The sequence below is a fragment of the Passer montanus genome, unplaced genomic scaffold, assembly GCF_014805655.1.
Source record: "Passer montanus isolate IOZ18808 unplaced genomic scaffold, ASM1480565v1 scaffold126, whole genome shotgun sequence".
Taxonomy (NCBI): Eukaryota; Metazoa; Chordata; class Aves; order Passeriformes; family Passeridae; genus Passer; species Passer montanus.
In genome coordinates this window covers 1-144,179 of record NW_024359388.1, presented here as the reverse complement: position 1 = coordinate 144,179, position 144,179 = coordinate 1, and the positions used below count along the sequence as shown (strand labels likewise).

The 144,179-nt window shown below is 40.4% G+C and overlaps 4 protein-coding genes across 6 annotated transcripts; 1 reads left to right on the top strand and 3 right to left on the bottom strand.

The window, feature by feature from the left end:
• Positions 1-31,177: 31,177 nt before the first annotated feature.
• MYLK4 (myosin light chain kinase family member 4) lies at positions 31,178-92,758 on the bottom strand. Of its 3 annotated transcripts, none has more exons than XM_039698460.1 (14): positions 92,507-92,758; positions 52,630-52,696; positions 51,709-52,183; positions 50,751-50,830; positions 47,954-48,059; positions 47,018-47,111; positions 45,868-45,977; positions 44,613-44,754; positions 42,279-42,349; positions 41,412-41,540; positions 40,717-40,869; positions 40,297-40,369; positions 38,680-38,755; positions 31,178-36,380 (listed from the first exon to the last, which is right to left on the bottom strand). In XM_039698460.1, the coding sequence occupies exons 1-13, from the start codon at positions 92,660-92,662 to the stop codon at positions 38,708-38,710; spliced, it is 1,704 nt and encodes a 567-aa protein (XP_039554394.1). In that variant the 5' UTR covers positions 92,663-92,758; the 3' UTR covers positions 31,178-36,380; positions 38,680-38,707. The 3 variants fall into 3 exon arrangements, with proteins under 3 accessions (XP_039554394.1, XP_039554392.1, XP_039554393.1); XM_039698458.1 differs by lacking the exon at positions 92,507-92,758 and adding an exon at positions 63,548-64,558; XM_039698459.1 differs by lacking the exon at positions 92,507-92,758 and adding an exon at positions 63,548-64,558 and having other exon boundaries at positions 50,811-50,830.
• Positions 92,759-102,415: 9,657 nt separating this feature from the next.
• On the top strand, positions 102,416-128,497 carry WRNIP1 (WRN helicase interacting protein 1). Its single transcript, XM_039698461.1, has 7 exons — positions 102,416-103,110; positions 112,061-112,252; positions 113,239-113,483; positions 120,182-120,414; positions 125,424-125,579; positions 126,427-126,506; positions 126,954-128,497. The coding sequence occupies exons 1-7, from the start codon at positions 102,583-102,585 to the stop codon at positions 127,227-127,229; spliced, it is 1,710 nt and encodes a 569-aa protein (XP_039554395.1). The 5' UTR covers positions 102,416-102,582; the 3' UTR covers positions 127,230-128,497.
• Positions 128,498-132,333: 3,836 nt separating this feature from the next.
• On the bottom strand, positions 132,334-140,676 carry SERPINB1 (serpin family B member 1). The gene is made up of 8 exons (XM_039698477.1): positions 140,641-140,676; positions 139,301-139,476; positions 137,178-137,315; positions 136,268-136,385; positions 135,514-135,656; positions 134,641-134,808; positions 133,421-133,907; positions 132,334-133,341 (listed from the first exon to the last, which is right to left on the bottom strand). Exons 2-7 carry the CDS (start codon positions 139,466-139,468, stop codon positions 133,506-133,508), a joined length of 1,137 nt encoding a protein of 378 aa, XP_039554411.1. The 5' UTR covers positions 139,469-139,476; positions 140,641-140,676; the 3' UTR covers positions 132,334-133,341; positions 133,421-133,505.
• Positions 140,677-141,604: 928 nt separating this feature from the next.
• LOC120497256 (serpin B6-like) lies at positions 141,605-144,104 on the bottom strand. Its single transcript, XM_039698478.1, has 2 exons — positions 143,651-144,104; positions 141,605-143,007 (listed from the first exon to the last, which is right to left on the bottom strand). Exons 1-2 carry the CDS (start codon positions 143,795-143,797, stop codon positions 142,600-142,602), a joined length of 555 nt encoding a protein of 184 aa, XP_039554412.1. The 5' UTR covers positions 143,798-144,104; the 3' UTR covers positions 141,605-142,599.
• Between the last annotated feature and the right edge of the window lie 75 nt (positions 144,105-144,179).

The following is a 144,179-nucleotide window of genomic DNA, read 5'->3' as shown; positions in this document are numbered from 1 at the left end:
CTTAACCTAGGTCTGAAAAAATTAATAAAAGAATGATACTGCTGGCATTTCTCATAAGTATTTATCCATATTTTCCAAAACTATAATGATATAAAAATATAAAGCATCTGTATATTTTCTCACAGAGAAGGGTGTCTTACTTGAGGGAAAAAATTACTGAATTTCCCTTAGAATGTTCTATATGTTAGCATGTTGAAAAAAAACCTGAATGTCCCCTTTCCTAAACCTATAACATAAGGGAACTGTCTGCTTTCTGATATGAAAGGTCAAGAAAATGTTAATAGCTATGACTACCCATTTCCTCCAATATTCAATAGCTAATTTTTAACACACTAATTCATGTACTCTTTGGGGTTCCCAAAAGAAACACCCTATTTGCAGGCTCCATCTGTGCACTCAGGGTCTGAGAGGAATTCACTTTTGAAGTGCTGTGCAATGTAGATATCAGACCTTGCTGTTCTGACTGCTCCTGTGGAGAGAGCATTTCTCACTGTTCCCACCTGCGTGAGTGACCTCCCAACAAAGGATGCTGGCATGAACACTGGCTAGAAATCAGAGGAGCTAAATGCTAGAGCCAGAGTATTTCTGTCCGTACAAACCAATTATTTTTGGGAACTGTTTCTGTGAATGTCACATTCCCAGGCAAGCCAAAGTAGACAGAAGGCCATGGAGTATTTGTGTTTCCTTCAGTCATTTCTAGGCCCCTTGGGTGCTTTAGAGCATCTGAAGATCCTCTTCTCGTGGTCTTCATGGATTTATGGGGTTCCCTACAGTAGCTTTTGAAAAATGGAGACTCTGACATCTTTGTGGGATCCTCAGCCTCCTAAATGCTATTTTCTAAGGATGGGAGTGTGGATGGGAGTAAGTAAGGCATGGGCCTTACTCCCATCTGTAGGATGGCAAGAATCATGACAGCATTCTTGGTGACTGAGAGCACAAAACTGATTGCTGATCTCCACACTTGCTGCCCTGAACACCTCCTCCCAATTGTTCCTCAGACTTCCAGTCCAGCTTTCCCAAACTCTAAGCAAATGCAGCTTATCTTTCACCCACTTCTGACATCCTGCCTTGCCTTTGCACCCGACCTATTGAAATTCTCCTCATTCTTGCGGTGTTTCTCTAGGCTGCGAATCACAGAAAAGAATGGGAAAAATCAAAAAAGAAAACAGTCCTAATTTCTACTGGAGGGATGCTCCCCTCCACCCACACTGGGCCTGTTTAGGTGGCTGTGCACACAGCAAGGCCCTTTCTAAGCTGGTAAAGTTCACACAGGGTAGTAAAGACTGCTCAACACAAGGGCACCATCAAATTAGCATCAGCAGTGTTTCTTGGCCCCTCTGCTTGATCTTTAGGGAATAGTCAGAGCAAAGGGAAAGTCGTCCAGTTTGGTGATATTTGTCTTCCAAGTCACCGCTACAAGTGTCTTCAGATGAAGAGCATCGGGGGGAAGATCAGAGCATCGGTCACCATGGGCAGGCTGAGGGGACAAGGAAAGGATAAAGCTCTGCAAGCAAGTCAGTGCCCCTATGGCTGCGGGATCTGGGGATCACGGCAGCAGAGTAACAAGGGGTGGTTCATTCAGCCTTTGTGCTGCAGCTGACACAACTCCACCAACCACTGTTTGTCACCTGCCTTCTCTCATTCTAATGCTCACATCAGTTCAGAACAATTTTTCCTAACTCTTTCTGTTTTCTCAGCTAACTTATAAGAAGGCAGAATTCATTTAAAAACCAAAATCTCAGTACTTTGCTGTTTTTTCAGTAAGCTGTTTTACAGTGATGTATGCTTTTCCTCTTTACTTTTCTCATCTTTCTTTCCACCAAATATTTTCCAACAGCCAGAGTCTAAAAACAAAGGCAAAATATTTAAAGGACTGAGGAAAAAACCCTAGCTCAACTTTTTTAAACCGGTTGAAATAGATCACATCCACAAATAGGACCTATAAGCAGTAAGTACATAAAAACTTCAGCAGAAACACATGTTAAAAACTAAAGAATTGAACAAAACAGGTTGGAATAAAGTATTTTTTTAGTGGTTCTGTTTTCTAGGTTTTCTCTCTACAAAATATTGTGTTGTTATCTTTTGCTTTTTATAGATCACACAAGTTTTTGTGCGTAATTCTGTCAATTTTGAATATATATATATTATATATATACATTACTTTTTATTTTTTGTTCAATAAAATCAAGGTACACATTTTTTGTTCAATAAAATCAAAAACAGGAAAAGAAAAAGATCTGGTTTAAAACATCAGAAAGATAATAGAAATGGCAGGATACATGATAAGTGCAGAAAGAGTGAAAAATATATTTGCTTATTCTATGGAGAAGTCCATGTCAGTAGTATTACAAAGATGTTTTTTGAGTAGTTTTAATTCCACAAAGTGGAAAAAAACTTCCTTTTTTTAAGAAAAATTCCTTTCCCCTCCCATCACCAGAAATCCACAGAATTTAAACCTCCACAGTGATTTTACTCCATTTTTTAAATAGAACTTTAAGGTAAACACAAACATAATTACTTTTTGAAATAGAATTGATGTTCAAGAAATTTATAATATTTAAAAGGTATGGAGTAAATCAGAAGTGCGTTTTGGGAAGAAATTATCTCTTTGTACAATACTAGATAGCTAGAAAGTCAGAATATGATTGTTTGTTTACCGTACATTTCTTTCTATAGAAAAATGGCAATGAATAATTTCATATTTTTAAGTTAGATAACACTGCTACAACAAAAAGCACTTCTTCAAAAGTCAGCAAATTTTAAAGTATAACAGAGTAGAAAAGGTGGAAAGAAACAGATTTTAGAATGCATTTTGTTAGTTTCTTCAAGAATAGTGCAATCTTGTGGTCTGAGGAATCTCACAATCTTTCAGCTGATTTAATTTCTTATTTCATTTTCTTAGACCTCAAATAACCACAGACTGTGATTCAGTATGTACTTTTTTTATGGATTACGGTAGAAAATATCATCCTATCACCTCTAGAGACTTTTATTAGTATAGATCCCTTTTTCATCCAAACCAGCTGATTTTCACAAATGTTTGATTTTTGCCATTGACTCTATAAGATGCACTGCCAATTAGCAGCCTTGGTCCCCTAGTTTTTTGCTCAGAAATAGCTAACTTTGCTGGAGAGCTCTGTAAAAAAATTGTTCAGACTATTCAGGCATTTAATTGATCCATGAGAATACATTAAATCAGAAATTATTGTGTGAGATACTGAGCTATTTATCACTATTTCTCATAAAGGGGAGCAGCCTTAACAACCTGAGAAGCATAGGTGAAAGTGAAACCAGAGTATCCCAACCTCACCTATGTTCTTTGTGAAAGGCATTGAAAAGATGTGCTACAGATACACAAATTTTATCCAGTTCCTAACACTGACCCCTGCTTTAGTCCATTCTTGCTGTTGCTTTGATTTAAAAAATATATATGTCTGTATTTTTCTCCCTACCCTGTCCTTTGCATGCCCTCTATTCTAGCTGTGCTGAAGTATTCCATGAAAGCACCAACCAAAACCAGGCTTCCTCTTTGGAAGGACTCCCAGCTTACCTGGAGTAAGCTCCTAAGTATTGGTAAGAGATTTTTTCCACATTAGGGAATGTGTGTCATTCAGAGAAACCTGCATATTTACCCTGTAAGCTACATCTGAAGGTTTTGCTGGTCAACCTTGGGACTCTAATTAATGTAGGGCTAGTATGCCTGTTGCAGGTGAGAAGAAAATAATCTCAGAATGTTTTTGTCATCCTGTGTTTGTGGGTGGGTTCATGTTTGCATGACCATACCGCTCCCTTGATGCAATTTCTAGAGGGGCACTGAAAGGCAAAGTGGCGTTGGTTAGGGTTTACCTTAAAATACCATGCTGTAAAGTGTTCAGCAGCTCTTCAGCAGCTCCTCCATATGCCAGGCAGAGGGTGAATGGAGGATTCAGCCTCTCCCAGTCTAAAAATCTCATCTCCACTTTGAGAATCAGGGCACAAGAAAATTTATAAATCCCAGATTTAAAGCCAGAGAGAGCACTAGTGCCGTTGTAGCCTGACCTTGTGTGTATGTTACAGGACAACCTGATTCACCAGTGTTATTACAATGAAACTACTTTTTTTCATTATTCCTAGGACACTCCTCCCTCCCCTCCAGAAGAAAGTTAAGCATATTGAAAAGGCTGTTGTTCTCACAAGTCCTTACACAGAGTAAAGTGCAGTACAGGGTGGAGAGATTTATAGATAGAGAAGTTTCTTACCATTTATGTGTTCAAACAAAAAACACTTTCTGATGCTTTTTTAATGGCACTTACCTCTTTACACTGTTATTTTTGCAATGATACAAAATCCAAGCATAGAGAGACCAATAGTGAAAATAGTCTGTGACATCAAAAGAGATGAGGGTTTAAAGTTGAAGACTTGTGTCCTAAGAAAGTTTGGTAGATTTTTAATCCAAACCAGTTCCAACCAGATTCCAACTAACCAGTCTACAAAAACCTGACTGTCATCTGGGGGCAGCCAGTAGAGGAGTGGTGGAATAGTATAATTTGTGCACTATAAACCTGTCTGAGTATTTCTGGCACTATTGTTAAATTAAAGTTTTATTAAAATGGAACACTTCACCATTTAGTTTTCTGTCTGCCTGGCAGGTTTTGCACAATAAACACACTTGGAGAAAATTAGCCCATTTAAATTGGTCATTGGATATGGCATTTCTGCACCATCAAGAAAATGACTGCACATTTTTTTTAATTGTTTCCCTTGCATATAATTTTTAAGCAGTCTTGTAAAAATGTTTTCCTTGTTTCACTCTCCACTGAATTAAGAATGCAGATGAATAGCTGCCAGTTGGCCTAGGTGATAGTCATTCCAGCAGGCAGCAGTGAGAAAGTATGAAGTGGTTTTTGGAAGAACTACCTTTTTTTGCAAAATGCACTAGACTTTGCATAGCTTGAAAGAGATGTCTCTTATTCCCTGCAGACCACTTCCTTCAGCCTGGGAAGAAGAATTTCCTAACTAATGAGCATAAAGGATAAACAATGTGACATCTTGCATGTACTGCTTGTGATCTGCTCTGCAAGTAAACAAATTTTTTCTGTTTTGTTGAAATTTAAGTGACTTATGTTCTCCAAAAATCCTAGCTGTGCATTAAGACAGAACTCTCCTGTTGCTGTAGGCATGTGTGGTATTTAGTCCTCTCCCCATCCCCTCCAAATTCTGCCTGCCTCACCAGGACACACTTGCACACGCATATCCATTAAGAAAACGATCATTGCCATGTTGCTGCTTGGTTGCAGTACTTTCTTAGGGGACTGGGGGGAGTCACAGTTTCCTAGAAGACTTCATCACAGTGACACACACAAAAAAAATGAGATGTATGGAAAGTAAGAACAACAACAAAAACACTTTGTGCTGCCAGTTTATCAGATAAAATCTGCACGAAAAGGTACCAATGCTTCTGTTTGTCACTGAAAGAGAAAGAAGGGAATTAAATTCCCACTGGAGCTGCACTCCCTGCTGATGTCTCTACAGCTGTAGAAAGTAAACAGATAAACAGAAAGAAAACAGGGAGACTGCTATTTTATTGTATTTTATTAAAACTAAATCGTTTTCAAAATGCAAAGTTTAAAAAAAAAAAAAAGTTTTGTCAGATGAAACAGAAAAAAAAAAGGATGACCAAAGTGAGTGGAAGCAGGACAGCGACATGGTGTGACTGAAGGCACTGCCTTTGGAAGGGGGGGTTACAGGAGCCCCCTGCCCTGCTCCACCCACCCCCTGCCTGCGGGGCACAGAAGCTCCCTGGGGCCCCAGGGCCACCGAACAATCGCTGGCTTGTTGCAGGGAATGGCTGCTCAGGCCGCCAGGCCCAGCTGGATCAACACTCCCCACTCCCAGACTGGCCTGGGGAGCTCCACCACTGGGTAACACCAGGCAAACCTACAGGAAACATGAATAAATGAAGGGTTTTAGCAAAAAAAAAAAAAAAAAAAAAAAAAAGCCTCACAACTAGCTTTCCACTGTGGCCCTCACTCAACGCTTCAACTCTCAGATAGCCCAAAAGACATGCACACCTGGGGACCAAATCTCAATCCTGACCCCAGCAGAAAAGGAGGGACCTCAAACTGATTTTTAGGAGACACCACCACATAGGAATGTCTCCCTGCTCTGCCCAGCTCCTTCCCCGGTGAAGTGGATGGATTTGGGGGCAGCACGCCAGGGCGAGCACACCTCTGTCCCAGGGTTTTGCTCAGGAACTCCTGGCCTGTGGAACAGGCACCATCAATTTGGTCCACATTTCATGAACCTCCACATGGCAGTTGCAAGAGGTTCCACAGAAATACCAGAGAAACCTGGAAAAGACACCTTTTTGTAACAATCTTCTCTTGCTTCTGCTTTTGCGGATTGGGTTTCTTTCAGTGTGCTCTGGACTGTGTCATCTGGCAAAAGCTGGCTTTATCTAGATCTAATTGTTTTCCCAATTAAGCCCAGAGAGAGAGATTTTGCCTCTTGGATTACCAGGCTCATTTTAAGAAGATAATTTGGTGGCTTAATTTAGTGACATTAAAATTAAATTTTAACTTCAGTTTTTGCCCCCATGCTGAGTCGTGTAATGAATAGGTTGCCTCCTGGGAGGAGTAAATTTCTCCCCTGTTTCTCCTTAGTGGAAAAGACACTATGGAGGAGGGAAGTAAGAGGTGAGTTGAAAACAATTAATCTTTTCATCTTTGGACTCTAATTCATAGAATTAGGACTAGGCTAAGGAAAATACAGGGTAATCTTGACACCCCAGCATGTAATCAAGCGCAAGGTCTTCCTGCTACCACCAGGCTTCTAGTGCCCAAAGAAAGCTGTGAGGAATAATACAAGTGGTGAAGGTTATCTCTTACCAGTTTGGGCAACACAGCAGCCTGGAACTCTTCTAGGGTTAAATTAGGTAGTCAGAGGTGTAAGCAGCACATTTTCCTCTTTCCTGGCTTCACCTGTGAAGCTGATGAGGCTGGGAAGGTCCAGGTGGAGAGGCAAATCTGCTTGCTCCCTGTCACACCAATGAGCTCTAAATACAGAATAACATCAGTTTGCTGCCTTGGGCTATTCAGCTTTACCTTTTTCTTTTAGGTCCTGTCACCTGCTCTCCTTACATGCTCTCCTCCATCCCTTTCAGTGTTCTCAGAATTTCCAGCTCCCCAGCAAGCCTCCACACAGCAGCCAACAGAGAAGTCCTGCCCCCAATATCCCTACCACTACAGAGAAATCCCACAGGCAACTGGGCAGCCTTGCACAAATTCTGTTCCTTTAGACAGGCCTGCTCAGTCATCATTTGAAGTTAAAAATTTCACTTTGCACAATGTCCTGGAAGTTTCCAGTCTCAAGATGCTGCGAAGCATCCAAATCTTATGTTAATCTCTGCTGTGGTGGATGGGTTTTAATGTTTCTGAAAGTCAGGGTCTGAGTGAGGCAAGCAGAGGTCTGGGGTAGCTAGCCAAGAGAACGGCAGAACCATCTGCTTTTCACAGAGTGTTTTAAGGGGACTTCTCCTGTTATAAGTTACTTTTCTGGATCTAATTTAGATCCCATTCCTTGTGCTTTTCACAGAAAAATCTGTTGACGGCAGCTGAAGTCAATATGAAATTTGTTTCACATGAATGTTAGCAACATTGAATAGGACCTTTTGTTCCCATATTAATTTTTATTTTTCAAGACATACAATGATAAACAAATGAAAATTCATCTTTAGAAAAAGCTGATGAAGGATTGAAGTGCCAAAAAATTTTGTTGAAATATCTTATAGAATTGCAATTACCTCAATAAAACTAGCACCTGAAACTAAGTAATGTGGTTCTATTAGCACTGCTACCAAAGGATTAGTAATCATGCAAGAGACAATTATTCTATGAGGCACACATTTTTCTCCAAGTTTGTAAATAGAATACTGGAGTAATAATGATAGATTGGGCAATGATAATTTTTTTAAATGCAATTCAGAAAGTTTAGATGATTCACTTCTTTCCTTAGCTGAATATTTACATATATTTTTAAAATAATAAGACTACTCTCAATGCCTGCCTTACAGAACTACTAGCCATTTTGTCTTCCTAAGAAACTTTGCCTTTAAAATATGCCTCATCACATACCCATTTTTTCCTCACTCTCAGTAATACACAAATGTTCCTTTTCACACCTCATGTCTCCTACCAGCAACCCCTCACTTGTAACTCAGACATTGATATAGAGAACAGAACAATGACACAGCAGGTTTTTCTTGATGCCGAGAGTGCATTTTAAAAATTCCAGCTGAGGAATATAATAAATTTGGTTATTTATATGTTCTAATATTTTAGAAATAAAGGCAATTAATATATTCACATTTAAATATAAACCTTATTTCACATCTGAGTACTAACTGAGATATTTAGTATTTTATAAAGAATATTTCTTTAAAGTTTGACTAATTGAAAAATGAAATCTTTCAGGAGCAAATATATTTTTTTTTACTAAGATGAAAAGGTAACTGCCTCAAGAGTTATCTTTAAGACTTTCCTTCATATTTCTGCTTCTCATCCTTGTCTGGTCCTACTTAGGACCAGTTGTACTTTTTCCCTAGGCATGCTTCTAGAAATGACACCCGTAAACACAAAAGTTACACCTTAAAATTGAGCGTCTAATGCTCTTTTCTAATTTAAGGTTGCACTGTGTAGGCTGAGCCCTTTTTATGTTGAGTGCTGCACAGAAAAAAAGCAGGCAAAATTTTCATCTCCGGTGTGAGTCTTCAAAGGAGCCCCAAAATGATTCTATCCCTTAAGTGTGGCTGTCGAATCAGTAGTGGTGGGTTGAGAGGTGCAGTGAGGCCTCTGAAATGCTTTTCAAATATTTTTACAAGAAATTGAGAGATTATGTCCTTGAGAATTCCATGTGCCTTGCGGAGGGCTCATAAATAAACAGCTTTCAGGATAATGTTTCACACTTCAGCGAACTCAAGAAAGGAGAATATGTTACTCCAATGATTTCTATGGAAAAGTGTTCCTCACAGAGTCCTTTAAAATAGAGGAGTGCTTTCTGTCAAGTTTTGCCTCCATATGACTGTGTTTCCTTTGGTGTGGATTAATTATCTGTATTTTTTGGTCTCTTCAGCCACTCTAGACACATATGTACCTATGATTTTATTACTGAGTTTTCAGTGCTTGCTTATTCCTCCCTCAATCTTCGTCCAGAGTGTTTCTCGAAACTCTCAACACTTCTTTTCTGGTTTTTGCTTGGTTTGGGGATTTTTTTGGCTTTTTGCGTTTGTGTTTTTTTAAAAAATTTACTGTTTCTCTCAAGCTTGAATTTGCAGTTCCATCAGTGGCACCATAGTCACAAATCATGCACATGTCTGTTCCCAATGGGTATGAACAAGAATAGTCCAATGAAATAGGTACCTTTTCATTAACTTACAGTTTAAGCAGCATTTACAGGCAACACCACAGGATATCCCTTCCACAGAATCTGCCGATTGCCTGCTTAGGTTTTGTTCCAACTATTTGATTTATCCAGTAACAAGATAAAAAGGCTTTAAGTCTCACCTTGCTCTATAATTTGAGAAACCTCTGTGCTGGGCATGATGATCTCTCAGTGCAGTTGGGGCTCGTCTTAGGGCTCTCAGCTGTGACTTCGGAGTGACTTCTATCAACTTTATCAGTCTAAATCAGGTTGAAGTTATGAGTCCTGTTTTTCTTCGCTGCATACTGCTGCTCCTAAGTGGGATTTCCTGACAGCTTCTGAGCTCCTCATTCAGGCTACCTGTGAAACACATAAAAGCATGCAGTAGGTATCAGCTGGCCTCTCTTTTTCCTTAAGATGAAAATTAGCAAAAAATATGAACATTTCTGCCCGAAACTGAATGCTCCATCTATGAAGGAAAAAAATTAATGGCAAAAAATGTGACAACACATGTGACAATATGCTGTTTTGTCTTAGCCTTTTTCTTCTGCTGCTTCCAGTTTTATCTCCTGGAATTTAAAATCTATTCAAACTATGCTGTCCTATTCCTGTGCCTGTGTCACAGGATGATAAATGCATATTACAACAGCTGCTTACTTCTTTACATTAAGGTATAAATTTTGGATTCATACCTATGTTAGTTCAGATACAGCAATCCTAATTAACATGGAACCATAAAGCTTTTTGGTTTTTCAGATCATTGGTAAAAACACGGTACTTCTTTCATCATTTTCACCTTATTTTGAAAATATTTTAAAATGTTTTTTTCACCTTATCAAGATAAAAATTTATTGTGAAACAAATATTTTATTCAAGGCATTTTGTTTCCTGGATTGCCTTGTTCCAATTGAAATTTAATTTCAGTAAAATGTATTGTGAAATAGTTTTATTTTTGAAAGAAAAATGGATCTGTTTTAGTTCAAGAGGGCCAACTCAGTGTTGTAAAGTTCACTTGTATTCTATAGAGGGTTTTGGATTTTTCCCAGTCAAGATCCTTCACCAATATCAGGAAACAGACCGAACACCAAGGATGTGAAACTTGAACACATTAGTACTTTTAAGTTGTGGTTAAACCATCCTGCAAGATTTTTTGCACTACTTCTGCCTCTATAATTTTTAGTGCTTGTGAGTTGAAAGAGGAATATTAGAAGAAAGAAAACATGTTTTGAATTGAAGAACAAAATTACAAAGCCACTGGCATCTCAGAGGGACAGAGCAGGGCATTACAGGGCTGACACCAATGACAGTGAATTTTAAAAGAGAAATGGTGATTTTAGTAACCTGTCAGCTTGCCTGGCTGTTTTGTAAATGACAGCTATATCCATAGGTCATTTTGCAGAGCTGATAAGGTTGCTTGCAAGCACAGCCTGCAGCAAAATATGGAAAACCTTCCTGAAGCTCTGTTTCTCCCTTAACCTGCAGGCGCGACACATGGGAAGGAGAGGGGTGCTGGAGACTGCCGCGGTGGCAGATGTGGCTGTCGTTTGTCCCAAGGTACAGAGAAGGCCTGCCAGAGCTGCGGTGGCCTCGGCAGGCTGGCTGACCTCCCCCTGACTCGGGGCAGGCAGAAACAGAAAGATTTTGTGCTCCGGCAGAGCTGGGCCTTCCCGTGACCCAGGCGAAACCCTCCAGCCGCTTTCCCACAACGCCGCGCTGAAGCCTGGCTGCAGCTCTCAGTTTATTTTTTCAGGTGAGTAGAGGCTGTATCAAGTACTGGTTTCTCAGTTGCTTTTAATTAGGCTTCTGGAAGCCGCTCTTTCATCTCAGGCGAAGCCTGCGTCACTTTGCTCCAGCTATTTTCGGTCCTAAAGCCGCGGGTTCGCTTTCATGCGGCTAATTGAAGGCACACGGGAAAGCAGAAAAGGGCTAATCCCAATGATTTGAGATATTTTATGGTTAGGGTGAAACCACACGTTTTTTAGCTGCAGAGAACCACTTTTTCAATTTTAACCTCCCAACTGCTTCCCCGAGGGCAAGGAGGTAGCTCCTAGGAGACACCGGCTGTAATGACACAAGATTCCCACAGGATCCCACATACTGTAAGGGTAGGTTCAGCAGGTGATGGAGACCTGATGTGCCATCATAGATTGTCTTTGATTTTAGACTCCTGCCCCTCCAGTCATCTCCTCATCTCCCAGGTACGCAGTTGAAGTCCAACAAATTGCCAGATAAACTTCCAAGGCACAGAGGAGTTCAAGGCATGTGACTGCCATTAACGTTGGCTGGATTCCTACAATGGGAGTGAGTTTGAAAATGAAGCAATAAAAGGCATTTCATGAGCTCACAGGGGAAATTCATAATTACTATCTAGGATTGTCCACTACAATGGCTGTGCCTGGACATGCATCACTCTGTCCTGCTTAAATCTGCTGTATGACAACATCACCTTAAGGTGGCAAAAGGACATCAGGACTCCTGATGCTCTGTGTTGTGGTGTATTTTTGCTGCATGTGTTGCCGTTTGTGTTGTGTGTTGCTGGTATTCCCCCACTCCTGCCCCTCAGGCAGAACCTGCATCCCTACTGCAGCTGCCAGGGACTGCTCTGCTGCTGAATTGCTGCATGTAGCCCACCTTGTGGACAGCTATCAGAACAAGATGTCTTGTAATCTCTGTGTTTCTCAACACATGAAGAAATCACTGTAATAACAGCTTTGGAGCCGTGCTTATAGACACATACACTTTAGAGGCAACTGGGTGAGAGCTGGTGCAAAGTGAATGAAAATACCTGTACTAGTAAGCAATTTTATCTGCTGTGAACACAGCCCATGGTGTGATATACCTGAAATACCTTCTCAGCCAAACCACTGTTTGCAATAAGGGTCTTTGACCCCATTATAAAGTCATTCATTTTCTCAGCAGTGCCACTGAAGTGCATGAGAGATTTTGTCAGGTATTTCTCGTGTAATATCAGTGTCTGACACTTAACACTTTATTGAACTTTGAGGTAGATAACCCAGAGCAATCCTCTTGTATTGATTTTTGAACGCATACACATGAACACACACACACTGTATATGTATATAGACAAACACACACCAGTTTGCAATTGTCTGTTTTCCTGAATATGTAGCAGTGTGTTTGGGCAGCAGTTAGGAGCAGAAATCCTTTCACCCCAAAATATGGCAGTGCAATTAATTGTCAGACACACAAAAGGTTGAAGAAACAACCATTTTCTGCCCTGGCTGTTCCATAGGCCTTTGATAGCTTTTGTCTTTCATATTCTTGAGTTTTCTTTTCTTCACTAGTCAGTTCAGTGCTCAACAGATCAAGCATGTGAGCAGCAGTGAAGAATTGTGATGAAACAGAGAGATCAAGAATACCACTGGTATGCTGGGCTGTCCAAAGGGCTCCAGGTCAGGCCACTTTTCTTCTTCTGGCAGTTCAGAATACTGTAGGGATTCATTAAAAAAAAAAAAAAAAACCAAAAAAAAAAAAAAAACCAACAAACCAAGTTCGTAGGGATTCATTAAAAAAAAAAAAAAAAAAAACAAAAACACCAACCAAGTTTATGTTCCTTGCAGTTTGATTAAGTTATCCAGATGAATGTACAAAGCCTTGCTGCTTGTTTAATTTATCTGTGCACTCCCCACATATCATAGGACAGCTCTTCCTCCCCAGAACATGGGTGTAACGTCTTGACTTGTGGTGCTGTGTGCCAGTATCTGGTGGAAATACAGTTGTCTGCTCAGACACTGCTGGTGGGAATACCCAGGGAGTGATGGGTGTGCTCTGGGCTGACATAACCAGTACGACCCAAAAGGATGTAAATGGGTGGATGGTGCAGGGTAGAAAGACAGAAAGGAGGCAGAGGGTTCAGAGTAATAGATGGCAGCAATCCCAGTGCTCTATTTTTGGTCTTTTCTTTCTTCTTCTGAACTACATTTTGGGCAAAAAAATGTATTTCTGGGAAAAAAAAAATGTGCTTATGGGAAGATTTTAAATTAACGAAGGAGTTTGCCCTGATAGTGTTATAAACCAGCTAAACTTCTCTGAAGGCTGAAGTGACACCATGACTTTTCACTCTGCAATGATGTTTTTCACTTCACAGGCAATCTACAGCTTCTAAAGCATTTTAAAGGGATTAAGTAATTTGAAACAGAAAATAAATAATTTCTGTCTTACATTTCAAGAAAATCTGAAAAATTCTGCTTTGGTTTTAACCAAATGTTTTTTCTCTGATAATTCAGTTCAGCAACTGAACTGAAAACCACTATTCATTCAGTCCCTACACAGGTAATTGCAGTTTGAAAATGTGAAAGGTTACATAAATTATGCTCAGCAGTCCTTCTACTTAATTATTTGCTGGATATTTTCTCATAGCTTCAAAGCACAAGTGGCTCTCTAAGCAAGGTTTGAACGATGTGAAGGTAGAGAGCTAGCTTACAGTGGTTATGGCTTCATATTTTGCATATGGAGCCATTATTCCAACTAATAGATCACCACCGAGAGAAGCCATTTAAAATATCTTTATGGCCTATATCCTGACAGGGAAGGAGTTGTAAAAAGGTCATAAACTGTGCCAAGAACCATAAAAAGAAGTTGGTGTTCTGCATTACAAGAAATGCAAGATAAGGTACTTGCACGTTCCAGGCATGGTGGGTGGGTGGGCAGGGGGCCTAACAATATCCAGATGGAGCAGGGACTGCAGGAAGGCTCTGCAGAGCCAGCCCTTCTCATCTGCCATTTCTTACCCACGTCACTACCTCCTCTCCCCTGGGTTTCAGCCTTTGCCTCGTGTAGCCTGCAGGCTCTTAGCCCCTGCTGGGCTCTCCACCTCGCGTCCCTCGACCTCCTCCTCTGGTGCCTGGGCTCTCCTCTGCCATGCCCAACTAGCCAGAAGGTTGTGCCCTCCAGGGCCTTGCTCCTTTGTCTGCAAAAGACATCACAATCTCAGTCAGCCTTGTCAGAGGAGGTTCCTGCTGTTCAGGGATTCCTCCCGGAGTGGGATATGGGCAGAGGGAGATAAATGGATCATCTGGTTCTACAGGAGTGTCCAGTGTCCAGTCTTGTCCCCTGACAGCAGTGGGGTCAGGGATTCAGTAACTCTGTCTAAATCTTTTGCCCACATCCTCTCCCACTTTCCCCAGGGAGACTTTAGTGAAGAGTGTGGTGGCTGGCGGCGGGATGGGGCTTGTCTGCTGTCCACACATTTCCAGGCAGGACACACTTATGTTCCTGCAGGATTTAGCGCTTATACGTGCTGTCTTGTGCATTCCTGCTTTGAATCTTGCCCTCTCTCCTTAAACAGAATCTCAGTTTTGAGTTTCTGAGCTGACTAATATTTGGATGTTTTTAGAAAGCTTCAGCGCCCTTAAAATTATTTTTTACTTCCCTGAAGGAATATTCTTTTTCCTGTCTTCTTAACTAAATCTATGAAAAAAAAAAAAAAACACAACCAAACTTGCAAAGGAACAGATCCCCATTTATGCTATCTTTTATCTTACGCTTATATCTATAGAGATATATATGTGTGCGTGTGTGTGTGTGTGTGTGTGTGTTTGTGTGTGTGTGTTTGTGTGTGCATGTGTGTGTGTGAATGATATCCATAGATCAACCATATGCAGAATAAGCTGGGTCCCAGCTTCTTTTGAGGTATCACAACTGTGGAAAAGACTATTAGCGCAAATAAGAAACAGGCTGTAACAACCAAACGCTTGGGTACTAATTCAGTCTTTGGCAAAAGTCTCCCATTGCCTTCACTGGGAATTTCCGTACATGAGAACAGAGTGGATGCTATATTCCAGTTTTCATAACCTTTGTACATGCTCATGGTCACTTATGGAGGTGCTTAGTCACACTGGGATGAATGTGATGAGGGACTGCCCACCTATCTTGCTGTAGATGGCACAGTCCGCTGCCAAGGAAAACCCACAAAGACCTTTAACTCAGAAAGAACATTTCCATGACTGGGGACACTCAGGGCTTCCCTGAGAAATTTGGTCTTCTATAGATAGCTACAGCAGAGCTCTGATTATAGCCATGTTTGCATAACTCCTGCAACTAAAATTCACTGAATCCAAAGTTGTCAGCATTATGCTGACATATCACATGTTAACCCTCTGCTGCAAACAGAGACTCACAAACCCACTGGTGCTAAATAATCACTCCCTTTCAGTCTCTTCCCTTGCACTACTCCTTGCCAGACTCCAGTAGATGCCTTGGCCAGCACCAAACTCTGCAGGAGAGCAGGAGCCTCAATACCAACATTAGTTTCTGACAGACCTCAGCCAATGCCCTTCTCTGTTTCCATCAGGAGGGAAAAACATACTTTACTGTTTCTGCTTCTGCTCCCTGCTATGCTGCCTTATGAGCTCTTTGTCTGGCCTGTATATTATTCAGCTATCATCCTTAGGTAATGGCTGTAATGAAACCAGGGTCAGACTAAGCTAATCCAGGGATTTAGGTTTGTTATGGTATGGGATTGCCTGGAGCCTCTCCTTTCACTTGCAGCAGAGATGGCCAGAAAATTCCCTCACTCCAGTAAATGTGGGCATCATAGCCAGAACAACAGCCTTTCTCCAAGTGCACACAAGCACAAAGATCCACTTGTGAAGTTGATCTTGGACAATCCAACTGGATTGGTGCCTACAGAAAACACAACCAGGGAAGGTGATGCCTCTTCACCAACTTACCCGAGGGGCTGAAAGGTTAAAGCACTCACTGAGGAGACCTGGGAGTCCCTGGTTCAGATCTTTCCTCTGTCTGCAGTAATTTGAACCTGCATAAATAGGCCAGTGTGCCAGAAGGAGTGTGAGTGACACAGGCCACACACAAAGACCCCCCTTGGGATGAATGATGCAGATCTCCGTATTCCCACAAAAATGCTCTGACCTCTAGACTTCACCTTCTCCAGTCTGGTGAAGAGTTATTACCAACAAAGCAAAACAACTTCACTGGTGGGAAAGTCTGGGCCTGGGACACTGCTCATGACTCAAATACACCTTCATGGGAGGTACGTTCAGATCCCCTCAAACAGAAGCATGAGTTAATCTAAGATTTGGCACACACCACAGTACTCCTTATTGATGATATCTGTACCTCCAGACCATGGCTGGGACACTGATCACAACTTCTTTTGTCAAGGATGTCCATAGAAACCATGTAACAAATGGCCTGGGTAACCAGCCATTGACTGCCCAGCAAGCAGGCAGGTACAGCCACCCTTACAGCTGTAACAAAATCCTGGCTCAGGCAGCTGTGGTCACACCTGCAAATCTCAAACATGAGGAACAGACTTTTCTAGACTGCATGAAATGTAAATTTTACTGTGCTGAACACCATGGCAGGGAAATCTTCTGGAAGATCCTTTGGGTGTGCCAAGACCACAAAAGAAAACACAATTTCTGGAAGGTCCTCTTATAGGAGAGGAAGTAGAAAGGTGGAGCCATTCACATTTCTGGTCCTCTTCAAATTTTCCTCTTTTGTGTGTGTGATCCCAGGGACACTGTTACCCCAGTCTGGGACTTCTGTGCATGCCTATGCACAGGTAGGTGCTCACAAAAGTTCATTGTGTCCCATGTAGATACATCCAGCCACATCCATTTTGTGTGAGCATCCAGCACCACCTGGTGAGAGGAAGATATAAATAGAGCTTCCTGATTATGAGGAAAACCCTGTAGGTCAAGGATGTTTTGTGCATAATTTTATGGATGAATGCTAAATAACAAACAAATTCCCACATGAAAAAAGGTAACCTGAGTGAACTTCAACAGACTGAAATCGAAAGGATTGGGTTTTACTTGGAATTTTGCTCCTAAAAATTTTTGCTCCTTTTGTGTTCACTGTTCCTGTAAGGTTGCTCTCAGCAAACAGAAAAGGTTCATGGTTTCCCTGAGCTAATTACCAGATGTGAGTTCCAACCTCAGAATCCTTAATTTCCTTCTAATTTAGCTATGATACCTTCAGAGCAAGAAGACTGCAGCAGCAAGTGTGGTCATTTTTCCATGAACTTAGCCTCATCTACTTAGCCAACCTCTAAAGAACCAAATCTTAGACCAAATTCCAAGGAGCATGATCCCAAAGACTGCAGTTGGTGAAAAAAAAGGATTAAGCAAACCTCCAGGACCAATCCATAAAGTCAGAAGTCAAAGTTGTATCAGGAACTACATTTGCCAGATGGAAACACATTCCTGTGTAGCAAGATGTAGGAGCAAGCAAAAGGTCTCATTCCTGGCTTCATACCAGCACAAGATCCTTGAAGAGAGTGCCTATGTTAAATATATGGATAAAACGGCACCCTAATGTTGCTGAGGCAGTTCAGAGTCCTGGAAATTAGACTGTGGATGAGCAGTAACAGGCTGTTAAACTTCTTGGTCATAGAGAGTTAATCTAATGTCTCTTCAATAATTCGTAACTACCTTCTATTCCTGATAATATTCCTGAGATTTCATGCTCTTCCAGAAGAATGACCTATGGTCATGACCTACTGAACCTCTTCTGGTTCCTACGTCACCAACAGAATTTCCATGTTCAGTCAAAAAGACCAAACTGCTCCTTCAGTTATCTCTGGAATTGAAGGATGCAACAGAAAACAGAGTGCAGAATTTGATTTTCATAATCTGCTCTATCAATAGTGTCTCTGAAACCAGCAAGAACTTGCTTTGATTTTTTTAGATCTAAAGGTGAAGCTAAAGCAAATTAGCTTCCTATTTTTTCATCAATGCACTTAATTCCACATTTATTTCAGCTTTCAGTGTACAAAGTCATGTCTTACTTTCACGTATAATTGTGCTGTCCAAATCCTTAGAAACATGCCTTTTCTTTTACTGTCACTCCAGTGCATTAAGTAACAGTTTTCAGGCAGAGAGCATGCCATAAAATATAGCATTCTGTTCTGCTAAATATTTTGGTGATTATCTCAGATCTAAAAGCAGCTTTGGCTTCAAGCTTTGGTTATAGACTGCTCTCTATTGCCTCTGTGTTGTAGAAACAATATTTGCCCTGTTCCCTTGATAAATAGTAGTTTCTGTAGTTTTGTCCCACTGCATTTTAACCTTCTGCTACAGAGTTAGCAGAAATGACTGAGAAAGAAACTTTTCTTAAGAGCTTCTTATGTGATAGACTTGGAAAATAAGCCTTCACATATTGCCAAGATTGGAAGGTAAAGAGAGAAAGGGCATGTTTTGGGCAAGCTCCTTCAGCAGGATGGGAATACTTTGTGGTAAAGTGTCGTTTTAATCTGAGGTATTTTAGGCCAGACAGCTACAGCTGCTGTCAAAGAGAAAAGCTCCTAATTTCTGCTGGTCTTGCAGCTTTGGAAAACATGTATTTTCTGCTGCCAGTAAAGCCAAGGGTTCTTCCAGAGGGCACTGCTGATCTAGAGGGCAAAGCTATATATAATGTTTTTTGGTATGTCATGATATGTTGGTCCTAAGGGAACCCAAGCATCCAGGAAAGATTGAAGTTAGAAACGTGGGTGGAAGCTTTGCAGCCCACAGATATTTGTGAGTCCAAACGACATCCTGAGGAAGTGAGTCTGGAAAGGGGCTTTCTCATGCTGTTCTCTTTCCCAGCTATTAACAGCATTATGCACTTCACAGCACCATTCATGCACCAGAAATGCAATCACTTATCAGGGATGAAGGCTATTTAATCTATTAAGGAATGCAGCCTTTGGATTAATGCACAGCATGCTGCTGATACTCCCTCTCCAAACATAATGTATTGCTGCCATAAATGGTGAAATTGGACAAGACAGATTGAGACTTGCAGCATAACTCCTGCCAGAAGGGTTTGGGGCTTGTGTAGCCACCCACACTGAAAAGAGCAACCTTGGCCCCTCAGATGTTTTAGGTACAGTTGGAGCAGTCAAACCTTGAAAGAAATAGTCTGTTTGCAAGAGGTACTTAGAATGAGATATGCAAAGGTATAAGGAATATGCTTTTGTGGTGTCCTGTGCATGTAATTTATGCACTTATCATCACAGTTTTGACGCAAGCCTATGCTACTAGAAGTTGGGCTGCCCAAAATACATGTTAATAAGCTGGCAGGAGCAGCAGTCATTTGGCTATTTGGTGGAAATTTCTTTGGGACTTTCTTTCTTTAGTCAACACCAATCTGTCCAAATGACAACATCTCTGTGATTGTTCCAGATGTCCTAGAAGTGGGACCATTTACAGGTTTTGTATGTTAGTGTCTCATCTCTCTGCCTGCCAGGGAGACAAATGAATAGTTGAAAGCAACAAAATGAGGGAAAAGGCAAAAATAGCATTGGCAGCAGAATGAGTGGTGAAACACACTCATAACCTTTTTTTAAGTCACTGTGTAGAGAGGGGTCTGTAACTATGCAGTTAGAGTCTCAGAGGAGTGGACCTCTGAATGCAGTGGGGACCTGTGAGAAAAACACATGGCTAGCACATATTCTACCTGAAAGACTTGGAATTTTCTCAGGTTAAGAGATTCAGAGCCAGTAAACCTGGTGAACTGGGGGCAGGTTAGCATAAAAGGGTTGGGTCTGAGCACCTTACCAACAACTGTGGTAAGGTACTCAGCCATCTACAAGGCTGAGTCTTTTTGGAGCCTAGATAAACACCTTTCATAATTCACTGCTGACAGCCTCATTAGAAAAGGGAAGGACTTAAGAAAACTGGAAAATAAAGTATCCCTTCTCCATTTTAGAGACCTCCAAAACCGAGATGAAACCTCTCAGAAGAGCAGATGTATATAATACTATGTGTGTTTTATTAAGATTTTTTCCAATGCTTACATTTTTCTCAACTGGGTTGTATCTTCAAAGAAGGGATCATCAACTACCTGCAAATGACTTAGTAACCTGTAAAAAATGAGCACTTCAGAAACTCTTGCAGGAATAGCACAGATTTTCTGACATCACAAAGAGAAACTCTGTATCAGAACAGCATCTTGTCATTACAGATGCTATGCAACAAGTTGCTCACTTGGCTGCTGCAGATTTCAAAATGTTCTGACCATTTATTGTGTATCTTTTAAAAGGTTATCCAGCTGGTGCATTAACCCTTTACATTCCTTTAGCTGCACTATTCTCCCATCTATTGTGGTCACTCTCCATCCTCCTGTTATGCTGTGGTAGCATCTGCTGGTGGGAAAGTCTCTACTACAGTAAATGATTCTCAAATACCAAGCAACCACTGAGCAACATCTAGAGCCAGTTTAGCAAGCTACTTTAAAAAATAGTTCTACTAAATGCTTTTAGGTAGTGTAGATTTCAAACAAAAAATTAGTTCAGATCATACAAATAAACAACAGGGTAGGAAGGTCAGTATGTTCCAGCAGAGGAACAGAATTTATTTCCCCAGCCTCAGAGTTACAATAATATTCAGGGTTCCAAAGATTTTTCTTATGAAATATTAAAACTCTTCTCTCTGCAAAGCTGGATGGGCCTTTTTTTTTGTTTTCTTTTTATTCTTCTTTTTTTTTTTTTTCTTTAAATAATGTACAGGAGCAAGGCTAGAGACTTGGGAAGAGAGTGGCATGTTAGTGCTGGAGTTGGGTGTCAGGAAATTTTTATTGGGACACATGATTTTCTATTTCTTAAAAATGTGCCATTCTAGAAGGTGATGCTCACAGAAACCACTTTGTGGATACAAGTGTGTCAGTATGAAATCCAGATTTCCTACATCTAAAATTCAGAGATATGTATGGCTTAAGACATGAAGGGCTGTGTTCAGGTCAGGTACCTTTGCAAACATGAATACACCAAACTGTGTAAAAACAGAGGGACCAGGAATCTTCTTTCACCAGACCTGATGCCAAGGAGTGCACTAAGGAACAAACCTGTGAGGAGGAGAAGTGATTTCTGGTCATTATGCAAACCCCTCCATCAGGCGTGGTGTGGCTCAGCTGCAGACCAGTTTCTCCAAATTGTCTGTGCTCAGGCTTTTCTGGCAGCCAAACTGATGTGACATCAAAGGCCTCTTTCACACATCAGCACCTGCAGCTCTCAATGCAATGGGGATTATTTCTTTTCTTCCCCCATGGATCAGACCCTCAGTACCTCTGGTGCATCCCAAAGTCCCCAAGGGATTATTTCCCGCTGCCTCCTACAAGCTTTAAATGCGGTGGAAAAAGAAGGAAAGCAGTTTTCTATGTTGCAGGAATGACAAAGGGAGCAGCTCTCACACGTGCCCAAGGGCTCCTGTTGTAAAGACTGATTTGGTGCTATCTCCCACCCGCAGGTATGGGTGGGTCTTCATCAGAGAGGTGAGGTAGGGGGATCTCAACAAATTCATCTGACTTCCTTTAGTTCAAACATTTCTTGTCAGGACTTACTGAGGGAAAATAAGTATTAAAAGAGCAAAAGCAGGAAAGGGCCATTTGGCTTATCTTGTTCACTTCCTGAAATCCAAACAAACTTTCAAAAAAATCCATATCACACCCTATCCATTCACCCTGTTTCCCTGCACTGAGGATGGGAGAGTCTAGACAAATCTGGGCTTTGGAAAACCTTTGGAAGTTTTTGGAAAATAGGTTCCAAATGTTTTGTTAAAGGCTGCGAACATGTTGGAAAACACTTGCTGAGGGGGTTGAGGGAGGTTTTTTTTGATTATTTGTTTGTTTTCACTCCGAGCACCATTGCCAAGAGCACAGGAGAGAGAGCCTGGGAGGTCTGAGCTGACAAGTGATTACTCACACGAGGCAGTCTCAGTGACTTCCCTGGGACACCATTTGCCAGCAGTGACTCAGACAGTATCACCAAAAGTCAGGAGCCAGCCCCAGTTTTTTGTGGTAGCTCTGCTGCCTCTTCTATGTCAGGTGCTTTGCAAGGGCTCCTGCCCTTGTAACTCTCACTCCAAGTTCAGGAGTGTGGTGTTCCAGTGTTTACCCACCTGGCTGTGCCCTGTGGCTTCTCGTTTACTGTGAAGTTCATCTGTGTGGCTTCACTTTTTGGCAGGAGATGTCTGGTCCCTGGTGAGAAGCAGCAGCTCCTATGTCTGGCTTGCACTGCCGGGTCTGGAGGCATACACAGGTACTTCATTTTAAACAAGATGTCTCAAAGCCTGTGAGAACCTGGGATTTACTCTCCAGTAATCCAGGGTGCATTTTAATTAGTGCATGGCAGTTTCTAGACCAGTGAAAGTCCAATTCTTCTTTAGAATTTAGATTAAATAACAACAACAACAACAGCAACAACATGAAAAAAAAAAAAGGAAATTTTAAAAAATAGCCATGTCAGAGTTATCCACAGCAGTATTGGAGAGGTGAATTTCCTCAGAGTGTATGCCAAGCTCCTCTCCCTGCTCACTCCTCTGGCCTTCTGCTGTGGTTGCCAGCTAATAAATATTTTCCTGTTCTTGAATCCCGCCCTTCACAAATATTCTGTTCTTTCTCATGTCCTGAGGGAAGAAATGCTCCAGAATGAGCCAGTCTTGTTGGGTCTCCTGGAACACTAGTGGCTGCTAACTTTATGCCATAAAATATAAGCAATTAGGGGAGTCCCTTCAGTGCATGGACATTTAATTGACAGTTCATGTAGGTAAGTGATGAAAGCTGGGAGCCTTCATCATAGATCTGACTTATTAATGTCTTAAGCCTCTCTTGTAAAAACCAGGGAATGATCATGTTCAATCCTAGCTGGTTTAGGTGCTTTATCTAATCAGTCTTTTTGGTTAAACACAACAAAAATGAATAGGAGGACTTCGGAACACTATTACTCCTTGTAAAGACGTTTTTATTTTATTTTAAACATTTGAAAATCCTGATGCTGTAAGACATTTTTTTACCAGCTCCATAAGGTAATTCACAACATGAGGAAAACTGTCAGAAAAATCTCATGAGGCGATATATCTGGGAGACCACCAGGATTTAAGGGAAAGTGTCACCAAGAAGGCAATGTGAAGGAAGTTTTGAGCAGTTTCCAGTTTATATGAAAATCGGCAATCAAAACATCACATTGTGAGACCCTGAAGTAGCCCAGCTCCTTCTTTTATATTATTTCGCCAAGGCTTTGTGGAAAAGTTAGCTTATATGTTCCCCTAGAACACAGGCTGGGCTTTGGGAAAGTGTGGGAAACACATGTAAATGTTTTTCACACACCAGCATATTTTACATTTAGAAGTGGAAGAAGAGAGAGTGAAACCACGGTGGGTGAGTAGGTTTTGCTGGATCTGTGCTTTTCAGATATCCAAAACCAAGACATCCTGGGGAACTTGCAAGGAATCTCTTTCTCCAATGAAACAAGGCCTAATATCTAGTTTGGCCACACAAAGTAACAAGTTTGGCTAGTTGCCCAAAAGTTTTGATTAAACTGTTAATAAATTAAGCCTAAAGAGCAGCCAAAAATCACATCTTGCTGCTGAAATTCATATTTGATTGAAAAATCCTGTGGTTTGAAAGGAATGTTGTGCCAATTTAATGTTGTTCTTTGGATTGACACTTAATTGTCTCTTCAGGTGAGATTCTTCTGTCACCTGCCCTTCATTAGGGCAGAGTGGGAGAGGGCACAGACCTCCCTGTCCTCCCCCCAGTCCCTCACCTGGCTCATGTCCTGCCACTTTTTTCATTAGCAAGCTACAACCCCGAGTGGACCATGCCTCATTTCAGACAGAGGAAGACAAATCCAAGGCTCTCAGCCAGTTTCAAGGGATTAACAGGCATAAATAGCCCTGGAAATGCCTGAAGCTCAACTGACTCCTAAAAAGGAATGAAAAAATGCAATCAAAGTCCCAACCCACCCTGTAAATTGCAGCACTAGCACAGAACTTACTTAAAGTTTCAAATTTGTGGTCCTCATGTTTAAAAAGAGGTCTTCCACCGAGTAAAAAAATATAGGAGATGTTTTTCACATCTTGTAATATATTCTTGACAGGAACAGAGATAGGATTATAGAACAGAGCAGTCCAATACAAACTCTGGTCTCCAAAAAATCGAATCCCCAAACCTTGCACTGTAGGCCTTTCCTCTTTCCTGGCCAAAAATCCCTTTAGATGGATTAGCTTCTGAGCGCCCTTCATCTGGTAACAGAGATTTGGTCAGGTAGAGCTCACGGAATACCACAGAGACAGAGGTGCCTTTTGACAGTTTAAAAAGGAGAGGGTTGGGGGAAAAGGGAAAAAACCCAGGTTTTGAAAGTTGGCAGAGGCAACCTGCCCCCTTCTGTAGACCACCACTTTTCACCTCTGAGCCAATCCTCTTGCACAAATATGGCCATCCAAAAAAAGGTCAGGCTGGCAGAGTGTTAACTTTGGGACAAAAGGAGCCACTGGCGTTATGTTTTGCTGTTTTCTTTGGTTTCTTTGTTGACAGGGTGGGTTATTTTGTTCCTCCTCGTCTGAGCTCCACTGATTCATCCATCTCCAAATGTTGACATTTTAACCTGATACAAATCCCCTTGCCTAGCTTTCTGTCTTTTCCATTTTCAGTTCAGATTTCCCTTGTGGACTTGCAATTTACTCTCAGATCATTAATATCCTTTGCTGGCAAATCCCTCTCTATGTACAGAGCAGGAGCGCTTGCTGCCAACTGATCTTCCTTCACCTTTTACTTCCAATGAGGAATGTAACCTCAGCTGCCTTTCAACATTTCCGGCTCCTATTTTTCTACCTATCATTCCTAGTTGCATAATGGCCACTTTACCTCAGTTATCAAGGTTCTTTATTACTGCTCACTCATTGCTGATGCTTGTCTGTAACCTCACTTTTCTAGAGGGTTTGCAGACAGGAGGCAAGACAGACTCAGGCCGCTGAGCACAGCCTTTTCTGAGGATGTGGCATAAGCCAAGAAAGCTCCCCCTCCTTCTGAAGAAATATGGACGGGGGGGGGAAAGGAAAAAAAATGAAGCAGCAAGCAACTCTCAAGACCAATTTAAGCAGAATGAATAGGTCTTTGTTCTCTAGGGCAGGGTTTGCATTTATATTTGCTGTGTTAGCCACGGTTGTGATTTAATTGCACATCTTAATGACTTTTGGTGTTTCCCTTAAAGACCCAGAAGCTGGAATCAAGGGAGTCCATAAGGCCCTTTGCATTCATTCAGAGCAGAAGGTAAACCTTACTTTTACAACAAAGGGGAAGAAAATTCTCCCCAAAAGGCTCCAAAACCCAAAGGAAAATAAAAGGAAATTGACATTCGCTGTTTTTAAGAAGTCTCAGGATCTTTAAGCCACTCTCAGGATTTTGGAAGGCGTGATGCTTTGATGCTCAAAATTGACAATGCTGCCTTTATATTGAGTGTGCCACCACGCACAAATTTGTTCAAGAAATTAGGAGTAAAGACTCATTCCATATGCTACACCAGCCCTTTCAACTTGTTCCGTGTTCTCTTGATGCAAGTGGAAACAAGGAGAAAAAACCACTGCCCATCTCACCTTTGCTGGCTTTGGCAACTTTGCTAGTCAGACTTGCATGGCCTCTCACCACATACAAGAGAGCTGGTGCAAGCCCATGCTGTGTGAGATGTTTTAGCATTTAAATAGGAAGACACAAACACAGGCCTCTCCTGTGAACGAGGCCAAAGGATGATCTTTCACTGTCCCTGAGTAAGATCCTCCCCTGCAAACCAGGGATGCTTGCAGCCAAAGGCCCTGACCAAATCACGGCAAATCAACAGTAATGCTGCTGTAATTTCAGTGGTGATCACTGTGGCAGGAAACAGAGTGTAAGTGGATCACCTGTGTCCTCCGCCTTCAGCATCTAGTTTGGCACATCTGTAACTATCTTCATCCTTTTGCTGTCCTTTACCTGTTAATCTTCAACCAGATTCATCCCTGGCCCACTGGGTTGCTGGGGCTCACATTCACTTTTTCAAAGGGAGCTGGCCTCACTCCCTGCCCATGCCACAGATTTATGCTGGTCTCTGCCAGGATGAGCTGCGTTGGCAGTGACCTACGGCCCAAGATCAGGTTCTGCTCAGAAAAGGCTGGGAAATTCTTGCAGTGGTAGTGAAGCAGCACACTGGATGCCAGGGGTTTGTGACAGTATGGTTGTGTTGTGGTCAGCATCAGGGAATGTAGCTTGTTGAGACAGGACTGGAGAGGACATGTGTGACCAAATCTGCAAGAGTGCACTCAGGTCAAAAAGTTTTTACATCTGCTCTTCTGCTGCCTTTAGCTTGTTTGTCTACTTGGATTATAAACTGCATAGGCAAAGGATTCTGTCTTAGCTATGGCTTGGAAGACCAGAACAAATGACAGCAGATGAATTTGTTCTCAGTTCTTTTATGATCTTATTTCTAAAAATTCCACTAAATTCTCAGGGCAAACATGATACTGGCGGGGTTCTTTGCTCATACCCCCATCAGCATCATGTGCTTCCAGTAAGTCAGATGACTTTAGCTGACACTGAGGTGACAGTTCCTGGTTGGCTTTGTTGCATTACAGTGCCTACAGAATAAAAATGGTTTTGGAAAAGCAGCATCCACATAAAAAAGAGACTTGTGAGAGCATATTTTATGTTCTCTGGTGAAAGACACAAAGAGGCAACCCTACATTTTGTAAAGAGAAGGTGGGGTGAGGGCTTGGACAGTCAGTCTAGAAGTACCTAGGTGAGTAGGCATCTGCTAGCAGGGATTTGTTCAGTCTGGCAAATGTAAAGCATGAACCAATGGCTAGAAGGTGAACAAAATCAGACAAGAAGTCAGATTTTTTTTTTTTAATGTGCCATAGTGCAAGAAGAAATTTATTGTGGGAGGTCTTATGTCACTGAAAATCAGATGAAGCCATCACAAAGATATCTGACCATGTAATTTCTCATTCTAATTAATGAATAATATTTCTGCTTCCATATCAATAAAGAAATGATAACATTATGGAACTTGGGACCTCCATTCTTCCTTTTTCAAGACAGAAACAGGATTTCTGTGCACAGCCCAAAGAAGAAATTAATATTTTAGTACACAGAGAACTAACCCTAGTAGTTCTCTCACACCCCATTCAAGCCTAATTCTCTCACACCCCATTCAAGCCAGCAGAGAAGTACCTGTGGTCTCACTTGATGTGTTCAGCTTCTTACAGGATTTCTTTTTCAATATACAAACCATATCCTATGTAAATTTCTATTTATAGCAGAAGCGTGCAAGTTTCTTCATGTTTCTCTACTCCTGTCAGCCGATTTACAGGCAAATCCCAAATCACATCAATTTTCTGTTTGTGTTCTGCAGGCGACCTGAAGCAGTGCTATTGCCAAGGGGAGAATGACATAAAGTGGCAGTAAGGAAGGAGCACTCCCAGCTGCGCTGTGCATTTGCCACAGTCGCCCCGGCCATCCTCACATGGTGCAAACTCTCCAGCCTTTTTCCGAGACCCCACCTCAGGCACTTCCCTGCGTCCTTCTGCTTGGTGTGCTGAGGACACGCTAAGGATGGCGAGAGGTTAAACGCTATATTTAGTGCAGTTTTTCCCTGCAAATAAATAGCGGTTTATTAGTCAGAGGTACTTTAAAGGTCACCCGCCTCCACACGCGTTGGTTGGCACGGTGGTCCCTGAGTGGGATTTGGGAGTGCCACTGTGCTGCATGACGCAGCGGCGCCGGCAGTCAGCGTGTAACTCTCCTTCCCAAAGCATCCCTCCGGAGACCAGGCAGAGCCACTGTCGCAGCTCCCGAACAGCAATGCTGGCCTCTGGTGGCCGCGCCGGCCCTTTGCAGCGGTGTCACCAGCCCGGTCACCAGCCCGGCACCGCCAGCCCCGGCTGGCAGCGCTGCCGAGGGAACGGGCACCAGACCCACACATCACCCCCTGAAATGCTCCCCTTATGGGGACATCGCCCTCCCAGTGGTACCGGTTCCCCCCGGTGGTACTAGGGGACTGACTGACTGACTGACTGACTGACTGACTGACTGACTGACAGCTTTGGCCCCAGCTCAGGAAGGTGTCCACGATCACGACACAACTCGCTGCTGTTGCAGCAGCTGCTATTGCTTTTTGCTCTGACTACAAATGCCTGTGACTAAGTCTAACATTTCAGGCCATCTGAGTAGCTCTGGGATGGCACTTTCACTAGGGAAAAGATTAAAAAAATCAACACATTCCTGATATTAGAAGGCTTCTTCTGGTCCATAGAACATGGGCATCTGCAGAGATTAAGAGCAGAGTAGATGAAAGCTCCTTACAATGGATATTTCTTAAGTCTGCACAAGTGAACCATAACAAAAAAATAAAGCTAAAAGGAAAATGAAGAAACTTAGCAAATGTCAGTGCTAGTTACATATCTCCTTTCAGCAATCTGGTGGATTGGTTTCCCCAGTGTTACCCATGACATGAGCTTTGTCAGTGAGGGATTAGAAACCCATTATGGACTGCCTGACAAAGCGGAGGGGCACAAGCAGCAGGTGACACGGCGATGCAGCAGGAATGCTCAGTTGACACAATGAGGCCACCACATTTTTACCAGGCAAGACCCTGCCACCTGTCTCTAAATTATCCCTGACCCCTGAGACCACACAGACTGAAATGGGGTGAACACATTCAAGGTTCAGAGCAGGGGTGTCTCGGTACCCCCTCCATGTGAGTATTCCTGTTATGGGAGGACCAAGGTCATCCTGAAGGTTGTTTGCCCTGATCTGTTTACAGCGGTCAGATGTCACAGCTACATAAGTCACGGAGATAGACAAAGATCAGAGCTCATGGAACAGTGACTGGGCACCTAAAGCAAAGAGAGGACGTGCATGTAGCTCTGGAAAAAAATAACTTTCACCCTCCCTTCCTCATCTCTGCCACATTCACAGCTCTGTGTCCCCCAGAGGCAGCAGTATGTTGAGCCCCAGGGAGAGCCTGGCATCTGTGGTGGCAGCGCAAGATGTTCTCTGTGCAGCCACTGAAGATGGACACAAGCTGGAAGCCTGAGGACAGACACAGCCCACCCAGCACAGGAGAGGTGCTGCTGGGGGTGCTGGCCCTGCTGTTGCACCCAGAAGAGCCTGCACTCCGAATACAAGATGGCTCTGCTCCTGGATGAATTCCTACTTGCATGCAAGAGATGTGAGTCACCAGATGAACTGATTTCCCCCCACCCACTTCTTTTTGGATGAGGAGGCTTCAAGAGAGGAATTTTGAAATATCCAGTCCCTTTTCCAAAAGCTTTCATTAAAACAGTCCATAAAGTTTCTCTGGAAAGTTTAGGAGGCCTTTAAAGAAAAAAAAATTAAAATTAAAATTCAGTTTTATTGAATGAATGAGCAGCACTGAAAATATTCAGAAAATTAAAATTAATTTGAAAATAATTAAAAATAAGAGAAGCTTAGTGTATGTTTCCAAGTTCTGGGTAATATTAAAATAGCATTAAAAAACTGCAAAGGAAATTTACTGTGAGCAGGTGTTTGAAATAATTGGGGGAGAAAAAGGGTTGACTATTAATTAATGAAGAATTATGAACGTCCCTTGTTGAATTTTTTTCCTGTAGTCAACATATTTTTAACCACATGAACTTAGGGAACGCATTTTTAAAGTGTTGAGCTGCTTTACAGACACATACAGGGAGCTGAGCCCCATTTATTTTATTTTTGCCAACAGCATGCATTTAGCAGGAGCTGTTGAGAGGACCAAGGTACAACAGCAAAGCAGCAAAGTTCGGTTTTAAGGCACAGATGTTAATATTTTCTGGACAAAAACTCCTACACCAGGGTCAAAGGCACTGTAAACTAAAACACAGCAACGAGTTTCAAGAAAGGCACATGAAGAGCAATGGTGTAAGGCCTTGTCATGCATAGGAGCTCATCCTGGGTTGTCACCCTGAAAGATTTTCAGACACCAACTGAACTCCCCCGGGTCCTTTGTGGACAGATGCTGGAGCATAGGTTTTGCCTGGGCTCACCAGCCAGCCTGGGCTCCTGTTGAAATGGCTGGTGGTCTTGGGGCTGCCTTGGGCAGCTGTAAAAGCTGCAAGTCCTGTGCTTGGCTGCTGTAAAATTGTTCTCTTGTTGATTCCTTCAGCCCCCAAGCTCTGCCAGCTGGATTGCAATGGCTTTGTTTCACATCAGCCAGGAGCACTGGGCTCTCTGGGGAATGAATGGAACCCTTTGGGTGATTTCACTTGCAGCTTCATCAGGAGGATGTACACTTAAATCTTACACCTGCAAACCTCAGGTTTATCAAATACAGTCTGGTGTTAAATGAGAACCTTCCAGTGTAAGAAGCCAAAGTTTTTTCTCAAGTATGGTGCATGTCTCAAGTGCTGCACCCAGAGCTGTGGGTAAACCAGCCAGAAAAATTCCAGAAAAATTTCTACTTACTGAATATAGGCCAGTGTCCATCAGAGGTTGCTTCCTGATTTTTTTACCCTGTAACCTTTTCCTCAATTTTTACTCTCGCTCTTTATTTTTTCACTAGCCAGCCCACTTGAAGTTTGATTTAACTCTGCAGGAAACAAGAATTCGGATTCCAGACTGTTTTGGTAGTCGATGAACTCCTAGATGGCGTAAGGTTAAAGTGCAGCTCCCAGACGGCAACACTGAATAGGCCAGTGGTGCAAGTGTGACAAATTAGGGAGAAAAGTACACCAGGTCTCTTGAGTGGGCAAACACCAGAAATTTCAGTAATTTCTAATTTCCTCCTTAGTAACCTGGTCTTAAGGACTTCCAGCAAGACTGCAGTCAAAAGCACCTCAAGTCCCATTTACCTGCAGAGAGAGCCGAGATTTTCTTACAAGGAGTGAGTACAAACTGTGAGCCTGAGTCAAACTTTGACATAGGTACATTTGTTTCAATGGAAATTACTTTTCTCTTCATGTACCTAGAGACAGCAGTAGGGAAAAAGGCCACACTTCTTTCTGTCACTAATATAAATGACAGACACATTAAATACAGCAAACAAAAACCCTGGAGTAAACAAAATCAGCATTTATTCCTCATTCGTCTTTTTACAAGATTACTTTATGATTTTCACAAAAGAACACATACCAGAGATACATGAGTTAATCAACAAAACCAGATATGCAAACCAAAGTGATAAAGGTACATGAAAATCCACATGCTTCATGATTTAGTTGCCACGTGCCTGTCCTCTAAATTCAAGGGAAGTTGTCATGGGGTACACAAACATTAGTTCTGCCACACCAAAATGAGATCACCAACTCTACAGACACGGCTAAACAACATATTTACAAAACACCATCTCTACCAGTCTTCATCTAAGTTTGAAACAGGTAGTGAGCTGTTCAGCTACCAAGCCTTCATGGAAGGTGAAACAGTCTAGCATTCCTAAACAGATTAATGCATAGTTTAGTTTTATACACAGGAGACACAAGAACAAGTACGTATCGGTGATAAATGTAGCACGTGAAGATGCATCATCCTCCTGGAAGGAGTTTGGAGCATCGGTGCTCATTCATCACTACTCTGGGTGCAAAACTGCATCCGTTGCCACATATCAAAAGTCCAAAAGCTAAGAATTGCCCTGCTCACTGGATCCAGAGGAATGGAATCCAATTATTCCAGGTTTCCATCAGTGGAGAAGAGCTGACAAACACCTTTGTTTCTCACAGCTCCTGGTGGGTGCCATTTTGCTGAAACAGGCTGTCAGTGATTTATAGTGTCAGCATTAAACTGAAAATGCTAAAATAACTTGACTTTTACTGCAGCAATTTAACCACTGCAGAAAAACTGTTTCTTGATTGAGATTCCTTCACTGTTAAAAAGATTACGGTTCCTTTCATTTTTACTGATCAGGACTGGCGCAAATTAGATATTTTTGGCAGGAAGGCAGGGTGGTTAAACTGGGCTCTTCTACTACTCACATCACAAAAAGTGGATCTAGCATTTCTCTTATTTCTGTGAGTTACCCTGTTATTCCTGGTTGGAATCAAGAATTTAGGTTGACTTTTACTTTATTCAGCTTCTGCCATTAGAGGTAATATAAAAACAAAATCAAAAAGCAACTGCTCTTGTAATCTCCAGAGTGGATTGTCCAGGTTGCCAACTGCTTATGCTGTGAGGGTACCCAGAAGAGTGACTGGCTGCAGGTGTTCACAAACATGGACATGATAGCATGGAGATCTTTCTGCAGAAGAGGTTTTTACCCATTTCATAATCTTCAGGATGTACAACATATAAAAGCCATTGAAAAACCACTGATGTCCCATCTTGTGCCAAGTATATTTGCTTCTAATCTTGAAGTAGTTTTAGACTACGCCAGTATATCTGGCATCTAGTATACCTGCTGCATCTATAGGAGTGAGAATGACAGTGTCCTGATTCTTTTGAGTGCCAGATGATACTTGTCATATTCCCAGGATTTTATTTTTTAAATTTTTAAATGTCAGGAAGAATGCACAAGACAAGCACAGCATCTGGGCACTTCATCCCTCCGACCACAACTGATGTTTCTATACCACTCTTGAGGCACCTGCAGTCATCCCTGTCTGTCTTTTAGTACACAGCTAGATGGAATAAAAGCAGCTAGAACAGTGTCTTTCACACCCAAACCTGCTCACAAGCACAGCAATTCACAGTTTCCAAATGCAATTACATAAGCCAATAAGTAGCAAAAATTATAAGCAAACTCACACAGATGTAGGTGACTTAGTACAACCTAGTAGCCTTAGTATTATTATGACCTAGTAGAAAATAAATGATGATGTGTCAAAACAATGATTTAATACAGCAGGACTTAACTATTAGTCATTACAGAACATACTTAAATCATAAAATCATAGAATCACAGAAGAGTTTGAGTTGGATGGGACCTTTAAAGGTCATCTAGTCCAACCTTCCTGCAATGAGAAATGAGGTCTCCCACTTGATCAGGTTGCTTACGGGCCTATCCAACTCACCCTAGAATGTTTCCAGTGGTAGGGCAAACTAAAACAGAATGCAAATCAAACTTGCATATGTGGGCATACACAAAACAGCATACTGCTCGACGTGCAATGAGACACAGCTAGGAAGCCACTAAAAAGAATCTGTCTCAAACTATTATTTACTAAAATTACAACAGCCAGAAAAGATCCCAGAATCACAGAATTACATAATTTTTAGGGTTGAAAGGGACCTCTGGAGATCATCTAGTCCAACCCCCTTGCCAAGGCAGGGTCACCTAAAGCAGATGACACAGGAACACATCAAGAGTGGTTTGGAACATCCCCAGAGAGGGAGACTCCATGATCTCCCTGGGCAGCCTGTTCCAGTGCTCTGCCACCCTCAATGTAAAGAAGCTCTTTCTCATGTTGAGGTGGATACAAGACACAAATGAACATCTCTGGAGACATTTTTCTCAGGCACATTGCTATACACAGCAGTGATGATTACACAGCAGTATAATTTTTTACCCTTGGTGACTGTAAGGCCCTAGGTAAGGTACGTCCCTTTTGACTCAGTGCTGCAGATCCAGCACCTCTGGAGAAAAAAAGCAGAAGAAAAAAGAAGAAAAAAAGGAATCTGTCCTTCTCCACTGCACACCTGCAAGCCCACTTAGAATTAATCCTGGGTAGCAAATGGCACCTTCAGTCACTGCAGAAACTTTCTCAGTCCAACCTCCTCTGACTGGCCCTCCCTCAAATTCAGCCCCTACTACAGGAGCTGTTCCAAGAATGAAACAGTGAGACAATTCACAGACAAGACTCTAGAGAGGGACCCTCATTATCCATGTTGTGAAGAATGGAAGTTAAATGCCCTAATTGTGTTAGCACACTGCCCAGTAGCACAAGCCAGAGGCTGCTGAGGTGTCCCCTGCACAACTCATGCCTAAATTTTCAAGGTGGGGAAAATATGTCCAGCTCTTCTGTCCTCCCATGCGTTCCTATTTCTGACAGAGCACTGTACAGATGAACTGGGGGGATGTGCTCAACAGAGGCCACATTTTCCTACAGTTCCTGGAGGATTTGTGGTTGATTCAATGCAGCATATTCTAACACTGGGCTGATCTTCATGGCACTAAGCTCTTAATTACTACTCAGATGTATATATCAAAAAATAATAAATCCTCTTAATTCAACTGAGCAACAAAGCAGAAAAGACTGTAGTCACACTATTATTTTAGTATTGTTAATAAGGTTCAAAATTACATGCAATTTATCCATGTAAAATCTACCAAAGGAAAAACAAAACCCTGATCCAATTCTACAACAATGGCACTAAAGTGCATAATGAGATCTTGTAATTTCAAAATAGTTTTGGAATTTTAGTCTGATCATTGAGTTGTTTACTGTACAAGAAGCTACAACATCTTGCAGACAGTCAGAACAGGAGTGGGAACTCCAGCCCTAACTGAAAGGCAACTTTTATATTCATTTTGACCAGACAAATGTAAATGGTGACTAAAAATAAGCAGCCCAGCTTCTACCTAGAAGTCATATGCTCATTTTCTTGCTTTGATACAGGTCAGTCTTTTCCCAAAGAAACTTCCATTTCTGCTTGGCAACATTTACTTTAATAAAGGCTGCAGATGAGGATTTGAAGGTGGCAGTGCTCTATATTGTATAAAAGCTACATGGCATGTCAGTGTGTGATAGCATTATTTGCAATCTCTGTTGCAACACATCAGTATTACTAAGATGTCACAGTTGTAAGAAGCCCAGTTCATTTACAGGAGCAGTCTTAAGGGATGTACTACAATGATTCTAAAACACTGGATCAAACTGGCTGTAGAGTGTGTGATGGCCATGATGTCCCAGTAATGGGCCCCTTTTCATTTCAAAATTAATGCTACCCAGAAAGGACAAAGGTGTGAGAAGCCACTCATTGCATGGTGATGAATAATACTGTTTTGTCTTTATGTTGATCCCTTTTTTAAAAAGACAGAACTTAAATATATAAACATATGAAATGAGAAATAGAGATAGCAATGTTAATATGTGGTTTGATCAGAACTGCATTAAGCAAAGACAATGTAAAGACACCACAACAGCATGATTAAATAAAATACTCAGTACAATTTGCATTTATGTAGTTCTGAAACCAAGCAGTAAGAAAGCCATATACAGCAGGAAGTCTCATTATTTTAACTTCAGAGCTTTGGCAACTTAGATTCACTTAATGATGAGCCATAAACAAAAAATTTCAGGTGAAGAATTCAACTGTTCTGACTCCTATTTTTTTTACTTAGTTAAGAATCAGAAAGGCTTGGGAGCAAGATAAGAAAACTTTAGAAATACAGAGGATTTTTACTTGAGCCTGTACTGAGAGGTTACAATGAGCAAAGCACTGACTCCCCTCTTTGCCAGTGGTCCTAATCAGTTAAATTAGCATTAAACAGATTAGCTGATATAAAATCACCCTCTGTTAAAATAACTCTGAATTATATTTGCATTTTGGTGAACAGGGTCTGCATGGGTACAAGTGAATAGTGCCTTGTTCTCTTTCTTGTTTAATTAATCCAAGTGTATTTACAGCAAGCAGTAATTCATCAGGCTGAAAAATCCTGAAATGTACCATACCACAGTTGCAGCAAATTCACCTGTACACAAGGAAAGCCTCATTTCTCCCTTCCAATGGTGTTACATTAACATGGCTTTAACTCTGGTTGAGCTAATCCTTAACTCATTTTAGTGTGACAGGAAAAACAAACTTCAAATCGTCTACTAAAGGCAGCTTTAAATTTGCTGCGATTTGGTTTTTGGGTTTGTTGTTGTTGTTGTTGTTGTTGTTGTTGTTTTTAATTATTATTTGACTCCAGTGTCAAATGAACTTTGGAAACAGATATAACATAGTGACAGATTGCCTTCTGGGAACACATGAGAAACAGTTAATTTTACATGATAATTTAAACTTTAAGGAGCCTTTGATAAGTAAATGAGGACATAAGACTAGATAGAGAAAAGTTCATTATGAAACCAAGCTAATGTAGCACTTGCAGGCATGGAGAACACGCTGCTTCAGAAGAAACACGTTCCTGCAACCTGGAGAAATACTTTCCTTCTTTTAACAGCTGAATAGAGAAGAAGCAGCTCCACAATGCTGGGACTTGTCCTGCAACTAAAGTGCTGTTGGTCCATTTAGTAGAAGTCTCAGTAATGGCAGGGGGTTAAAGCACCGAGACTGCTGATATTTTCAAATCTCTTAGCAGCAGTAACCACACAGCAGCTTTTCTGAAAAATAAACAAAACAAGAATCCAGTTAATTCAGCAGTATATTTTTTTCTTTTGGTTAAATGTTCTGGGATAACCACATGGTGGTTTCTTTGTGCAAAAATAAAAGAAAGCAGCACTGAAGTTTCTTGCTTACAAAGGATTCTCACAGCCACCTTTTCTGTGAAATGTTTTATACAATATTAAAAAGACAAGGCTTCTTTGTTAAGTAGAGAATTGATCCTGGAGGTATCTCTTTAAATGCAGTTACTCTGCTTTTTTTACTTCTCTTGTCATACAGATCATGGCCTGCAAAGACATGCTGCAAACCTCTCCATTTATTTGTGTTACCACTGCAAGCATTTATAATGCCAGGTTTAAATCCACTGGCACTTGAGTGCATTATTTTGGGTTAAATGTGGTAACCATACTACTTGCCTGATAAAAATAGCTAAAGGGATTCTTTAAAAATAAAGCACAGCTATGACTTTAGATCCACTCATTAAGTAAACTCAAATAAACTCCAAAAAGAAAAACACACACAGAGGAAATAACACTGCAAAAGCCAAAACCAGATTTTCCTGCAAGTTAGATCATGGGTAGGTTACTATGTTACAAAGCTATTAAAAGTTTATTTAAAAATAATTTTGACTGCTGTTGGACAGTCAATTTATCTTAACGTTGACTTTGGTTGTAACATAAAATTGTGTAATACAGTGCTTCCTGCACTGCAGAGGGAGAATTTTCACCATTTTGTTGTTGTGTTTGCTGCCACAAATTAGTGGCTTGAAATGGGAAACTTAGATACAAACACTAATCTTGCAACAGGGCTGGAAAACCTGTTCAGATATCTACTGTGTAGAAGCACACAGGTGAGTAGACCAAAGCTTCAAGGAATCTGTCTCAGCACCAGTGATGTGGGGGTGAATGCAGAGGGTCACAAAGAGGTATAAATTCCCACTGGATTTCTACTCCAGAAGCCAATGGTCAGATATTACCATATCAGGAAGTTGCATGGCTTCAGAGAGCAAGTGGGGTGTCATAATGGTACCTTAGTCCTTACCGGCTTCCACTGTATACACTGAAAGGCATCTTCATTTCTCTGAAATAGCTCATGTAAAGATCATTAGCTTCTGTGTTATCCCACTACACTGTATAAAATCTGCTCTAATCTTACTTAGAACAAAAATTTCAACCTCTCACAATACTCTGTTTTCCACATGTTCCTGGAAAAAACTTGTTGCAAAAAAAACCCAGTATATCACTTGTCCTACCAAGCAGATGATGTATGATGGCACCATTAAAAACTTGCCTTTTGGCAAGTGGTGAAAGGTGGACTACTTTTATTTTGGCATCCTGTTGTTACTCTTGACGCACTACGAAAAGGAAGTGGTTTTACAGTGTATGTGTGTGTTCTCAGCCTAATTCACATCTTGACCCTCCACTGAGTTTTGCCCAGAGATGGCCTCCAGAACCTTTGAGCAGTTCCCCTGGCCCTGAGCAGAGCCACCAATTTTTGTGATGATTGGTGAAAGTGACAAGGGGAATTGGAGTATTGGTTTATGGAGACACTGCACTGCCTGAGGCAGCGCGATTTCAAAGTGACCCAGTGAGTGTGCATTGGTCAAAGACCAAGGACAGAAAAAGAGAGCAGACTTAAGTCTGCCTGATGCCCAGGGGAGGCAACCAAGCCAGCCGAGAACCACTAATGAACTGTTTGTTAATGAAAGGGCAAAGACAAGGAGCCAGGGAGAAAGGACAGAGAGATGCTCTGTCAGACTCCTTTGGGCTGCTAAAAGGGGAGGTAAGTGCCCTGTCAGAACTGTGTCCTCAGACATGTGGAGCAGCTTCTTTTAGGGGTCACCTTGTTTTGATTTTGCTGCAGTTAGTCAAGCTGCCCTGAGGGTCTGGCCCATGCCTCTGCTAAAAAGTTGTTATTTTTCATATTTCTACCCTTTTTAAACCATACTTCTAACCACAGCATGAAAACCCGAAAGCTTTCAACACTGAAAAATTATTGGGTGAAATCCCTGCCCCATGAGAGCCAGTGGGAGCATTACCATTCCCTCTAAAACGGCCAGGGTTTGCAGCACATATGGCTCCATACCCATTAATTATTTTGCACGTTGCTGTTACTTGGTATAAGTAATAGAGCCAGTTTACATTTTGAATGCCTTCCAGACAGCAGCAGGGATGGTGGTGGTGAATACAGTTTGGACCATGCACTTTGGACTACCCAAGGTTTTCAGCTGTCCACTGATCCCTTCCACAGGGGATACAGCTTTTACATCTGAAGGAACATTTGAGACCTGAAACAAACCTTCTGTTTGGCAGCTCTTTCAGAGAGGTTATTTAGCCAGGGGTGCTTGAGACACGCAGTCACCTTTAGCCTTTCTCTAAGGGGAAAAAAAATAAAAAGACATCATTATTGGAGCACTAATTTAAGATCAATCACATCTTACTTCTACTTAAGGTAATGGCAGAAGAACACTGCAACATCAGCATGTTTAGTGAAGCTATTTTGCAAAGCACAAGTATGAATAAAAACACTGGGGGAGAAGATGCAAAGGACAACATGAGCTGTAAGGCTTGCATTTGGTTAGGGTTTCCTGAGGAAAAAAATGGTGATAGGAAGGACAGCAGTTTGTGTTCCTGCAGCATTTGGAAAAGACTGTCTCTTCCCCAGATTGCAGAAATCAGAGTCTCACTGAAGCTCAACTAAAGGAGTCAAATTATATCCCACAAAAGACTCTGAAGATATATTAACCATGACAAACTCTCCTATTTTTGTTGTGCACACTGACTTACAAATCTTCTAATAATCTCATGGGCATTGCTGTTCTGGGATATTACAACAAAAACTAAATTTAAGTGAAAATTTGAGTAATTTATTTGAATTTTTATATCCTATTTTATAGTAGTTCTGGTTATCCTTAGTCTATAACAGGAACATCTTACAAGGACAGAGCTGACAAGATGCTGTTCAGTCCATCCCACTGCCTTATCAGTAGGGCTACCTCTGCTTGATTATCATCACAATCTTTTCTTTTAACAACACTATTTTGTTAATTAATATCATCTATTAATTCTTAATGATGGCTGTATATGCACCTTGACATATATATCCTAGACAATACAGCAGTCATTTTATTTAACTCAGAAGTGCTCTGCCTGCAACAAAATAACTGATTATTGCCCTTCAAATGCTGTGAAAATTCTGAAGCCTGTTTAAAATTATCCTTTGTGAACCACTGAACCACAGAGTGGACTCACTTAGAAACAGCCAACAGAGGTGCCACCAACAGCATGAATCTCCAAAAATTACTGACACAGGAATAACCTCCAATTTAAAAAAGTGTTTTAAAAGTGATTTAAAATCTTGTTGCTCCTCCAACTCAGCCCAACTGAATTGTTTGCTTGAGGAAACAACTTCTTCTGTGTTGGCCACTAAGCTGGCTACCATTGTAGGGCAAGAAGGTGTTTAACTACCAAGGTAAGCACCAGGTGAAGTTCCAAGCTCTGTTGGGAAAGGTATCTCTTTAGAAGAGGTAGGATGAAACAGCCCTTGGGGGATCTTCAGGAGAGCCTGAAAGGGTTTTCAAAGTAGGAACAAGAATCATCCCTAGCTGGAAAATCCTTTTAATACAGAAATTCAGTGCTCATTTAATAAATACTTTGATAAGAAATTGACCCACTCAGCAGCACACAGCATTGAAGGATCTTTTCTTTCCTTCCAGACATGCAAGAACTGATGAGCAAATGTGAGCATGCAAATTCTTACAGCTAAAAAAAAGCAATGGGACACACGTGGCTCACAGTGGCAAGAAATGAATCAGCAACAAAGACTCAAATGAAGTTAAGAAAAATGTCAAAGCAAAGTGATGCAGCAGCACAAGAGGGCAACAGTAGATGCACAAGAATATTTAAATGTAGGGACCTGGAGTCTGCAGTGGAGCTTGTGATCTGTTAACCATGGGTGTTTTAAGGCAGCAGTTGCACTTAATCTCCAGCTAGAGGAAAACCAGAATGCTATTAAAATGAGTTTTTTCCCAGAATCTTACACTTTAGCAATTATCTGCTACAGGTCATGTGTTCTGCCATCTTTCAACACTGTCATTTCAGAACAGTATGACAGACAGCAGATTAATTAAGTTTTGTTTCACAGTAAAAATGTATTCAGGTAATTTCAGAGTATTTGATGGACACAATGAACAACATCAATGAAGTATCATTATAATACTGTATATGGGCATAAAAAACATATAAGTCGTATTAGTCCTGCAGTGGAGCAGAACAAGTGACACAAATGTGTCATGATGGCATGAAGTACACATTTCAAAGATACAGGATTATATACCATTTTTCCTTGATGAGAAGCTTTGAGATGAAATCTTTGGCCTCATCAGAAACATCTCGAAATTCCTCATCTTCAAAATCCCAGTTACAGGCCAGGATATTGTTGAGGGTCTCATTGTCATCATCACCCAAAAAAGGAGACAATCCAGTGAGGCTGAAGTAAAAAGGATTATATTCAGTAGAAACATAGAAGGAATATGTTCAGTCCTCCTGTCTTTCACTCTTCCTGTACATGGTCTCCAATGTGCCAGCTAAGATTGTTCTGTCACTCTGACCTAACTTTAAAAATACTATTCTCTAAGAAGGTCTCCAGACCATTCCCATTTTCTCATCTATTTACAAGTTTAATCACCTCTCTTCTCTAACACACCAAGCATTACTGTCTTTCATGGTAGGTCATATTTTCTAGACCTCTGACCACTCTTGTACTAACCACCGGGAATTTACCAAGCAGCTTACATTATTCTGGGAGTGTGATGCTCAAACACTCCTGAGAGATGTGCATAAAAACAAAGATGAAAAGTTCATGGCAATTGGAAAGGAGGAGAGATTTCTCAATAGGGAACTTGGAAAGAAGTCTACATTTCCTATTTTGGATACACAATTTTTCACTCTTCCAGCATAACAGCAAACTTGGATGACTGACACAGTTCAACCCAGAAACAGCCTACAAAGCAGATACTAAATCCTACTTACAGCATATAAGCAATGACTCCTAAACTCCACATGTCTGTAGGAAAAGAGACAAACTCATAATTCACAACTTCAGGAGCAAGAAATTCTGGAGTCCCAAAGTTAACTCGAAGTTTTTCCCTGGGTTTATATCTAGGAAATGGAAACATTAAAAAAGGGCATCAATTACAGTTCTTATTAAAGTTGCATCATCAATTGTCTAGCACTTAGAGGAATTCCAGAAGCATACAGAAAATTCATTAGGAAAACAAGGACAGACAGAGGCACAAGCTAAAAAGAAATATACCCATATATAGAATGAAAAGTATTTTCAAGCTTTGTATCATACTAGGACAAAATGCAATTGCTACAAAAAGGAAGAAATTCATAATTCAAGGACTTCTCAGAGCAGGTCTTACCATCCTTTTGGGACTTCTCCATATCATAGGCATGAAATTTTTAACCAGTAAATCCTTCACTGAGGCTATAGCACCTAATTAAACTAGAAAGGGATATAGCATGGGATATTTTGTAAGAGCCCTCAATGGTATCTTACACTCTCTTTTGAAGAATATCTTAATACTGGAGACAAGAGACTAGAAAATATGTACCACTAGTTTTGTCCATTTTACCTGTTCCAAGATACTTATATGCATTCTTAGTGAAAATCAGCCCTCTTTCAACCACCTATCTGAAAAGAAGGTTTCAGGGCAAATCTTTTTCACTCAGCTCCAAACATTCCATATTAAAAGATATCCCTGGTTAAAAGAAACAAATTTGTTCTAAGAACAGTAGAAGACCATTATGTATCAAATACACCATTGCAGGGATGCAATACTTTTTTCATTGTTTCCTAACTCATTTTTGATTAGTGAGAGCACACGCATGTACCTTCTTGCCAATCCAAAATCAATAATTTTTATTTGATTTGCCTCTCGGTTCACGCACAGGATATTCTCAGGCTGCCAAGAGAAAGAAAAAAAAGAAAAAAACCTGAATGAGAAACAAGTATGAAAAACTAGGCTTTTAGTAAACTGTAGGAAGAAAAACACTAATAACAGTGCAAATATCTCACAAGCACCTTTTGCTTTCCTCCTTGTTCAGATCTCTTCGCATGGATACCCCCCTTGCTGTCACACAGCAATCAGAGCCATGCATTTTGTGCCTTTCAACTGCTTTTCCTATGCCACAGCTTTTCAATTTGACATAAGGCAGCAGTTCAGATAAAGAACTCATTAGGGGGAGGGGGACAGGGAACACAGACTTCCAAGAAGGGGTTTCAGGATGCTTTCACTGTGACTTTACAGACCTTAAGCTCACACTGACCTTAAAAAAAAAATAAATTTTTTGGGCTTTGAAATTTATCCTACAGCTTTACATTTCTGAGTGCTCAAATGTTCTGTCAGACTGAACATTAATATATTAAGCCAGTCACATCAACTTCATGTTTTTTTCAGGTGTTTTAGCAAAAAATAGGATTCACAGGTTAAATCTCTCTGATTTTCACAGGGCCAAATGTTACTCTTCACTTTCCTGGCAGGAATCCATTAACTTCCAAGAATTACTCCAAATCCTTACAGAAGGAACTGAGAGAAGGATTTGGCCAATTGTCTTTGAAATGTAAATACCTAAAGCACAGAACCATAATCACTGCCAGGACTTTTATAGCTACTCTGTCTTGTTGCTCAGTGAGTCCTCTTTGAAACAAAACAGCCCTCAACACTTAAAACATTAGTTAACCTTTGTCACCATTACTAATTCATTTTACATGTAGGACTTTTAAACACCATATGTCCATAGTTTCTGAGGTCCTGGATGATTATGGTCAAGATGATTTTCTTTCAATTTCAAGCTTTCTTTCCCAAACTCATTTGTTACTGACAGCAATATATGAACAAGCAAAACAGAAGGGAGAAGCTGTAGCTGGCGAGCACATGAAAAGAGATCTCTGGGATTAATTTCTTGGATTGTATATGTATCTTTTTGTCAGCAGTTTGACCTCATATTAAAACTGTGCCATCTCAAGATCATAATTAATGTGTCCCAAAGAACTGTATGAACTTCTGTTTGACAGGTTTCTAGGTAACTGGATGTTTATAGAGAAAGAGAAAAGTAAGTCTGGCCATCGATCGGCTACAGAAGCAGGTCCCGACAAGCATCTGCTCATTTCCTTAACCACTGCAATAATATGGATGCTAACAACATTAAAGATGTACTATATTAACTCAGTTATTGCAAGCCAAAACCAGCAGCTGTTATAAAAATCTCACCAAAGAGAAAACCATCTTGTGCTCTCCTTGTTTCTTTTTATTGTATTGTAAAGCTCAGGGATCACTAGGAAGCTTTCTAGCCAGTCATAATGCTAAAGACATCATCCCATTTTATTCCTGCACTAAATAGAGGTAAGAAACAATTCCATTATTTAATTTTAAAAATGGGGCTAAGTTAAAAAGAGCCAGCTCAAGTGTATAGTTTAATGAAAAATAATAACAAGTGTTTTCTAAGGGGTGGCAGTTGACCATTTGCAGCTGGCCAGAGTGAGAATGTGCAAGTACATGGTTGAGTACTTGTACATGTGTAAGTCCATGGTAGAGAATCTGCCACCTTTCTCTGGGCTTTCACCTACACTAGCCACGTTCATGACATTAACCACTGACTTTTTATTTCTTTCATTTCAGGAAGTACTTTTTAATGTACTTTCCCTTAATCAGACTATCTATTGATGCCTTTTCATGACAACAGCAACTGAGTGTAGTCCTCAGAAAATTGTGTGGGCTTACATTGATCCAAAATGACCCTTGAATTTAATTCTACTCATGCCTTTCTGCATAGTACAAAACTGGGGCAATTGCCACCCCACAGCTAATGTGTAAAACATGCTTGTGCAGTTGAATTAAATAATATTTGCACAATATCTAAGTATTGAAATCAAAAATAGCAACGTATTTGTAGTCAACTGCTGGCTTTCTATGAAATCACTCTGTGGAAAATTTAAGCGCTATGAAGCTTGATGACATATGACCACAATTTTCATCTAATTTACTTAGTCCTGTAGTAATTTAACTGATCTCAATGTGGTTAAAGTAAATATGCATTGAAATAAGGAAAGCAGAATAAGGCTCTTTGTTGTTTCTGCCACAGGAATCTGCTAAGCTTTATGGCCTACCATTAAGAATGGAATTTCCACATCTGTCACTGCACAAAACATACATCTCAAAACTCTACCTTGAGATCCAAATGAAGAATGTACATTTGGTGCATGTACTGAATTCCCTTGCAGATCTGTTTTATGAACGAGATTGTATCCATTTCTGTCAAATTGTAGTTTTCATCAATAATTCGGTCAAATAACTCTCCTCCTTCCACACTGAGGAGAAAAAGACAATAAAGCAGTGACCAAGTTCAAATCCCATCCCATACAGTAAGACTTATGCAGAAAATACGCTATTGACTATTTTTATCATTCACAGTCAAGTTCAGTAAGATGAGCTTGTACTCTAATCTGAACTTTCTGAAATGTGAGTTCCATTGCATACTGGCCTGAACCTCTTCAAGGCCTAAGAATCCAGTCTCCCATCCATTGAAAACCATAAACATCTTGAAATTTAATATGCTGTCTTGAGTTCTCATTTTGGAAATTAATGATGTTCCATGGAAAACCAAGACATCATGATGGAGAATCTACATTTAATTCTGTGGTCTCTTCCCTCTGAGTTTAAGAGGGACAGGATCCAAAAGGTCAATCTCAAACAATCTAAAGTCAACAAAATTTACTTAATTTCTCTTCACATTTCAGTATGCCTCCAGTTTATCTGTTCATAGGTACACAGACACTTTTCTTTTGTGATATGTTAATCATATAGAACAAATTCAGTTGACTATCCGAGAATGTCCAGAATAGTCAAATTCACCTAACTTTGAACCCTTCTGCCACACATTTCAATGTTTTCGTTTTGGCCTTTTTGGCTTCCTTAAGACAGCATCTGCTTAACCTGAGCTTAAGGCAGGTATTTTGTGCCTGATGTTATTAGCCTGATAACCCAGCATAAAAGCAGGTTTATCCTTTCAGGCACCCAGTATAAGGATTAGGCACAACACCCATAGCTGGCTCCTCTTTGATGTAGGATGTATTCTTGTTTGCCTCATAGAATAGGAGATATTCTAAGAGGTTTATTTATTGGCTGACACAAATTAAAGTATTTAATTAAATATAAGATATTTAACACAGCTCTATCTTCAATTGGATCAGTTGCTTTATGGCACCAGGAATGTGGCAGATTACTGGAAAAAATTTAAAAATGGCTGCATGGGAAAACTTTTCTCTTAAATTCCTGGTTTTTTTCCTGTTGTTCATGAGAACATATATGCATTTTCCACCTGTAAGAAGCTTTATTTCTCATTTCATGAGAAAGCAAAAAGGAAATTGACAATTCTAACGAAAGGAGTAAACACAGAAAGGAAAAGAAAAGAACACACTTACTATTCCATGACGAGTACAATATCATTTTTAGATTCAAAGGCATCATATAGCTGGATGAGGTTGACATGATTCAGCTGGTTCATGACATTAATTTCATTTTTTACTTCATCCTGTAAAGAGCCATGAGTATTGCTTCAGATGCTTTTGTTTCCTAAGACAGCTATGTTTGAAGCAAATCTGCATTATCTTCATGTTTTCTCTTGTGGCAACCAAACTCAGGGCTCCTGCAGTAGATGTCAAAGCTATGGGAACTAACAGACTGAATTCAAAGCTTGAGTAGGGTGTTTCTTAAGGTATTTAGGTATCCTAAGGTATTTACTGGAAAAGGAAGAGGGGAGCCCACATGGGCAAGTAACAGGCTCCCAGGGATGTAAAGGGAAACAAAATAAAAAGGCAGCAGAGGATTTTGTTCAAACAGCTGTAGTTGCACAAAATCAATCTGAGTAAAGTCTAGGACAGACCTCAAAACCTAGCTTTGCAGTTAGAGGAGAGAGATTGGTACCTCCATTCAGCCCAACTATGTTAGACATGCTGAATGACAATGACAGTCTCTCTCTGTTCACCATAAAGGGGATCTGGAAGATCAGCTTGGCCACAGCTACACCTTAGCAACCCCAGTTACCTGAGACAAATCCCATTCTTGAATGCTCTTAATGACACCCATGAAAAAGGATATCATGCCTTTATTTCCAGTGAAAGCCAGTCCCAGATAGCCAAGAGCTTGCAAAACAGCCCAGACTAATTGCTCTCATCTGTATTTGTGTTGATGTCAGGTGCCCAGATCATGCCTGCTATCAACCCCCACTGATATCAAGTCATTGCAGCAAAGGCTACAGTGTGCTTGGGAGGGAATACGCTATGTCACAGGCCTGACAAATGTTTTTACCATTGAAGAAAACACTAATAGAATTAGCAACAGAAAGGAAAAAAATAATATATTTAAAAGAAACAGAAAACACCCCAAAAATAATACTTTGATGAGCTATTGAAAGTTTTGGAGGAGACAGGAAGTGGAACTGGATTTAATGGTATTCCAGTAGATTCTATGAGTGTGATGTCTTGTGAGACACTTGGTCATGGCCTGTTGTGTAGCTGAAGAACAGCATGTGATCCATTGGGGGACAAAAAGTTAATATCATTCTCCACCAACCTTCTGTTTTGGACCTTGTGCTTTTATAATTTTGGCTGCCAGCTTGAGACCTGTTGCTTTCTCTTCACATTTGTGCACTTGCCCAAAACGCCCTCTAGAAAAAAAGAGAAACATTTTCCAGTGGTACAGGTGTCAACTCTGCACTATAAAGAATCATAAATTATCCTCTTCCTACTGGCTTTCATTTCAATTGCACTGTTGCTGCTATTTTGTTGTGTAGATTGTACTTGCTGCTACTCATTTAGGCCCATCAACTTCACATTGTGTTCTATCTGGTCCTACTCCACTTGCATGATTCACTATACTCACCTCATAACCTGCAACAACTAATCCCAGGAAAGTCAAGGATATACTGTAAGGATAATGGCTCACTTCTGTGCAACATCTGCCCCTCTCCATCACATCATTCTCCTCCATGGGAGGGTTGTGTTTTCTTGATGATACAAAGCATTTTCCCAGAGCATGCTTCCATGAAAATTGCAATATCCCACTCTCCTAAATAATGACTGCATGAGAGATAAATAACTCCATGGCCTGTCAGATCAACCTGCTAATCTATCTGAAAATAAGCATGTGTTTTCAGGAGTGAGACTCACTGAGAGGAAGAAGACTACAATATGTGTCTACATACTGCTGGCTGTAATTTGAGGTAAAGTATTTCAGCATCCTAGGAGCCCTGTCTAAAGCCTGAGGGCATCTGGCTGGCCTAGAACAATGCCAAACACAGGCCAAGTCTGCTGGTGCCAAATAGCAAGCCAAAATTCACTCTCACTATAAAACCAGCCTCCTCTTTTCATCCCTCTATAAAGCACTTTAAGACCTCAGACTTTCATGACTTCAGCTCTAGTGGGGCATGTTGCCTCCATTCACCTCCCAGGATGCTTGGCTGTAAATTTGTGCCTTGCTTTCCAAGTTGATTTACTACACCTGACTTACCCTCCCAGAATTTCATCCTCGTTGACATTATAATAATTGCTGATCCCCACCCTTTTGGCTGAGACAATCCGGTGATCAAATGGTGCTGGTGGAGTAGGAATATCATCTAAAAAAGACAAAACAGACAGAGTGCATATGAGTGGTCACATGCAGTACTTGTCTAGCCCATATTTTAGCTCCTCTTTTCCCCAGATAAGTTCATTTAAGAACAGAATACACTTACTGTAAGCTTTATATACAGGCCTTTCTCTGGTATTGAACAAGGGTTTTATTCCAGAAACTCTGGCTCAGAAAAAGAGGTTGTTGTTGGAGAACTACACTACCAAGACAAGGACCCCTTTTTTAAGTCATCGTCTTTCATACAACAGCTGGGAGAGGAAAAGTGAAGACCACTAGACTATACCAATGTAGCTTCATAGTCACAAGGGGCCTCTACAATTCAGCCTAATCTCTGATTTTTTAAAATATTTTTTCCTCCTCAGGGACTGTTAATAGGGGAGTATGTACTTTAACTCTCCAGTGGGGTAGGAAGAGAAGCAACTCTCCTGCAGGCCCAGATAACAGAGACTATTTCCTAGCTTTTGGTGTTGAGAGTGAAGAATCCCCCTCTCAACTGACTGACAAAACTTGTCCTTCTCCACAGTGTGGTCATCACCTTTAAATATGGCATTTAGAGCTTGTGCACATGAGGGAGTTTCACCCTGGTGGACAGCACTTGGGGTTTCCAATATGGCCCAGGACACAGTAACTCTCATATGCTGCTCTGAATAATTTCTGCCCTTAAAACAGATGGCAGATAAAAGCTAAAGAGGTGCACAGAGGAGGGATGGTTCCCAATATGGCACTGCAGCAGCTATGGAGTTTCGGCAGGTCTCAGGTGTTACTTTCTGGACCTCCACATGCTGGACCTTTCTGCCATCCTGATGTCAAAATCCCTGCTGGAGACCAGCCCCCCATGCCTATTTTGGACATTTTGCAGGCGGTTGTGACTTCAATTTCATACCCAAGTTGTTTTTCATTTGATTGATACTCCTGAGAGTGACCTTTGGCTGACCAAGGTGACAAATACTTCTTCAACCATTTGGGAGGGCTACAGCCCCAGTGTTTCAATATGAGCTCTCTGGTTTGGAATGCCAGTTCCTTTTTGTGTGAGGCTTGTTGAGCAATTTTAAAACCATTCATTACTCCAGTGAAAATGATCAAAAACACAAACAAGAAACCCCATGACAGCATGTAGCTGGCAGGAACACTTTGGTCATTAATGTGGCAGTAGATTGTCCTTATTCACAGTGAATGTCCATTTTTCCAGGACACCAGCTGTGTACCTAGATTTTTTCTTGACAGTGTTAATAACTTACATGGTCAGGAAGTTAGTTCATGGTCAAGGAATTGTGAAAAGCTGGGGCTTCTGGAAGTTTGCCACCTACTTGGGATTCTGCGGAGTTTGAATTGCACGACTGTAAGTATGGGTCTTTGCACGTTACTGAGACCCAAAAAATGCCAAGAAAACCACTAACCTAAGGCAAAATTTGACGCTAACGACACAAACTCCATCAGCACCAGCACGTAAGTGACAGAAGAAAATGTAGTTCTGAAAGCTCAGCTAAAAACATTACCAAACTTTGGGCAAGGAAATATTCTTTTAAAGATGCCAGATTGCCTTTCAAAACTCTGTTTAAGTTTTTGCCTTCTAAATGTTCCCCATGACATACCCTCTATTTTTCTTTTCCTGCAAACCAGAGAAGATCTTTCCCTGTTCAAGAACAATTTCCTATTGCAGATCAAAGATGCTCCAACAGAGACACTATAACCTTAATGTCATCCATAAAAATCTCCCAGAGCTCACAACAGTTTATGGATTTTAAAGTTTTAGTGTGCTATCTCCTGTTTTCTGCTACAAAAACCTAGGGCAAATCTGTAATAAATGTTCCTCTCCCACACTCTCCCTCTTTTCCAAAGCAGATAAATTCATCTTGAGTCTTGTGTATGCACATGCACACTCATATATTTCCAAGTCTTTCAGGCCACCTCCTCACATGCCATAATTTCATTTACAGGAATAGCCAGTGAAATTCTCAAGATGGAGGTTTAACATTAGAAATCTCTGCCTCACCATGGTAGGAACTGCTTCAAAGTTTGGTGCCTGAGCACTATTTATCTGTCTGTTCAACAGCATCATTCAGGCTTACACAAAAAAGTCTGTATTTCTTTACATTGTAGCCTGCAGTTGTTCTCACTTCAGACTACAATTATGTGAATATGAGCAAGCTGGTTTTTCAGGCTACATCCACAGCATTGCAGATTCCCTGTTAAGACACATTCTCAACACTTCCTCAGGCTCACCAACTTTGCCACACCTGATATAATTTCTTCCTCTACTCTATACTTAGGGATTTTAGCTCTTTTGTTAAAAGAAGAGGGAGAGAGGGTAGTGTAAGTGGAGTAGTTGTGGCAGAAGCAAATTAATTTTGAATAATTTCTGACAAAGCAGAAGCCTCTAATATGAAAGCAAGCAGAATCGTGTTACTTCTCACCAGCACAAGATGCAGCCCGTGAAAAACTGTTTCCCATCAGAACTACCATACTTTTTCACCTACTAACTAGAATCATAAAATCATTCTCTTCTACAGATCCCTGTTCATCACTGTAATACCAGGGGAATCATATGCTTTGCCTTTAGGATACTTCCTTTAAGAGTCTTTTATAGTTTTACACATGCCATCAGCACTTTTTGCAACTACTCTGCTCTTTTTGTTGTCGTCTTTGACTAGACCATCATCATGCACTTGATGCTCACTTCTACTACTATGCTCAAATTGGCAGGTCTGCCCAGGGATTGAACTAGAATTTCCTGTACCTTTTTCGCAGCTTTTACACCTGCAAGGACAAAACATGGTATTAGTGCAGAGTACACTTAAAGCAGAGCAACTTTAGAAACATAGGTGAAAAATGCCTACACAGATATTGCATTCAAATAACATTAAGCTATTTTGTTTCATGGTGTAAAATTAACTGGTTTAATATTCATGTTGAGAAATAAAAATGGCCCTTAAATTTATTATAACAGCAAAATGTTTCTCAGTTACTGAAAACCTGACCTGAGGTCTTCTAAACTTGACATTAGGCTATCAATCTCACCTTTAAAGAAAGGGGAGAACATTGAGTTTCCCCTTTGTTCATACAGGTTCCTGAGGGCTTAAACCTGTTTATCCCTGAAAGGCTATATATTAAATCCAGCAAAGATAGAATTGCAGTACACAAATTTATTGGGTCAATTGCCCGTGCAAATTTTAAGTTGTTTTTTTTAATTATTAATTTTTATTATTTTGTTTTATTTTAACATTTTTATGTTGTCTTTTAATTTATCACATTTTCAGTAAATCAATTCCCAGTTGGCAGATGGCCTAATCTATTTTGCTGAAGTTACATGACATTGCAGTATATAAACATAACCATGGGAGAATTTTCCTCAGAGATAAAGAAGAGCGTGATGTAATTCCCGTGTTCCCAACATATTTCCCAAGCAAACAACCACAGCACACTGCTAATACCATGTGTGGTGGATTGTTTACCTGTCTTTTTTAAGAGTATAATTTCACTTAGATCAGAGACATAAACATGTTTTTCACTTTTGTATTGGGCTAAATTTTCACCAATATTTGTATTAATCAGCCACTTTGACTTGAAACTTGAACTACACATTTTTCTGAAGCAAGGGTCTCTTCAGAATGTGTAGTTTCAGTTTCATAGCTTACCTTCCCTCTGACACCTCTTCATCATCACTTTTTTCTGCCTCATCTTCCTTTTGGGAAGGAGCTGATGGTTCCTCAGCACCTTTTTCACTCTTAACAGCATTTTCCTCTCCTTCACTCTCTTTCTCCTCCTGTTGTTTCTCAAGTGCATCTTCAGGCACCTGATGTTCCTTCTTCTCCTCAGCTTCTGGGGACTCACTCTCTATCTCCTCCTGCACAGTTAGTTTTTGACAAGCATTATCAACAGCATCTTCTTCCTGCTGCTTTTCTGGAGTGAACGATTCCTGAAAAGAGTTTCTCCTATATTCATAATGGCTTTCTAAAGACAAACTTTCTTGTTTCTCCTCTGACTCTTCAGTATGAAACTTGGGAGGATCCACTTCAAGCAGAAGGGAACTTTCCCTCTTGGCATTTTCCTTGTTGAGCTTATCAACTTCTTCTTCCTGAGAGCAGGACTGACTCTGCTGGATGTCCCCATCTATAAGAGATTACAAAGCAATCTGTCAGTGGTTTTCTGATAGTCAGTAACACTACTAAAATATGGCTGCACACTTAGCATAACTTCTGTAGAATTTTGAGCTAGTTATTTGTTTTCCTCTCCCACTTTCAAGGTCAGTACAAGTGTCTCCTAAGCAAGAGAAGACTACTTATTTAAAACTGGGATTTCATGGATCCCAAGTGCTTTCTTTGAGACACAGAACTAGAAAATGTTTTTCTCACTTGAAGTTATTGTCAGCCAAGTCAAGGTTAATAAACTCCTCATGCAAAGCACCTTATTGAGCAGTTGGATACCCTGTGCTTGCTCACGCTGATGAACACACATGTAACCCACGCAACTTCACTGGAGTTACTCAGGAAAGTCATGGTTATTTCTGTGTTATTTCTTAGGAAATAGAAGTTGATCAGAGAAAAAAATAGTCTAACCTGTTGAATCTGGTGGCTTCTTTTCTTTTGTTTCTGTTTCATTGAAATGTGACTTTTCTTTGATGACCTGTGGAGTAGACAATTGATATATTAGTCAGTTTATACAGCGTACATGTTGTATTGGTCCTCATGAAATTGCAGCCTGATTTTTTTTTATCAAATGCAAATACTCAGTGTTCCAACTCATAGATTTCCTATAAATGATAGTCCTTATTTTAATTACTACATGCTGATTGAATTGATACCAGTGCAAAGAGAAATTATCTTGGTTGTAATCAACATCAATGTTGCCATAAAAACAGCCTAGAAAAGATTAGGACTGAACCTCAGAGACTAAACCAAAGAAGCATCCAGGAATCAGCTGCTGCCCTGCCCTAGCTTTTGCTGTTAAAAAACTAGATTAAACCAAATCTCAGAAAATTTAATATTCTAGGAAAATATTTGGTACAATCTTACTGACACTTATCAAGAAGTTCCTTGCTGTTTAATCAACATTTGGTAATAACTTCTTTAATGATGCCATGATTTATTAAGGGGTGACTGAGACAGTAACCAGGACTTGGAGCTTTGTATCCTTCTTTTACTTGGATTTCACAATGTTGCAGTGACATCTAGAGGTGTTTCGTACCAATCCAGGTCCTTATAAAACCTCTGCCATTATTGTTACCTTTGTGGATATTAACTCCTGTTTCTATGCTATGTGCTCAGTGTGTTTTTTCCTGGCCACTCCTAGACTTGTCAGTAGGTGACCACAGTACATGGCATCTGCAGTTGCTAGGTTCTCCTTTTTCACCTCTTCTTCTCACAATGCTATGAAACTGGCACTGTCATTACACATGGTGTGAAAAATGCTTTCACGTCAAAATATTTTCCAGAGGGGCTACCAGCTAAAGCAGTATTGTACATATCCCAACAAAATATACAAGTTCAGGCACTTAATTTTAAGTGTCTTAACCATGTGATCAGTCCCTCAGCCCTGGGCACCAACCAGTTCTATTACTAAACACTTGTTCTGGTAGGCCCTTCACATTTTTTTATACTTTATTTTTTTTAATTTCATCAGGCTATATAGAAAATAGGCATAAAATCAAAGCAATGTGTTTCCACTATAAACAGAGTTCAAGGGAAAGGAAATTCCACAAGAAGCCAAAAGAGTTGAGACAAACTGGATGTAACTGCATGGAGGGATTTCAATAGGACTTCTTCAGAAAATCTTGATCCACAAGGGACAAGGAAACTGTAATATGAGCATAAGACCTGAGACTGACAATTGTTTTGGATGCAGTTTGTCCCAGGAAGTTGCAGGCCATAAAGTGAAAAAGACCACAATACAACAAGGTAAAACCCTTTGAAATATAAATTGGAGCCTTGTTCCTACAGAACTTAAATATATATAATGTTGCCAGATAGAACACAGGGAATCAATCAATGCTCTAAAAAGCACTAAAAAAAAATAGGGAAAAGCCGCAGACTTATTTATTCTGCACTAATTGCCAACAGTGTTGGCAATTAGTAATGCACTCGCATTCCTGTAAGTATGTCAGCCTCTCCGTACCACTGAGAACATCAGCTCTGATCAAACACAGTCAGCTGAGCAAATAACCAGAGAAATGGCCTCCAAGCTCTTTGATGCATGAGGCCAGATTTCACTTCTGCATTCAGAATTAATTGCAGACACACAGCACTTCCAACTAAATATTGCTGTAGTTTGCAGGTGTGAAATACAGAAGCCAGCTTTTAAAAATCTGTCTAGTGGAAGAAACACTGGACAGTGCTGAATACCTGAGACTGCCAGGGCATTACATAAATTACTACTGTGTTTATTCAAGCACCATTTCTGATCTCCAACATTTCAAAAGCAGATGAGGACTTCATACTAATATAAATAATTAAAAAAAAAAAAAAAAGAAATATTTACTGATATCCGTAAGAATCAATTTGCAATAAATATAGGGGCAAGAGTACTCTAGAGCAAGAAATACAGATATAAGGACTAGATATTGAAATAACTGTAAATACATGAGCAGTCCATACATGAACAACCCAGTTTTCTCCACATTTTTCTGTTTGTAGAGACATGTGACTTCAACTTGTCAAATCTTGACCTGGCAATAAAAACAAGATTTTTGCCCATTACTTCTTCCCTCTAAAGGGTGGGGGCTCACCAAGTTCTCTGGAGCTGTCAGAAGTCAATGTATCCTTCCTATCCCAGCCACAGGCAGTACAAAGACCTCCTTGTAGTTTGTCAGGGGCATGTGTGACGTCCAGCCCCAGGCAGTGAGCAGCTGCTCTGAGAGCCCACAATTCCCAAAAGCCATCACACTCTTTGAAAAAAATCTCATCTGAAAGGTGTGGTGGCTTGTTAAAGACATCTATCCCACCTAATTATTCTTCATACCAACCCCTTCCCTCAGTCTGTTAGAACTTTCCAAAGGTCTTTACAACTTAATATCTTATAATATTTTATTTATTTATGTATTATTCTTCACAAACTTATGTAACATGACTTTTTCCAGTCTGTAATTTCTAAATTACAGTAATCAATATTCCTTAGTAGAAAACTTTTTTTCCCTTTCTTTATTGACTTGAATATGTAAAATCAGGTAAATGGCACTACAGTAATTTTTCTGAGGCATACAAGCCTAAAGCTTCAAGGAATTTGACATTTTATTTTACAAAAGCTTAAATATGAAAGTTTGTGTTGTGACCCTATAAAGTATACCACAGCAAAAATGTGTCTGTATCTACATAATTTTTTATTGTGTCTTCAAAAATACGTTTTCTAGACTTAAACATATTCTTTCATAGAGTATTGCCAGACCCTAAGGAAGAGAGACAGAATAAAAGCCCAGGTGATGATACAGAATAATATGAGATAGTCCAGAGGCTGAAATTTCAGTATAGACCAACAGAAGAAAAAAAAAAAAGCCATTTGGAAATTATTTAAATTTACTTTAGAAACCTGCAGAAATCAAGCAAAAAGCAATAATATATATAAATATAATATACTCTAATTGAAATTTCAAATGCAACAAAAAAATTAGTGAATTCTATAGACATTTGACTCCTTTTTAATGAGCTCTATATGGTTAAATTCCTTCTTTATACTGCAGCAGTCCTACCTTTGGAATGTTTTTTTAGCTAACTTTCAGATTTTTTTATTCACCTAATAAAACTCTTTGATTCTTTTTTTCCTACTGCAAAAATTTTTTTTAATTAATGGCCTCATGAAGTAACCCCAACCATTCAGTTAGAGGTCCTTTATCACCCCACCACCTTTCATTTTATCCCAAAACTATTATCCTCGGCTTCCATCTCCCAATACCAAGACACAAACCTTTGCATGTGCCTAAACCATGTTTTAGCTGTGTCACTTTCTCATATTCTTGATAGTTTGCAGAGCTGTATTATGGCAAGATAAGCTGGTTTTGTGTAAGATCTGATCACCATTCATTTATCAAAAGTATTAAGTTACTTGAGATTTCCAATTAATGAGTTTCCCTAACATGGGCTTTGCCTCTGAGTGTGCTCCCAGTATCTCCTCACCAGTTTCCAGGAGAGTGCAGAAAAAAACACAGAGACCTTGGTGTGGTGTGGTGATGCCTCCTGTGCCATCCATCAAAGCTGTAATCAATCCCCACCTGCCCTTTTGTGTTCCTCTTCAATACATAGACCTTCCTCCCCCCTCAGCAGTGTAAAATACTTAGTGAGAGTATTTTTGATACAAACTTGTAAATGCTAAAAACCACACTCAAGGGAATTCTGTTTTTATTGGCAGGTGGTGCATCTGCTTCCATGTCATTATTTTTTTGGTACACTATAACAACTGCTGGCACCTCCAGGCAGATTTTGACTCCTGCATGATTTTTATTGAACTCCTTAAACTAGATAAAGAAACCATTCTTCTGTAAAATCCAAACTCAATCTACAAACATCTTTAATCACACACAAAAAATAAGCTCTGAACCATGAGAATCATGATTCCCTCAATATGAATTACATGAGAAGTTTTATGTGAACTGCTGTTTTGAAAATGCATAGGTAATGAGGTAACAACCTCTGCAGGAAAAATCCCTCAGAACAACATCCTGGAGAGGGAAGAAGCTGAAAATCAGTCAAGACAAAGCATTGTCCATTCCCCACTAAAATTTGCTGACTTCCCACCCAGTGTGCTGGAGAAGCTGGGGCTATCCTGTTTCAAACGGATGCTTACTCCTGCCATGCCATTCTTCCCAAAACAGGGGACCTTACTCCGAGGAGTAGAACAGGCTTCCATGCAACCAGGCTCCTGACAGAGCCCATGGCCTTAGTGAAGATGTGACAGGTTGCACCAACACTGACAGGCTGATACCAAACATCTTTACTTTTATCTTGAGATCCAGTCACTCCCACTTAACAGAGCCATTATCAGGCCTAAGAAGGCCTTTGGAGGTAGATTGTTTAACTCCAATTGACTGGTTTACTTTTAATGTCACTGGAATACACAGAGACATTATACACAGTATAATCACTGACAAATCTGAGGCTACTAAGACACTCACTAGAACCAGAGCACTCAGCTTTACCTGGCTTTGACACATGTCCTTTCACTGCATTTGGGAAATCAAATCAACCAGTCACTGCTGGTTTTGAGTTTTTCTTCTGAACAAATAAGGGGCAACATCAGCACAAGCACAATTCAGCTGCTTTTCTTACCAACACGTTGGACAGCCTCACATCTACCCCTTCTCCATACTGCTCAATTTCCTCACCTGTGTGATGACTGACAGGGTGCACTTGTGCCTCACATGCACCTGTGCCATAACCCTAAAAATCTTCCACATGCTACTCCTCACATTTTTACTGTTACTATTAAATAGGACAACCTCCTAAGTGGGTTCCTCTATTGTCACAGTGTGACACAGGAGAAAAAAATTCCATCTTGAAAGCCAAATCACTGGCAGATCTTTTTAACTGTGGGGATAATCCACCCTCTTGTCAAACTACTCAGGCAATTTTTTAAAATTACAGTATCAGTTAGGTAGCCTCACTGTAAAGAGAGTATTTCTCAACTTTAGCCCAGCTGAGCTAAGCAGGCAATGGTATGGATGGCAAACACCTCCATTCTTCATGAATTGTCCTTCCTAAGCTTTTCTCCAAAATCACACAGTTGGGAGATTTCCATCCAAAGGGTTATAAACTTAAGAAATCATCTGCTACAGCTTTGATGACGCACTTTGAATTGGACTCCCGAAATGCAGGTTTCCTAAAAATTCATTTAACAACAAGGGAGCTTGAGTTGTGGGGAAAGACCTGCTTGGGGCTTTTTTAATTTTCCCTTTACAGACAGACCATGGTTCTGTGGCACTCACCATGCAGAGCCCTGTTATTGGAATGTGGTGGGGCTCATTCCAGGCCCTGCTGGGGCTGCTGCCCAGCCACCCATCTCTGTTCCTTCTCACTATTGCATGTGTATGCAAAACCCAGAGTGCTGCCAGGATGGTACCATATTAGTTGTGTTTCAGAGCAGTCACACTTGTAATTAAAACTCAGTGTGGTGCAGACCCCACATTTAGTTGCAATGGCACTCTCCTACCAGAGGAAATAGTCAGGCATGGTACCCCTACACCTTCAGATAGGGGCTGAGAGGAGTCATTACCAGAAAACTACTTAAATGCCTAGGATATCTGATGACAAAAAATGAATTTTAGATGACTGCAGTTGACAAACAATTCCTCCCTGAGCAAATTCCTCCTATTACTGTCTCACCTCTTTGAGGAACCTTCTGCTTTTCCAGGGCTGCTCTCTGATGAGCTGCCTTGCTTTGCTTCCCTGCACTTACCAGTCATCTCTTTATCTTCATCATGACGTCTCCCTAGTTTTGCAAAGAATTGTAATGGATTCCACAATGGTCACTCTAACACATAGGCATGCATGTCATGCCCCAAAAGTTATCCAAATTGGCTTGTAGTTATTTAGAAATTAGCTGTGTCTACTTTGATTTCACACATTTTCAGAGTTGTAGAGACAGCAAAATCCCAACAGTGTTCAGGGAGGGATCCTATGCAGGGAACACTGTACAGCAGATAGCAAGTTCTGAGGGTAAATGGAAATAAAGTTAAACAGCATCATGAATTAAAAAGGCATGAAACAACTCATGTGGCTCTCAGCAAAGAAGAGAACAGGGCAAAACAAGAGGAAAACATTGTCCTAAGCAAACATACCAGTTTTATCACTGGTACACAGACAAAGAGAGAATTTTAACTCAGATATACTACAGCTCACTCAAAAGCTGAAATTCTTCTACCAAGAACATATTTAAGTAAAGGCATCAGTCCTGGGGGAAAGAAGAGCATTCCCAAGTATAATGGCACCTGTGGGCACTGACCAGCTGCATTGCTCAAACAACAGACAACCCATCTGTTGAGATTCTGCAGAAATCTCGAGCCTTGAAACCACCAGCCCAGCAGAAACTCTTGCACAAAAATGTAAAAAAAAAAAAAAAAAAAAAAAAAAAAAGAAAAAGTAAAAAAAGAAAGAAAGAAATATTTCCCACCTATTTGACTGAAAAAAAAAAAAAAAAAAAAAAAAAAAAAAAAAAAAGAAATAAATATTTCCCACCTATTTGGCTGAAAGATGAAAAATACACAGAACATGGCCATTTTGGAGAGAATTTAAATAATACATAAGGGACCTGTTAGCATTTGTAGGCAAAATGAAGGGATCAGAACAGTTATAGACTGAGGCTGAATGGATCTTAAAACACATCTGGCAAACAGCAGTTTCATTGTGGGCTGCTACTAAAGCAGCCAGTGACCTGCAGTTGCAGTGTGATACCTGCACAGGAGGTACAGAGGGCTAAAGCAGAAAACACAGCTCCCACCACTGGCATGTCTTTAGTGTGGGAAACAGCCCCAAATTGCCAGAAGTTGTTATTCCTACAGCAAAGCCTGTAGAAATGTCAGGAAACCAAAGGTACAGTCACCTGCAGACAGCTGCGGGAAGTTCAACACTACTTTACGATGGCAACAAAATGGACTTTCTGACTCTCCAGATGAGTATTTGCAGGTTAATAGTATAGAATCTCTAAAGTCTTTAATTTGGAGGAAATAAGTGAAGTATTATTTAACCCTCTTTCTTTATAAGTGGAAGAAGTAGGACTGAAAATGGAGTTATAGACAGGAACCTTTTGCAACAGGATTATCACAGCCTACTTAAAAAGGTGAATTTGAGGAAAACCTCAAGGCTTTTAAAGACGCTTACTGTAGAACTGCCGATTTCCCTGAGCGGCAATAGTGACAAAATAGCTTAAATGACAAGTAATACACACTACTCCTCTCAGCCATGTGGTGATAAGGTCACGCTGCCCTCGGTGGAAAACGGCTGGGATTCATTTGGCAGCATCGACAAAGCACGAAGTGTCTCCAAGCTACACCATATTACAACTTCAACCCAAACCAGAAATAAACTAAGCTCCTGTATGAGGCAGTGGAGGTATTTCAGGATGACAATAAAAGGCAGGAAAGCAGAAATATGCTTCAGAAGAGAGCAATCCCTGCATTTTGCAAGAGCACAAAATGTGCCTGTGGAGCCTGTGATTAGCAAACTGTTACAGCTGCTGCTGATGCTGCGAGAGAGATTACACACCCCAGATGCTTATACCCCTTCTTCGCCTCTCTCTCATTCCCCCTCTTCCCTCTCTGTTCTGCCTCTTTCACAGCTCTCTACATAAGATGGTTCTGTAAAAAGAGGCAGTTAGGAAAAATTTAAAAAACAGTACTACATTAAGCAAAGAGCATCACCTCTCTAGAGAAGGATGGAAAGGCAGCTGAGCAGCATGTCAACACTATTCACTGCCTTATCCAGTTGTACCCAGGGCCACCTACTGCACCACCTCCCAGTAATTCATTCATAAGTAATGGTTGGATTATTTTGCAGAACCAGGCTTTTGACAGACAAACATTTTGCAGACAGCTCAGCTATTAGAACCAAGAGATGGCATTTACTCATAGCTGCAGCAGGGTGGATGACAAATAGGAACATCATCCAAAATACCTGATCGTCTCCAGTAGTGCATAGAAGTGGGTTCTGTCCTTCTGATCTAGCTGCAGTGAACGGATTGCCTCGTTTGTGGCTGTACAGAAACAGAATAGGACTGTGCATGGCTAATGTATTGCTCAGTGCCACCACAAAAATTCCACCTATGATACAAGAGATGTTGTTCTTGCTGCCTGGCAGCTTGCACTTCTACAAGGTCAGCACTGTTTAAAACTATCATTGTGTGGAACTAGAGATGGGAACAAGGATTCTGTTAAGAGAAGCAAGGATTGGTATCTGTACATTTGGGTAAATGTGTTCATTGCTGTGTCACCAGATATTAGTGGTGCATTTCAGGTGTAAAACTCAGTGTGAAATCCCCTGTTTTTCTATTATTTTGCTTTCTGTTTAACTTTAATCACAATTATATAAAACATAAATAAATATGTAGATCTAATTCAAATATGGAGGCACAAGCAACCAGCTTTGCCGTGTCTCATGGACCAGTGTTTTGATGAACTTGCTCAGAGATCCTCTTTCTTCCCTCTCACCCAGAGGAGAGTCTGTTTGCCCCAAATGCTGGAACACACTGTCTCCCACTAAGCTGACAGCCAAGCTCAGCAGTCTCTGCTGAAGGGTATCATTCCATGTTCTGTTACTCCTAATGCAGGGCTGACTTCAAGTCTGTTTTTACTTAAACCTAAGATGACTAAGTGTTTACCAAAGCAGCTGTTGTTCACAGGATAGCTTGGTAATTTTATGATGGCCCTTTTCTAATAAATCAAACACAGAGAGAGGAGGTAATGACAAGGTAACATATGTATGCTATCTCATAAAACAAACAAAATATAAACAACATCATAATATCATCAGCATGATTCCAGACATGCTCGTGCTGCCTTTCCTAAGCCCACATGCTAGGCAAGCTCCTACCAAGTCCACTCAACATCGCCAAGAGTCTGCCTAAAAGAAAATGAATCAGTGAGGGAATTACAAATGCTGTTGTAAAAAAAGACAGAGACTCCCCTTGCTTCTCTTTTTATTGGGTCCTTGTCAGTAGGCTGACTCTGTTTCCATCATGTTCAAGGCCTCTTGCCTCTCCTTCCAGGTATTTTATAGCCCTGAACTCTCCATGGGGGGCACCTGCATCTCTGCCATCCTGTCTCCCCTCTGACCTGTCAGGAGCACAAGCTCCTCCTGTTCTGCTACACCCATTGGTTCCCACAAACTCACTAGCAAAGCCTGCAAGGTCCTCTCCTTTCTCCAAGCCTGTGTTTCTATTGCAGAGAGCCTTGCACCTACTCCAGTCTCCAGGAGGTGCCACCTCATTAACATGCCAGGGCTGATTCAGTTTTCATTTATAAATACTTTAGATGAGTATGTACTGTCACTGAGATAAGTAGGTCTCTACCACAAACTGCAGTGACAGCAGCATTACAGAGATGACCTGTGGGTCTCACTCCAGTGGGGGCTTTTACAACAGATGTCTTCATTGATGTTTTGAAAAGTAAAAGAAGCCCTAAACTCAGATGCTCAAAATAAATAATCTTTTCTTATCAAAGTAATTGTGTCAAACAAGAAAACTTCTCTCCTGTTGAAACTCCTTTTTTAGACCAGTGCAGCCTGATGTTCAAGAAGGGCCTGTAATGACGATTTTTGTTATCAGTCTTCTCTGGCAAGGAAGCTATTTTTCTCTTCAGTTAATGATGCTCTGAAAACAAGGCTGCATACTTTATATCCTTACATAGCAACAGATCAGTCAGTTCAGCTGACTGAGCTTTACAAGATGCTCCTCTGCTGCTACTCAGCACTGACTGATATTTTTATAGTTTCCTTTGAAGGCTCAAATTCTTCTGTCTATCTACGAAGTGGGGTTGCCTTAGGGTAACCAAACTGAAAAGCACATGGTTTGCTGACCAGGCCATTCTGACCAGGCTGCAGTGCTTCTTTTCTTCAAGGAATGCTGTTTCCAGTAGCACCTTCATATGATGTTTTTCCTGCTCAAAAACTTTAGAAAAACAAACTCAAGAACTACTCTTTAAATGAATCAAAGAGTAAAGCCTGCATGTGACTTTTTGGGAGAAAAAAATTAAGCAAAATGGAACAAAATATGAAAAGCAACCTTTTTGGTTCACCGTGCGTTAATTAAATACCAACATACTTTGTCAGAAGAAATTGCTTAATTTTCTTCACCAAAATGAATATTCAAACTGCCTTACAAAAACTTATTACAATCAAGAGAGTCTTTCAAGAGAATTTTGGTGTCTTTTAATCTGAACTTTAAAGAACATGGTGAAACTCTCATTATGGTAACAGAGGGATTTTTTACCCAGGGAAGTTTACACAAGCCACAGCTCCAGTTACAGTAACCCTACCTCAGATCCCAGTTTAGAAGTCCCCTAGTTCTCACCAATGGAGAGAAATACCAAATAGGAAGAGCACACTTTAAGATGTTTCTTGAAATAAAGGATAAACATATGTACATGCCCTGACCTAAGGAGGCTTTTTACTAGTTCCACTAATCTCTAGACCCTGGTGCTCACAACACGACTGCTGCAACTTGACTCCCCCAGATAATTATAAATCTAGAAAAGATCATTGTAAAATTCATGGCCAGGACCCAAAACTCCTGAAGCCTGTCAATCTTTTTTATGTTCTTTGTTGCTATGTTTTACAGCTGCAAAGGAACAGTTAGGGAAAAAATGAAGGTCTGTATAACAAGTAGATTTTTCTATATTTTTTCCACTGAAATTTGCTCAGCTTGTTCTTACACTTTTCACTTTTAGAGCACATTGGTTGTTCTTTCTTAAATGTCAACAAAACGAAAAAGCTGAGCATGTAGCAGAACATATCCGTAGCTTGCAATGATTCTTGCCAAGATGAAACACAAACCTGGGCTCACCTTTTCATTTTTCTTCCTGAGCAGATCACCAGCTGTTGTCTCCGAGAAAATGTGCATCCTAAAGGGATGTCCAGCTCCCGCCTTGCAAACTTTACGTTTTTTAACATGATGTTTTACACTTGAATTATGAATTATTAATGTTTTCACCTTTTCTACCAGAGGTCCTACAAGTTTCTGTAGTCCAGAAACACTTTGTTCAAGTCCATCTAACCTTTTAACCTGCTGCTCAGCTTTCCTGTTTATATCAGAAAGAGATTTTTTCATTTTAAGGCAAAGTCTCTTCATTTCATTATTTCTCATTTTTTTGTTTCTTTCCATCCTTGATCCAGGTTCAGATGTTTCTGCCTTTACCATCTCCATGTCTTTTTCAATGCAACAGATTTCTTGGGAAACACTGTTAAGCTTCTTAAGGACATTGTCTTGCAGAGTCAACAGTTTATCAATTTTCTCTTCAAGGGAGGCAAACTTCACATCCATGACGTTGAAACTTTCAGATGTGCTGACATCACTTCTCTCAACATGAAGAATTTGAGGAGGTTCCATTCCATTACCTGGCCCTTGGTTTTGCAAAGTGTTTGGATCAAATATTTTGGCCAAGTTGTTGACCATAGACGTAGAAGAGCTCTGCCTGCTGGATGTGGTCATTTTGCTGGTTTGGGTATGGGAAGGAAATGCTCTGATGATCAGCTGCTTGAGGACAATATCAGTTGCAAAGGCTTTCCATCCAGGCTGCTCAGATATACAGCCAAGTTTGGCAACTCCAGCTCAACTAATTTATAAACTACTCTCATGTATTTGACTAAAACAGAGAAAAGAGACACCCAAATTATTTAGCAGAAAAAAGCCTTTCATCCATTCTTTTCTTTCCATATATATTTATCTATCTATTTCCAAATGAAGTGAATATAGAGATGCATATCCTAAATGCACTCGGTTCAGTGACATCAGCCCTAGCAAGGACCGAACTATTTGCACTCCAATGGCATTTGACAGCAAAAAGGCAACGCGATACATGAGAAGTCATTAAGGGTAGTGAGACTTTGGCAGTGGTGTTGTTGCTTTTCAAAAGCCTAGTATGTAATGTGATCCCTGCTCTGAAGAGAATAAGGATCCTTACAGGGAACTTAAATGTGGCTGCTTGAAATTGCTGTTTTAAGGTAAACTTTTCAGATTAAAATTTCTATTCCTTGAGAAGTCTGTTATGCCCGGCAGGAAGTTGAGAGAGTGGTTAAAAAACAAATACATTAAAGAAAATAGAACAAGAAGGAGATGCTGGAATGTAAATATTTTGAAAAAAAAAAATTAGAGCCTTTTAACCTATCCTATGTCTCAACTACCACATAGCCAGCTGTATATGCATAAGTAATTAGCTCCACAGCTAATATCTTCATTTAGCTCTCTATTTATCAAGGCTGCATTTGATAGAGACTCAACTCTTTTCTTTGTTTGCCTGACAGTAAATGTCTCATTATCAGTGATTAATACTCCTAGCTCAAAGAGTACATTTAAGTTTTGCTTTTGCAAAAAACTTCTGTTTCTTTCAGAAACACAACATTGGACACAAAAGAAATTTCATTACTGGGAACAGGCTTCCCCTAAGGGTAGGCCTGAATTGTTGAACACCTTCTATGTTGGTTAGAAAAATGAAAACAGAATTTAAAAGGAAGCATAAAACCAGAATTTCTCAAGTCAGCTATACTCCACAGGAGCAAGAAGTAAATCAGTATGGATCAGCTTGATGGAGACAGGCTGCCTCTGAAACGCAAAGAAATAGCTACCTTGGACAAATGACTGTCATATATTGACCACACATAGGTCAGTCTGCACTGTTGCCACATCTTTTATAGAAATAAATGCCTAAAGTTGGCCAGCTGGTTGGAAAATAGCCAGATTGTTGCTCTGCTCAAAGGATCAAGAGCTTCTTTTGTGATCCCTGTGAACTATTTCTTTTGCCAACCTCAGTTTCTCCATCCTTTAAACAGGGAGCATGAGGGATAATTAGGTAAGGGATATAGTGAGTTCTGAATACCTAACATACTAAATAGTCTTTCAAAATTGCATAGTCTTCTCTTCAGATTTAGGTGGCAAATGTCTTTTAGAGTAAATCACAGCTGAAGTTTCCAAAAGCTTCCACAAGGCATTCTCCCACAATCATTTGTGACTCAACATGTAGTCAGTGTTGATAAGGATAAGCTAATTCAGGAGCTTGTTCTCCAGTTACCGCAGGTTCATAAGTACATTTGTCACCTTCTGGGATCAGCATGTTACTGCAAGTGAAAGTGAACTGTGTTCATGCATGACCCTAAAACATGGACTGAAATCTCTTCTTTAAATAACAGACATTACCAAGAGGTGGCCATCATGTGTTACTGTGCACAGCATATTCACTGAGAAGGTTAAATATTTTTAAAATAGGAAACAGGATTAAAAAAACAAAAAAAACCCAAAAAAAACCCAAAAGAGTTTAAAGATCTCTATTTCATGAAAAGAATAATCATAATAATAATACAGGACAGCAGTTAAAAAAAGAGGAAGTAATAACAAAACAAAGAACATCACATCAGTTCCAGCAAAGTAGTTATGTTTGAGGGTCTTTTTCTTTCTCTGTTCATCTCTGCTAGAAACATGAACTAAACTCTCCTGACAGTTTCATATCTCCAGAAGCCCCTGCTGGAGACAAACTTCCAGAACAGGCATTTGCATGTTGCTTAACTAGTCAGGTTTGAAAAGCCATTTATCTTGGATGAATGAATATCCCTGCAGGAGTTCATGGTCAGCTTCCCCCTGTCCCCTGCCCTCCCTGCACACACACACACAAAAAAAAAAAAAAAAAAAAGGTTAAAGGTTTATTAGACCTTGCCACCCATTCAGCTAGGACTCCTGGTCTGGGGAATTTCATAGGCAAAGACTGTCAGGCACAAGGATCCTATTCAAAAAGAACACTTGTTAAAGCAAGAAATTATTAAAAGAAAAAACAAAAGGACATACAGATAACAATGGTAAAATCATGTGTTACATTACTGTGCATAGCCACATATGTTAAACATTAAAATCTCTCCTAACAGTTGCCCAGGGAAATACTATGTGAAATACCTCAAACCAGTACTATAAACACTAATAAAAATTTTAAGCTCTGTGAGGTAAGATCCTATTATCAGGTATCATCTGTAAAGTCCAAGTGATTTAACATTTTACCATGACATACACTGAAAGGGTAGAAAGCAAACTATGAAAATGCGTCATTAAAAGCTCATCAGTATGTTAGCACTTCTATCTGAAGCTGAAGAGAACTGGAAGAGAGAACTGCTGTGTAGGGGCTTGACAATAGGAATAAATGAAAGAAAACTAATATCAGCTTGCTTTCTAACTCAGAAAGCTTCTTCACAGCTGGGAATCTGTGATCCCAGCTGTCTCTTGGTCTGTAAACTGGAAATAACCTTACATATCCACATGCTTTTCAGGAGTTACATGAGAATTAATTACTTTAGGGAAATTGTATTGTAAAAATAGCGTGATTTAAAGTATTTGAATATTTCTTTCTTAGTGCTGTGAATTATTATTGCTACATTATGAAATTCAATAATACTATATGTAAATAATTTGAGCCATTTATAATAAATAGCTGAATTCAGTTTTCCCAGTTTTTCCTACCTGCACCTATCATTAATGCACAAAATAAGTCCATACAACAGCATTCTTATTTTTATCTAACATATTTTAGTGATGACTGGTCACTGGATTTGCACAGTACCAAAGAAGCTTTAAAGTCTGTTCGAAATTAAGGGTATGAGCTTCAGGAATATTTACTTTTCTGTAATTTTCTGTGAATTGAAAACAAAGAAACAGAACTGATTGTAATACATTAGAAAGAAAACAATTCCACTAGTTTTAAAGATTACACGATTCCCCATGTTCCCAATATTGCATAATACTACAGTTCAGAATATTAACACTAGGCCGCTGCACCATGGCAGTGACAATGTCACCTAAAAGGCTGACATGGAACCCTGGGAATTTTTGCACACAGGTGTAACAAACACCTGCTAATCAACTGAGAAAATGTATGGTTTGATTTTAACAAATCTGCCATATAGCTTAATTTCTTCTATACAATTTCTGCCCTGTTGATGATGAATTCTTTTAAGTGGCTTTTACATAAAAGAAAATTAACCTGTACTTCTCTTTTACTTCAAGGTCAGTACATCTCTTTTACTTCAAGGTCAGTTGGAAAAGGCCTTAAAGCAGTATATACCATTTCCAAAGTGTTGTGGCACTGAAAATTTGGAAGAAATATCAATAAAGTACCAATGGATACATTGATGCTACTGTGACTTTCACATTTTTAATATGTCTGCAGACATGAAACAGTGAGCCCGTAAGAGATGCCATAAAACCCTGTACCTTATATAGACATAGTTAAACAGGCTATAGGTGAAGACTGGACAGACTGAAGAAGTAAATTTTTCCTTCTGATTTCTCTCTTGAGCTCAAATTTCAACCAGGGTTTTTTTCTCTGCACACACAAATGTGAAAAGCTGGCTAGCATTCGGAAGTTATCCCAGCATAGCTATTTGCTCCCAGGCTCTATTAGCTGTCTGCTTCTGAACAGTGATCCTCTAGTTCAGAGATGCCCAGACCAAGCTTTTGGCACATTCTGCCCCAAAGCCTGTAAAAGGCAGGAGGAGCTCAGTTCCACAGTGTTTGGATCTCAGACTCATAGGCATTACAGAATTAAACATTTGAAAACAAATCATAATAAAAAAAAACGTAATATTTGTGGTTCTTTTAATTCCACATGACAACTTATCACTCCAAAGGAAGCCTGCTTTCTGCCTAAAAAAGTTGTTCACTGAGTTTCCACCAGTTCTTGGTCCTCTGATCATACAGCTGAGCTGTTAACTATCTTGCCTTACTTTATCTTGTTCTACTGGACCCCTGTTACCAGGAGTTATCCTCTCCCTCCATGCTTTTTTAGACTGAGTCCTCTCAATTTAGTTCAGCTCAGTTCTTCATTTTTCCTAACAATTAAAGGTCCAGACAGTGCACCTCATAAATTTAAGTCTGCTGGCATCAAACATTATAAACAAGAAAACAAGTGGAAATGTTTTACTTGTAAACTTTTATTCCAACTTTTTTGGGCTGTAAGCCATGTATCAGGATATTTTGTGGAAGACTGCTATGACTGAACTTCATCTGAAGAACGTGGTACACATTCATCAATCTCGAGTTGTTCTAAACAAAGTATCTCCAAAACACTCATGTCCACTTTAATATTTTACTGCAATGAAGAACTGGGGTGTTTTTCCCTCAGAAATAACATGGGGCCACCTGCTGTGCATGAGTTTGCAGCATGCGTGTGATGCATGCTCCACGTTCCAGCCATTCCTCACTCATGCTCTCCTCCTCACACATTTCTCTACCTGTGTCCTGGCAAGGATTGGGTTTACACAGGGAATATATTAAGGGGACTGTGCTGCAGATATGTGAACAATCAGGGCTGACTGACTTTCTGAGTTTTCCAAAAATACTATCTAAATTCCCCTTGGTGCAACTGAAGTTGATTTCTTCCTGTGCCATCCATGGATGACGAGAATAAACTGTTCTCTTCTCTTTTGCAAATACATTTAATGTATTTGAAGTTTATTATTACACCTCCTTCCAAGTGTTCCCTCATATATATAGTTACATTTCACACAAAAACATATTACCATTTCCTAGAAGTGATCTGTATTGAGAAAAAATGGGGTGATTTTTTCTTGAGTACTTTTCTGGAGAAGTTGCCTTCTTAGATGAAAAGAAATCAAAGATATTCTGTGTTTGTGGATTTTTAATAAATTTATTTTTGAAAATTACACAAGCCAACATGTTATGCTGTATCTCCCAGAAAATAATGCAAGATTTTGCTTTCCTTAGAATATATGAATCTTCTTTTCTATTAAAAAGAAATTGTTTAAAACTTCAAAATAAAACCTCTGGACAGAGAAAAAAATTTCATAAACATACAGCAGGATGCTCTTCAGGAGCCCACACACAAAAAAATATTATCCATTGTTTTATATTTCAGTGAGTTAAAATAAGACCTTTGTAAGATTATCTACAATTATCTTAATTTTCTTCTGATTTCTCATTTATTTTTATTCTTTTAAATGTCTAGTTCATGCCTTATATATCCCTGCCCTACATATCTGGAATTTCCATATTCTTCTTCCTTCCTTAAAATGAATTATCTTCTGCTATCCTGACCAGTGTTTTGTCTTCAGCACTTATCCTATCTGAAATCTGAATTCACTTGATGGAAACCCATTCATAAGTTAAGAAAGGTCAGGGAATATCCATTATCCTACTTTTATGAAGTTCTAGTTCAGATTAACTATTCTAACGATCTATCTTCCACAAATTAAAAAAAAAAATACCAAAGACAACCAACTAACCATTTCTTTTTCTGAAATTCTGATCTAGAGAAACGCAGACTTTATTCTCAGATTTTCCCCAGCAATGCATATTTTATGGATGGACTGGCTACAGCACATAGTAGAGGAGTTCCTATAGTGTCTTTTATATCTGAATCACCAATTGTGGTTTAGAGATAAGTCGTATCTTTGTATTTTTCCCTATTGTGATAGTGGTCATAAACTGTAGGCATCCCTAGCAAAAAAGTCTGTCTCCTTTAATTATTTGCAAACAAGGTGTTTTGAAGAAGACGCTTATATCATGCACAGAATATTTGTGTAGAAGTCTCAGTAAGATCCATACCTCAATAAGTCTCAAAGAAGGAACAACGTGAGACTTTGGGGAGCAGGAAAGCCACCATCCAAAATACTCAAAGATTTCTATGTGCTCATCACAAAGCTGAGAATGCCTGTACGCAGTAATGCACGTGAGAGCCAAAGCACGTCTGCTCTTTCTCTAGCACACAAAAACGTCTCCCTGAGAAACTGTATAAGCTTACAGCTGCCCAGCTCTGAAACAGATTAGAAAGCAAGCATGAAAGCTATGAACCAGATTCAGAAAGTCATGCTGTTTACTGAAAGTTCACAGATGTCCCTGATGGTAGAACAGAAAAACCATTCTCTTCCCTCTGCCCCCATTTCTCCCACCGTTCCCAATCAAAAAAGATCCATCAGGATAGATGAGGAAGTTTATCCAAAAAGATGTGTTTTTACAATCAGCAGTCATGTTGGACTCCTTCACCATGGGGGCTGAAATAACTGCATGCCTAAGATTAAGTGACATACTGTATCACAAGTGATACACCTTTATGGCTCCTCTGGGGCCTGCCTAAAACACTTGTCTGCAGCTCTGCTCAGGGTCAGAGAAGGAAACAGCTTCATACAGTGCAGGAGCATACAGCAAGAGAAGTCTGGCACTGAACTTCATGAGGTAGGACTAGGGAATTTACTGCTCCACAGGGCTCTCTGCATACAACTAGTCTACGACCTGTTAATTAATTATGAATTCTGACTTCCTTTACTGTAATGACTCTGGTAACTAAGTAGCCTGGAATACCCTGGGGATAAATGATGAGAGCAAGCCCCTGAAACAAACTACAGAGAGATCCCAACACAGTTCAGTGATCAATCTGCAGATGTCTGGTACTGGTCTTTCAGATATACTAGCACCTTCAAATTTTCAGCCTCTCTGTAAGCATTTATGTATCCACCTTTTGCAGAAAAATAAATGTTAATTGACCTGTATATCCTTCTGTAGAAAATATCTTTGAAGATGAAAATTATAACAGAAGGCACAATGCATGTTCTTGGGGTGAAATCTCTTGTACTCTGGAATTCTGAAGATCTCCTTCATGTGGAAAAATATTTTCAGAGGAAACATAGTGTAACTGCAAGTTGCATGGTGCAGCATGTAACATTTATCCAGGTGAAGAGCAACTAACTCATACATGGCATCCCAGTGTTAATGGGTTTCTTTGAATGAATAAGAACTACACAGCACATAAAAAACACCACCAAAATCAGCATCTGTCTGCTTAACAGCAAAAGTTCAAAGCATTTCACCATCAAAGTGCATGGTGTTCTTTCGCTGAGGCTCGATCTCCACTATCATCTCCTGCTGTCAAGATATCACATCAAGAGTCTCACCTTTGCTTAGCTGTCCCCAATTAACTACACTAAAAACAAAACAAACCTCAAAACCCAGAGTTTCTTAAGGCTGAAAAATACTGTGTGATAAATTACCCATTAATAGCCTAAAACTCTATTTCCAGGAAACCTGTTTAAAGGAAAATTCCTGACTTTCTGAGGCTAAAGCAGAGGTGTCATAACTCTGAAACAGAGCAATGAAAGAAGTACTGTCTCCAGGTGCAGCAGGAGCTATACCTCATTTCATCTGCTGGGTAGACTGGTTAAAATCTTTGGTTTCAGTCCAAAACTTTCTGGCAGCTAGCATCCTGTATTAAAATTTATAAACTACAAAAGGCCTTTTCTTACAAAAAAGTTAATTCAGGATGGATAGGCTGAAAAGACTTGAAAGGGACAGTCATCAGAAGTGGTTATATGGAAAATTGGATGTAAGTAACACCTACTGCTTCATCAGAACATACTAAAAATACAGTAAATGCAATTTCAGTGAGAAAGGGAAACTGTACTGATTAAAAGATCTTTAAAAGAGCTGCAGAGAAGAGCCCCAGAGCTGCCTGTCTTGTTGGGAGGTAGAAGTTTTAAGTATGTAGTATCCTCTCCAGAAGAAACACATTGATAGCTCAGCTTTCTTCAAGCTGCTAAACTCACCTGCTGTCCAGCACAGAATAGCAGAGCCCTGGTCAGAAACAGTGGCCATCCTCTGGGATGACTGGCCAGTCAACAGGCAGAATAGACAAGACCCATGTGTGCCTCGGGCTGTCACTCTGTGGTCAGCTGGCTTTACAAATTAACCCTTACCATGCAGAGGCACTCATCTTCTGATTCCCCCAGAGTTAACCCATATTCCCTGCTATAAGAACACTCCAAAAGATAACACCACCAGCCTAGTGAAGATCCCAGCGTGGCAAAGAGGGGAATGTAGTCCTCTTCTGATGAATGACTTCTGATACATTTTCACTCGTGGTGGTTTGTTCCCTGCTGCCTTCTACTGTGAGGCCAGCTATGGCTGTGCAGAAGTGGGAAGGAAATTTCATGGATTTTTGCTTGTTTGTTTCTTTAGAATAAACACTACCCACAACTACTATCAGCCCAATTCTGTATCATATACTTACTGCACCAAAAATCAGGAATTCACTCACTCTGTAAGCAAGCCAGGGCACTAGTTATTTATCCAGGCCGACTCTGCTGAAGCAAACATTTTTTTACCAGTATGACTACAACCAGATTTGGAATTAAACAGACATTAACTAAGTAAATCAGCATAAAAAGCTGAATGTAGAAAATGCCTTGAATCATCTCTTGAAAATCTAGCATCAGAAAAAATAAAATAAATGGCACATTCATATCAGGCATGGATGTCAGAATCCAGGACTGTGCAAAAGAAAAAAGAAAAAGCACCACATATAGTAGCATATAGTAGCAACCAGTGTTTTCAGGAAAGAGGCAATTTGAGCTTATTTTATCTCTAGGGTTGGCTAATTCTGGTGAATGTTGATATTTTAACAGATTGTAACCTGACCCTGGCAAGTTTCCATAGCATTACTTTATCCTTTGTGGATGAAGAATTCAAAGGAAGGTTGTTACCTAAAATTTAACTTCTGATCTATATTAAAAAGCCCTAATACCCAGGAAGTTAAGTATTAAAGTCTTTCTCCCCTTTGATCTATTTGTTTTATATCAATACAAACAGCCCATTCTGCACAATTTCATGACAGACTGAATGGACATGAGGTAAATAAAGGTCATAGAACTCTTTTTCCTTGTCTTTCTGTCCTGCCCAGGGGGCACATCCTAATATTTTTCACTAGTAGATATTTTCAGCAACAGAAATGCCTTTTAGCTACATGTCTTCTTTTTTAGCTAATTTCACTCCTAAAGTGTTCATTCCAAAATGAAACATGGCAAGTTCCCAGCCTTACCACTGAACTTTGAAAGCCATCAAAATCATCACCTATTTTTGTCTCCTTTAAACCCCACATATTTCAACTAAATGATCATTCCAGATGCCTGGCCACCTGGCTGCAAAGATTAGCCACATTCAGTGCCCAGCCATAGACATTCAGAAATTAAGAATATCAACAGCTGTTACAGAGATCCTGCGTGTCACTTCTTCAATTTTGCATTACGTGGTGAGTTCTAAAAGGTTCTCTGGTAGCTGGTAAGACACTGATATACTAAACAAGCTGAGATACACCAAATATATTATATAATAAAGCTTTTTTATTTTAATTAGTCAGGTTTTGTTCCGCTTGAAAACTTCAGAAGCAGAATATCAGTCTTGGCCTTATTGTTCGGAGAAATTTCAAATTAATTATTTCTAAGAAAAAAATTTAAAATATGTTTTGTGTGTAATAAATATACTCTTATGATCATTCACACAAAATCTTGGGAGAGCACTCCTGCTGCCAAGGGTTTACCTTAGGAGCACTCTGCTCTTACAGAGGAGGACTTTCCTGGCAGATGCAGGGAGCTTGAGCAGGATTTACGTTGCAGAAGCTTCTTCCACCTTCAAGAACCCACAGTGGCCCTGGCACTGATATCATTGCATCCCTGAACACTGATATTTTTTCTTCCCATGCTTTCCCTTCTGTCTGTGACACCCTTCAGGCATTCTAGGGTAAGTAAAGAACCTGTTTAAATGGAGGAGAGTGAGTATCACGACGAAGGATGCACTAAATAAGAAGAAAAGTCCTGAAAGTCAAGCTGTTGTAAACAGGCTTCTGTTTACCATCCAGAAAGGTCCAAAAAAAAGGTAGTATGCTTCCAGATGTTAAGATAGTCCATAAGAACTGAGGGAGAAACTCTGAGGCTGCACATTTGCCATTTTTCAATTTCAAGTGCTTTTCTTGGGAAGCGGTGTTCCTTAAGGCAGGCCAGAAATAAAATAACAGCTGTGTCATTCAGGAAAGAAGAGCTAAGGTTTTATTTTATGGTGATGCTGCAGGAAAACTGCTTTCAAAGGTCAGTTTGGACATCTGATGAGCACAGTGACCCAAAGCACACAGAGCTGGATCACAGTGCCCACAATTGAAACACTATTTATCCACCTAAATGTACAGGTTAAGTAAAATCATGTAAGATTTAAACTACTTGGCTTTTGGGACAACTAGCTAAGCAAAACAGCACTTCCTTTGGCCAGCTGCAGCTTTTCCCTGACAGAAGTTTCTTTTCACAGAATTTTTATCAACATGTAACACTGGATAAGTCTGCAGTTTGAGTAAATAATAAAGTACACCAGTGTTACAGAATCTGGCTAATTAAACAGAGGATGGCATTACTCATTTATTAATGTTCCTGAATATTAATGTGCTTCAGCCTGTAAATACTGAGGAAATACCTTTTTTTTTATTTTAGGGAAAAAAATGTTTTATTAGTTCTATGCTGCCTGATGAGAAGCCTCATCTTCCTACCACATTGTATCATTTCCACACTTGCAGTCCTACCTGTTAAATCCCTGATTTCATGCAACTATCACAGTTCTTCTTCCAAAAAGTTCAATGCAGGCTTTCAGTAGACTTTAAAGAGCTCAATAGTCAGATTATTAAGCTAGAGTCCAAAACTAAAGCCTTGTGTTAACAGAATGCCTTAAGTTAGATCACAAGTGCTGAAGGCCAGATATTTTCTCTCAGTGAGTTCAGAAGAACCAAACCAATGAACTCACTCTGTCTACCGAAGCTCAGCAGTTGTATCACTTCTTTGCCAAAATGCACACGTTGTGCTTTCCTGTTGACACCTGCTCCAAATTAAAACTCTGTTACAGTGCACACCTGCGAGCCACCAAAGTGGAGGCTGTAAGCCTTTGCTTGGTCCTTGCTTTGGGATTTAGAATTAGTTTTATGAGGACAATTTTAAGCTACAGACACCAGAACTGAAGTATGAACCATTTAGGAGGGCCCATCTATGCAGGTGGTCAGAACAGGTGCAAGGAAACCTTTGCAGACAGTAGCCATGTTTCAGTGTTTCACCATCTGATGTCATCAGGTGCATCCAGAAGCATTTCTGACTGCTTTTTGAAAAGCCTTTGGGGAGAAGCTGTGCTTGCTGTTCATACTTACTTGTATGAACTTCTGAACTCTAAGGCCTTCTGGAGTGTTCAGGTGAAAACTGTACTGCTGTTTGAGAGGAGTGGGAACCCTTCAGAAGCTGAAGAAAAGATCATTCTGAACAATTCATGCAGTATGCCAGCCACATGCACTGGTAAACAGGCCTGGCTTAGTGAAGCAGATGGTCAGAGCAATGCTCTCCTAGAAATTCGTCCAGCAAAAAGAAAGTCAAGTGAGGAGTTTGTACCCTTATTTTTCCTCAATTGCTCCGTGTAGTTGGCCCAATCACAATCTTGATTTCTTATGCTATCTGAGAACAAAAAAGGGGGTGATGATGTTTAGACGGCGTGGTTTTCTTGCACCTGTAACTTCCCCACTTCTGCATAAGAGGGGCTATAGGCTCTCTAAATTTGAATGGTTAAAATACAAAGAAACAGCAATCAGAAAAGGTGGGGCTCTTGCTGCATTGCACAACTGACCACAGTGAACATCCTGTGTTATGCAGGAGTATAATAGTCAATAAACTTCACACATAGGAAACTCTGACTTGAAAATACAGCAGGAGTAAAAAACATTATACCCATGAAATACAAGAAAACTATCATTTCCTAGGAACCAGACCTATTGCATTTTCTGAAGTGTATTCAGGCTAATTTGTTAAGTATTTTTTGTATTCAAAAAAGGAAACATAATATTGCTTAGAATAGGTTTGTTGTATTTATGTTAATGAAAGATCAGATCTGGATTCCTGAGTGTTTAGTGACTGCTTCTGGGACAGGGAAACACGAGAAGAGCAGTCATGTTATGAAACAAACTCTCCTCTTACCTCAAAGTCACTTTCCTCTCTTCTCCTGACCTATCCTCATCTGCTCCCTGCTTCTATTTACAGAACTCCATTAACGTTACACACTCTAATTTGATCACAAGTTTTTGGGTTCCATACAGAAACCCCCTGGCCAATTTCCATGGCCTCTACACCATGGAAGGGCAGATTGAGAGATGAAAATGGTCCTTTCTCATTTCATGCAACTGATGAAAGCCTATATTATAGGCCTTTTTACCTGTTTAACTCTGTAATATTTTTGGGATCACAGATACAAGTAGCATCTCTTTCTCTCTCCTATTTGAAGGGAAATCACACAGTTTAACTCTGTAATATTTTTGGGATCACAGATACAAGTAGCATCCTCTTTCTCTCTCCTATTTGAAGGAAAATCATGCGTAGATAAAGCCCTACTGATACCCTGTGTGCTTTTCCTCTTCTCCTCAGCAGGATAGCCAGCTATTACACCAGTTAAAGCTGAGTATAAACACAAGGAAAATGAAGTTATAGAACCTCTAAACCCCATAGTATAACTCCAGTCATCTAAAAAATGTTTCGCCTAAGGCTAAAGCCTAAATTCTGTATAGTCAAGCCAGAGAAAAAGTGAGCAATGTCTAAGGACAGTTCAACCCCAGATTATAATGGAGGATTTAAATGGAAAGAAGTGTGCTAGGTGGTATTGCTCTCCTTCCTGACTAAAGGAGGAGAACTGCTACTGTTTCAAGGACTAGGAGCAGAGAAGACTAATGTCACCTTTTGCCCTCACTACAACAAAGCTTAGAAAAAAGTCTGTCATCACAGAAACTTGAATCATGGCTTTCAGCATTGTTTAAGTTACGTCTGTCCCTATCCTAGGCAAGAGCCAGCCTTGTAACCTTCCTTCTACTGCATTGTTGTTTTAGGTTCTAATGAGAGAGCACAAAGAAACAGAACAATTTCATTTCATTCTGAGTTCTCATCTCAGAACATCAAATAGTGGGGGGTTGATTTTGTGAGAAGATGGGGCAGATGGTATTCTCATCGTGACTTCTATCATGTAACTCATGAATGTTGCTTGGAAAAATGGCATTAGCAGGAATCATGGATTAAATCTTGTCGTAAGGGTAGGAAATAGATGAGAACTGATCAGAAACCAAATATTATTTCATCACTTTGCCTACACAACACACAGCAGCACTGGGAAAGGGATTGTTCTTCTCAAAAGACCTGATTTTCACTCTTTGGAAAGGCAATTTTCACAGGCTGGAAAAGATCCACAGTCTTTGGAAAGGTGAGGAAATTTCACAGAGCAGTCTCACTTCACAATTTGGCTATGTTGTTCAGTTTTTTATCAGTCTGCTTAGCTGGTTTAATGATTTCATAAAATAGTTAATTTCTCTCCCAGTTGCTCTTTCTCTCCCCTCCCCCTTTTTTAAATAAATACATGGTTTCTAACTAATCCTTATCCCTTAATCTCAGTACTCACTGAAGAGTCATACATCCACCTGTAAGAAGCACCACAGCTCTAGAAAATCATGATTTTTGTGACAAGATGAATAGGGAAAGACTGACTGCTATTTCTCCCAGTGTAAGAGGATACAGACACTCAAAACAAGTACTGCACATCAGTTTTGAATCATAAATGACAGATTCTCATACCAATTGTGGAGGAACTTACTGACACAGGATATTGATGGGGTGCTGGAATAAGGGCAGATAAATAGGAATTGGACAAAATTATGAAGGACAGTTGCATTAGGGACAATAGCAAAGATTAACTTCTGGCCATGGTCTGATGTCTGACCGAAGGTCTCCCCAGGTAAGAATTTCATCTTATGTTCCCCAATTTTAGACATTGCTACTAGTCACCTGTAGCTGGGATGCTAGCCAACCTCTAACTCAAAAATACTCACATGAAAACCCCTGCTTTATCGCTTGTAAGCCTCTCTTTCTGCCACTAGAACATAGTGCTTGCACCTGGAAACATTTGGAAGCCTTGCCATGACCTCACTCACCTTTCTGCCTCTGGGATTCAATTTCATGACTGCTGCATTTGTTTTTACCTAAATTCTTCATCTGACACTATGGAAAATGAGCTGTGATTACCCAGAGCACAAGCCTCTATTCCCTGACCAATTCATATGATCCAACATGAGAATTAAAAATAGTTGTCACTGGAGCTAACCAAAGAGTTTTGAAACAAAACACTGGAATGTGTTGGAAAACGATGGCTCATGAAAACTGAAGACTGATCAACACATGATGTGCTAAGTAAAATTAACTAGGGAAGAAGGCAGAGTAATACTTGCAACTCTGCTGGAATGAAGCATGCCTATTTTTCATTTCAGTGCAGTTTTTCTTTTGCAGCCCTCTCTTCAAGGCTGTGAAATTATTACAATGAAATTCAAAACCTTATGAAATGAGCCAGATTATAAATTTCTTTGCAAACTAATTTCAACCAGCTTGCTTAGTCAAAGGCTTTTTCTGTCTTCTGAAGACCCACTGACTGAACTGAAATCTACTTACTGTGAAAGAGAATCAACTAAACTTGACATGAAAAGACAATTTTGCATGAACCTGAAGGAAGCTAATTTTAGTTTTAGGTGCTGCTAGTCTGTGTTTAACACAGCATACAAAGACAGAGCATACAATGAAATTCAAAACCTTATGAAATGAGCCAGATTATAAATTTCTTTGCAAACTAATTTTAACCAGCTTGCTTAGTCAAAGGCTTTTTCTGTCTTCTGAAGACCCACTGACTGAACTGAAATCTACTTACTGTGAAAGAGAATCAACTAAACTTGACATGAAAAGACAATTTTGCATGAACCTGAAGGAAGTTAATTTTAGTTTTGGGTGCTACTAGTCTGTGTTTAATACAAAGAGTATGAAGCTCTGACAACAGGTAGAAGTGCTGGGATCAGCCCTGATTTTTTTTTAATATTTCCTCTACATTTTCTCCTTTTAACCTGCATCACTACTTCCTGCTATTTTTCTTAAAAGATGGCATTTCTTAACATCAATTTTCATCCACAGTATCTGCAGAGCACAGCAAAATTCTTCAATTCTTTGGTTCTGCTGTACTTGCTGTTTCGAGTTTACTTTCAGGGGTAAACATGCCACAATGGGGAACATCACCATATATCAAGTAGCTGTAATCAGGCAGATCAGGTTCCAGTAATTTTCCTAATAGAGAGCCAGTGTCAGAGATCAAGCACGAAGGCTCAGATGTCTGCATTGCCACCATCCAGAATCAAGTGTCAGGGATCAGGGCTGTAACTGCCAGGAGTAAAGAGTCACTTGTGGCAGAGCAGGGAGCAGATCCCACCCTAGACCTCAGTGGGGAGGCTGTGTCTCCAGAACTTCACCACTGGGAGTGGAGGACTCAATGCAGCAAAGGAAAGGGAGATTAGGTGTTTGTCCTCCGAGGGGAACCCGATGCTTCTTTGCCATGCACTGATTTGTTCATGCAGGTGTGTCTCTGGGCAGGCAGCACCTGAAATTCTGTGTGTGCTGTTAATCTTTGCAGACACTGCCAGTCATGCCTTTGGCTTGCTGCTCAATACTTGTATGTTTTCTTAAGGAATACACCCTGAATGCATGTAATGGCAGGGGAACATCCCAAACCAGCACAGCAGTGCTCCTGAAGGGAGCTGAAGAGGCACAATTTCTTGACAAGGTCCAATCAAAGACCTGTCAGTGCCCTCTACTCCTCTTGAACATATTTTCAGTATGCCCAGTGCTATAGGGCTTAGCCAAAACAGTAGTAGAACATTAAGTAAAAAAGTAAAATAGGAAGAAAAAAAAAAACAAACCCAAGGATTTTTAAAAAATTAAAATATTTCCTCTCATTTGTATCTTGTTTCAGGTTCAGATTTTTGAGATCAAGGGAAAATAACAGGGAACTAAGGTCAGTCAGTGCTTACTTGCTTGCATCTCCCTAAGAAAGTTGTGTAATACCTTTCTGATTCAGTTTTTCAAACAGGGATAATAATACAGAAATGCCATTCAGAGGATTCATAACACATTGAGAGCTTTGAGATGAAAATGTAGCATCCAGCCATGAAAATGTACAGACTGTTACAGTGAAAGCTCTCCACAGGAGCAACTTTAACTGTCATGGACATAATTAGAGCTGGAGTGGAGTGGATAAGCATCACACCAGCAGAAAGAATAATTATGCCTCTTTTGAGTAATGGTAGTTAAAGTAAGCAACCTCTTTTAACCTTTCCACTTCCTGAAGAAGCGCTCATATGATTGCCTACCACTGTGGACACAAAGCAATAAGTAACAGATGAAGAGGTAATTCTTTGAAATTTCAAGACATGATTCTAACTTGAATATCAAGGACCAGTCAGCTATCTGCACCTCTCAAACACATCATCATTGTGTTCATGTTGCTTTTTAGAAGCACTTTGTGCAAACCTGTTGAATCTTGTAACCTGGGTGTTTGGAGATGACAGAACTACCACTGGCAGCATGCTCCCTGCCTCTCACTAACTCCATGCACAACAACCCTTAGGCTCTCAAAGTATGCAGAAACATTCAAAGAATCATTGACTTAATCCATCTGTTAATACTAAATATGTGAAGGTTAAGTAGGAAGATCCTAGTGAGTTCTAAATCCACATCATTTCAGCACACTAACACACGTTCACCTGCTTGAACACACTAATCCAAATCAAGGAAAAAATTCACTGAGCAGGGGCACTGAGGGAGCATGCAAGAAACAATTTACATGAACCTTGAATACCCTACTCCATTCAAGGTACAGTAATTTACATGTCCCAAACAGAGACTTAGAGTTGTGCTTTAATATGAATAAACAATGCAATTTGTTCCTTGGGGTTTCAGAACTCACTAGAAATTGCAGAGATAGAGTTAAACCTGTTAGCAAAGTAAAAGTTTCAGATGTTTCATTAGTTCTGCAGTCCCTCTCACAGCACTGTAACATAGTCTGCCTAGGTTCAGAACAGACTATTTGAGTACAATTGTTTTAAAATTTAGTTTGGTTTTTTAAGATACTTAGCAAAAGAATCTGAGGCAAAAATGTACAAAGAAGAAAGACAGGTAGAATGAAAAATAAAATTTTAAAAAAATTAATCTATTCCCTCTTTCCTCTCTCCCCAGCTCACCTCCCCAGACTAAGGGTAAATATAATTGTGATTTGAAACAGGAAACCCTGCAAATGCCTTTACATTGCAAAGAGCTTCAGTGGCTTGCATCCCAGCTTTCCTTCATCCAAGGTGGGATAGATACAAGTTTCTAAGGAAGGCATCAGAAATTCTGTTTAGAGTGATATTCATTCCTCATCTGGAAGCACAAACCTTATTTCTGACCTGCTTCATCTTGAGCTGGGAAGTAATGTTGGTGCATGAAAGCAACTTAACCTTTTTTTCTTAAGCTAATACACAAAGCCACAGATCTGTAGATTTTAAGATAGGATGGGCAGCTTATAATTGTGTATTCTAATTAGTTTGCACAAGTTCCTAAAGATTATCTTGTGATTCTCAAGAATCACTCAGAAAACAATTCATTGTCAAGATGCCTACCACTGCTGAACCAAAAAAGGAAACACCATTGTCCTCAGGAAGCACTTCTGGAAAGTACTGGCACAAGTAAGTTCATGGAGAATATCCAAAACTGTGGTTTAAAGCTATGACACATTTTCATAGTGCTTGGCATTAAGTTCTTGGCATATGAGCCATCTGTAAATCCCATCTATTATTAGCAGGGATAAAGAAATATGACTGGAGCCATTTAAGGAACAGAAACAATTGAGGAGAGGTGGACTCGTTAAAGTTAACATTCATAGTACTGAACACCACAATTAGAAAGTCTCATAAGCCCACAGGACTCATTACCATCTGCAGGTACTTCAGTTCCCAGTTTGCTTTGATGTAAATGACTTATAAGCCAAAAGAGCAGAGCCAGCTACAGCCATTGCACCACCACATTTCATGTCATAGGTCTGAACCTTTGTCAGCACAACACCTGCTGTTCTGCTGACAACTACTGTCTTCTAACTTTTCTAGCTGCTGTGACACCATCAGCATCTCTTCAGCAGTCCATGGTCTCTCAGAAAGGCATGAAACCTGATGTCTGTGTTCCACTGTCCAGAGATTACCAGTGAAACCTTACAGGGAGGGCAGCTCATGCTGGCCACAGCAGAACTGTCCATGATAATGTCCATCACCAATTCTTCACCTCAACTCCAGTCTGAGCCTTGCTTTTTTGCTGGCCTGGACAATGAGATGAATGGACTATTTTTATACATGTTTACTCCACAGCTATGAGAAATGTGCACTCGAATTCTAGGCATTTACAGGGTTCATGAGGAGCAGCCTACAGGGAGATTCCCAGGAAGCTAGGAAGGACCTTGCCAGCATGACACACAACCTCCCTACAGGATTTGAATAGTTCCGTGTACAAGCATAGCTGCCCCCTTGCAGCCCAGAGTAAGGAGTGCAGAAATGTGGTCAACACACCCTTTTCTTTGACAATGACAACTGGATCATTCATTGTCAGTCACTGGGGTTGTGGCAAAGGTACAGCAAACCTCTGTAGAGGAAATACAACAGCATCCAACTGATCTGTTTGGGAAGGATTTAGAAAATGCCCAGCTCAAGCACAGTTTGTAATAGAATATTTTATGTTCTTTCAGTGAGCTGCTCTGATGTGTTGTTTAATTGTTCAGTTTGTTTTCCAAATTCTAGCCTATCCGGAGGAAGACAAGGAACTCCAACAACATCTCAAATACCATCTCAGAGGTCCAAAGAAAGTCCACGAGAATGAAAGAATTATTATTATGATAATAATCAGCAAAACTTAGTTCAGAAAATCAGTAAACAAGTGTAAATTCTGAAACATGATCTTCATGCCTGTTTGGGTTTTATTCTGTTTATCTAGATATTCCCAGGAAAAAGCAACACCCAGTATAACCATATTGGCAACTCGGAATATGTCCGCTCAAGTAATGCACGTATGGATTTACATTACGGCTCTCTTGGGCCTGCTGATTTCTGATCTCTTGCATGCCTAGCACAGAGCACATTTACTTGGTATATAAAGTGCCAAAGAATAGAAATCATCTAGAAAAGGCTAGTGATTCCACATTAACCGCCCAAAATTTCCTCCCCACCCCTGTAAAACCACAAATTACCTGACATCTTGACTGCTCTTTGTAGAATTCAGCTCCATTTTCATTCCTGAAGATAGCTGTCTATTTTCTACAGGGAAAGGTCAGTAATGCTGAGAAGTGGAAGTAAAGAATTCAGGTTATACTGTGCTGCCCATAGTACAGAAGCCAGTGTAGGCAAAGACAAATATTTCTCTACTAAAATTGCTATGAGGGACTCTAAAGCAAAAAGGTATATTCTGCCTTGAAGAATAAGGAAATATTTTCCCTTCACTCTCAATGGCACATTCCATCAGTTCCAAAAATCTACTCTTTCATACTATTTGTGGGGTCTAGGCTACCCAGATGGCTAAACCTTTGCAGAATCAACTCAGCACAGACCACTGAAAAACCACCTTACGCAAAATGGAAAAAGTCCTGAATGAACAACATACATAAATATATGGGAAAGACAGAAAGAAAGATGTAGAAGAAGGTTTAAAGAAATTATGTGCATTGAGAAGACTATAAAAGAATCATGAATTCTGAAGGAAAGAAGAGAACTGACCTCATGCCATTATACCAGGAGACACCTAATCAAGCAAAGCTTCATAGCTCATATACAATATGGCTCCAGTAGAACCATTGTCAGCTACTGTCAACCCAAAAAGTAAAAAGATTCTGAAACAAGAAAGAGCAGAAAGAATAAAAATCCAAGGTTATTTTTTGAAAAAGCAACAACAGAAACACAGCACAAAATCAGAATGTATTATGCTGTATAGAAGCTGCATCACTTAAACCCTCTGAAAATTGGGTATTAGCTCTGTTCTTCTTCCAGAAGAGGGTTTTCACCACTGGAGGTCACTGTGAACTGTAGTTGCTCTTTATCAGCCTCTCAAAAGAAAAGGAAAAAAAATATTGCAGGCGAGTTATCTAGAATGCAGGACCTGAGGTGAGGGAGAAATGAAATATCACTTGCAGAGTACTTGAAAAACACCCATAGCTAATTGGTGAGGACTTGTCTTTGCTGGAGACAAACTTAGTCTTGTTTCAACTCATTCCAAGCAAAGCAACTGACAGACTGCTGAGAGTTTAGACACAAGAGCCTGATTTTGCATGTCAGCTTTCCTCTCCTACTGCTCTTGCAGACACTCCCTGAACACCAGCAAGCTAACAACAGCTGTGGTGATGAGCACAGCTCTCACCGTGGGAGACCCGGCAAGCTAACAACAGCTGTGGTGATGAGCACACCGTGGGAGACATATTACTGGAACTCATGAAAATACCAGGGATTTTTTTAGAAAACAAGGGTAGATTACCTGCATAAGGATTAGGACCTGTTAAAAAAGACAAAGGTTTGGCAAGAGTTCCTAATAATAAAAAAAAAAGCCTCTCGGTTTGAAGGTCTACATCCTATGGAATCCATAAATCACAGCTCATCTGAATGTAATTTTCTTTCCTCATTTCATTGCATTCAGAGAACCATTACTGGGAACAATCTTTCAAACATTTTCTAGCCTACCACATTCAATCAGATAGCAAAGCATACATACTATATTCGTTGCTGATTTAAAAATTATATTCAGACAGTGGAGGGATGTTTGTCTGAATTCCTGTCTCCCATACTGTAGGAGTCCTACTAATATGAATATCAGAATGAGCAGCCAATGCTCACAAAACAGTGGTGGTGGGCCACTTTTGGGGGCCATAAGTATGAAAGCACTAGAAAAGAATAAAGATAAATGAGCTCAGCTAATTCCCAATGTATTACAAAAAAATTAGCAGCCTCATAAAATAAACAATTTACATTTCAAGTACACATCTGAAACACCCACTTGACCACAATTTTGACAATGAATCAGTGACAGCTGGGCAAGTTTTATCTGAAATACACCATTTTATACACTGAAGTTATTTGGTTTTGATACGGAAGGGGAGCCATCCCAATGGATGTTTCTGTATTTCCTGGTCAGTGAAATACAGCAGACCAATTATTGGCTTGTGTAAACCAGAATAATACCAAAGGAGTTTGGCCTTGTTTGACTCAAAATGAGAACTTCTGTAAAAGACAAGTAATACAAGTGTCTGAGAAATTGAAAATAAATTGAAAAGGGACCAGCTTTTCTTCACTCCTCTGATTTATCTTTTACTTTTCTCTTTATTCTTATACACTTTAACCTATTTCAAGGAATCAGCAACTAAAGGCTTATCAACACAATCCATGGTACAGCAAAATCCTAACAAATTAGGATTTTGCTGTACCATGCATTGTGTTGATAAGAATGAAGATTGAAAAAATCCTCTGATATGAGTAATGCATCACTCTTGTCAAGCACAGGCTAGCTACAAAAACAAGTTCACTAAACAATAATGTTACTGCTTTGTTGTGCTATTGTTCTTTCATTTACCTTTACATAGAATATGAGTGAGTAATGCATCACTCTTGTCAAGCACAGGCTAGCTACAAAAACAAGTTCACTAAACAATAATGCTACTGCTTTGTTGTGCTATTGTATTGTTCTTTCATTTACCTTTATATAGAATATGAGCTCCTTGAAAATGCAACTTTTTACTGGATGTATGCTCAGACAACCTCAATGTACAGGAATACGTGATGCCCAAAAACCCTGATTTAACAAAGCATTTCAGCATGTGCTTAACTTCAAGTATGTGAAGAGACTCACTGTAAATAATGTGTAATCTGAGACCACCCACTTGGTGAAGCATCTCTGGCTATATTTTTTAGCATGTCATTTGGGCTTACTGGAACGTAGAAAATACCATCTTTCCTCTGGAACAAACAGTACTTGCTTATTTGCAATTATAATTGACAAACAGAGAGCAGGACGTTAAATGTCTTACGTAGTTCAGAAAGCTATGCTTTAATTTCAGTTAGTTCTTTCTAATACTGGAGGAATCTTTTAAGCTATATGGAGTACCACACAGACCAATCAAAGCATGCTTTTAAAAGCTGAGGGGAAAAAAACAAGGACAGGTACTGAACAATGGATAAACAGATGCTCCAAAGCAATGATTTTTGCAGGGGTTTTTTTTGCAGAAAACATTTTTTTTTGGCATAAACTTCCGTGCTTCCTTTGACAAATTAATTCTCATTCCAAATTTATGCTGATAAAAGTTGTTTGTAACACTAGAGAATCACATTTCTCTTTTTGACTTCCCTGGCATTGACAGCTCTTTATAAATTATTATGATTTCCAAGCTGAAAGATAAAATGCAGTTTCTAAAGTCAAATGTTATTAAAAGGTAATGCCAAGGGGTAATTATTTTTGAGAGTCTATTTTTTTCTTTGGTGTCTGCTGAATATTTTGGAAAATTCATAGCTCCAGACACTGCATACATTAAGAGTATAATTCCAGATGCAGGATGATCCTGGGAACTATAGGAGGCTTGGCAGACATGGAAATAGAGCTTAAATCATTATTACCAACCCATATTCCTTCAATTATGCATTCCACTGATTTTGGAACTCAGACACAGCTAAGAAGCCAATACTCTACTGCAGTCACATGATGCTGAAATGGAGATGACTGAATAATTCCTGGGGGAAAAAAAGTATCTCCCACATACTTGGCAAATGCTAGTTGATAACATGGAGGCTTTTATACAATGTGTCTCAGAGAATACAGCTCCAGATATAAGAAACAAGTGTGATAAACAAGACATTTCTTTTATTGCAAGGAGGTCCCACTGCAGTAGCAGCATGACTTGGACCCCAGTCTGGAAGACAGAAAGTCTGACTTTCAGCCCTGCTTCTGTAACAGATCTCTTGGGTGACCTTGGATGCTTATTTCCATCCTTCTAAGCCCCTGCTTCTCCACTCAGTTTCATAACAGCTTGTCTACTTAGACTGTCATGTCTCTGATGTGGCAACTGTCACTCACAGTGTCCATAAATAATCTCTGATACATTTAAACTTTGTGTTGTCTGGGGATGTAAGGAACAAATTCTCACCCTGAGCTGGCTTCTGAAATATCTAACCATCCATGAAGTTACTGCTAACAAAGAGCGGGACCTTGTAAAGCACAGTGTGAGCCAGGAACAATGCATTGCACAAGCTTTCTTTACAAGTCCCATGCTGGCGCTCACACACTTTGAATCAATCTGCTGGCAGTAAGTGGCAGCTACAATTCCAAGCTAAAGATTTTCATGCCTATTCTCTGTAGTAACTGCCTGATGAAAAAAACATAGTGCAATTTTTATGCAGCATTAAGTGCACAAGATGTTGTCCTTAATTAAGAAAAGTGGTGCAAATGCTGTGTTTAACAAGCCCAATAATGAACAATGGCAGGAGAGGCAGTAGTTGCATATGGAATCAGAAAAAGAAAGAGAAAATGCTTTCAAAAACCTGCCCAATTTAATTTTTTTTTATAAATTCATGCCTTTCCATGTTTCTGTATTTTAACAGACAGTGAATTATTGTACAACTAAAAATGAAGTGCACACACAAGGGAGATTAAAGATACAGGTCTTAGATGTAGTGCTGGAAATAGAGCTTAAATAGAGCCCCTAGCATTTTAGGGGCTAGAATATTGTCTTGAAAAAAATGACAGCTTAAAGGATTAGAAGTGACTAAAACAGAAAAAATAAATTAATCATTTTAGTCAATTTGTCCTAATCTTCTGAATTTTGTTCATTCTTCCATTTTAGTAATGCCATAGGAAGTTTTTTTTAGACCCCCAAGCTCTTTTAAAGCTCTCACCAACAAGTTACATTTCTGTATTGTACATTTCTATTCTTATACAATAGGTTTCTTATGAAACCATTATAAAACCCTGCTAAGATATGAGTTGGAAGAAATAGATAGGGTAGGTATAAATAGGAGAATGTGGGATTCTTCTATTATGATCTAAAACACGCAGGACCAAGAGGCTTTAGGCAATTGCTCCAGATTCAGAATTACCAAACATGGGTCTACTACGAGTTTCAGAAAGACAGCAGAACATGTTTGATTTGATAAAAGCAGTAATTCCTTTATGGAACATGTCCTTTAAAACATAGTGATGATAATAAGGGCTATGGCAGCATCAAAGGTCAAGAGAAAATCACCCCACACCTTGTTGTCTCCCTGCAAAATAGTCAAGTTTAAAGGCAGAGATTTTCTCTATAATCTTCAACTACGGTCCCTATTTAAGATATGAGGTAAACTAGACAGAGTCATATCTAGGTGGGATCATAACTGAAATTAAACCTATCTGCCCACATATCTGCTCTATCACTGTTTAGTCCAGGTATGGTGTTAGGGAGATCTCACATACCAGTATGTCTGCTTAGTTAGCCTTGAAGACAGGAAACAATGGAAAAACACTCTTTTTTTATCGTCAATAACAAAATAATTTACGTGTATTATAACCACATCCCATTAATTTTCTTTAACATGAAGTCACATTATAAAGCCTCACTTTAATTTCTCTCAAGAATTTAATTTGTAAATGGCAAATAAGCACTTAAAAGTACCTGCATTACATTAGTACTTGAAAAAATCCTCCCTTACATACTGTACAATGCATGTTTTCATATAAGCAGTTTAGCAATTTCTTTAACTTGGGAGAGTTAAAAAAAACATTTTCAGCAAACACAGAAGAACCAAACATGAGGAATTACATCAGGTTGTCCATATAAGTGGGAAAATAAATATACTGGACCCCTGAAAATGTTCCTTACGTGTGAGGTTTCTGTTCAAGGTAACAGAAATGTGCCTCTCCCATGCAAGGGCCCTTGTTTGGAATTCTCATGGCACACTCAGTGCTGGAAAGTCACTTTTACTGCACCATGACTTCTGCTAAATGTGTCCACAAGACATTGCACAAGGATGCCAGAAGAGAAAGGTCACAGGGACAGTCTGAATGTCTCTCCCTGGACCTCTGTGTATATTACAAATTGCTTGGATAGGTAATCTGTAACGAGACACCTCTGAATGATTGTGGCCAAAAGAATTCTTTGCTAAGCTGTGCACCCAGGGCCAAAAAGAAGTTTTTAGGGGAAGATAGACAAGATGCAACATACACAGAAATCAATATATATGCCTTCCCTGTACTGAAACTGATTTTTAGATGTTTTAACAGTCATGTATTCCAAAGGTTACAATAAGACTTTAACCATGGTATTCATGGGATCTATTAATTTAATCTCCCTCTTAATTCTATTAATTAATAGAATTAAGAGGGAGAGGGTGAAGTGAATTGTACGTAAATGAACACCAGAAAAATAAAGATATCTAGAAGATGCCATAGATTTTTGAAATTTTAGATCCTGGACCAAATGGTGTGTAGGAGCTTTGCAAAGTAATCAGCACTCACAAAATGGCTGGGATCCAGCAGGCTGTGGGTTCAGAGGCATGCCTCCCCTCAGATCTCAGCATATAGCCACGTAAAGAGGACACTGGACACTAGACAGAGAGTCAGCAATTTCATTTCCACATTGCAGATGTCTCTGCACAGATGTCACTGACTGAGAGCATGACCTTAGCACAGTCTTCATCCATGTCTGTACCTGTTTCTCATTTCACTTCTCCCTTTTCCAGCTGTTCAGACAATGAATCCTGTGGAGTGGATCCGACCTGTACTAAGCCCCACACAGTCCCAGTTAGGGACTCTGCTTGCTCATAACAACACACTTTGGCAATTATTACCAAAGGCCCTTCATAACCTGCTGAACAAACACAGGGTCAGCCACAGTCCCGCTACCTCCCACAGGCAGTAATGTTCTGTTCTAGTATCACACACAGAAAAAAAAATGGATTTGCTGCTAGTTACTTGATATAACTCCAAACCCTTTTTCTCAATTAGCATTTCTTTGGGGAAGGAGTGTCATGATCAAAGGGTAGAACTGTTCCCTTAAAGTCTCTTAGGAAACCAAATTCAAATTTTCACCAGAGCCTCAGAAAAATGAGCAAGACCCATAGAGCCCTCTTGATCCAATTCCTGTTTTTCCTGACTTTGGGAGTTCAAGGAAGAACCATTCTCAAATATGAATGCTGGTCACCTGCCTTTCTCATCACAGCAGTCCAACCCCCCCCAGGTCTGAGAGCCATGGGACACATATCAGCGTGCACAGGGACAAGGGAGCTCGAGGAACTGCTTTCTTGCAGTTGACAATAATGCTTCTCTAGAAAGGAAGAGGGAATGATGAGTCTGGAATGGACATGCCATGGGGTCATGAGATGACAACACAACAATCTTGGTTTCAGGCAGCTGTTGCCTCATTTCCTCCCAAAGCTAAGGATTCCAATTACCCAGGAATCCCTGCATGAGCACAGCCCTACCGCCAGTTCCTGGAAAGGACGCTTGCCCTGCCCTTGAAATACTTGTGAGTCCCTGCACCTTTCTGAGTATGAGGACTTAGGAGACGGCCTGGGAAACTTGCACTTCATGAAGGACCTTTCAACTCAAAAGAACAAATGTAACATATGCAGAGCAATAAAAAAAAAAAAAAGGGAAAAATAAAGTCTGACAGATATTACCACTCTGAATTTCAAAAGTGGGTTAATGATGTGCAAGAAAACTGGCAAAGAGCTCTGACTTATGCCAAATTCAGGAAAAAATACTTTAGTGCTAATAAAGACTAGAAAACAATCTCTAGTAGTCTTAATACAGGGTATTTTAAAATCTGTTTTCTTCACAGTGCAATGGATACAATTCTCTTGCTACCAAATACCATGTAATATGGTGGCCTTAAGTCTTAACTGAAAAATAGATTGACCATAGCAAAACAGTAGAAGTAGAATACAAATGGAAAGAAATTAACAAGAATGACATTGGAATGAAATTAATTTCTTTTTTATTTCAGATTACAATTCACTCAAGAGAAAATGCAAAATTTTAATGAGCTAGGCATAAGGAAAAGAGTGGATCCTTTTCAAGCTCAGGTGTGAGTGCAGGAACAGTTTCAGATAAAATGTAAACTATGAACAACAGATTTGATTTTTTTATTTGCCAGGTGATTTCTTTGTGAATCTTATTAATTTTGCATGCTGATATGTGTAGCAATATTTCAGTTATTCCCCTTATCACTATTGTGTGTGGTCCTTACACTATGTGTGAAAAATTCTGCTATAAATTCACACAATAGGTCATGACTCTTTTGGCTGATAACACTAAAAGAATATACAAATGTAAGGTTGCAGACTTTTCAGACCTCAAACCTTTATCATGAAAACACTTTTGAGATTCTGCAACTGGCTGTCTTCAAAGAAAGAAAAATGCCATTTTTAGCAAACTAATTAAAATCCTGAGCATTTTGGCAATCTACATCCTTGGAAATACTTTAGAAAAAAGCATCTTCCTTTTTGCCTTTCTAAAGTCATCTATACCTTTTGTTAAAGTAATGTTAGGAATTCTAAAAACTCTTAAGCACCAAATGATGGGTAGTCCCTGCATTACTTTCTGGGAAACCACAGCAAACATGCATATTATCTTTGCAACGTGATGTAATAACAAGTGATGCTAATTCTTTGGGGAGACAACGCTACATTCACTTGGCAACAACAGGAAAATGAGGAGCTTACTAGGGATCTCTGAGTCCCGCAGCAAGAAGGGCTGGCAACCTTGCTCCCACCATGGCCACGGCCGGTAACCTTGAGGCACTCCCTTGTAGTGCACCCAGTAGAGGTCACTAGAGGATGTTTTAATGGCAAGACAAAGCCCTCCGAATGCAAGGGAAGAAGAGATGCACCTTCCTGAAAAGCACATCATCTGCCTAGGATTTACTGCCGGCCAGACCTGGATTCTGCCAGTATGAAAGAGATAAATAAATGGCGCTACAGGAAAAAACAGATAGGTTTAACTGGTTACATCCGAACACAAGCAGCATTCATCCAGTTAAACAATACTGAGAGTATTGAGCAGTGAAATGTATCTAATTTATTAAAAGTATATCTACTACCTGTGCATTTCCAGGTGCAGGGATCCCTTTCTTTCTTCCACAGCTTAACACAGTCCACAAGGTGTGCCAGAGATATGAAGCCAAAAGGCAGAAATTACCTACAATCCAGGCAGCATTTCTTTGCAGGATTAGATCCATCCCTTTAATTTTAATCATCTCTTTAACTTGGTTCTCCTGCTCTAGCAGATGCAATTTGGCAGGCACCCTCAAACCCCTCCCCAGCTCTGTAAGTACCACCTAGCCAGACAAGGTTCGGACACGCAGTAGGATCCCATCTCACACTTCAACACATTCCCTGAACCTATAAGGAAAAGAAGTGATGGATCACTGACAAGCATGAAACAGGTGCAGGGATCTACACGGGATGTGTATTGCGCGCACTTGAAGGCAATTACGCTGACATTCCAGAACTTCTCCAATGAAAGCAAACTCTTAGCACAATCCATTTGCAGTTAACATTTTGGGCAATTGAGAATCTTTTTTTTTTTCCCCCACTTTTAATAGGCCAGAAATGGAAAAAAAATTCAAGGCGATATCCTCACATGTATAGGTGCATGTGCATAGAAAGGTCGGTTTGAAACGCCAGCTTTACTGTCTTCAGTGCCTTCTGTTCCTGTGCTTGCAGTGTATCTCCATGGCTCCGTACCCAAACCAACACCATGCAGAAATGGAGTCCTAGCTGTCTGCCCTTTCACATCCAGCATTTGCTCACCTGCAGACCATCAATTCCTTGATCCAAAGTATGGAAAGTGCCAAATTATTTCAACGACGTGGATGTGAAACACTCAATATTATCATAAAAGTATCTTCTTTTCCCTAAAATTCCCAGAAGCAGATATACTGCTTTAGTTGAATTTTCCCAAGCAATTCAAAGTGATGGAAATTCTGCATGGAAAATATTTGCTTGAGCAGACTAAACCTGGGAAATTTCTAAACAACCAAAACCAAGGTAATAAAACTGGAAATGGTAAGTAACTTTAACAAAAAAAAGGTCCTACTACCAGCCCCATTGTAAGCCCAGAGAAATTTATTTCTAGAGATTAAAAAATGAAAATCTGCCAAACAAAGCATGTTGTGGTTTATTGTCTAATAAATAAGGATAAAAGGATATGTAAGGATTGTGGAGAACCATTACATAAGGTCTCAGGTCTATATTCATGGAAGGAATCCTTATGTATAAGGATTATACTTATCCCATGCAACTACTGTCCATAATTACAGTGCACTAAAAGTCATTGAAGAAGTAAGAAGAAATGGTGTCATTTCTTCTCTGCTTGGATATTTACCTGATCAGAGGTGAATAAGCAAAAAATATGAACACCAGAAATCTCAAGTGCTAAAAATTCACAAATCAATTTACAAATATCATGACATCATTTGGAAAAAAAAGTCATGAGATTAAAAAAATTTAATGACTGTTGCCCTTTCCTTAGTCAGCTTCTGACTTCTGTGACTCCAGAGCGCTCACAAGCCACTTTTGATTTTGTACATAGCTGTTATGTTGGGAAGGGTTAGTGCAGTGATGCGTTTTTTTTCAGTCAAGAAACACTGATATTCCCTTCTTTCTTTCTAAGAAAGACATGAAAATACTCTCACAAGCATGGGAGCTGGGAACATTAGGTAAAATGAAGCTACCTGAAGTCACAGAATCACACACACATTGCCACATGACAAGAGAGCGCCATGAACTTGGGACGTGAAGAGGGCACCACAAAAAGGATATTCTGTAAAGCTGCACCAGGCTGAGGTTGGCAGAGCCGTATCTCATGACAGCATTCCAAGCAAGCTGAAAAGGCGCTTGGTAAAACAAAATGGACCCAAACTTGGCTGAAGTCCACTTTCAATTTCCTGACCATACCAAGGCAAGCTTTAGACATGGTGCTTCAATTTCAAGGTTAAAGAAAGCCTTGCGGGTTTAAGAAGTTTTGCTCCAAATGTACTGAGTCCCTTACAGAGTTTTGTTAAAAAGCCATTCTTGACTAAAACTGTAAAATCAGAAATAAGTTTCTGTCAAAATATATAACTCAGTATCTTGAACAGTGTTAGGGACCAGAGAATAGTTATTTGGAGTTCATTGTGTGACAGTTATCAATCGTTACATTCTCTGTACAAAATATTGCCACAACTCTGGCCTCCCCTGGAAAAAGAAACTTGCAAAAGTATCGTTACCACCACAGTCAGCCCAGAACCTGCAAGGAAAGTAACTGCTAGATAAATGGTGATGGTGGTGGAGAAGGAGGTGACAGAAAGCTCAAAGGATACAGGGAATTAGAGGACAATTAGCTATCCCCAGGCCTAGTTTAACTGAACATCAAATACCAACAGCTCCAGCTGAACTAAATATTAATGAATTAGTCCTTAAACTGTTTTCAGAATATCAGCAAAAGGATAGCTTTGCATAGAAAATGTTGCAGAATTAACTTCTTCAGGGTCAGTGATTTATGTTTAAATCCTAGCTCCATGATTCACGAGTACAACTTGTTTATTTCATATTGGTGATGTTCAGAAGCATAGAAGCTCTCAGGCTCCTCTATAGCCAGTTAACCCACCCACACTGGATAATAATTTCATGACCACTTTTTGCAGATAGCAATTCAAGATCAAACAATTTGATTTGCATTCTGACTCCAAATATTACTCAAGTAAGAGCCAGAGGGAAGAGGCAGCAGGTTTGTGACCAACAGCACACAGCTTTGGCTGGGCCATCAAAAGCAGTCCAGGTGTAAAACATGGAGCTCATTGGCATCTAATGCAGCTGGGTCAATTATGTGGCAGTTTCACAGTCAATTTACATTTGCATAAACTGGTGCTATTGTCAAAAGGAATTATTTCACCTTCTCAAACCTGCTTGCTCCTACCCTGTACCACCCCCTTCCCTTGGACCAGCACCTCCAGATATCTCAGTGTGTCTGTTCAGTGCAATGGGTCAAGGACAGGTCTGATTTTCAATCTTCTTTTAATTTGGTTCTCACACATGAAAACAAAATGTCTCTTACTTGCTAACGTCTAACCTGAAGCAAAACTTCACGTTCACTGAAGACAGAACCTAGCCAAGATACAAAGACGTGCTGCCAACAGCACAAACAGGGAACAAGAGGGCACTTTGAACAAAGCACACATAAAACTCATAAGGAGCTGTCAAGGGCTGTTTTGCCATCCTGTCCAAGAGGGAAGTGGTCGATGGAGAGCTGGAGTGGCAAAGGGTGCCATCTAGGGGGCACCGAGAGCAGAACTGATCACAGCACAAACCACTCATCACTGATGGTCAACGACTGAGGGGTTTGCTTTCCATTGAAGTCTTCTAATAGCTATGAACTAATAATAATAATAATAATTATTATTGTTGTTGTTGTTATTACTACTACTACTACTACTACTACATTGTGTTTGGGATTGAGTTTTTACAAAAATATACTGTACCAAAAGACAAAAATTGTGTTTGCTCCTTTTATTAAAAAAAAAAAAAATCTAGAGAAATAGTTGTTTTGAGGAAGTGGATAATTTTCTTCTTTAATTATAATTTGGTAGTTTCAGACAGAATTCTTTTCTCCAGCAAGTACAGGCTTGACCACTGTCCTCTATTTGGTCTCTTGAGCTCCAACACACTCCCATTTAAGTGAATGGATGTTTGTCATTGCTATCACCTTCACCCACAGAAATTACATGCACAAGGACATGGCATACATCTGGGCAAGGGTTTCTGTATTTCCTGCCAACACACTCTTCTTTCCATACTTTCCTGATCAATATAATAAAACTGCTCATCGGGCCAGCAGACTACACTAAGACCTCTTAAGGGAAGGTCTTGATTTCCCTTTTATCAATATTAACAGACAGTTAATATTGATATCCCATTGAGAAATTCCTAAAAAAAAACCAAACAAACAACAAACACACACACACAAAAAACCAAAACCAAACCCAAGCAAACAAACAAGCTGCATGACAGTGAACTTTTAAAAGCCTAGGAGAAATATAACGAATGTTTATGTATCTGGAAGGCTCACTCTGGTGAGGTATATTACCAGAGTTCAGTTAGATTGACTTTCACCTTTGAAGTCTTTCTCCCAGGAGACTGATGAGCTAAAATGGGAATACAGAGCTATTTCTCCAGCTTGCAACTAGCCACCAGCTGTTCATCTTCTCAATGCATTCCTTTCTCCTCTACTGCACCACCAAAGTCTCCCTACCCTTTCTCTACAGCATGCTTAAGAAAGGGCCAGTCCCAACCATCAGACTAAAGAAGCAAACATGAAGACAATGAATTAAGAGACTCTGCAGCACAAACTGGCAAAAAATCCCACCACCTTCAGTTACTATCTGCAATTTAGCATCAAGCTAAGATACACTAAGGCAAAGCAACTCCCAGTCCTTTTGCTGATCTTTTGGATCACTGGAAGAGCTATGTTGCAGAAACAGCCATTTTTGCTGTCTCACTTGTGCAACTTGTTATTTTCACACTGGAAGTATACTCTCTGAAAAGAGCCAATAACATCTTCCAAACTCCAAACACCCAATTGTGGGTGTTTTTTTAGTTCTCATTTCCACTGTAACACTAAATGAAACTCTCTAAAATAAACACATCCTACTTATATGAGATATTATTTGTTTGTTTCAATATAAAGTTCTCTTTCTATGTCTACAAAGTAAAAATTGTAGCACCTTCCTGAACACTGGAATAATTTTGAACAAAAGTGATTCAACAGATTAAGGAGTTTCAAAAATCCAGCTTCTTGATTTGATAATACAAATGGAAACATCATTAAATTTACTTTACACCAGTGCTCCAAGGTATCATCTGAACACAAAATATTCAGAATACTGAAAAACTCCTCTGCCATATCAGCATACAAACAGCTACAGCACAAATTTTTTAAGTCTTTTCACAAACTGGTATGTAAAATTAATTTCTCATTCTCCTACTGCAAGTGGATTTTCTCAGTTCTTATCTAAATGATGTGTCAGTAAAAATACTACTTCCTTTAGATTCTTGCATGGAATAAAAACATAATACAAGGAAACGTGCTGTTATTTCTAAACATATTTTGGCTGATCACAGAGCCATTTTCCTACCAGAGACCCCATACCATAATGCCTAACACCATTCCTACAGGAGACAGGTGGAGAACAGAGCCACACTGATAACACTCAGCCCTGCAAGAGTGGAACACAGCATACGTGGCACATAACCATGCTCTGCTCACCAGGTAGTAGGGAGCAAAGCACGAAGCTGCCTCAGTTCCACTGGGGAATCTGCTGTTTCCATGGGATTCATTCAGTCTCCACTAACTCCACAGCTGTTAGGACAGATGCTTTCAAAACATGAAGCCAACAAAATCTATGATTACTTTCTGATTTTGAAGGGTGGTAGAACCACACAACCCTTTTACAGTTTCTGAATATTAAGTCCAGTAGTAATTAAACCCCAGAATAACAACACATGCTTGTTTCTATGAACACAAAATATTAAAAGATGCTAACCAGTCTGTAAGAACCTAAAGATCACAGTCGCCTGTCCCAAATACTGTTAGGGCCACAGAAGGACTTTGCCACAAGATAAACACAGAATGGAGCAACAGTGTGGTGCTAAGTCCAGACCTGGTGGAGGTGAAATCTGGTTAGCACACAATTGGTAATTCATTGAGACAAAAATGCCTGGTGTCCTGGTGTGGCAAACTGTGTAAAGAAGCAACTGCTTGTATGCATATCACAATCAAAAAATCACCCCAAGTTATGGGACAGATGGCATCTGCCATCACCAAAGCCCTCCCCCAAATAGTTAAGCTACTGTGACAAAAACTTAAAATAAGATAACAGTGTTACTATTGTCCTGGCGTTATCTCAGACTGGGGATGAGGTTAACAAAGCCAGGGGGGAAGGATGTATCACTGAAAATGGACACAAAGAATACAGAATTTATGGGCCACGAGGCAAGCTTACTCAGCAACTGTGCTGAAATCAGCTGTGACTGAGTAAAAATTAATTCCAGCAAGGGGAGATTGAAACCACCCACAACTCAAGAAACCCACCGACCCAAAAGAAAAGACTCAGCATGTGCACTACTTAGTATTAGAAGTGAAGCAATCATTTAACCAACAGAATAAGAGAACTGTGTAGCCAATGAACTTTCTTTCTCTGCTTAGATATATAAATAATGAAAAGTTTTGAATGACCTCAGGACCTCCACCACTGAGAAGCCATGTGTGAAAAAGGATCAGTGGGATGTCATTTGATCCACAGGTGGTGACTAGCTTCTACTCAACCTCTCTCTCTCCCCCTCCTCTTTCCCATTTCTATCTCTCTACCTCAAATTCATTATTAACTAAAATCCATACTATTGACTTTGGCATGTGGTCTCATTTGCCCCTTAATTTGCGCAGAGGAGTCTCTCAATAATCAGATCTTAACACAGTCTCTCACAGCTGCAATACATTTTCACAGATGATAAAGAAAAATTGAAGTCTACTGGGAAATACACAAAGTAAACTCCTTAACTAGCTCAAAAAAGAAAGAGGCAGTGCTTTTGGGAAAACAAAATTAATTATGCAGTTAGTTAGTTACCTTTTTCTCTTCTGTTCCAGGATCTGATTCACTGAATTTTTCTTCCTGAAAGCTTCTAGTCATCTTCATTTTCTCCACACTCTGAAAAAAGGCTGTTTTTTCTAGTCTGCTTGTGCTGAATCGTGTATTTATTTCTTCCAGCCTGTTAATCTTAAGTAGCTTCATATTATGTCCAGTTAATTTACTGTCTGTTCTCCTCTCCACCTTAGATTCATAAACCAGAGAACACTCGTAACTTCTGATTTCTCCTCTTTCTTGGCTGTATGAAAGAAAGACAAATAAGAGGTTTTAGTGTTATTAATGCATTTTAGCTTAGAAAATTACCATGTTGCAACACTTTATATTTCAACTATGTTTTCCTTATACTTGCTGAACAAAAACTCAGAGTTTTGAACAGCACTGCCTGTTCACAGACACTGTTCTACACGGAACACCAGATAATTCAAGAAGGCGACAAGACCAATATAATTGAATTTGTTCATAGAAACTACTTAGCTTAGTGAAATCAGTGCCTACTGCTGTTGCTGCAGACCTTGCTTATGGAGCACTTCTCACTTTTTAGCCATCTCAGTGGTTCCCTCTGCTCAACATGTTCTCTTTTCAGTTGCAGTTCCAGCAAGCTGATGTGCTGTTATTAAGTCCAAAAATATGTTAATACTCAACAAAGTAGTACAGGCATGAACACGGGCCTTTTCTCTCTCTTCCCACCACCCTGTACCACAAAAATAATAGTTGCCAAAATGGTGGCAACTTCTGGTCCTCTGTTGAAGGCTGCAGAAGAGCACAGTCCTCAGCTGGGTTCTTCTCCTCTGCAGGCCCTTGCAATGTGCCTGGCAAGTACAGGATGTAGGATCACCAAGGCTTGTCTAACAGTAGGAGTGGTTGGAAGGCCACTGCAAGTCAAGCCTTCTCTGTAGAAGGCTTTTATTCCACAGCAAGGTCGTGGGTTCCCACCTCAAGCAATCACTTGGCTATACTTGGAATATATTTCCTTCTGAACAACTAATTTTTTTAAAGAGTACTCTAAAATTTCACTTAGCATCTCTTTATACACCTAGGAAATAGAGGACCAAACTATTTCTGTTGCTGTTTTTGCAACCCTTCCTTCGCTGTACTGAAAACCCAGGTACAAAAGAACAGTGCTAATGCCTTAGCTCTAGAAAGCTGAATCTGTTAAATCTCATCACACAGCTCACAGTTTCAATTTAAGTTGCATAAACACCATAAATTATATGGTGTAATTAAGAACTTATATACAACCTCACAGTCACTGGCAGCACAGAGAAACAGCTTTCAGAGTACAATCAAAGAGGCAATTAAATCCGTTATTTTTACCCAAACACCTTCCAACAGAAAATGTTCCTCAGTGTTTTGACCCCACATCTGTGCACATGCAACAGATCAAATGTGTACCTATACCAAGTAACTGCTCTGCCCACAAAGCTTCCCAGATGTGAAAGATGCCACATGCTATCCCATGTGACACGAGAGATGGTTGGATAGTGGTGACATTTAAAGATGATGGACAGCAAAAAACCATGTAAGCCTGTAGTTTTGAAATGAGCCTTCCAGAGTGATTCCTGCTACCATGTTGTTGTAGACTGTGCTGTTAATATGGGAGATGCAGGCACACCATCATGGGCCTGTAAGGCATTCATCATCTGAAGAAGTCGTGCATCCAGTATGCAAAAGTCTGCTGCATCTAGCATCCCTCACCAACTTTCACAGATTTGACATCCCTCTCTTTTCATTGCCATTAGTTGAAAGAACACTTCATGAGATTTTTTCCCCCCATTTCTCAAAAGCAGGTTTGTGGATTTTCTTGAAGGTTCTGACAATTGCAGGTGAAATACCCAACAGCTCAGTCTGACCTTCGAGCCATTATTCTATGGATTGTCAGATCTACTCAACACCAAGGGATGATAAGATGTAATTGAAAGCTGTCAGAAAAAAAGGGGGATATGTTTCCAGATGCCCTCCTGCTAACTCCATGTCTGCAGCTACTCAAATCCTACAGAGATTTAGAGTGACCTAGCTGTGAAGACCTTGCGGCCTGACAGGACTTCAACCAAGGAAAGCTGATTCAGGCTCTCCATAGCTCTTCAAAGAGCACATCATCCTTTATGCTTTGATCACCAAATGTGGCTACCTAATGAGAATAACACATCCTCATTAAAGGACGTGTTTCTTCAAGCTGGCCAGTGAGTTATTATCTGGGAAAATATTAATGGAATAGCAAGCTCATATGTCTTGCTGGGCTCTGTTACCAAGCAAAGACTAGGATTGAGTCCAAACATGACTGTGCTCTCCACCATTATTATCTTAATACATCTCTGAAACAAAAGCTGAACAATAGAATGTGAAATTTGTTTGCAAGTGCCTCCTCCAAAGTCCAACAGAAGAAATCTCACCCTGGTCATGTGCCACTGAGCAATGGGAACTATGACCTTCACATGGTGTGAAGTTCCATTTTCCCCCAAAGGAGGGTGAAAACCTTCCCCCAGTCATTTACATTTCCCAGCTGGGGCCTGTGAGATACTTTCTGGGTCATCTTTAGCAAGCCAATCGCTCACTCCAAGAAAAATATGCTTCATGACATCTTCACTTACACACTCAGAGATAACACATGTCATAAAATCATTGCTTAGCTGTAAGCACAGGCAGTGCATACCTATGGTCCTGATGCTTTTTCTACCTTATAACAGCAAATCAATGTATTTGCATTACAAAAATATAAACAATATAGTAATTGTTTCTAAATCTGATCAGGAATAGAAATGGGCAGGCAAATACGTATTAGCCAAAAAGTGGAACCCAAAACTACCTCATTTCACTTTCAACATCTGGGTTTAGACTGTAATCCCTTCAGTAAGAACTAGGTTTACATGATGGGCTGTAAAGCACTTTGCTTCAAACTCAGTCTTTGGTCTCAATCATCAGTTCAAATAAAAATTTTATTTTTGACCTGTTGGCCACTTTCTAACTAGCCATTTTCAAATTTTAAGCCTGGGGGTACTGTTAGCCAGTAGCTAGACTTGTTTACCTCCTAATACAGCTGACATTAGACTGACCTGAATTTTTACAAGCTGGGAACTATTATGTCACGGTGTATAATTAAACCTAAACATATACTTTAAGAAAGAAAACAAGATGTAATGTGGAAAGAATTACCAATGGGTCAAGTTCGGGTCGTAAATTAGGATGCGAATGGTACCGCTTGCTGTCCCCATCTTTGAAATACAACCTGCCGTGCATTCTGCAGAATACAAGAGTTTGGTTTTGAACCTATTATTTTAAAGAATACTAATTTATTGATTTTTTTTTTTCACAGAGAATGACGTTTTCACGTATTTCAGTGTAAGACCAGGTGGACCCGAGTTCAGAGACCTGGGCGATGTCGCTCAGCACAGAGGGGCGGTAAAGCCCGGCTGCTGGGGCGGGGAGCGGGCCCGGCCGGACTACAGCTCCCGAAGGGCCGCGGGCGGCTCCGCTTCCTGCCTCAGCCGCGGGAGCCCATGGAGCCTACGGAGGGCGCCGAGGAGGAGCGGCTGGTGCAGTGCCCCGTGTGCCTGCGGGAGCTGCCGGGCGCCGACATCAACCCGCACCTGGACCGCTGCTTGCAGGCCGGCGGGGCCCCGCCCGAGCCCCCCAGCAAGCGCCCGCGCCTCGCCGCCGCCCCGCCGGGCAGCCAGGCCGAGGGGCAGCCGGAGGAGGCCCGCTCGGCCGCCGGGTCCCCCGTCTTCTCCCTGTTCCACAAGGGCCGCGGCGGCGGGCAGAGCCCGGCAGCGGCCGGCGGGCAGAGCGGCGCGGGGCGGGACGAGGCCGCCGCGCCGCCGGGCCATGGATGCGCGGCCGCGCTGTGCGGGGAGAGCCTGGCGCAGAAGCTGGAGGGGAAGCCCCTGGCCGAGCGGCTGCGGCCGGACACGCTGGGGGACTACGTGGGGCAGGAGCGGGTGCTGGGCGCGCAGACCCTGCTGCGGTCCCTGCTGGATTCCCAGGAAATCCCCTCCCTCATCCTCTGGGGGCCGCCGGGCTGCGGGAAGGTGAGTGCGGGCGGCCCCGCGCGCAGCCTGCGGGCTCGGGCCGGTGCTGCTTCCCGCGGCTCTTAAGGCCGCTGTACCTAAAACTTGTTAATTTTCGCACTCGCTCTTTTCTTCGCCCTTCTGCCTTCTTGGTTTCTTTTGTAGGTTCATTATGTTGGCTGATGTCCACTAGTTTTCACTTAAGATTACAAAAAACACAACCTGCCTCTTGAATAAAATAGAACTGGTCCACCCCCATCAGCCCCGCTCCATGCAGTTTGGTCTTTGGTTATACAAGGCCTCTCTTGCTTTCAGATAATTCAGATCTCCAAAGTCCATACCTAAAACATAAGCCGTGGTTTAGTTAATGGCTGAGAAGCTGAAAAACAGCAGCAACACAGAATCTCTAAATATGTCTAGGAAACCAGCAGGTTAATACAGCACAGTTTGCGAGTCCTAGGTTTGTTTTGGCCTACGAATTCTTGCCCCTTAGAGAAGGCAGCCCCAGTGTGAAAGGCAGGTAGCCTTTTGGCTAGGCACTCATCCACCTTCAGCCACTTCCAGGCTGGTGGGTCTTTGTGGGATCTGACCATTGCATCTTTGTATTCTGCCTCCTTTAGCATACCAGGGGCCATCATGAATCCCCAAAGACCCTCTAGCACAGCAGTGAAGGGGTTCGCAGTTGTTGCGAAGGAAGGACCAAAGGAATGCTCAGGTATGGTTGAGCAGTGTTTTAGGATCTCACCTTAATTTTGTCCTGTTGTTCCATGTATTTCAGATTTGTGGTATGGCAGGGCAAACAAAATACAGTTTTCTCTGTCAGTCTAGTGTGTTCACAACATTTAGTTTCATGTATATATATATATATATATATATATGTAATTTGGTATGTTGGCTGCGTGACAGATTGTTTGGGAAATCGGGAATAGGGGAAGTAAATGCTTAGCGGAGAAGTTAAGGACAGAGCAGCAGCTTGCTCTTGTCAGCATACTTAATTGAAAATAAAAAAGTGGTGTTTGAATAATAATGCTAGTCAATCTCAGTGAATAAGGAGCAGGTATTAGAATTGGATGAATACCTTTAGCAATGATGCAGCAGGTTTCTTAGGCTAGATAACATACGCCTCAAAAGAACCAGCTAGTGAACTTCAATAATGTTTACTTCCTTTAAAATAACAAAGTAATAATAGAAAGTAAGAGCTCAGAATAGATGGGGTGAAGAAGGGCTGTTTCTGAAAATTGATAAAAGGGGAGGTGGATTGACTGAAGTGAGATGGCCAGAGAGAGAAGTGGAATTCAGTTCTTTAATAAATAAGAATTCTCCTTTCTGAATAAAATATTCAGGGACTTGCTTCTATAGTTTTTGTGGTCTCCTGCCTTTTGTGTCTTGTTATCTCTGTCAACAGCATGTGCTTGCTCTTTCTTGAAGCCTTCTTTGTTCAGGAAAAAAAGGCTGTAAAAGTGCAGTGGTAGCAAAGCAAAGGCTGCAGAACAGTCTCTGCAAACTGGCACTGGCTTCAGTGGCCTTTGGGTTGTGATCCGATGAATGCACCTGGCTTTGACCATGGAAGTGCTTTTTCATGAGCTTGTGACAGCATAACAGTTGTGTTCAAGGTCTTCTTTAGGAGCCTTCTGTGATACTGAAAGTGTCTTTGAGTAATGGGCAATCTGTTTTATGCCTATAATGTCACAGCTTTCATTTTCCTTTCATATGACTCATCCTCCTCACCAATATGCTTTACACATAATTGTATTTAGTAAGCTTGCTTTTCACAGAGTTTAAATTCTGTTGCTCCTCAGTTGTCTGACTTGCATCATTTCTGTGCCTTTTGACCCTTTGTAAGTACTTTTGAGTACTTACACTGTTGGGAAACTTGTCTGCTTTTTAGGTTATTCCTTCTCAGCAGAGTTTTAAGTCTATGTGCTTTCAGCTGGCTCCTGATGAAGCAGCCTTTATTAGCTGAACCAGAAATTCCTCTGCAAAGAGTTGAACTCTGCCTCTTCACCCACATTTATCAATATTTCTATGATGGTGCTAGAGTAGAGTTTTATCTCAGGCTTTCTTCCCCGTAAATCATATTGTCTGTCTGAGTTAAATATCTGAAAGTTCTATTCTTTTCTTGGGTATGTCCTTATCAAATTCCTCTCCTAACAGATTTAACATGCAAGCAAAGTAGTCCACCTGAAGATAGAAAGGAGATCTGTTCTTGCCTGCCTGTCCCGCTCACTTGCTGTTTGAGTTATATGTATATAATGTGTCTAAGAAGACGTTTCATGACAAAGCAACTTAGGGCTTGAAAACTGGAAAGACCCTGCAGAGGAGAAGTATTCTCACTGCCTCAGGACCTGGTTGGACTGATCAGAAAAAAACTTCTTCCATTAAATACAGTGCTTTTCAGCAGGAAAAATACTAAGAAGTCACTGTGTGTTATGTAGTCTTGTATATAACAAGGCCATATGCTTAGCTCTGCCCATCAAAGAGCTAAAATAGCAGCATAATTAGATATGTTGGTCTAAATTCAGAAGTGCTGTGTAAGGTGGTCATACATTTCTTAAACCTCTTCAGGCTCTTGCTACCCATGGAATCTGGTTATTGCAGCCCATCTATGCCTTCTTCCATTTCTACAGCCAAATGCCATGGTAACTGATACTTTTGAAAAGGGTAGAGCAGGACTAAGTAAAAAAAATAACTGAACATGGACTAAATCATCAGGGCCGAATTTCAAATCAATTTATGTATTATTTTTCAGTCTGGATGTTATGAAAAATTGTAGTTCAACAGACTTTTTCTAAGCAAGAAGAAAATAATCTTGCCTGTTATTTCATATTGTAGGTCAAAAGTATTTTTGGTGAATTTTTGGAGAATTTTTGTCATGAGAACAATAAAGCTAGATGCTGGAGTAAAAATGTGTGGTATGTAACTGCTCTGCCCAAGTCGATTTTGGCCTCAGCTGCACTTGAATAGTCAAGGAAATATCCTCAAAATTGAAAAGACAAAATTTTGGTATTTCCTTTGTGGTCCTCTTTTCTTTTGAGTTTCCATCTGTACTGAGTCCTCTTACTTTAAGGGAACAGCATCTTTGTACCTTGAATCTGTCATCCTAATTACGTAGGAAGCCAAGGTGCTCTGGATGAAAAGACTTTGACTTTTTGTTTACACTTTTGTCACTCTGAAGTCTTGAACACAAGAGCCAATTTTATTCTTTTAAGAAGCTGACCAGACTCAGGCCAGAAGAAACACTGCTTCAAAGAGATGCCGTGGTTATTAACTTAGGAACAGTTAGCTTGTTCATACTGACTATGCAAATTTTTAAAGGCCTGTATAAATCCGAGTGTAATGTGAGTAAGCTATGCTGTGATTTATGGCACCTTAATACAGGGATTTAGATTTTTGCATGTCTGCCATTGGGGCACCAATTTTAGTAAAGAGTTAGCTGGGGGACACAGCGTAACTTGAGCACCGAATAATTTTGCTGCCACAGATGAAGTTTAAGCCTTATAAACCTGAACATTCTGTATTTAAATACAGTAAACATTCCCTCTTAGGGCTGCTGCGTAACAAGGAAAAAATAGGTAGCAAGTGTCATGAACCCACTCCTTGTAGAAGATAAGACAAAGAGCATTCATGCATGATTTTTTGAGGTTCATGTGTGCACTCTAGTAATAAGATAAAATGAGCAATGTTGGTATGAGTGCAAAACATTAAAAACCCCAGTAAGTGGTCTTGGAAGTTTCAAATCAAATTTTCAAATCAAATCTTCAAAATCTTCTATCAAATCTTCTCTGACATTATATTTTATTTCTAGAACTCCCTGTATTTCTTTTCTTTGTTTGCATTTAATAAATGGCATATTGAAACACAGACAGAAAGTCCAACACCTATTTTGGTGCCCACGTATTTGTCATCGCTTCCCAGTGGTTCCTATTTTTCTGATTCAAGTGGTTACCTAACAGGCTGTTTGATTGCCTAAGTGTATTTCATCTTCCCTTATTCACACAGCTTGGGGCCTGATTTGAACCATTTGGACTAATGAGTTCTTTCGATTGATTAGCATGAAATTTTAAACTGAAAATGCATCATGTCTTTTACAGTAGTGTAAACTGAAAGTCCAGGACAGCTCTGAAAAATGGGTTTGTCTTTGCAGTTGCCTGGGAGCAGTGTTGTAATGCAGTGTGCTTGGTTTTGCTTATGCCAGTCTAAATCAGGAGTAAGTTGGGGTGGCTCTCAAGGAAGAGAACTCTGGAAGAGAAAATACCATTGTATCCATAAAGCAGTTAGAATTTAAGTACACAAATCAGAATTCAGCAAATGGAGACACAGCTCCATTTCAACAAAGATTATGCAATGACCTTGCATCTGTTTATGCTTGGTTGGGCTTGGATTCTGGAAGTGCTGTAAAGCACATGCTGTGTCTCTTGTTCAGTGACACTTACTCCTCCAGTAGTATCTCAGTGGGCTATTTGGGGTTTGAGGAACCAAACAAGATGGGTAAGAATAGCATCTGCCCTTATATAAATGCCAACTGCTGCTACTTTTGATTGTGTTTATCTGTATAGACAGTGTCCCCAGGCCATGTTCACCTGCTGTGCTGCCAATTTCCTTTAGACACGGCCTGGCTTATCTCGTGTGACGCAGTGTGGTACAGAGAACATCCACAGAGCAACATCCCAGAGAGCTGCTGCCCTGTGCGGCATCCAAGGATGCTGTTGGTGTCTCCCTCAAGGCAGTGAAACAGAGCACGGCCTTTCCTGATTGCTTGGCAGCCACAGTATGGCCCTGCTGCCAGCAAAGGGAGGGTTGAGGGTGAGGAGAGGCCATTGATGGCAACACCATGTAAACAAAGATTTGGAAATCCTGGCCAGAATAAAGGAAGAGCAAAAAATAGCTGCAAAGTCATGGTCAAACAGCAGCAAAGTAAATTAGGGTGCTAGTTCAGCACTCTGATAACATAGTTTAGACCCTACAAGTCTGTAGGCGTAACTAGCCTGTTTTGTTTTGCACTAGGCTTACCAGTCTCTTGTCATCCCTGCCACAAACATAATTCACACTGTGGTTTGCTCTGGAATAAACCAGCAAAGTCACCTGTTGGGGAATTCTAGATGCCAGCTAGATTATCCCTGCTCAGGAATAATCCATGCTACGCTGCACTTGTGCCAGTCTGTGCCAGATCTTCGGTCACCTAAAGGTGGCCTGGCAGAGCCTACAGCCTTCCAGACTTCCTGAGAGAGCCTTGTAGCACCTTAGCTTTCACAGTATTCTTGATACAATCTAACCCTGTGTTCTAATCCCTTCCCAGTTTTTTCCAATTCCACTTCCTGAAGTGAGCTAGGCAGTACCACTCTTCATTCTTGTAAGGAGCTTTGGTGAGCTAATATGATGAGCATAGTTTAATGCCCTGGTATAAGGCTGCAAAAATCAAAAAGACCACCTTATTTCTGAGCAGGTAGTCCTTGAGCATTAGTAAGACTGGCTTGACTTGTGCAACATTTTGCTGTTTTCTTCCAGCCGTGGATGTGAGGGAGCGCTGACTAGTGGCAATGCAGAGAGGAGAGAACTGGTTCATACTTAAAGAGTGTTGCCCAGTCAGGGAAGCTTCTGGGTCTACAGAAAATTCTTGTCTCCTAGTACAAAGACCCAGCTTACCAAACAGAAAATCTGATTGACTTTTCTGCTCTGACAGTGGGAAGTGTGTGGAGCCAAGCATGCTTGGTGGGTTGCTTTTGTTTCATCCATGACTTGTATCAAAGCCTAGAAAAACGGATAACATAGTTGCTGTGAGCGAGCCTGTTTGTTTGAGGGGTTTTTTTTGTTTGTTTGTTTGATTACTGGTTGTTTGTAAATCTGAGACGGTTTCAGCCTTTTTGAAAGGATATTCTCATTTGGGCTGACACAAAGCAATAGGTACGGGATTGTGAAGGAGAGTTTCAGCAGTTAAGTGTTTGTTCTGTGTGTAATGGATCTGGAAATAAATGACCACAGATTGAAGTTAAGTGTTATTCATTGGTTTGGAAGTTTCTTCATGAATATGTTTCTATTTCAGAACAGCTTTTTATGATGTCACTGTTTTAGCTTGTCTAAACAGGTAGGTCAGTAAGGTCTCACAATATTCAGCATAAAAGTTTGGTAATAATAGTAGGTACAAGTTTGAATAGTTTGGCATTGTAGTAGAAGAATGGTTTCAGGAAGGGGTGAGGATCTTACACTGTGAGCTTTGTAAGGTGTTATTTTTAGTGAAATTAGCAAAAGGTTAGTTTGCAGGATCACTGGATCACTGCTATTCATAATTTGTGGGAAACAATATTCCTGCTCCTGCCCATAAAGAAAAAAACAAGAACTAAATAAGAAATACCTGTATAATAAAAGGAGCACATTATCAGCTTGTTTGGATTTCCTTTTTGTGCCTCTTATACAGGTTCTGATTCAGGGCACTCACAATAAATTGCAACATCAGTGTCAATATTTTAAGAGATTTGTTTTCCAATGTAAGAATCAAACTTCAAAATTTATTTTAGATGATGGATAATCAGTGTGTTTTCTTCTGCCTTATTCCATGTCAGATTTCTACTTTTCTTCTTGTCCCTTAAATATTGCCTGTGAGGGAAACTAGGAAATTAGCATATGAGTTACAGTTGTTCTGTGCTAGGGCCTTCATGCTTACGCTACTTTTCTTATGTGAATTCTCTACTAGGTTATGTGTTCCTTTAGGTTGTAACCTGAAGTAACAAAGAGGGAGAAAACTGTAGCTTCTGACTGACTTTTGCTTGAGATGGTTGGACAAAAAGCAGTATAAAAAACCTGAGCTCATGGGAAGTAAGTCTTTCAGAGGACCAGGGAAAGTGTTACATCTGTGTGATAGGCAGTTTGACTTGCTGAATGATTGATTGTGCAGAACAGAAGGAAGAGGCTGTGAACATGCCTGTCCTTGTCAAGCATTACATTTGAAAGGCAATGTATGTTATTCTTATTGCAACCTTTGGTGACCCACAAGTTGGCAGAGGGGAAGAGGTATCTGCTGGCTGAGATCCATGCAGCAGATTTCAAGTAGATTCTTGATCTAATGGTAACTTTCAAACAAATGTCTTTGATTTTTTCAAATTAGAGTTACAACTAAATTAGAGTTACAACTATAGACTCCTGTGCATGTGTATAAAACAAAGTCCTTACTGCTTTTTTTGTAAATAAGAAAACTCTCTGAGTAACAGCCAGGGTGCAATGTGAGCTACCAGTCCAAGTGCAGCTACAAGAAGAATAGCTGCTTTATATTTTTTTTATTTGTCATCTCATCACTGCCACTTTTAGAGAAGGAAGAGGTAAATTTTCCTTTTTCATCCTCAAATTTGATGTATTGGGTGTTTCTGTGCTTTCAGATATTTTTAAGGCATGGATATATCCTCTGAAGTTACATTCTGATTCAAGGCCCTTTTGTAAGGAAACATGAATTTTGGGTTTAATTTGGTAGCTCATTTTCAAAGATATTTTTCTTTTGGTTTTGGTGGGGTGAGGGTGGAACTTGCTTATTCGTTTATTTTCTCAGATCTGTCTAATGTCTGTAGGCTTTGCTGCAAACACTTTGCAAGTGTCTTTCAATCTTCCTCTGCAATGATACAGCTTGGGGATGGTCTGGTGGATTGAGCTCCAGGAAGGAAGGAAGGATCTGGCATGGGATGCGAGTCTTGTATTAGGACCTGAAATGACACTGCTTCTGAAGGCAATCAAGAAACCCTTACTAAAACTAAAGCAAGAATAAATAACAATATATCCTTCTCCTTAGCCTCCCATTTTCTAACTTGGGCTGGTTGCAGTTTTAGGGACAAGGAAATCCATTAAATGGACAGAGCAGGGTACTGCAGCACCGTTGGTAGCCAAGTGGTAGGTGCTTGTTTCTGCAGCCTCCCTGCAAGAGGATCAGGTTGACACCACCTGCTGCTTTAACCTCAGCACTTAGAATATCTTCTGAGGTGGTTTTGTTGGCACCTGTCACAGTCCTCATCTGCTGAGGCACTCCTGTCTTCAGTCTCCTTTGGATCTTCCTCTAATACAGAATAGGGAGCTTGATGGAAGAATCACCTGCTTTCTCTAGCAGTACTTTCAAATACAGCTACACTCTCTTTGGGCATACACCTGTGTTTACTAAGGGTTGTGAAGGAAAGTCTCAAAATCATGTATGTGATATGTTCAGATATAGTAAATCTACCCAGGAGGTTGATGGAGGTTGCATCTGTGCCTTGGTAGGCTAAGTGAAATTATAAATAAATTTGGATTTGAAGAGGCTGTTCATCAGGACAGAAAAATAACATAGCTGCTTACTAATTTTGTTCAGTCAGCTGCCTTTTGCTTCCCTAGGCCAGCATTTGATTATTGTTGACTATTTAGATTTAGGAGTTATATTTTCTTAAGTACACATGTAATTTTTTAATACTAATGTTCTCATGCTTTTGTAGAAACTGCAGTCTGATTAATTGCATTTTAGTGTATTTGAAATACAGAAGGGTTTAGTTAATAACACTGTAGCTTTTTATTTCTCACATGCAGTTGCACTGTAAACTCTTAGGCAGGTGTCTTGGGGTAGCCCAGCTCTTTATCCATTAACATGCTGCACAAAATAACTGCACAGGGAATTGCAGTCAGCCCGTCTTCTGTGACAGAAATGTATTTGGCAGAGAGTTCTTCTTCCGTGACAAAGGAGACAGCTGTCAGTGCTGTCCTTTTCTGTGCTGAGGCTCACTGGGTCTGTATGTAAAAGTGCAGGCATTGGAAGTGCAGCAGAGGAATTGGCAGTTACCTCTAGCAGGAAGTTTTTAAGTCTTCTGTGCCCTAGAATAACGTGAGCTAAAATCTCTTAACTCTGTAAACTGTCAACACTGTCCCTATGTCCAAAATATATAGCCTTGTTCTTTACTTATGTCCTTTAAATTGGTACTTTCTGTGTCTGAAATTATTTTTACAAAGCTTTCTCCTATTGCTGTTTCAGACTACACTGGCACACATCATAGCCAACAGCAGCAAAAAGAATGGCATGAGGTTTGTGACACTGTCAGCAACAAGTGCCAAGACAAATGATGTTCGAGATGTCATCAGCCAAGCCCAGAATGAAAAAAGACTCTTCAAGAGAAAAACTATCCTCTTTATTGATGAGATCCATCGTTTCAATAAATCTCAGCAGGTATTGTACTATGCTGCTTTTTTAAAACAGCCTTTGTCAGCACTTCTGTAAAATCTCCCACTTTGCCTTAAGGTGATACCTTCCTCTGGGCTTTTGATTTCAATGTTAATACATGTAGTAGATGAATTTGGGAGAAACATAAAAATTAAACTCCTTAGCTAACTTCCAACCAACATTTAGTTATTGTGATTCAAGGATTTAAATAAAAGACTGAGTTACTTATGCGCCAGTCTTTATATGATATTTTTATGAAATTTTATTTTTGCAAAGTCATGTTAGTAGTGTTTGCTGCACACATCTTATTTTCAGCCTCCATCTAGGGGGTATCATTCTGTATTACCTTTACAAAGGTCTGGAATGTGAATGTGCCAAAGGTGGGTATTTTAATGTTGTCCTCTCTTCTGTGCAAGAAAAAATAAGTCATGGCATGGTACTTCAGGATAACACTGCAGCCATGACTTGGGCTTTTTTGTCTTTTTCCTTTCCTAGGTATAAGTTTTTTTCAGTTATGCCATGGAAAGCTTGAATTCTGTACTACAGGTTGAATTGAACTATTCTGTAATCTTCCTGTAGTTTTCTGAGTACAGAACTAGGCAGGGAGTTGTAGTTGTAAAAGTTGATTCAAACATATTTAGGATTAGCCTCACTATTTGTTATACTTGATAAGGCAATTTCATGATTTCTTATGTTGTCATGCAATAAACCAAAGTCACACAAACCCAAAATTTGCAGATTTCTTTACCCTATTTCTTTTCAGCTGGTAGGGTCATTCTCAGTGCAGTCATTTATTATTGAGGTGTTGGGTGCATGAAATTAAATCATTTCCCTATCTGTGCAGATGAACTGTCAGTGCGGTTATTTGTCATATCAACAGGGAACCCAAAGTCTCACAAGACACAAAAAAAAAAAAAGTAGCCTACTCACATGGGATGTTTCAGGTTGTCATTGATCGAGATCAGCTTTTTCTGCTTCCCTCCCATGCTCAGGACACTTTCCTTCCTCACGTCGAGTGTGGGACGGTGACCCTGATAGGAGCGACCACAGAAAACCCTTCCTTCCAAGTGAACGCCGCTCTCCTGAGCCGGTGCCGGGTGATCGTCCTGGAGAAGCTCTCAGCTGAAGCGATGGAGGCGGTTCTGATGAGGGCCGTCAGGTTCTTAGGGCTCCAGGTTCTGGGCCAGGGCGACCAGCACGGCACCCCTGCAACTGGCAGCTGCAGCAAGAGCTCGGAGTGAGTACTTTATGGGCTGCAGGGTGTTAACGTGCACAGCCCGAGGAGCTGACTGCCTGCCAGGGAGAGAATGAAGCAGTTGGGGGGTGGGAAGAGAAACCCTAGCCACTTCTGATAGTAAAGAAAAGAAGTGGCAGCATATGGCAGGGGCGGGGGTGACAGGAGAGAGAGAATTCAAAGCATTGGCTCTCTCCATCCAAAACATAATCTCACCATCTGGATTAGGAGAGAATTTTATACTTGGATCCATAACTCCTGACTCACCCTCTCAGGATATTTAAATCTGTTCTGCTGCTGAGGATTTACTGTGGAAGCCTGTATCTGGGTCTTTGTCATGTCCTAATGTGTGTTACTTCTTGCTACTGGTTGTAAAAGCATCATGTTACCGTTAAGTGCTGGATGGGCTATCCCCTCTTAAGTTTGTTTTCTGAGAATTTGTTTTTAATAAATCAGGGGAGATGACGTTCCCCCCTGAATCAGGGAGATGCTTCTGTTCTTTAGTTACAGGATAAATCCTGTGCTGTGTTTTAGGATATCCAGTGACGAGGAGAGACTGCTGCTGTGAGATGTTAATAGATTGATTTTAGAGAGACTTTGTTTTTCTCTGCTCCTTGATGTCCAGACATTAATAAATAAATTCATATTAAACACTTGAGAAAGTTTGGGGAAAAAACAACATCTACATTTGTCTACAGGAGATGTTATCTGCCTTCTGAAACAGGAGGCTGGCAAATAAGAGTAATGCGAGGTACTGTGCTACTCACGTGCAAGCAATTGCACTTCCTTCGTGTTGCTTCTTGGCTGCTCTCCTAGTAATTTACAGTGCATTGGCCTGGTGGTGATTGATAGACTGCATGAAATAAATGAGAGGGAATCCACTTGAACTTTGTCACAGAATGTAAGCACAAAGAATTGCCAACCTGAATGAGGTCAGGACAGGTAAGGAAAGGTATTCCTTTCTTATTTTTAGGTTACCCTGCCTCATGGTTTAGTCATTTGTAGCTTTTATGTGTTGTAGTAATGTGAATTTTAGAAGAGAAGGCAGTACTGCATGTCAGCATTAATGTAGCAGCACAGCTGTGGTTGTGGCTACACCCTGACTGGGGTTCAGAGACTTTCCTTTCTGTACAGGATTAAAGTACAAGGCATAGTTTCAGCTGCAGTTGTTTGGGTTTGGGTTTCGCTGGACTCTCCGTGTCTGTAACCTTCCGATAGCTATGGATGATTTAAACAGCGCGGTGCTTCATCAAACTGAAAGAAGTCTGGCAGGCAGAGAGTCAGACTAACACAGTTTCAGAAATCTCTCCATGGGTAGAGAGGACCACACTCCAAAGGCAGTCATGGGAGCCAAGCCTTTAAAAATAAAAGTGAGGTTTTGTTGAAGTTGTGTGTCAGGTCTTTCTTATCTTTCATTATGCGATCTGGTGCTGGGGCACAGTTCCTACACTCTATTGCTGATAAGTTCAGATGCTGATAAGCCATCCACCCTCCTGTGATTCTGGTTTGGATTCCTCACTGATTCCTGCTTCTTGCTTCGGTGTCCATACCATTTCTGCTTCTTCATTTCCTCTCCACTGCTCCACAGGAGCAGCTGTCTCAGCTTTTTACTCCCTTGCCTCTATGGAACAGGACTGTCATTAGGTACAGGCAGGTACATAATTTATTCTTCATGCTGTCCTGAAGAATAAATGGAAATCACCAATTACAATTGATTTGGTTGTTAATGGTGCTCACCTTTATAGCAGAGTGAGAAAAGAAGCTGTAAGGCAGCACGTCCACAAACAGTGGGGTGTATCCACTTTGAAAATGCTGCAGAGATCTAGCAGGAAGGCACAAGAGATATGCACATTGAATTTTGGGTTTCATTTCCCACGTGAGTCTCCCTTTCCAAGCCACAGCAGTGTAGTATGAAGTACTGCATGTGCTACTTGGCCTCAGTTAATCAGATGGTTTTAGTATCACATCACTTGTTTGACAGGATGGCTTACCTAAAAGAGATTTTGAAGGAGAGGATGATTCTTTGTGGTCTCCTGTTACCTTGAGGAATAAGGTGAGGGTGAATCTTCCTTAGTCTTTACAGGCATCTTTTGTGCTTGGCAAGAGTGTTACCATCCCCGAGTGATTTTATAGATTTCATCATTGCACTCCACAAGGAAAGTGTGCTCTACCCAAAACTGTTTCCTTAGATTTTCTTTGTGGATTTTTCTTACCTTGCTTCCACCATTGGCACAGGTTTCTGATAAAGTTAGATCACCTGGATTCTCTTTCATTCCACCATGGCCTTTTCTTGCTCTAAAGGTGGAGCAACTAGCAGTGGGTTTTAGTTCTTGGATATCTTTCTATTTGTTGTGTCATCATGGCTCACAAAGGTTCTTTGACAGTTTTTATGATAATTACTGAATTTCTTTAGGATAATGTGTACTTCTTGCTGTATTTTCATCAGCATGCCATCAAACTGTGCCTCTAAAGTCTTGAGTAAATCTGAAGACTTTACTGAAGTATAGACTTCAGTATACTGAAGATGGAGAAACGAGAAAGGAAGAAACATACTCATGGTGAAGAAGTCAATGTTAAAGATGTTTTTTATTACTGCAAGTGCTTGTTCTTTCTGCAGTTTATGCTGGGTCAGTAATAGCACCAGCTGTTCCAGGTGTGCACTGATACATTACACTTCACTGTGTCAGTGGTGGAAGAAACCAAATTCTTCCCTTGGCTTTTTATTTTTGTCATTCAAGTGCTGCCCTCAGAATGGGATCTCTAATTGAAGTCAGACAGTAAACTGGATGGTTGATTAATGTGTTTGAAGCTAGATAGCACAGAAGGCACACAGCTGAGGGAAATGGAAGGAACCTCAGGTTCCTGTTGGCAAGCCCAGACATCATGCATTTCAGCTTGTTATTGGCTGTATTACAAGTTCTGGCGTGTTTTGAATTCACTGGTTCGTAAATCACAACACTGAAGGTGGAATTCCTTGGGATCTTCGGTGTTCAATACTTTCTTGAATATTATTCCTTAACTGGAATATGCATTCAATTTCCTTGCAGGAAATGAGTTGCTGGGGTGAGAGGCAATACTGGGAGACAATGCTGTAAGGCAGTGAGTAGTGCATCTCACACTGCAGTAGTTCAGTTAAGGAGCTGTGTTTGCTTGAAAAAGTGTTGTAGTCTGCCAAGGAGTGAACATAGTGAGAATAATTGCACTGAGAAAGTAAGAAAGTACTGATTTATATGGGAAAGAAGCAGTGGGTGCTTTATCTCGTGTATTGGTCAGTAATTTTTTTAATCTTTGATCACGCAGGTTATCATTGCTTGGGCTTCCTACTATTTACTCCCTGATATTACTTATGCTCTCTTGTCATTGGCTCAAATGCTGCGGGTTTAATGGGTTTAATGGTTTAATGGGTTGTTCATCATACATTTCATGTTGGTTCTTGGCACAAACTGTCTTGAGGGTATGGCGATAAAGAGGAACTGGAAGAAGGATTTATTATCCTGTAGTGGTAGTTTTCCATTCCTTGAGGTAGTATATCACCTTCAGCCCAGTGAGTGATGGATCCCAGCACGTCCCTTTTGGCTTGTTTATGTTTTGGTCTCCAAGTATCACTGGTTACAAAGTACCAACATTGACCATTGGCATCCAGTGGGTGTTCGGTGTTAATTTTGGAAGTTGAATAAAATATGGGATTGCCCGTCTCCAAGCGTTATCAGGAGCTTGGAAGGAAGTCAGAAAGCATGGGAGTTACTCTGCCTTGTGGTTCTGATGGGTGCAGAAGTTGGGTAATCTGGAGGGAGTAGGGCACTTGAACTTCTGAAGACAGGATGGGCTTAAAACACAAGTGTTTTTTGGAAGCCAAGGTACTGAAATAATTGCCATCCTGATTTTGAAATTAGACTCCTGCCTACTGAAATTACATCATCCGAAAATTGAATTTATGGTATTAATTGCTCAGGAAAAAAAAATCCCAATTCAGTTATTCTGAGTATAACGTTTTATTATTTTGAAATACCAAGTGTGTATGGAACTGAGATTATGCAACGGGGAAGCATTGTGTTATTTCCAATCAGTGATTCTCATCAATGTGCTGTGCAAACAGCTTGTATGTGGAAGTTTTCTCCATTTATTCTTATTCTTTCTCACATCCTGCATGTCTTGCTATTGTAGGCATGGACTGGATCAGCCAATACATAGTGCATTATTTGGTTTGGAATTGCCGTTACCCTTAGGTTACAACTGAAATTTCACCATGGAAATGGACAAGGCCATTGCTTGTAACAAGATTTTTCATACTTTCTTGTGAATATTTGTTTCACTTTCTGTAATATAAATTGCTTACGTCGAGTCAACAGGGCAGTTAAGTGTCCTATAGTGAAACAAGAGACAGGAATACAACTCAGCTGTAAATTAGCAGATAAATTGCAAAAGTGCTCTGAGGCCTCAATATTTTTTTTTTTGGAAAAGACTGTACTTAGCTTCTTCCAAGGTAGTACCTGTCTTTTAGTGCTCTCAGTGCTTCCCCTTTACTTGCAGTCACTGTCTGCAGTTGTGATATCAGTGTGAGGAGGCCTCAAGCACAGGGTGTGCTTCTCTGCAAGCAGCAGGCAAAGAACTTAGTCCTTGAAGGTGAAACCTTCTCTCAAGTATGCTCTGCTGGTGTGTGAGAAATGTTTGCTCAACATGTTGTATATTTGGGGTCATTTCTATTAAAGGAGGCCTTAGCAGCAGGATGTCTGTGTGTAGTGCCTGCTGTTTTTTTAAAAGGAGCTTTTGCTTTCCTTGCTGGCTTTTTTTCATTTAATGCTTATGAAAGACCTGGTACCCATCTGTAGTGCTGAGGGAAAAATGTTGCTTCCTGATTGTCAAGGAATTTGATGCTGGAGATAATTGACTAATTATTTGCATTTTTCTGCTTCCTTGTTCAAAGACAGTATTGGAAGCACCCTGGCAAAAGTGCCACTGTATGTGTGTTAATATTTTTTACTAGATTCATCAAATACATGAGAAATAAGGGGATGGCAAAAAGTCATGATGAGATGTATTTGATGCATCTATTTTTGCGAGGGTCTGATTCCTACCGTCTACTCTCTGCAGCATGGGATTTTCCCCTAGAAGACATCAGTCAGCTTTTACTTGCAGTGGTTGGTTAAGACTGCAGTTCTACTAGTTCTTCCTTTTTATGTGTGGCCATGAGAGGATTCAAATATTAACTGCTAAATTTTTTTCAGAACCTACAGTCTTTCTTTTGTGTGACAAGTGCAAAGTGGGTTTGTGGGGAAGAAGAGAAGGCAAGTAATGAAAATCAATGGACACATCTGTCTGGGAACCCTGACGCTCCCTTTTTCTACACCACTGGTACTAAGAGTAACACATCTTTTGGTTAATGAAGTGCAGGGGTGTTGTGAATCCTTAATTATTTGACACACAAGAGCTTCATAAGAAATGGCCTCTCACACCAAGCTCTATGTGCTAATCCTTACTGATACCTGTCACTCTTGATTTACAGTGCAGCTACTCCAAGTGGCTCAGTTAGGGCCATTAATGTCATGTTTGAATTCCATTAGCTGCTGTCTCCAGATCAGATCAGTTACACCCTCTGCCTGCAACACCTTAGATGTTACCTTGTCTACATAAATGAGGTTTGAGGGTTAAATCTTCAACAGGGTGCCTTTGAAACATGCAGAGGTGAACTGGTTTGAATGTGTCCCAACAGTGAGGACTGCTGCCTAGCAGGTGAAAACCTAGAGACAAAACTTGAGGACTTGTTGCTCTCACAGATTTTTCATGGACTCACTAGAAGATCTCAGGAGATCCTGCTGCTGCATTTCTCAGGTATTCCCATCTTCATAGAATCACTGAATATTCTGAGCTGGAAGGACCCACAAGGATCTTCAAGTCCAGCTCTTAAGTGAATGGCCCATACAGGGATCAAACCCTTGATGTTATCAACACCATGCTCAGTCAACTGAGCTAATCTCAGTGACTTGTTCATTTAGATAGTGATTTCGCTGGAATTTGGCCTTTTTCGTGTTTGTATAGTTCTGGCACACTTAGAGTATAAGTAGATGGCAGGAAGAGTGATGACATGTATTGGGATGCAGCTTCTTTCTAGTAAGATTTTTTTTTTTTGTATCCCAGTGACTAAGTTGTAATACCAAAAAAGTAGGATGCATGTGTTTTACATTGTAAACAATCTTTCCAGTTGTTGTTTTCTAAAAAATAACTGATAGCACCTCTTGCTGTTGTTAGTAGATGAAAACATTATGCTAATGACTTTATAACTCGCTATATTCTCTCACCTGCATTTGGATAGCTTGCTGCCTTTTCACTGTCCTTCCACCAAGGAATTTGAAGTGCTAGCAGTGAAATGCTGATGGAGTAAAGCCTTGTAAAGTTCAGCTGGCTTTATCAGAATTGGGCTGTGGTGAAAACCTAACCCTAGTTTTTGTTGAATTTAGTGAGGTGAGGAAAAATAAGGGGGTTAAATAGATGAGAGCTCCTGCCTACATTTTTCACATGCAATTGTATTTAGCAGGTATTGGAGTAGAAGAAGAGAGTGGACCGCTGGCTCTGCAGGATGAGTTAAGACAAATCTTAAACCCAGCTGTTTATCAAGAAACTTTGTAAAGAAACATCATCTCCAGCACAGCAAGCAGGGAGAGGAGTGTGATGGGGGCTAAGGACGTGTGGTTATTCTGTTGCAGACTCCCCGTGTACATAGAGGAGAAAGCTCTGAACACACTTGCCTATCTTTGCGATGGGGATGCCAGGACTGGGCTGAACGGACTGCAGCTGGCAGTTCAGGCCCGAGTAGCAGCGGGAAGGAACACTCCTTTGAACACCACTGCCAAAGGTGGTGCTGCACATGGCATTCTGGTAACAGAAGAGCATGTAAAGGAGGGCCTCCAGCGATCTCACATCCTGTATGACCGAGCAGGTGAGTAACAGATGCAGTTTCTGAGATGCAGTGTTCTCAAAATGTGATAGGTTTTCTAATTCCTCTTTCTTCTCCCTTTTTTGTACCAGCTGCTCGATTAAACAGTGGTTTACTGAAGTTTGTCCTGAAAGTTACTTTTCTTCTGCAATGTAGTTCAGCTGAAAATTCCTTCTCAACCAGGAAGTGTAGATTAGCTGAAAGACCTCTTTGCTGTCCTGAGAACAGTTAGTTGCAGGGTGAAATTATTTGTTATTTAAGGTCTGTGGGGGTTTCAGTGAAAGGGGCAGAGGAATTTGATGAGGACATTTTTGTTGAAGGGCTGGATATCTTCCATTGCACTTCTACTCCTTTGAAAGTCTTGGAAGTGCTCACATCCACAGCAATATGTTATGTCAAAACCTGAGCAGTTTGCTTTATTTTTAGAGTTGCTTTTTAAGGTAATGAATTCTGTAGCTTGCTTAGGACAGGCCACATAAATCGCATTGCACTTAATGCTTCCTAGTGTGATAATCACTCCTGCTAAATTTGTGACTTGGCAATCTTAGGCATCATAGTAGTTAGCACTAAACCATTTTATGTTAGACGGTTAAAAATCAGTGAGTGCAGATTAGGTGAATCCCCTTGAATGCATATGCTTTTTCTTCAGCAACACTTGAATGACTGTGCAGAATAGTATGAAATTATTATTCCAAGCAGTATTTGGAGAACTGATATTTTTTTTTTTTTGGGGTCACTATTTCTGATATACTGCATTAACTGCCACTGTTCAAAACCTGTGACGAGAGGTTTCTTGGGCTTGGTTGTAACATATGCCCGCTTGCAGCCTTCTTGCTACAAAGAAATAATGATGACTCACTGTCAGGAGAAAGGCAGCTGGGCAGATACTGATCTAATGGCAGCTGAGAAGTCAAGGGCAGGCTGGGGGAGGGAGAAGAAACATTTTATGAGGTCTGTGGCAGGAAGAGGTCATGATTAGAAGGAAGTGGAAAATCTGACTGGTTCGCTGGTACAAGTCTCTTGCACCATGTAGGTCCCTTGTGTGTTTGCTGTCGCCTTGTGGCCACTGTCACACAGAACTCTTGGCTGTGTCCATTGCTCCCAGCCCTCCAGCACCTTCTTGCTCTGGTAGGGATGGCACAGAGTGCCTCTTCCTGAGGCTTGCATCAAGTCTGGGTAGCGTGTGTCAGGCCCTTATCTGTTGCAGTAATCTTTGTTGTGGTTTATTGTGGGTTTTTTTGGTTAGAGATTTTCAGAATGGGGAAAGCAGTGAAAACTCTGTTTTTCTGGATTGTATAAATGCCAGAGAGCCTGACACAGATATTGTCACAGTAGCAGGTTGCCCGGGTACATGTCTTTTCAGAATTTCTCTGTTCTGTGGAATGGTCTATTTTGACCACTGACTGTTGACTGCAGGTTGAATCACAGCTCTGGTGGGTGGGATCTACGGTTCTCTAAAATAAAATGCTTCAGTCTTTTAAAGCAGAGGGTCTAATCATGATAGCAGCAACATACATTTGTTGCATGTTCAAGTAGAAAGCACCAAATTATTGATTAGTGTTCAGAGTGTAAATATGGACTTCTTGTTTTACATTATTTTTTGTTACTTTCTGCAAAATTTGCCAAATACGTGTAGTTTGGCATTCTCTTCTGTATTTTCATCAAGTAATCTAGGAAAGAATCATTGATAATGCTTGTTGTTAGGCTGTTGTTCTAATCTATGTGCAGACATGTAGAAAATAGGTCTTTGTGCAGATAGTTTATGCATTTTAGCGAAAGGACAAAGAAACAACTTTAATCAAATTTCATTGCCAGCAGCTGCCTGAAGCCCTTGCAGATGGAGAGGAAACAAAAACTATTAGTCATATTTTAGCTTTTAATTGCAGTTGTTAAAATTTTGATCCTTTTAGAAAAATGATGTAGCAACCAAATTCACTGAAGTTTACCAGCAGATGGGCAGCGACTAGACCTTTTAAATGGAGTTGTATTGTTGCCCCTTCATTTAACAGTTTGTATCACTCTGCTAACAGATTTAATAAGATTAATGTTAGTAATTTCACTGCCTGTATGGTGACATAACTTCATGTATGGTAAAGACCATATATGTATTTTGCTTAAGTTATTCTGCAGTCTGGAACACAGTTTTTTGCTTTACTTTCTCTGGGAGAGAAAAGAGAAGGTATCTCACTGTCCTGCGTTTGCTGTCAGGGCAGAGCTTAGAGCCATGTGGGCAGGAATAAGTTGCTATTCCATACCATGCCCATCATTGCTGGGGTAGGGAAGTGGCTTATTTGGAGTTGGATTCCCAACTGGTGTTAAATCACCATACTCGCACCATAAGGGCTTTTTCCAGCTCAGTTTTTTTCTGCTGGATCAGAGTGAAGTCTTCTCATCCATGCTGTTGGTCTAGTCTTACTTCCAAGGCTTTCTTCTTTCCTTTGTCAATGATTTCCAGCTCAGTTTTTTTCTGCTGGATCAGAGTGAAAAGTCTTCTCATCCGTGCTGTTGGCCTAGCCTTACTTCCAAGGCTTTCTTGTTTCCTTTGTCAATGGGCAGTTTGATGTGTACCTTTGGCTAAGATAGAAAATCATTTGAGATGGGGACTGATTTTAGTTTTTCCCACTGCTTTGTGACTAGAAATTGTTTAAGAAGCTCAAATATTAATTATGGTGAGTGAACGAAACCTTTTCCCTATCTTCTACCAATATGACTTGAGATAAATTGGCATCTTAAACTAGCCTGAAAACTCCTCATGAGCACATAAAGCAATCTCTGGGCATCTGTCAACAAGATTTATGCATCTGTATATGTCAGACACTAGAAAGCACCCTCTTCCACAAAGCCTCTTGTGCAGTGTCTTGTTTCAGAAAGGTATTTGCCTTTGTGGGAACTGCATAGAGAAAATTTATTTTGATTCCAAAAACTCTTCATAGTTTTGATTTCAAGAGGCATCTGGGATACAGCAGACATGGATAACTGGTATGTGTCTGTCTCTCAATTAATAAGGCCCAAACCTGTATGTTAGCTAACTAGCATGAGAAGGCTAATAAATAAAGGTTTACTAAAAGTTCTAATTTTTTTGTAACTGCTTTTGGTATCTCAGGCTATCTATAAGCTGTATTTTTAGACAGAAATGTAAGATCTCTTTCCAGTGTACATCACTGTATTTTGTCTTTAACTGATAATGCAATGTGATTATACTGATGTATAAGTGCTGTCATTGTAGCTCTGTCACCAACACTTAACTTTGTAAGGAAGGAAATAAAAGGCAAAAACTCATTCCCTTCTCAGCATGAAATCTGAAGTTCCCTGCAGGATCCATATATATATATGGATCAAACCTATCTGCTGGATTTCTTCTGCCTCTTCAGCTGGTATCCCCACATAAGACACTTTACAGTAGCCCAAACAGCATATAAAAGCCTCCAGCAGAAAAATCTGGGTGAGTGCAACCTCTGCAGATATTTAAAGGCCTTCTTCCTTGCTTTCAAGAGACCAAGAGACGCCTCTTGCAAGAGGATGATGCGAGTTCAGCTGCTTGGGGTTATTGCTCCTGACTCAAGTGTTGTGGTGAAGCACGGACGTGCTGTTTGTGTTGGCTCGAGTGAGGGCTGCATACCAGGGCTCTTTGTGTGGAGTCCTGGCAAAAATAGCTGCCTGACTGCCTGTGCTGTCGGCAGCGTGTTGAATTCCCCACAGAACCACCCTCCAGCAGGAGCAGAGATGGGGGGAATGCACCTGGGAGGTGGAGGTCTTGCTGGCTGCAAAAGGAGCAACTGCAGCAGCATGATGATTTTGGTTCTCAGACTCACTCAGGCAGCCCTTTTATTTTTCAGGGCCTACAAGTCACTGGTGTGTTCTGATGTGGCCCTCAGGCTGTAAATCCTTTTAGCCTTCAGAAGAAGAGGAATATTAACAGATGGCTGTGCATGCAGCCAGTTGTCTTTAAAATACATGCTTAGCTGTGAGCCAAGGAATGCCAGGCACTTGAAAAAATAAAAAAGGCAGATAACATGGAAAGTTTAACAATATTGCAGCAAAATACTCTTGCAAGTTTGATTAAAAGACATGCATAAGAATCAAAACCAGTTGCAGAGAAAAATTGTAAGCAGGAAGGGTCGCATTCAGTGTTTGTAATACTGACTCTCTGTTTTTAAGTGTAGCCCTAGAGGATCTGTGGAACAGCTTTCTCCTGGAGTCCAAATCTAATAATATATTAAGCTTTAATATTTTTTTAAAAATTCCTTGATTTCTTTCAGTCTTCCTACTTTTTACTTAGAAGCCTGGCATTTCAAGTGTTGTTGCAGTAGTGCAGATGTCTGCAGTTGAATTCAGCATTTCTTAGAGGTTTGCCAGCGTTGTGCACTGCAATTCTGTTTTTTCCAAATTGTATGATGTTCCATCATTGTATATCCATGGCATTTCGTTTTTTCTCACCCCTACAGAGCACATCAAACTTGTGTTTTACTGCACACTTTGTTTTCAAGTTTTAGATTATATGAAATGTCTTTTTTCTAATATACCACTACTGTATAGCACTGGATTTCTCTGATTCTTGTGTTGTCTTCTCAGAGCTCTGTGTGTGTCCAAAAGCAATGATCAGTTGTTTGTATGTGCTTGTATTTTTTGGCAATTATAAGATATTTATGTAGAGTTTTCTTTCTAACTACTTAAAATATCTGGGGTTATCTTTTTTTTTTCCTTTTGAAGGAAAGGCAGTTAGGTTACAGAACGCAAATTGTTTGCCTAGCAATGCTTAAAAAACAAAACAAAACTTAATTTTCATCATTGCTCTGTTTTGCTTATCTAGTTAGGGAATGATTCACATGGGAAACCATGAAGGCACTGAAAACATTAATGAGTGTTGTAACCACATACCTGTAAAAAGAGCTTGGAAAAGCAGCTTATGTTTACTGATGTGATCCAGTAAAATATATTCTGTCCCCTTAAATGCATTTCACTTAATTTCCTCCTAACAGCTTTGTGTATTGCTTCTCCCCCATCCTAAACAGGAGAAGAGCATTACAACTGCATCTCTGCCCTGCACAAGTCTATGAGAGGCTCTGATGAAAATGCCTCCCTTTACTGGCTTGCTCGAATGCTTGAGGGCGGAGAGGATCCACTCTATGTGGCAAGGAGACTGGTGAGATTTGCAAGTGAAGATATAGGTCAGTATTTGCAGTATTTCACATTGGAAAATCACATTGAATGAAGATCTGCCAGGCTTCTCTGGTTTCTAAAAGTCAGCCTTTGATAAACAAACTAACCCAAAACAGTTATCTTCAGAATAGGTACGAAGTATTGAAATGCCTCCTCACATGGTATAAAAACTTTCTATATGCAGGCAGAGACCTATATGAGGTGTCATTGTGATGATTACCTATTTCAGGAAAGACAAATGTTTTTGAGATCAGGGTTGGTGCGTATTAATATGGATTCTTTTAAACCCTGCTGGTTGTAGGTCACCAATAAACTTGTGCCACAGGCAGTGTGTATTTCAGGGATGTCTGATTTTCTGATAAGTCTGGCACATGAATACCTACCCTGACATGTAGGTTTGATAGCTGTAGGGCATCTTTATTTACTTATCCAAAGTAGCAGATCCAGCAACACTTTTAGCACATATGTGATGGGTGAAGAGTTAGGAGACCTGTGGAAGCTATGTCTGTATAGCAATATTTCCCTATTTCTTTATTAATTAATTTCAAAAAGTAGGAGAATAATATGTGGTCAGCTACGGCTCCGGCTGCCACTGTGTGGCAGCAGATTCAGTCTAAATCATACCCACAGCTTGGACTTTTTTTTCTCTTTTTTGTTTTGCTGGAGGAGGAAAGCTTGTGGATGGAGGGAGTGTATCTTATGCATGGTGTGGTATTGTACCATAAATTCCAATATCTGAGAAAGCATCTCTGAAATGTGCATGGATACCTTACAGGAAAGGAAAAAATAAACAAAACAAAAAATTAAGTAAAATAAATTGACCTTAGCCTGCTTTTATCTGATCCCTTTCTGTAGGACTGGCAGATCCTCTGGCTTTAACACAAGCAGTTGCTGCTTATCAAGGCTGTCACTTCATTGGAATGCCTGAGTGTGAGGTAAATGTTTCATTAATTCACTGATTTGAAAGTTCTGCAATCTGTAAAACCTATCTGTAACTATAAAAAGAAGCAGATTGCAAGGACAGGGCAGACTTAATTACTTGTTCTGCATGCCCCTTCTTTGACAAGAGGACATTGTAGCTCTTAAAATAAATGTTATAGTTTAAAATAAAACTCACTGCATATTTATTGTTAAAATGTGATACGTGAACATATTTTTCTCTGTCTGTTTTTTTCTATCATAGATAAAGTAGCTATTATTTTCTAGTACTGAAAACCACGGAGTTATGGTGTTTTTAAATAATAGCATTCATATTACAGTGGCAGGCAGAGGTCACTTTAAAAATACAATCCCTGCCATGCTGTACAAACAGCCTGAATAGCAGCCCTTTTCCCAAAGAGATTAAAAGAAGTATTTTAACATTCCCCTCTGCTTGTTTGCAGGTGATTCTAGCACAGTGTGTGGTGTACTTTGCCAGAGCCCCAAAGTCTATAGAGGTGTACAGGGCATATGGCAACGTCAAGGAATGCTTGAGGATGCACACGGGACCACTGCCCCCTGTTCCTCTGCACCTGAGAAATGCCCCAACAAGGCTCATGAAGAACTTGGGCTATGGAAAAGGCTACAAATACAACCCCATGTACAAGGAACCTGTGGAGCAGGACTATCTACCTGAAGAGTTGAAAGGAATAGACTTCTTCAAGGAACAAAAAACGTGACTGCTGTGCTCAGAATGGATTTTGATTTTATGACTCATACATTTCTACTGGGATCAAAATTCCCCTTACAGTGTCATCTGCCTGTTACCATGGTGGAAAGGATTAAGCCACCAAGCCTTCCAGATACTTTTTTATCCTTCTGCTTTTATTGCTGTTGTTCAGAAGGTATTTTGTAAAGAATTGCAGTTGGGCAGTGTAGAAATGCAAAAATAAGCATTATCCATATAGTGCTGTCACAGGTTTAAATGAAATGAAGAAAAAATAAGAGACTTGTGTTTCTGGCTCTTGCTGTGAGACAAGAAATATTACTGTGCTGCTTTTTAAAATCAGTGTCTATTTCAGATTTTGAGAACACTGTTTTCCAGAAAAATTGTACCCCCTCTGCTAAAATACTGTACAAAATATGATTACAGACTAATTCTTGCTCTTACGATGTTTCAGAGACCAATTTTGTACGACAGTTATTGAACCAATAAAGCTGTTAGAAATAGTGTCAAATATGCATTTGTTTAAATACTCCTGTGACAGCAGTGTGGTTTTGAAGATTTGATATCCCTTTAATTTTATTATCCCTGCTTTCCAGAGCAAGTTTAATTCATTTTGTAAGCAGAATAGTCATGAAAATGGCCACTGGAGTGATTCCGAGCTCTTTGCACTTCTCTCCAGCTGTGATAGGACCCAGCCACCTGCGGGGCAGCGTCTGGAGCACACCCAGTTGCAGGTGGGTATTTCTTGACAGCAGAGATATTTGTGCTGCATGGGGCTTAGATCACAGGGGTTGCCACAGCTGCACATCTGGAGTTCATTCAGCGCAACGTTCACAAGCCAGGAGCTCTGTGGGCTGAGAATGCAGTGCCAAGTCCAGAAGCCACCTTCGTTCTGGTTATTGCTCTTCATTCTCAAGACAGATTGCTGATGCTTGGCCTTGATCAAAAGTTTTGCATATACAGCCTCATAATACAGTGATTTGTATTGGAGATTAATTTTTTATGAGACTCCCTTCATACGAAGTTCTACATGATGTAGGGGTCAAGCCAAAGATCCTGGTGTAACTGAAATGTTTCAGAAATTGAACCTTTTTGCATAATTGTGTAATGTTAGACTGTATATTGTTCATATTCTTTGAACATTTCTATGTTCTTCTAGCTTAAATAAGTAGTTTCTGAATGGGGAAAATGCTGTTCTAAAGACAAGCAAGTATTTAAAGAAGTTTTATTTATATACATTTGCATGCCTTTCTTTTTAATACAGTTCACTTTGTTGTTGTTTGGTTGGAGCTTGCTTGTTGTATAAATTAAGGGGGTAATTAATTAGATTAGTATTTTCATCCTGATGGTCCTCTGGAATGCCTTTGGAGGAATACAGCAAGGTGTGGTCTTTTCCAATGCTGAACCAGCATGTGCTCACCTTCAGAGGGCAGCACAGGTTGGCAAAGGGTTCAGAGGTGGTGCTTCATTCCTCAGCCTCCAATGGAGGCAGAAATTGTGCCACTCAGGTCAGATCCATCAGACAGTGCTATTTAATGGGCTACTAAAATCTTGGTAGCTAGAAGTTAATGTTTCAAAGCCATTGTGCCTCATGGCTGCTCTCCAAGCCAAGTATTATTTATTTTTTCCCTTCCTCCCTGTGGTAATTAGCCACACTGGAGAGTGCCTGCTTCCTGCTCTCTCTCTGCTGCTGATGTGCATCTCTTTTATATCCCCTTATGGAGGGTCATCTCCTCTCTTTGAAGAACTCCACACTCCATTAGAAAGTCCATCAGGACCCAATGCACTCAGAGGTGAATATTTCCCATCCCTCCAAAACAGACCCAAGGCAAAAATATCTATTTCCTTTCTTGGCAATTTATGCAGTCTCCACACAGGATTGGCAATGCTGCTTTCAACAAACAGAAGCCAATCTCCTAGTGAAACTGCTTCAAAAGCACAAGATGAAAGAATGAAATTAAAAAATCACAGAGCATTTTTTTTTTGTTTCCTGGCTTTTGACTACCTGAAGTTTACCCTGAGAAGTTCACTGAAGGGCAAAAATTATTATGAATTTCATGCTGCTATAGCGGTGTATTTATTTACTCTTCAGAGCGTAGAGGTTTAAGGAAATACCAAACATTGCAGTGTCACTAGAAAATTTGGATTCTATCAGGTAACAGTTGCTTCTGCTGTAAGGAACCCCATCAAAATCCACCATGCCACGATCTCTTTTTCTCTTACATAAGCTGTGCCACTAAGAGATAATGTAGATCATGAGACAGGCCATGGCCTCGCCATTCCATGTTGGTGAATCCAGTACTTTGAGAAACAAATTGTACTGATGTAAGTTGTTTCTTCCAGTAGTAACATGCCCTTGTGAAAGATACGGATAGCCACGACAGAAATATTAATAATTCCCCAAATTAGTTCTATTGCAGGAATTTTTTAGAAAAGTACCTAATGAATATTGTTTCCATCATTTAGCTTGTTTGACTCTCACAGATAAAAATTTGGATGTTACAGCTGGCAAGGAGTTGTCCAGGCTTTTATACTAAATATTTATGTGAAATCATTTCTTGAATTTTATTTTTCTTGTCCTGTTTCCTGTGCACAAAAAGTTGAAACCCTCAGTTTAACCTCTGGACTGCATTTCTTTTCCCTATTCTGTGAGCATTTTCTCTCATGTTGAGAGAGAAAAGCGCTTGACCAAAATGACTGCATACCATTTTCCATAAAATGACTTTAAAATATGAGTGTTTATACAAGCTGATTGTTTGAATTCCCATCTATCCTGATGATACATTTTCTGGCTGCTGTGATGAGTTCATTATCTGAATTGCCAGCAGCTACCCTGCATGTTCAGCATGTTTCCAGACAGGCTGCGCTCTCCAGGATTTTGGCTGCGGTTTTTGTCTTTTATTGTTACTAAGTAGTCTGGGATTGCGTAGGCCTCTTAATGAATATGGATAATAGCATGCATTTAGATGGTACCACAAGATAATATGACTGAGCTAGCGGTTCACTACAGTAAAAAAAAAAAAAACAAAAAACCCAAAACAAAAAACAACATTAACAACAAAAACTTAACCAAAAAAATAGGAAACCCTAACCAAAAGCAAGGTTCTGATTTCAGTTGTAACTTTTTATCTCAATAGGTGCAAGAGAACTGGACTGGTCTTATTTCTGTAATAAACCACAGCAAATTAACTCAACCATCCATCTCCAAGTCTTGATCAGGTCGGATTTTGGTCATTTGGATCATGTACATTTAACAGCAAAAGTATAGCTACACATGCTCCAAGTTAACTTATCTGTGTAAATTTATCTAGTAAATTCAGTATAAAGTGACGTAAAGTGCAGAGATAACTGTCTTCCTTATCCACACTATGGAATGTACTTTCTAGGATGAGCAATTTCAGCTGTATGAATCAGACAAAAAGCAGACAATTGATGGTGGGTGGTGGTGGTTTTTCTGTTTAAATGACAAAACCAAAGGGCTTTCCTAGGAAGTCTGTTAGCAGAAGTACAAAGTCTGGATTACTCATCACAGCAGAGTAAACAAATATTTCTCAGAGTTTTGTCTTGTTATATAAAGGCTGGTCTGCTATGGAGAGGCCAAAATAGATGGGGAAATCCAGCTACTGTAATCCTCTATTTCACTGGAAGAAACTCACATGTTGTCCACTCAAACCAGCAGCCTGTTGCAAATTGGTTTTAAACAGGGTACTCAACGTTCTCAAGAATTTACCAATTCCTTCCTAGGAAGTTTAACTGCAGGCAGGCTGACTTTTTAATGTTGCATTCCTGAGGGTTAATATAAACTAAAGATTTTGCAAGCAGAATTTTTTTATGTGGTGCATGTGGATTTATGAATGCTGCTTTGATAAGACTAAGGCTAAGTTCCTGATTTTACATTGAGACTTCTGATATTTCAGTCTCTCATCTTGTATGTCTTTAACTCATTAAAATTACATTTTTTACTATTTTCCTCAGTTAAAACATCTTGTACTCAAAATTACCCTGCTTTGAACTTAGTGAGGCCTGTGTTTATTCAGCAGTTCTACCAACAAAATCCTTTTCAATAGGATAGTTGAAGCAGCATAATATTATTTAGAAATGTGAATACAGATAGCATGCCAGTTTTCTCTGTTGGAGTCAGCCCTTGTCAGTCATTTGTTCTGACAAGAGCACAGGAAAAAAGCATGGAGTATTAAGGAAAAACACAACCATCTTATTGTGGGACATAAATTATGGAAGGGCAGTATTGGCCAGTAGGGTTACTGGGTTTTTTGAAATGGTTGAATGTGAAGCTGATTTTATGGAGATTCTCATTGCTGAGATTTTGTTTTGTGCACCCTGTCTGTAGAAAACTAAACTTGTCTCAATGTAATTGAGTTACGGTTCAGTTACTGAATGCTGATACCAACACAATAAATACAGACATCAGTCTCTTCCTAAAGCAGATTTGTACTATTATGCAAGGTTTTATCTTTCTTCTGATTTCCTGGTAACTGCTGCCCTAAAAGGCTACAGTCATGTATCTTGCATACATTGACTGCTTTTGTGCAAATAAAGATAAGGATGAAATTAAAATGCAGTTTTTGAGCCTTGCTTTGCCATCTACAGCAGCAGCAGCTTTTTTTGCTAAAATGCTGAAGCAAGGCTCATAAACTCAGAACAAACACACTATCAAAGTGTTCCAAATTTTTGCATGGGTTTTGTGCTAGTACTTTTTGTTTGCAAGGCACTGGGTTCTCGAAGCACTTGGTGCAGAGGTAATTCCATTCACATCTGTAGGCTGCAAAACACACTCTCCTCTGCAAACCTACCAGAGCCTTTGCAACCAGGTATTGCAGACCAAGTGTTTGTGCCATTTCATACAACCATGACTCTCCCTGTTCCCTGTGGGTGTGAGCAGCTCAGCTTACACTTCCAGGAGAAGCTGCTGGTTCATGCAATCATCTCTTCTATTGAGTAATTTGGCTTTCAATATTTTCACCTACTCTGAACGACTTCAGACAGCCTGAAGTCGCACCTGCTGCCCCAGTGGTTTTCTGTGGCTCTACTCTTCAGACAGTTATTTTGGTACTCTGAAATACTGAATTGCATGTAAAAATTGCCATTTTGAACAAAAGCTGGGTTAAAGACTTTTATTTTTTGCTTAAAGACAAGATTAAAATACAGTTTGCAATTATATAAATTCTTGTGCCCCATTCAGAGCTGAGGTTGTACAGGTAAATGTTACAGTACCCGAGATACAAGCAAATAACCTCCAAAAATAAACACAGAACATGACAGCATGTAATTGGCTACCAGGAATAAGGCTGTGGTACAGTACTAGAGGTTTCTGCAGAAAGAGGTAGTGGAAGTCAGCTCAGAAAATGTAGAATCCTTGTACATAAAGAGAAACATCAGATATTTCTTGCAGATCCTCCTCTGGGAAGCTGAAATATCTTTTGGGAATTACAGAGGTACTGGCCAAAATCTACTGTCATATTGGTAGCTTCTGAACTCTCAAAAAGGCACCTAAGACCTAATCCCTGAAACATTTTCTTTTAACACAATGTAAATTTAAAAAAATTCTCTTTAAACACATCACCTAAAGTCTTACTCATTTTTTCTTTCTCATTCAAAAGCTATATTACAATTTTTCCTGGCTACTAGCTTCAAGTGGTTACTTTTGTTTAAATAGCTTAATCCTTTCACTATTAATAGATGTCTCTAAACAAATGTTATCTGACCTTCTATTTCATGACAGAACTGTGTATACCCAGCTGTTTGAGACATGCCTTTTGGTGCTTAGAATGATTTTATTACAGTGTTTTTCTAAAGCAAGATTTTAGGGAAGGGATAGCTTTGCAAGAACAACCTAGTACTTATGCGTAAGGAGTGACTGGATTATTAAGGAGTGACTGTTTATCGCAATGGGGAGCTGTCAACACAGAAAAACCCACGTGAGGATGCATAAAGGCTGATACTGTGCTTCAAGAGACATGCATTTCTTCCAAGAAAATTTATTTCTACTCCAAGATTTTCCTTGTTCAATTAAAGATTATGTCAATCTCAAGAAAGAAAAATAAATTACTCCTCGTTTTCTCTGGAGCTGTTTTAATGGAAAGGCAGAATCTCAGTCAAATTACTAGATCAATCTCAAGAAAGAAAAATAAATTACTCCTCATTTTCTCTGGAGCTGATTTAATGGAAAGGCAGTCAAATTACTAGGAACTCACAACAGGAGGATTAACTTGTTCAGGAACAAAGCTTTCATTAACAACAGCAGGAACTGCTGCAAATGCTAAGTTTTCTTTTATGGGGAAGCATATCTGCCCAAGAAAAGTATGCTTTGTGTTGGGTTGTGGCGAATAAAGAAAAGGAAAGGATGGTCAGCATTGAAATCCTCTTCTATGGCCATGCAGAGCATAGCAATGCCAGCAGTGGCAGCTGCAGCTTCCGTGCCTTCCTCATTCACTTCCACAAAAGCCTTGTGGACAACTGCAGAGAGGAAGAGGTCACGTGCCCCTGACATTCCCGACAGGTCAGCCTTGCCACTGTCAAATACATCCAGCAAGCCCATAGCAGCTAAATCTGTTTTAAGGTCATAGCTTTCCTCCAGCTTAAACTTTGGCAAACGCACGTGAACGTCAGCGGAATACAGATGCTCTGGACGTGTCCATTCCTGGATCTTCTCTAAGGTAAGCTGCTTTTCCATCTAGAATTAAAAGGACAGAGAGCATTACTTATCACCAGTGTAGTATTTCATTTTCAGTAATATTTATGAGGCTTTATTTATAGAACATTATAAGAGGGTAAAGCAGCTATGCAAAAATGAACATACCCGTATCTTTGATAGCTAAATAGAGATTAAAAAAATACTATTTAAATTAGGTGGAGTCAGTGCAGTTTTTACTTTACAAAGTAATGTAGACATTTGCTTCTTGCTGCAGTGTACAGAAGGGAAAATCATGCAGTGATGGCAAGCCAGTCTTCTTACTGTTTCATTTAACTAAATGGAATTACCTAATTAAAAACAAGTAATGAAAATCATAATCAGAGAGCTCAAAGAAGCTCGTCATTTAATGCAAAACAGTCTCACTACTTTATGGTTAAGAAAAGAAAGACTTTCAAAGCTACTGAAAATAATTCTGTCATTAAAAAGAAACAGACGAGGCAAGGTACTTCTCACAGTTAACTCTGTTTTCAGTCTCCATCATGGTTCATTCAGTTCAGCAGAGGACACATGAACACAAGCTACAAAATTAGAACACAACTCCTCTTCCTGATGCAGTACATCCATTTATTCTTTTCCTGCTGTACTAGTAGAGAATTGTCTAAAAATACACCAGATAGATCTGGTGCCCTGGGAACATCGGTTCACTAAGGCTTTAATTTTGAATGGCCCAAGTTAAAAACACTGAACAACTGCATTGGCTTAGATGGGTCACCTTCTGCAGTCCAGTGGAGTCCTCTTCAGTGTCATCAGGTAACAGGATGATCATACTAAGTTCTCTTCCATCGTAAGGCAGTTCTAAAACACGGATCTTCTCTTCAGGGATGTATCCAAAATTAAATTTATTTTTCTGATACATCATTTTTACTGTCCTTCTTTCATTCTGGATGGATAAAAGGCAGAGAGGAAGAGGTCTGTTACCAAAAGTAACAGTTAAGGAAATACTCATTTAAAGAACCAACAGAAGACAAGTTAAAACTGCATTTATGTAAACACTTTTCCTCTATTATAAAACTTCTTTCAAACTTCTGACTGCCTGTTTAATAACGATTTCCTCTGAAGAAGTAATGAGTTTGTATTATATTTGGTTCTCCTTTGGCTTCTATGGCATACTCCTCACAGAAACCAAAACTGTTTCTTCAAACTGTTGCATGAAAATGTTAAGCCAACAAAGACCAACTCTGTTTAGCATAAAGCAGACGGCTGCATACAGTAACTTGTAAAGCTGTTAACATAAGCAGAATATAGAACAAGAAGATGGGGCTTAATCAAAATGTCCTGTCATTTCAAGACTGCTTAGCTAGCATCACAAACAGACACAGTTCATAGCTGCTGGTCTGCTGCAGACAGAAACCCTGCTAGGTCCTAAACCATAGGTGAGAATTGTCTCTAACACTATACTGGTAAGTAAGACAACAGATAGCTTGCTGAATATGCAAAAACACTAAAATCCATACAAAATAATTAAAATATTAATAAATTGCTTTGTATTTCTTAAATATTTTATCTGTAAGCAACGCTTCACATTACCACCTATATTATTAGACCTTTTCATTAGATATGTCCCACCAGGATGTATCTGTATTACCTTATTTAACCGAAATGGTGCATCAGTGGTGTCAGCTTCTTGAAATTTCTCTGCCCAGTTCGCTTTGAAATAAATAGCATTCACCAGTACCAGCTTGGTCATGCTATCAACTGAGCCTTCAGCCAGCAGATCAGGGATTTTGCCTTCAGAAGCAGCAGAAAAAAGGGTCACAACAAAATCATGTAGTAAGTTGATGGCATATAAAATACACATAGAGAAACTGATGCCATAGAAATACTACAAATATAAAACAAATCTATTCCTGTAATAATGTGTATTTCAGTAGCTGTCTCACTACTTCACCATACTTTTCTTAACACACACACTACTATAATTTGATATACAGTGATTTGATGAAAACATAACATTGTCAGTCCAAACTGTCACATGCAACTCATGTATTCCTCATACAAGAACTACAGAACACCAACATTAAGGAATACTGAATTTAGAAATACATATACAATATATATATGGATCAAGACAGACTAAGACAAATTCTCCAACTTATGAGTACATCTCCATGTTTAGGCATCTCTCCTGCACTCATGGCCTGCGCACAAAACAGAATGGACAACTCTCAGGACTTATGGAATTGTTTAAATGTCTTGCTTAGGTAATTTCTGGTTCTGTCCATGCAACAAATGAGTATCCCAGGGCAGAATTAAACTACTTGAAAGACAGCAGAGAATAAAGCCCATTCCTTCTCCCAAGATAAGAAACCCTGCCAGTTATTAACAAAAAAGTAATTTACCTTCAGTTTTCTCCTCGACCCATTGATTAATTTCTTTCCTGGCTTTGTCACAAGCCTGAAGAAAATCAACTGTAGCCAAGTCAGCTCCATATAATTTCCGTGTATTAGTCAGGAAATCCTAGATTTTGGAACAATAAGAATAGCTTTCACTGCATGAAGATAAGAAAACATCTAATTCTCAGGTAGATAAGATATACTCAGATTGTCACCAACTCTGAGGTGGGGTTCTAACAGTGGGGGGGAATTCTGAAGTTAGAAGTTTTTTCCCCACTCTTAGAGCAAGCCTTATAGCACACCAGCCATGTTTAGAGCTGATGAGGTGCTTACTGCAGCTGTTGCAATATTTACCTATCATTCTTCTGAAACAGGCTCAAGCACAGCTGGAATAAAACAAAACTTTCCAAAACAGCTGAAGAAGGACAAAAATATCACACAAAGTTGTAATTCACTGGTGAAGAGGCATGTTGTTAATGCATATTGGATATCCCCTCCCAAATAAATAGTGTTTTCAAAAAGATTGAGGTAATGTGGTACTACTCCAATGAAAGTCCTAGAAAGCTGATTGCAACAGGAACAGAACTGGCTGCGACCTAAAAAGCTGGTTGTAATGGAGTGGGATGTCATGCTAGTTATTGTAAACTAAGAACATAGACCAGTGATTCTTCTCTTGAGAACAAGAACAGCAGAAGTGAACAGGAGCAGAAAAGGATTTGCTGTGTTACACCCTTCAGGTGAGAGGCACAGATGCTCACAGCTATGGAAATTCACACGGCAAGTATGAAGCACTTTTGTCAACTTCCCAGAAAAGTTTAGAAATAGGCTTGGAAATAGTTCTACTTCATAAATACTCAAGTAGCTGCACTTTCCCCCCAGCTCCCACCACATGCCATCCTGATGTGCACCACTGTACCTGCAGAAAGCTGTAGGACTTCTCCCCAAAGAGCCGACTGGCCAGCCGTAAGAGATAGGGAGCATTGCTTCTGTTTATATCCGCTGTCAGAGCCTGGAATCTTGAATGAGCATCTTCAACTTTGTCAAGATGAAGCGTCTGAAATAAAAAGAAGTGAACTAGCTGCTGTTGATACTGTCTTAAAAGAACATACTGTGAATCTGTAGGGTAAGCCTGATGCAGCAGGGTAGGATCCAGTAGGTAGGCTGAAGAAAGAGAAAAGGCTGGAAGCTGCTTTGAGACTTCTGAAAACCCCAAAGAATGAGTCAAACTGTCCCTCGGTGCTATGCTGCCCATGTCAGCCACTTGTATTGTGATCCTGGCTTATACACAGTCACAGCTGAAGCTCTTGATCACAGCCCCAAATCCTGACTGCATTTCTGTGGGCCTCTCCTCTGAGGGCCCAAGAACTCATTCCCAGGTGAGGAATCAAAAAGAGAGATGATGCCATTTTGCTTTCTTGGTTCCCCCTTTGGCCCAAGGGGATGTGGGGTTGTATATTTTTACAATATACAATCATCACTATCACAAGTGAGGTATTAAGAAAACTTCAAGCAATTTGTCCTTTATAATTAATTTATAATGAAAATGTAACTCCTTAAATATGCACTTCATATACACTTTTTATATAGAAATATATATACTTTATTTTATATATATATAAGTATTAGGTTTAAGATCAAGTGCATTACTGCAATATCTCTTTACCAGTACCTCCTCTTCCAGAGGCAAGCTGGCTGGCCAGGGCTTAAAGTTATGACAGCAGAAGCTGCCAGACCTCATGGACAGGGATGTCCATACCAGAGCAGGACATTCATATTCAAATTTAATCTGTGTGTTTGCCAGTAGTGAAGACTGCTGTGAAGGAGTGATTGGATTCAAAGGAAAGCCTGCTCTTTCCCTCACTCAGGCTTTGCTGACCACCTCAGTACAAGCTGTGCTGTACAGGTGCGTGGCTGAGCAAGAACATCACAGAAGCAACCTTACAATAGAATTATGATCCCCGAAACAAATTTTTGTGTCCCTGCAAACAGCTCTTGACATTGTTAATCGGTCCCACTTTAATTAGCACTGTGTTCATAAGTGAAGTATTATGGTATAGAAACATGCCCTGCTGAGGATGACTGTGCTGAAAGACATTTATTTTCCCCCCAAGTTCCTTTTGCATGATTTGTGTTGTCAGTAGGTTTATCCTAGGTGGGGCTGTCAGTCTGATTACATGAAATATGTTCAAAGTCTGTTTGAACAAGTAGTGGGGAAGTAATTTTATTGAGTAAGCCCAGCAATACCCAACAATATAAAACAGTTCCTCCTAAAGTCCAGAATACAAAGGTGAAATTATTCATAGGCAAATGCATGAGGATGACTGCAATGAGGAGACTCCCACACCTTTTTACAGGCGTTAGCCTAACGAGGTTGCAAAAATAACAGTGACTGAGTCCCTTCCGTGACAAGAGGTTTCAGGGGAAACTGGCACACTCCGATGTGCACCATTTTTGCAATTTATAAGGAGGTTTTTTTTAAACTATTGTACCTACCCAAAAGCTACAGTAAGGATAACCATGCAGACCCAGCTCCTTCGAGATATCCGGGTGCCTGTTAGTGAGAGACTGGTACCTAGGTAGCATCACCATGTATCATTATAGCTTTAGATATAAAACTATAGAGTGCTACTGTGTTTTTTTTACAAAAACACACAGAATTAATGAAAATGAACATACCGTTGGTGATCTTGTGTTATAAAGTAAGAGTTTGTCAGAAGATCTCATGAAAACTCATAGAGCCTCGCTGTGGGAAGTTATGATCAATTTAAAAGGAGACTGACTAATGTAATTAGTTTCCTCTGTCAAGAATTAACTACTGAAATTAAATTTACAACAAGGGCCATAGAAAATACAGAGGGCTCTGGAGCAGGGTAGGCAGAGAGTAACTAGCTGCAGAGTCTGAGAAAAACTGAGTGTGCATGACAAAAATCTTGTCCTGAACAAAAAAAAATCACCCTCATTTCATGTCCCTTCCTCTAAAACACAACCCTTTTCAATGTAAATAAAATATAAAATTAATGACCATTTTATTTTACTAACCTTCAACACCTGGGCTTCTGTATTACCTTTGGCCCCCAAAAGGACCATGGCCAGAGCAGCAGAGATACTGACAGGAGAAAAGAAGACATTTCCTGTTGGGTTGGCCTCACTCAACCTTCTGAACAGATCAAGTGCAAATCTGCTGTTGGCATTAGACAGGTTCTCCATGGTTATAGCTGAAAAATAAAACAGTTGATAAGGACCCTGGGAAACATTCTTCAAACACCTTGTCTAACCTTGTGTGACTCACAGAGTAAAGACTGGATTGAACTGGATGCAGCTGCTTACAGAAACAGCAAGAATATCATCGTCAGTGCACCTTATAATTAAAAATAATAAATCAGTCACATTGAAAAATCAGGGGATTTTTTTCCATGCTAATGGTTTGTTCCAGCCTTCCTTATTATACTAACTTTACAGACATTATTTTTTAAAAATTCCTTTCATGCAGATCTGAAACTGGAAGTGTATGTGCTGGTAGGGCTGCAAAAGTCCCTCAGCCTCACAGCCCCAGCCCACGCCAGGGCTCCAGCATTCCCTCTGCTCCTCTACAACGCACAGAGAACATTCAAAGTATCTGCTCAGGGCCATTCAGACACCTCTCAGACACCCGCCCGCCTTCATGCCACAAATCCATGGCCCTGAGCGGTGTCAGCCCTGCCAAAGGCTTCCGTGCCCGCTGCCTTCCAGCAGCGGAGAGCACGGCTGTTCCCGCTGCCTGCCCGCCGCACCCAGCACCAGCGGGCTCGGGCAGGGAGCCCGGCGTGCTGGGGGCTGCAGGTGACCGGCGGGGACACAGGGGCAGCGATGCCTTTTGGGGAGATGCTCAGGAGCAGGCTGGCAGGCGCAAGGGCCGGGTCAGGCTCAGAACCCCTCCCAGGGCCAGCGGCTGCAGGTGACCGGCGGGGACACAAGGGCAGCGATGCCTTTTGGGGAGATGCTCAGGAGCAGGCTGGCAGGCGCAAGGGCCGGGTCAGGCTCAAAACCCCACCCAGGGTTTTTGAGCCAGGACGGCACCGCTGGATGCTGCGCCAGCCCCCGCTCGCCCAGCTCAGAGCCCGGCTGCCCTGCGCCTGCTTGCAGCCGGAGGAGTCTCGCTTTGTTTCTTTAGCTCCTCCGGACGCAACTGCGTGGAGGAGTTCACGCCAAAATTTGGATGTTTCCTGCACAGCCCTTCTACAGCAACTGCAAATCATCACCATCGGCTTCCTCCGTGCCAGACCGACAAACAGCCGGCAGATTTGCCATGTACTTACCGAGCTGCAGGCTAAGGAGAGACCACCAACACCGCTAAAAATACCCAAACCCAAGCCCCAAGGCGTACTTTCGCTTTCGTTTACCTGCCCTCACTGCGCAAGCCTTCCACCCGAGCCAGCGGCCGGACAGTGCCCACCCCCGGCCCGAGAAGCGCCCCCCGCCCCGCGCAGACCCGCCCGCTGAGGCGGAGAGGGGAAATTTCCCCTCCTCGTCCCGTTCCCGTAGGATGCGCCGGGGCAGGGTCGGAGGCAGCCAAGTACTGCTTGGTCACCTACCTGCCGGGCAGGACGGAGCGGGCGGGGTGCGATGGGATGGATGGATGGATCGGAAGGAGCCGAGCGGCGCGGCGACAGCGCGGTGCCACCCGCGGGGACCCCGCCGGGGCGGGCAGAGACGGCGGGGGCGGGGCGGCAGGTGTCACCCCGCGGCCGCTCCCGTCCCGCTGTCCCCGATTTTCCGGCGGAGAGAAGAGGGAGCTTCGGGAGAGGGATTAACCAAAAACCCCCACCCTGCCCCAGCGGTAGGAGATCCAGGTGTTTTAGACCCATGGGGCAAGCGCATCCCTGCTGCCCAGGGAGGCTCCTCTCTGCCTTCCCACCCTGTGTCTCTATTTACACTCATCTTTTATGAAGTTGTTTCGCTTTTATTTTTCTTTTTAATTTCAAAGAAACTAACTTTTTCTGTGGTTTATCACAATCTTCGTTCTCCATCAGTCCTTGGGACACCCCCAACTATCCTGCCCATATTGGTTTCAGGTGCACAGCCTTTTAAGTGCAGTGTGTGGCATGCATCCCGGTGATAAAAGTGTTGGGTCTCATCCCAACACATAATGCTTTTGTTTGCAATAAGCATTATGTGTTGGGATGCACAAAATGCACATAATGCTTTTGTTTGCACTCCCCTGCACATAACGCTTTTGTTTGCTTCCCCTGAGACAGGTGTTACTGTGCACTGCATAAAGGATAGGCCCATCTAGCACCTTTCAGATAATGTCCAATGAGCCTTGACATCAACCTATACAAAAAATCAAGAGGAAGCGTTGCAGTGCTGGCCAGAAAAAAAAAATATCTAGGGACCCCCTTGTTATCCTCTGAAATACCTTGAAATCCTTTCAAGGCCAACCACTAATTCATGGCGAGCCAAGTAAGCACCTTGGGTTTCACTATCCAGCAAAATCTTGTGTTTTAGCAAAAAACTCCAAACCAGCTACATAGAAGTGAGTATTACAGGAAACAATTTTCAGAAAACTGAAAAAATACACTAATAATAGCAGCAAAAAGAAACACACTTCTACAGCACTTGGAGTTATTTCAGTATTTCAAAAACAGAAAGTGCAAGAAACATCCCCATGTCAGGAAAGCTGTTTCAGTTTTGTCTCTCATCTTCCACAGTTAGACTACATTCTTGTTAAAGGACTAAAACCAGGTGAACAGTAAAAAACTCAAGAACTCCTGTGGTGATGGTTCTGACCATAAACACCCTCTAAGGACATCTGCTGCAAGATTGCTCTTTACTAAGACCTGGTCCAGTTGCTAGCCAAAACTCCACATCTACACAAGAAGCTCAGCAATACCTGGAACAGGCTGCCAAAAACTCCTTTCAGCTCCAGGCAATGAATCAAGGCACTCAGTGGGTGAGACTGGAAGGTAAAAGGGGAGGGTAGCTACAAAAGTGCTCCAGCCTTGTCACAAGCAAAAGTAACTTCTTCACTCCCATGGGCTCTCAGTGCCTGACTCTGCCTGCTGGACACCAAAAGTGAAGTCAAGCACAGAAGAAGTGTTGCAAGAGCAAGTGGGATGGTTCTTGTGTCAGCCAGAACCTGGAGACCTCTGCACACAGGCACAGGAGGGGTTGGACTTGGCAGGTGCTCTGTTTCTCTAAGCAGCTCCCTTATTCCTGCCAAGCCCAAGATCAAGATCACAGAAGAGGGTGCAGGCCCAGCTGAAAGAGACAATGAGTGCAAAAGGAGTCAACTTGTTCTAGGGATATATAAGTCTATATAATTTGTCTCATGGCACCTATGCAGCCAAGACATCTCCTCCTTAGGGACAACAAAATCTGCCACAGAACAAAATGCTGGAAGTTTTGTTGTGCCGGATAAAGAAGAGAAAGGGATGATCAGCTTTGAATTCTTCAGTGAACATTACTTCAGAAATTGTAAACATTAGCACAGCTGTGGCAGCAGCTGCTTCAGTGCCTTCTTCATTGACTTCCACAAAGGATTTGTGAACCACTTCAGAGAGCACCAGATCATTACCAGGTGAGATTCCTGAGAAGTCTGCCTTGCCCATCTCAAATGCATCAGGCATTCCCATGCTGCTCAGAAGTGGTTTCAGATCATAATTTTCTTCCAGTTTAAATCTGGGTAAAGACACCCTCAGTTTTGTAGACCTCATCATTTTTGGACTGATCCAATCCATCAGCTTCTCATATGTAATTTCCCTTTCAAGCTAAACAAAAATCATGAATTTACTAAATTGCAATGAGAATATAGCCAGTTACAGAGCCAAAAAGCACAAAACATGCATCATTATTTCCCCAGAGTTTATAATGGAGATTAATATTTTTTTCCTTTTTATTTTCAATATGGGGAGGAAATGCAACAAAACTTTTGGAATAAATTCCTTGTCCACAGTGCCAAAGAAGCCAAACTTGTATCCTACCCTCAGCACAAAAGAGATCCTGCCCTTTCCTCTCAGCCTCTTTCCAGCCAGTGAGCCACACACCACCTGCCAGCTCCCAGCACAGAACTCCTACTGGACAGGCCACAGGACTCCGAAAGAGCCCACCCAAAGTCCCCCGCTCCACATTCCATCATCTGTGCCTTCCCCACAACCACAGCTGACCTCTGCTCCTGAGCAGGGCCAGCTCTTCTTCCAGAGCCCCTGGCCAAGGGAGCAGCACACAGCCTGAGCAGCACTGACACAGCAGGGGCTGTCACTCTGGGGACAGGGACGAGAGGGACATTTCTGATGGCCTTGAGCACCAGAGACACAGTTGCTCTGCAACTGAACTGCAGCTCTCTGTGCAATTCAGACTTTCTTCCCTGGAGGGATTCAGCATTCAGTCTTTGCACTCAGTTCAACTACTTACTCTTTCCAGGCCTGTGGATCCATCCTGGATTGCATCAGGGAGCAGGATGATCATGCTCAGTTCATTACCCACATAGGGGAGCTCAAGGATTTTGGTCTGCAAGTCCCCAATGTAGGTCATGTTAAAATTGGCCTCCTTGAACATCATCTGCACAGGTCTGGTTTCATTCTAGACATCAAGAGATGCCAACAGTTAGTGCTGAGCTTCTCTGCTGGTCTCACACTACGAAGCAGGCAGCAAGTTACTCATGGCCTTTTAGGATTTCACATTTAAGACAAGAGAGAACTGATCTCACACTGATCTACAGCAGCCCTACCACTACCTTTTGGAAAGCACAGGGTAAAACATGGTCATGTGCAGCAGCAATGCACAATATTGCACCACAAGTCAAAAGGAGATTATTCATAAGCCCTGTATCCTTTTGGTGTTGCATCTTGAAACGTGGTTCTTATCTTACACAGCTGCTGGGAATTAAAAATGCAACATTTTCTCTTTGGCAGCTTTTTAACACATTCCAAGAGGGAGAGAG

Coding starts and splice junctions, on each gene's coding strand:
- MYLK4 (XM_039698458.1), bottom strand. CDS start 64,192: ATGACCACATCCAGCAGGCAGAGCTCTTCTACGTCTATGGTCAACAAC. Junction 52,697..63,547: donor TCAGGAAGAAAAATGAAAAG/GTGAGCCCAGGT, acceptor TCTACTCCACAG/GTCATCAAAGAAAAGTCACA. Junction 42,350..44,612: donor TTCTTCATTTGGATCTCAAG/GTAGAGTTTTGA, acceptor TTCTCTTGGCAG/CCTGAGAATATCCTGTGCGT.
- WRNIP1 (XM_039698461.1), top strand. CDS start 102,583: ATGGAGCCTACGGAGGGCGCCGAGGAGGAGCGGCTGGTGCAGTGCCCC. Junction 112,253..113,238: donor GTTTCAATAAATCTCAGCAG/GTATTGTACTAT, acceptor TCCCATGCTCAG/GACACTTTCCTTCCTCACGT. Junction 113,484..120,181: donor AGCTGCAGCAAGAGCTCGGA/GTGAGTACTTTA, acceptor ATTCTGTTGCAG/ACTCCCCGTGTACATAGAGG.
- SERPINB1 (XM_039698477.1), bottom strand. CDS start 139,468: ATGGAGAACCTGTCTAATGCCAACAGCAGATTTGCACTTGATCTGTTC. Junction 137,316..139,300: donor CAGAAGCCCAGGTGTTGAAG/GTTAGTAAAATA, acceptor TTTTTATTTCAG/ACGCTTCATCTTGACAAAGT. Junction 136,386..137,177: donor AGTCCTACAGCTTTCTGCAG/GTACAGTGGTGC, acceptor TCCAAAATCTAG/GATTTCCTGACTAATACACG.
- LOC120497256 (XM_039698478.1), bottom strand. CDS start 143,797: ATGATGTTCAAGGAGGCCAATTTTAACATGACCTACATTGGGGACTTG. Junction 143,008..143,650: donor GATCCACAGGCCTGGAAAGA/GTAAGTAGTTGA, acceptor ATTTTTGTTTAG/CTTGAAAGGGAAATTACATA.